Below are 128,453 nucleotides of genomic sequence, written 5' to 3' on the forward strand. Positions count from 1 at the left end.
AACATTGTGTCAGCCTGACCATCAAAAATTCTTTATATAAGCATTTCTCACAGAAAAAGCTGGGTATTTTTTGGCAGGAAACATATGCACTTACAGTGGGTTGTGTAGAAGTATGACCACTTCTTTTCACAATGTTGTAGTGACTGGCTATGTGGAATTGATTACAAGGTGTAAAATAGACACTTGTTACACTGTTCAATTTGGAGCTGGAGAGAAGTATTCTCTTTTTCTCTCAAAAAACAAACTTCCCAAATCAGGTGCACTGCCTACAAGTGTTGAAAGACATGGAGAGAAAGGAGCAGCAGTCTCACACTGGAACCAAAGGTTTCTAAAGGCTCTAATGTGCTCTGTATGACAGACTGTTCTGGATCTCTCCTCAGAGGTCAACACCAGACATGACAGAGGCCATCAGCTAGGCCTAATCTGAAACATGACACACCGGAACTGGTGAAGTTGAACAAGTTTAGTAATGAGGCCTCTCCATTTGCAAAGCTTCCTCATCCAAATGCCCTGCATGATGAATTGTTCCTGTTTTCTAATTATCTGGGGACATAAGTGCCATGGCAGCCCCATGGAGAGCTGATTTATACCATATCCTTTCTCTCATTATCACAAACACCATCAGTCAAGGTCCTTCCCAGCATCACTACTATCTGACGAAACAGAGCACCTGTGATAAAGCACCTAGCTGCTATGCAGCTTCGCTCCCTCTAACCAAAATAACTCTCCAAACTGTTAGGCACAGTACCATTGGATGCGGGAAGCACATAGTGGGGAAACCAAGTTGTGATTGAGAAGCATTACAGAGAACCCCCGTAACCTAACTAAGAGTGGGACTGCACTTGCACTTTGTTTACCGGAACGTTTGAAAGGAAACCGCAAGCTAAGCAATGTACTTGCAGTACCAGGTGACCGACGCTGAATATGACACGTTACACAACACACCAGTGGAGGCAAAAGGAGCAAATTGTTAGCATGTGACACCTAAAGGTGAAGTCCATGACCTTCTCTGTTATTAAAATGTTAAACCCTTAAGACAAAGCCATAAACCCCACTTAATCTACTGTGTCCATCGTAATTGTACGCACACACATACACAAACAGAAAGAGAGAGACAGGGAGAGAGACTACAACACTCATGGAGTACACCAAAAACACCTGGATCCACACACACATCAACTACTGCACAGCCATAAAATAAAACCCACCAGCTGTTCATTAAAACTTGTGTTTAAGTAATTAGATTAATTAGGAATTTTTGGTTTTGTTTAACTGGCATATCCTTTCTCTAAGGGCCTTATATTTTTCCAGCTGTGAAACTTGGTTTACTGGCCTCTAGTTTCTTTTTATTCAGGTCAACTCTCAGTTCTTGTATCCATTGGCTAACTGTTAAGTATTTTTTTAGGAAGGAACTAAAAAAGAAAAAGGTACAGTACTGGCTTCACAAGTTGCTGTGACCTTGGACAAATACCTTATGGTATCAGCCTATGTATTCTGTCTGAACAGAATATGCTGTAATAACGTTAAAATTAATGAAGGTGTTTAGAAGACACTTAATAACCACCACAAACATGAAAAACAAACTTCAAAAATATGTTAAGACAGATGTAAAAGTTGGGCTCATCTGCTTGCTCTTGACTTAAAAATACTTTGAAGTATTCAGACAGAGCGGTGATATCACTGCACGTTGCAACCAGACTTGAGCTTTCACAGCCCTCTACCCCCACCTTGTGGCCATTTATCACATCCAGCTTGATCAGGCAAATATCTTCAAAAGGATTTTGAGGTATGTGCTCATTTTGATGTTCCAAAAACAAAATGTAGAATATGAACTACACAGCCAATACTACAAATTTGTGAAACTAAAGTATGTGTTGCTTTACTTGTCTGATTGCTTTATCCCAGCAGTGAGAATAGTTTTGTCTTAGCCACATCAACATGCTTTAGAAGATACATATCTTACACTTATATATATAACCACACTATAAAACAAAATGCATATAATACTTTATCAACTGTTTAAATAAAAACATTTATTAGCAGTCACAGGAGATACAAGAGACAATACAACACTTGTCTGAATACAAATTATTATTTACAAGTTCTGCATTATATGAATCTGTTTAGCATAAGACAAATTCAGAGGAAAATGTACTTCCAATAAAGCTCAACAAATATTACAGACTAGGAAGTAACAGCATTTAACCACTTAACACTTAAACCACTCAAAGCTCTAACTTGCAGTAGAAACACTGTCAGTGGCAGAGACTAGTGTGTAGATTATAGAAAGTTCAAAGCCAGCTTTCCATCTGGTGACAGAAGCAATATTATTCATAAGTAACCCCAGTGAGGTACAAAACATGAATGTAAAATGATCAACAGTATCCTTACCCACAGTACCAAAAAAGGTCAAAGAAAATGCTTGATCTGGGGGAAATAACTTACACAATCTAGATTTTGACAGCATAAATTGCACAATTAGAAATGATTGTCCTCAATGATAAGAATGGATGCCTGGTTAATTGGCAACCCAATGCATAATCACAATGTCTTCTACTCAGATTAGGAATTACAACACAGACACACTTCCAAGACAAAGTTTAGAGATGACAAGTCACTTCTCCATACTGTACATCCTTACATACTGGCAAGTCATTATTAGAAATGCCTTCTCCAATCATTAAAACTTGCACATTCTCTGATCATTTGACTGATCTTGCACAATGAAAGCAATATTCAGGAAGACAAACCAAAACATTCAAAAGGCACACACCAGTCATTAAGGGACTTCATGACATTCTTCCGAGATACTCTGAAGCCGTTGTGGATTGCAGTGGTGATGGAACCGGCACCCCCCTAACTAGACCTTCTGTGCATTTTCCATTATTGAAACACAAATGTATCAAATAATGACTGGTCCAGAGAGAGAGATGGTGAAACCAGGTCAAAAGCATACCAAAGAGTTTACATACATCTAAATACCAACACATTGTTATCCATGCTCTATAAAAAAAAAATCTAATTTGAAGGCACTTAAAAAAAGCTGAGGCATCAGGACTATGTCATTAATGAATAGCTTCTGGGCTACTGTACGACATATACGCGGGTAAGAATATGGTAGAAGTAGTGATATTGAGATTGTTTCATTTAATAACAGTCTTGTTTCAGGCATTGGAATGTGTCTATATTTGAAGCCTCAAATCCAAAAGGTAGGACAAAGACTTAGAGCACAACACATCTGAGCAGGCAGTAAGGAATGATGTGTAGATGTTTCACAACGTGAAGGTGTAGTTCACATTATGTCGTACAGCGAGATGGCGGTTGAAGTACTTATGGCAAGACTTTTATAGTGCTTTGGCAACACTGAATTGGGAATAGGAAAAAGAGAAAGGAAGGGCAGACAGATCAATGGAGAATGACGTCACCGAGGCAGCATGGAGGACTGACGACACTGACGTGAAGGCTGGAGCTAGACTGGGGACTTGGTTGGACTTTTAGCTCCTCCGGGACTTAGAGTGCTGGATTAGCCACTGGAGTGTGATATCTGAAGAGCAGAACATATATATTGAGGTATTAAAGTGTATTGCTTTTTTTCCTGAAACAGAAATAGTGACATAGATTACTTGGATAGGAAAACAGCTTTAAATTTCCTAACCTATGTTGTCTTGCTCTTTGCATGAGACTGAGTAACAACAGATCTCTCTGTCCTGAATGGAGGACAAGTTCCTGCAAAGACAGAAGAGTTAGTGCCTTAAAACCAATGCAAGTGGTCTGGTATAAATGAACCACAGAAGTTACATTTAAAATGACACTGACATTTGTCAATGCCACATGCCTATGCAATAAAGGCACTTAATTTAATTTTTGGTTAATGTGATTGCCCTCGTGATCCACATAACTAAACAGTGAGCTTCTGTCTCCATTGTACAATGTTCTCATTAAAAATTAAAATCCAGAATTGTATTTCCATGTGAGGGGAAAAAATGAAGATATTACATTTGTTTTATAAGCTGCTTCTCATCAAGAGCGTTCGAAAGATCTCTTTTATTGCCCAAAACTAGAACCTGTGGAAAAGGAGAAAGCCAAAAAGAGAAGTTTATCATTGTGGTGACTTAGAGCTCTCAGAACTATTTATACAAACTCCCGGTCAAAAATTTAAGAAAATATATCTAGACATTGAAGATATACCCAACACAGTTAATCTATAAGATTGGTATTACTGCTGTTTCTCTAGCATTAGGAAAACCATTTGACATGTTCTGCCATTCAGAATAAACTGGCATGTCCCACAGAAGTGTTGTCTTACTGGGATTCCTTGAAGTTGAGGTTTATCTAGTAGATTATGGAGTTCATTTTTTGAGGCTTCTATCTTTTCTGGGTCTGCAGCATCCACCATGTAACTGAAAATACAATCAGAACCAAATATCTTACTTACAATTTGCCCAACTGAAGGATGCTGATATTCATAAAAGTGTACCAAAAACAAGTCTTCAATAATTATTTTTCGAGGATCTGGTTTAACAGTCTGGAGTGTGCTTACACAATAGCATTGACTCCTCGACAGTATCGCTCCCACATGCTTCTGAACCGAGGCTGTCCACCAATGTCCCAAATCTAGACAGAGACAACACAGCAACACCAAGGTTATTGGGTTTCCTCACTAGAAGTACTGTATATACTGGTTGTAGTGACAACATTTCGGGTTTACATTTCCGTTGTTCATTTTGCCACTTATTCATGTGTGCAGGCTGAAAGGTTGTTCTGACTCATATCCGTGGCTAGCTTGCAATTTCTATCGTGCCTCTTAATCCACAGTTACTACTCACAAGACCCAGATGACTGACTTTAGATGTCTTTTATTTTCTTCTTCTTCACCAAAGAACAGAATCTCCACGCTTGCAGTAGTTGTAAATATACACAATGTCAAACTAAACTAATAATTGCAAAACTTCAATATTCGCTGACGGATGATGGTCAAAAAGCTGTATGCTTCCCAGCTACCCACATGTCTCTCTGATCTAGTCACACATTCTCATTCTCTAATCACTTACTCACATGTGCAGCACAGGATCTACATTATCCAATAGCAATTCACCATCAACATTTACCATTAATTACAGACTTTACATCATTAACTGTCAGATGTTCACTCAGAATAAATTCTTAATTAAATTAAATATTATAAATTAAATGTTCAAATGCAAATATTAACAAAGCATTTCCCTATGATTTGGCTCCTACACTGGTGTTGCTTCACTATTCTAAAGCATAGAAGTACAAGCATAGACATATGTACAAGAGATTGTGTGTTCCAATGCCTACCTTTATTGTCACGTTGCCTTTGGCAACCTTCCGCATGTTGAAACCAACGGTGGGAATCATGTCTTCATTGAACTGGCCTGACTAAGAAATAAAAGCAGGATAATGTATGTAAATGCTCTCTATAAATGCCATGTGTGTTACATGTACAGTATAATATATGGATGCACACAAACCCATTAAAAGTAAGTATAGGCCAGCTGATGTGATGGCTCAGATAGGACCAACAAATACTTTATTCATAGTACAATGCAGGTCACATCAAAATGCATTAGGTTACTAATTTAGTATTTCACAACTTTTAAGGCCTTCCAATTACTTTAAATTTACATTTAAAGAGCAGCTTTGTTCGAACACATTTCACCTGACCAAACCTACCTTGGCTAGCTACAAAACTGTTGACTCACTACTGAAATCAATTCAGGGCTGCTCTTCAACACAATCTACATTTTAATTGCTGTTAAGTCATTCACGGGATTGACAAAGTAATCACATACTGGGTATCTTGACAGACTTAAGACAAGTATTATGAGCAAACCTGCATAATTAGGCCACTAATGCTATTTCATGCTATACTGTCTAAAATGGTCAGAAGCAGTTTATTTGGTTGTTCAAATCTTTATTGCCAAATGGCTATGAACTTTCAGACATCTTTCCAAGTATGATAATTACATGTATGACGTAATGTAGCTAATTAACTGATTTGTCACCACAAGTAACTCCCATCTGGGCAAGGAAGATGGAAGCACACACAATACCGGTTAGCTAACACTTTGTTAGTGAATGTGCCAATTATATTTCTTTAATGTTTATGAAAGCAGTGTGTTGCCTGTGTGACTGCAAGCATGCACTAAAATCCAGACAAGTTGAAGACTTGCCAATGTTAGCTGTCTAGCAAGCTAGGTTGACGTTTACTAGCTACACTAATGTAGCTGACTTACTTACCGCTATCACGTTAACGAATGTGGTTTTTCCAGAATATTGTAGTCCTACTAATGTAAGTTCCATCTCCTCTTTCCAAAAAAGAGATTTGAACCATTCCAAAAGCCGATTAACAAACGCTAACATCTTGGGCGACACTGAAGTCAAGCTCAGTTGCTGCTTGTATCACAGTAGTGGGTTGTTGGTGTACTCCTGAACTCAGCTCCCCTCTCTTGCCTTGAAGTCCAGCCGTGTGCGCAGGAAGTACTTACGGCTTGCCATTCCAGTCACATGACCGTGGAGCCCAAAACACACATAAAGCTACAGAAGGATCAACAATGGTCATATTGTTTCCCCCCCAAAATGTAGTTTGATATTAATTATCATAGCACATAAATCATTAATTATCATTGATCATAGCATCAATAGACCCAAATAAACTACACATAATATCACATCAAGTCAGTTTATGCGGTTGAAGAAGTCTGTCACACAGGTAAGCAGATGATTTTAATTAACATTTATGAATGGATCACATGTCTGTAAATCTCCCTTTACATCACATACCAATGTGTATTATCAGAGCCACCAACACATCAGCTTTATGCATCAGTATGATGTACACTATAGTACTAAGAAGGTGAGAACCACCTGGAAGGTCAAGCAATTTAATCAGTCTTGTGGCAACCCTAAAAATGAACATACAAAATACAGTGTGAGAGAAATTCAATTGATAGTTATATTCTTAGTGATTCATTCATCAAGTACCCATAACACACCAAGATACAATGACAGTGATATACAAATTTGCAGAAGTTTCATTACCTGTGGTCTAATAACTGACGTGTAGTTATCAGGGAAGGCTGCACTCATTGTTGTTGTATATACTGTAATTCTGTGAAACGTGCACAATATGTCACACACATGATTTTCTAGAAACATGTATAGTGCTATAAGACCTGTACATGTATACAATGGTTGAATGCCATTGTATTACGCATTTCCCTACTAACTCATTTGAAAAGGCACATGCCTATTGACATAATTGCTGTGTATTGGCTCAGTGAAGTGAAAGCAGAATTTCTTCCGCAAGATCCCTAACTCAGCAAGACAGACAGACATGTGATTATCTATTCGAGAAAGGGGGACAAATACTAAAAGACAGTTATGGTATATTATCCAAACTTCCTTCTTACCCATTACATACTGGATACACAGACAAAACCTGTATAAACAAATAATTTAAGATTATTTTAAAACAATGGATATATATATATATATATTTCTTTTATACTGATCCTTATATATCATCTTCTGTCATACCTGAAAAAGTGTGTCTATGTTGATATTTTCTTGACCCGTGGCATTTAATGCTTTATTGGCAATATCTCTGGAAAAAGGAGGGTTAGTTTTATTCATTTTAATCAGTTTTAGCCAAATACAGTGCATGTGGATCCCTTGCAGTATATTTACAGCTGCTTCAAGTACCATGTTAAAGTACTTTCTTAGGCTGAAGTTACTTGAGTTACCTGAGTTTGATTAACTTACCTTCGATGATCCCTTGAGGGGGGTGGAAGCCAGTGGTCAAAGTTGGTTTCCACTCTGTACCATCTACAGTAGGACATTACATACTTAAGTATCCAATATTATTAGCCAGTAAATATTGGAATCTCAGTATAGATAACATGAGCAGACACACCCCTTAGACAGAAAGAATAAATCAATTACACATCAATACATCAAGTACTAAACAGGAAAGATATCTCATCCAAGGCGTACCGTCCATTTAAAGGATCCAAAGGCCAAATATCAGCTGGGCCTTGCCTGTCCCTGGTGATGACCACCCCTTCACCACCCCGAACACCAGCAACTATGTAGTAAACACCCGTGATAATAGGGATTTTGGACATTCGCATGACTGCATCCTGAAAGTCTGTTGCTTCCTCCAATGTCTAAGGCAGAGAATATGGTTAGGTCATGGATTTATTTTAGTATACATTGTGGATAGTAAAACAGTCCAGACAACCCTGTGATACCCACCTCTCTTACCAACCAGCTGACTGGAGATCTTTTTAACAGGAAAGCAGAAACCATGTTCTTCCACCACTCCCACCAATGCTCCTTACCTGATGTTGGAACACACAATGATGCCATGACATACATCAATTAATTACTGACACACTAAGTAGTCCACAGGAACTGTACTTAGTCTCCTTACCGCGCTGGTCTCCAGAGACTGTGAACTTGTTAGGACTTTGTCCAGTCCACAGACCAACATAACCCGCAAAAGACGTTCCTCGGTAAGCCACCTAAAGATGCATACAAAAAGCACTTGTAATGTACCATTCATTAACCCTTATTATATCAAATCACTAATCTTATTGAATTATACTGTGCTGAATGGATCTACTATATTGCTGTTTCTCTTTATATAATGCCACCTGTAAATCAATGAATATTTAGATTTTTCTCGTTGAAATCTCGACCTATGCTTGTTCTCGTTTTTAAAAGTGTTGCTTTTTGTCCACAGATGTGATGGTTGTGCTGTGTAACATACCTCTCCATTCTTTAGAAAGATAATGTTAATGGTTAGATTCCTGAGAACATCATGTGGGTAATCAAGATTCCTGCCATGGTACACATGACCACTTGTGTCCTGAGCCACAATACTAGTGCAGAATCTAGTCCAACACAAAATGAACATACCAAAACATGTAATTGACAGTTATTTGAGTTGTCCAGATGATTAGGATTCAAAGTAAACAGTTAGGGTTTTAGTATATTATAAATAAAATAATATAAAATATGATTGTATTCTAACAAATTCATATATATAAAAATGGAGGGGGGGGTTGAATTGTGTACATACGCAGATATTTCATAAGCAAAGTTGAGAATTATGATATCTGAAAGGGTTGCTCCGAAATGTGATGCCATTCCACGGATCTCTCCGGCGTATGGTGAAGGAATGTACTTGTCCAAAGCCACCACAACTGGAGCCAACGCTTGATGAACCCATTTTGGAACAGTAGAACTGTAAAAAAAACAAAACAAAGTCCAATCATTTCTAGGCCAACACGCTGAGTATATGTACTGTACATGTAATCAGAAATGCACAGAGCAGTATTAGGTAAACACATTTTTGAAGAAAGAAAATCAGTCATAGGCTATCTCTTAAGGAGCTTTTTAACTTTGTTCACGTCATGTAATCATTCTTATCATGCTATAATATAGAAAACTATTTTTTTACATGAATTACATGCTCAATAATTAATCATGAAGAAGTTAGAGCGAAAACTCAATCAGTACTTTCAGGAGTATAACAACCTGACATAACTAACATTAAGTGGAGCCAAAACTGAGAGTGAAACTGACACTTACTCAATAACCTCAGCAGCTGCTTTATTCAGTTCGGTCACGTCAAACACTTTCAATAGTGGCGCCCATCGCACTTCTGGGGGGTCATCCAAGCTAATGTTGACCACAGGTGGATAAAAGCATGAGGTACTTAACACTAGACTGAGGAGAAGCAGTGCACTAAACATCATTCCTACCGTCACTGCAAGAGTCAGACACGGGGTAGCCTTTAACAGTAATCATTTAACTTCCCTTTACGCAGCAACTTCCGTTGTTTTTGTGAAGGTAAAAAAAAGAAAAAGAAAACAGATCAGCTGATCAAGTCCGACCCAATTCTCTTGATCCATTTGCGTCCCAAACAAACTGTTATGCTACTTTATCAATTGATAGGTTGTTTTTAAATACGTTTTTGCTGCTCTTCTTTATAGACTATAATATATTTTCGGATGTAAAGAGGGAGGCGAACGTTGCAAAAAGGAACTGGGAAAAGGTGCATTGCACAAGACATTCAGTGTAGGAATGCTTTCGTTGAACTGAAATTGTCCCCTCAATATATCAGCTAGATATATCTACCAATATATGAACTTTACAAAATGAATTATTTTGAAACGACCTTCGTTATTTATTGTGTCTGTCTGCAATGCAACACTCGATAAACAAAATGTATTTGTTGACTATATTTACACTGTTACAATGTTTCGAAGCCAACGAAAACAATGTAGCCTAATTTACATTTAGTCATTCAGCAGACGCTCTTATCCAGAGCGACTTACAGTAAGTACAGGGACATTCCCCCGAGGCAAGTAGGGTGAAGTGCCTTTCCCAAGGACACAACGTCTGTTTGCATGACCGGGAATCGAACAGGCAACCTTCGGATTACTAGCCCGATTCCCTCACCGCTCAGCCACCTGACTCCCTTTAATTGTGTTCAAGCACTGACAACTATGATGGGGTCTTTAGAAATCCACCCATTGAAACCCCACATACCAGGCAGCCATCAAAACTGTAAAGAAAATGACCAGCCAATGGGTTATATCACAGCAGACACAATATTTAGCCTGACTAGCTGTTTTAACTGGGTGATTTACTCAAGTTGGAAAAACACTTCTGAGTGGAATGATTGATGCCTAAATTCAAGACAGTGAGTCAATCAGAGTTGAGCAGACTATTTAACAATCCAGCTCTCTGGTTAATCACAAAATCACTCATTTTGGACAAGTTCAGATGGGTTCCTGTTGATGTTGTCTTCTTTGGTCAGGTATTTAGGTTGTATTTATCCAGGGACAATTTGCTTCTGGTGATCCCTATTTTCCCATTTGAAGCTATGAGGAGGCTTCTTCAAATGGACATGAGCCAGAAAGATTCAGAAGAGACTAAACCATGCAACTGCAATCATGCTGTAACATATGGAAAGGATGCTTTAGAGAGGGCGTGACTCTAGGGAGGAAAGCCCACAACTCTTTAACATGGCCTCCTCCTGCCCTGCTTTACTTCACCTCTTTAAAATGGCCTTGACCCTTGTCCTGCTCTTCAACCTCAAGACAACCATGGTCCCCTGTTCTGCAATGCTCCACCTCCTCAGGGCAGCCATGGTCCTTCGCTCTATCACCTTGGTAGAGTTAGTAGGTGATGATTTTAAATTACAGTTGGGGGCTTAACGTAAGATAAAGTGTTCAATAAATTGAGACAATCTATTTTACCAACTAAACAATAATTTTCCCACAAGGTGGCGCTCACATGTCATAAACTTTGAACATTTCTAGGGACAATTACACTTCAATTTAAATGTTAATGTTTTCTTTCTTTAAAATCATTTGGTTGTCTACAATATAAAATTCTACTCAACATCCATCCACTGTGGTGCACTATATGAAACGGAAATGCTTTCTGCTGCTCAAAGTGGTTAAATAGTGAACCTACTGCATTCACTTGTGATATACTGTATGTTAGCAGTATATGTTGAAACGTGAAGAGGCCTATACAAGCTATATCTATAAACAATCCCCAAAATAGAAAATTCAAAAATAAATCTGTGCAAAAAGTAATCTCTAAAAGCTACATTTAAATCATTTAGACAAATGCAGGCCAAGAAGGACGATTACAAAAGCATACAATCTATGTAATAAGTTGATGTATGGTACAAATAATATGAAATTATAAATATGTGTATAAAAATATGATCTGTATGTCTGTAAAACGACTGCAATACGATGCAACATGTTTAAAGTTTTTTTTTCCAGGACTCAAATTCAAAGCATGTGTCAAATGTGTGTTTTAAAAAATGATTTACTGTCTTGAAATCCCTGACACCCTCTTCATTTAGGGGCCACTGCTGCTTTATGGGTTGTGTAAGCGTTGACGTAATGACGTGTTGTTATGAGGACAAGTCAGGTGTCCTGGCCTTGGCACATCATTTGCTAAAGCTGTATAGCACAAAAAAACAAGCACATCATTTCCACTGGAAAAAACAACTTTTACAACTGTGAATGTATCAATACTTTATTGACAAAATATGTACAACAAGCAACCTTCTGTTAGGTCCCACAATAAAAATCCCAAGTACCTCGTCCTATATAAAACTACTTTGTTTCAAACATTACATTCACTTTCCTTGCTTTGCCATCAATAATTATTACAAATACATACATTTAAACATCTGTCATCATTGTTTCTGCTTTAAACTAGTAAAGGCAACAGGATGAACTACGATCAGGCTTAATTTGAACAGAAATGATTAAAAAGCATGATGCACATCAGGTCTAGCACACTCCTATGTACACGTTCTCTTGGCATACAGCAAAGGACCATCTAAAACTCCCTCTTGTTGCAATGCAAATACACTCAGTGGGTCATGTATCAAAAATAAAGATGTACAAGTCGTAAACAAAATAATTACAAGTCACAGGAACTCAAAAGTACTTGCTCAACACGGAAACAAGTCACAAACTCAAATCTATTGAGGTGACACCACCCTGACTGCTAAAACAAGATTTGTGGAGTCTATTAAGCTGCCAGGTTGGTAGGTAAAGGAGTAATGGATTTTATGTCAACTCTGGTCAACGTAAACCGGACACTTATTTGGTTGCATACTAGTCTAAAGGACAGTCTCTTGCAGATTTAGGAGCTACAGATGCAGAAAATATAGGTCTTTTTAGTCACAGGTCTACAGCAACAGCAACTTAAGCAGCATCTAAAGGGTTTCATTTAGTCTTTACATTCATTACAGACAGGTGTGTGTGCAAAGGGCAGGTCCTAATGGTGGCTTTCTGTGCCTCACATTCTGTGTTGATCTCTGACATTCAGCACACAAAAGCCCTCCCCAGTTAAATTCCACCCTCAATCACTGATATCCAGTATGTATATATATATATTAAAAAAACTTTTGAGTATTGACCAATTTGACCGAACAGTGTTTCAGAACTGTGCGATAGGTCATCTGTGACCTTCCATACGGACAGGACGAAAGGGTTGACATGTTCTCCTCACAATGTACTCTCAGTGTATGTGAGCTGACAATGGAGGATGGTGAACACGGGGTTTTTGTGTGTGAGTAGCCGTATCTTCTCACAGGGAGAACGCGGCTGTGGGAACTCAAGAGCTGCCGAGGAAGGAAATATTCTGCTGCTCTTCTCTTCTGCTCTTCTCTCAACACCAAACATTTACAGGTCAGGGTGTGAACACTAATGTTCCTCACTCTTTGGTTTCCAGGTTCAAAGGCGGGACTTGCTTTAAAGCTTGGAGAAGGGCTGGTGAGTCCATGGGGGTATGGTGGGGAACTGGTGAGCTTTCCCTTGAAGATACAAACAAGGATTGGGGTAGCTTTTCCGGAGACATGCTGGCAGCGGATCTACTCATACCTGGGTACATGATAGACATACCCCCAGGGTACCAGCACTTCTCCAGAATGGGCAGGTAAGCTGCAGCAGCCGCAGCTGAAGGGGGTAGGAGGTAGAAGGGCATGCAGACTTGGGGTTGGTGGGGGGAGAAGTTCATGTATTTGCCATGGTTACCAGCCCCATGCCCAGAGAAGGACTCATCCTCTGAGGAGTCTGATCTTAACCTTTTGGCCTGGGGTTCATCACCCTCCTGCTTGATGGCACCTGCCATCCTGTCTGCAAGACCGTACTTGAGCTCCGCCTCTTTGCTATAGTAACTGGCGTGCTGGGCTTTGGGGTCCCGCTTCTCATGCTCCCCTCCATAGCCACTGTCAGTGTCTGTGTCACTGCCACTCTGCTCCCCAGTGCCGTGGGGGTAAGTCCTTTGAATGACTGGCACACAGTTCCTGGCATGACCCTCAGAGGCCTTAGGGGGTGGCCCAGTAGGCTTCTCCAACTTCTCCGAAAGGTTGTGGGCAGGCTCCTCGACACGTGGGTTGGCTGGACACTGCAGCACTTCGGATGCTACCTTGTGGATGTGGCTGATCATATGGGAGGGGGTCAGGTCTCTGTTGCTCTCCTGTGTGGCAAGATACTGAAGGACCTCCTTGGCACATACATGAAAGCCTGTGCGGAACATCTCCTCACTGCTCTCTGAGCTAACACTGCTCTGTTCGTCTGCAATGATACAAAGGAGATTGTGTTCAGTTAAACAGTGGCTATTATTGGATTTATTTACACTATAATAATAATTTGAATTTATGGCTGTTATGGCTTAGTCTACTGATAATAAACATGCAATACAATACAATGACAAGGCATGGACTATGAAATGGGGGGAGGGGGGGTGGTTCTGTGTGCATAAAAACGTGAAAATCATAGTATGAAACTCACTAATTTGCATGCCATTCTGCAATGCGATGATTTTCTGTTGCTGCTGTTCCAGGAGACTGCCCAGAGTCTTAACATGCTTGAGGGTGAGTTCCAACACCACAGCTTTCTCCAAATGCCCCAGAGTCTAAAACAGGAAGACCTCTGATAAGCATGTTGATCTTTATTATGTAACATGTGCAGCAGCTGAACAGGGGACAAGCCTCATGGCACGCCAAGAAAACCAGACCAACAACATACACCAACAATTAAATAAAATGCCTACTGTATAACAGTTTGAATAAAATCTGAAAATATAACAGGTCCGAAAAGTTTTTTTTATTTTTTTAGAAGACATTGTTAATTTAACAAACTTTACCAGCCATATGTATGGTTGGCTGTTAAACAAACTAACAAGCAGGTGGCGCGTAAGACCCTTTCAATATTACTGTACCATATTTTATATTAGACATAAATACTCACTGTGAGTTTCAGATGTTCAGGCAATAAATCCTTCAACTGGGCGATGCATTCGTTGATTCTGTCGCGTCTTTTCTTTTCGATTAGCCGGTGAGGTAACTTGTAAGTCTCCTGAGGGATAAATAAACATATTAGTGTGTAATAAACGACACCACCCAAAAAAAAATTAAATGAAAAAAGCAATTCTTTAAACTTTTAATGATGTATCCAAGGGACCATTTAATAATGATGGAAAAAATAATTTAAAAAATACACCGTACCTTACTGTCATCTCGGCGCTTTATGCCCCTTCTGGATTTGAACATGTACATAGAGAAATCCACTCTGTAGATAAAGTAAAACATTTAGATAAGATAAAATGAAACATTTCGCCATGCAGAAGTAAGTTTCTCTAAAGCCATACAATGTTTTTATTTATTGCTTATGTCAACTTACCCTTGGTTGTCAGCTATGTCAAAAGACGGGTGTTTTGCCATACAAGGAGGAGGTTGCGCACTTGTAATCCTCTCCATTCAGCCTCTTTTTGAATTCAGAAAGAAATTCCGTGAAATGCAATCTTGAAAATAGGTTTCTATTTGTATATAGTTGTGCGGAAATATTCAGCTGCAGTTGTCCTCTGAATGTAGATTTCTTTCATAAATGTTCTTGCTTTCTTTTTTCTTTAGGTAGGTTGAATGTTATTCTCTCAGTCCAGTCGAATATAGTAGGCTGTTATTCTCTCAGTCCAGTCGAATATAGTGTTGTCAGCAAGCGATCCAAGAACTGCAGTGGGTTGGTAGCTCCACTGCCGAGTAAATGTGTGTGAGAGGGGTGGAATTGTCTACGTGTTAAATAAACCCTGTGACTACAGACACGTCTCTCAGTTGGAGACTGACCTACCTCCGTCACTTGAGCCTCACGTGTTGAACGGTGCTTCCAACCCGAGTACAACCCATTTTCTGTGTGGCTGAGGAGGATCTGCACGAGAATGGCCCTCCCTCTCTAACGGACTGTGTCCCGTGTACCACCATGCTCCAGCTACAAGCACTTAAAAGAACTCTAGCCGGAACGTGCACGTCCACCATGTTTACGAGTCAGAAAATAGAGCTGGATTACTATTCACATGTTGCATGATAGTTTCTTGACACAAAAATACGACCTCTTCGATTTGCTTCCATACACTATCACGATCTGATCTATCCATTAGGCCTAAAGGATAACACAATAACAACATCAACAATAATATACATACTTAAAATAATATAATAATAATAATGCAATACCTATGCTGGAATGTAATAATTTGCAATCTAATCATAAAAATGAATTACAGTCTTTTGTGAGTGAACCTGAAATGATTAGGCTAAGTGTAGAGTGAAGCTATGACAGTAAATTAGGCTACTTAATAATAATTTATTTTAATTTTAAAACAGACAGTGAGACGCATAAAACATGAAATGATCCTCAAGAACACATAACTTTTTCAATCGCACGTATGAAGCTCGGCAAAACGGGCTTTATTGTTTTAGTAATTAGGCCTAATCGCGCTCTTTTTCCACTCTGTGTGGAGTGCTCACTCACATGTGTTAAGGGCTCAAAATGGACAACGTTATTTCATACCGAGCCCGCATTTGCCGTAACACGTGCACCTGCAAGGGATGAGTCTGTTGATGTAGCAGATCGGTTCGTTGTTGTCGGTTGCACTTAGCTGTCACGTTGATCCCCTCATGGCAGCGAGAACCAAGGAGCACATCCCTGCCACTGACGTCATCAACTCCACTTGTACAGTGTCTGGACACGCAGATTTCCCCGCTAATTTTAAACAGCACATACACAGTAACCTGCATTATATTTATCTATTTGAAATAAAGTTGAAACGAATGCGGAAAATATTTTGAAGACTATACCTACTTCTAGCATGTAGCATAAGAGGTGAACTAACAGAATAATGCAAACAACCTGTACAGTAACAGTCAAGTCAAACTGAACCATCAGTACTTAATTACAGTTTGCAAAGAGACAATTAAATACATGTAAAGGAGAATTACATATATTTTAATAATTCTACATGAATTTACAATTCTGACAGTGCTTAAATCTTGAAATCATTCATTTTAACATTTTGTTTCAGAAAAAAAGTTTAATTCCTACAGTCTTTATGAAAATGCCGGCTCCTATACAGACACAAGTATAGAAGCCACATGCCTTATTTACACATTACAAAAGGGAAGGGACATGGTAAAAATGTTACTTTTGAACAAAGAAAATGAGAAACAACACAAGTGCTGAACTGGAAAACAGAAAAATGGTCTTAGTCTTATAGGACAAAAATGCTTACAGGCACATTATAGTGTCAAGAAATCAGGTAAATGGATGCCTATATACAAAATACAGTACACATACTGTAAAAATATACGTTAAATATATGACTGATTATATATAAATATAATGATTCCAAAGTAATTTGTTAAAATTAATCCTGAATAATGATAACATAACCATTACAGTAAACATGTTTTTGCATGAAATGCAAATGTCCTAAAAGGTATTTTAGATACTGTACCAACTATTTAAGAGAGCAAATATTAAAACAAGTTTACATCAAGATATGACACAAGTATATTTGTACTGCGGGAAAAGACAGGATCAGACTTTCTCTCAAACAATATACTTCTCTATTAAGCTTGTTTAAAAACTGAACACAGCATTTCCATACAAATAAAAGTCATATAAGGCTGAGACATGTAAGTTAATTTGTCCAAGTCCTATCCTACATTGCCTTATATTAAAATGACCAACTGGTGCATCACTATTTAACTTGAAGCAAAAAAGAAAAAAAAGGTCTTATTTTGACTAATTTGAAGTAAGACATTATCCTACAGTACGTTTATAACTTAAATCAACACATCAATGATGTTGCATATTTAAGTATTGATATTGCACAAGATACAAAAATAAGACATGAAATACTGCTTGCTATACCAGTAGTACAAAAAAGATGCTTCATGTCTGTTAGTGCCTTCTGTGAGATCTTCATGTCCAGAACAGTGCCACTGTTTCAAGTTCACCCAGAAAAGGCCATGTGACAAGAATTCACTTTCATTTCAACATAAAAAACATTTGGCACCAATCCCAACTGGAGAGGAAAAAATGGGGTGGGTTGTGTTTTCATTTTAAGTTATACCTTTTGGGCAATCCTACAAAGTATCACAATTATACAGAATGACTAGCTATTTCAGAGTGTTCGCTACTTCAACATTTCACACTCGCACTCAGTGGCTACAATATGCGGGACCTCTAAGTGAAGACTCTGCAATCTGTTACCTATGCAAACAAGGTTGGTGCTAAGGTGGCTTTCAGGACCTTTGGGAGGCTTGCAGGAGGTCGAGTCTTATGCAGGTTGCTGGGGGTTGACGTTCATGTGCTGAGGGTGAGCCAGGAGTCCAATACGCTGTTTCTGCTTCCTCTGCTCAGTCATCTGAGGACAAACACAGGGCCTTGTCAGTAGGTAGCGTACTTCTCACTTTGTCGTTCCTCACTTTCAGTGGACTATAAGTAATCTCTGACCTCAGGTACAGATGGCACTGAAGTTTATTTTCAAACAAAGAAGAAACGCTGCCATCACAGCCAGCCACAGCTATACTGAACTGAGAATAGAGACTGGGACAGAGGGTTTCTTCTGATATGAGCCCTCCTACTCATCAAGAATGCCATCTCCTTTCGCACAAGCCACAGTGTACAAAAAACTAATAATGAAACTTAATCAAAGAAATATCAATTATCAAGCCCAATACACAAGCCTTTATGAAAGAAGCTTGTGTCATCATGTACACTTACAGTATACTTACCTATACAGTATACAGAAACAATTATGCGAAAGAACATTATGCAAAGACAGTCGGTAGACACTGATTTAACTCAGTTCCAGTTTGCTTGGTTGTGTACCTTCAAAATTAAGTCAATTATCTTTGGAATTATTTAACAAAAAGGATTCTTGTTTGACCCAAGTTGTTTGTCAAACTAATTTGATGTTTGGGCTTTGCTGTTGATTGTCATATAGCAGCTATATACGACACCCTTACAGAGGACACAAACGGGGACTGCCCACACTCCCCATAGGTGGCAAAGGACATTCGTTAGGTCTGCATTCACATTAATAACTGCATGCCCTATCCTAAAAGCCTGTACAAAATACTTAAAATATTTCTACCTCAAAAAGTTTGTATCTAACAGGCTTCAGAATAAAAACTCTTCATCAATAGTAAAGTAAACTACTGTACGTGCATATTACTAAATAGATGCGGTTGGTCCTACTACTGTGTCCTCCCCTAAACCTTTTGGCCACACAACAACCATTTCCTTCTGTCTGGGGCAAAGCCTATAGATAACAACCACTTCCTCATAGACACTTCTCATTTTATCTACATGTTTTACAACCCTATTTAGACACCATGTACAGTGTCTGAAAAATAACTGTGGCCTATAGTAGTTTAACAAAATGTGCAATAACAATTAAAATACATACTTTCATAGCACATAGTATGTCTGAAAAAGTAAATAAGGAAATTCATATGATTTCTTAATAATGCCTTCATAAACTAGGCATACTTTATATAACTTAATACTTATGTACTCTGGTACATCAAAACCATCCAGACATCATTATCATCTTAATTTGAATACTATTTGACAAATAACCAATTTGCCACATCAAGGGTAAAACTATATTCTGAAAACAGTGCACCAGTTCTGAACTAAGTGTCAACAAATAAGCCCAAGCAAACTCATTGTGGAACAAATCCTTTTTTAATGACGCAAATAAGATCAGGTTTAGGACCACATGAGCTATGTTGTGAACTATGACTCACTGACTTCTGCTTTCAGTAAGCTCTGCATCTAAAGGGCAAGGAGCTGCACACCAACAGAGACAAAGCAAGACATGAAGAAGCCCCGTTCTCTAATTCATTGTCTTAAAGCATTCCAGCGATAATTAACTTCCTACACCCCACACGGGCACGTCTGCAGAAAAAACTTTTGCATCACCTGCTCCTTAAGCTCTGTCAGCTGACCGGAGAGGTTGGACACCAGCTTCATGGTGCACTCCAGTTTCTCCTGCAGGCTCCTGATCTCGTTCTGCTCCCCATCTGCATCGCTGCTCACCAGGGACATAGCTCGCATCCGTGGGAACCAGTCCAGATTGTGCTCCTGGTGATCGGCAGAAAAAAACGTCACAAACATATGTTTGTTGGTCAACAATTAGTAGGCCTACTTTGCTTATAGTCATCAATACCTGAGTACTCGCAAACTCGGTTCATGTTTTACCTTAAAACTATTTTCTTCATTGTGATGGCATTTTTTGTTTTAGCTTTGTTTTGTCTTGAGTCTGGCATTGTATAAATACACTTTTCCGTTGTTAATGTTAAAATGTTAAAATGTTAGAAATCAAAGCACAATGCATTACACATAACTTTACCTCAGAATGACATCAGTGTGTTAGCTACTACCCTATCCGACAGCTCAAAGCCTCTTTGACTAGTGTTTCTGACAAATAAACCAGTTTTTGTTTCGTAGTGTACGTGTCTTCTGATAAGGAACAAAACAAAATGAAAACGATCCTATGAGTGAAATTCAACTATTTTTGGAGGGACTTCCCAATTTCAAAATCACATGGACTAATCACAAGGGGTCATCTCAATGACATGGCTTTTAAAATATATTTAGTGAGTAGTTTTATTATTTACTGAGACATAATTGGCCTAGACTTAGCATCCCTCATGAACGCTGCAGGGTTAAAGAGGGCATAGACTCAGACTAAAGAAAGTGCCTATTTTCATCATGTGTGTGTAGTTCTTTACAAGCTCATTCTACACGTAGCAAACCCTGCCATTATCATTGTTTAAGATATTTTAGACATTTAAACAGCAGATTACTTGTTACTGTTAACAGTTCCTAAATAAACAGTTGTATAACTAAATCTGTCCATAACCAATGGGTCACAATAGATCACAATGCTATTAGCCTTATAGAAGAACTATTAGCCTCATAGAACAAAATAGATCTTGGTGGATAAGGTTACATAATTGCTGCTTATTAAACTAATTAAACTGTACTTAGGGGCTATGTGACTTTTTCTGTATCATAATAAAGACAATATCTTTTTTTTTTTTTTTTTTTTATCAACTCATTTGTACACGGGAAGACTGACAATGGCTTCAAAGCAATCAGCAGGTAAACGGTTGCCACGGAGCAGTCTGTTTACAGCATTCTTTTTCCACTCCATCTCGTCCAGCACTGGACCACCACATACCAAAGTTATTGTGCCCTTACTGAACCTGCCCTGACGAAGGCCATGTCAGTGTGAATGGGTCTGTCCACACTCAAGCACATACACACAAACACATACCATTACGTTACCAGTCCCTCTAAAATGCACTCCTTCACTCGCATTCATGCACAGTACAACAGCATTGTTCCTCTAACAGTGTTGGACAGACTCGGAAGGGTTTGAAGAAGCATGAGCGGTGAGGAAGGTGCCTCAGCGCACGCAGCCTGTGACTGATGTCAGCACAGCTGAAAAAGCCCCTGGGTTTCAGTGGTGTAGTGTGATGTGGGGGTGAGGGCTGCGGCGTGGCGGGACACGGCCTGGCGCCGGCTCTGACAGCAGGGCAGGGGAATCACACAGCTCTCTGAAACACACTCATTCTGAAAAGGAGAGGATGCTGCTGCGTATGCGCGCCTCCCGTCTTCAACACACACAACAAACCTCCCCCGCAACCCCCTCAGACATCAATATGCTCTCCTGCCTTTCCAAATATCTCGCATCACTGATCACTGCGAGGCGATACAGGTTATTCGGATGCTGGTCATAAGCTATACAGTTCAACACTTTCTGTTTCATGATATGATATGTATAGTTTTGGATTCTTCAAAGCTTGAAATGCAGATCACCCCTGAAAAAAGGATATTTTATAGGAAGAGGAATTGTACAACTCCAAAATGGCAGCGTTTGTTTTTGTCAGTTTGAAGAGCCTCAATTCCCCTCACTCCTTCCTCAGTGTTTACAAGTGAAAGCATTTCCAGTAAGTCGAAAACCGCTGTCACAACTTTAAACTATACTGGTTCAATGGAAATGACGGAAGTGCATTTTTCATTATTAAAACCACAAGGGCCATAACTGAGAAACAGGATGCAGTGTGGTTTGAACATCAAACACAAACGTCAGTAAGACCACAAGCCACCTGACATTCTGACAGCCCACCACTTCTGTAACGCATGCATCCTAATGACTACACCACTTCAATGTATGCTAATGAAACATCACACTTCAAAATAGACCCAAAGCCAAAAGGAAACCTTTCTTTCCAAACACAAAACAAGGCAGTACACCCCTTTCCCTTTTCCAATTGCACTCGGATCAACTCATTATCAAACTCAAATCAAAAGTTGTGGGCAACATGAATCTGTGAGCATTGGCTGCAGCAATAATGAGGTCAACAGAGACTGATGGACTTGAGTCAGGATGAGGGTGTAAAAAAACATGATGGTTGAAGTCTGCTGTCACTGACGTCAGTCCTAGTCATTATTCAAGTAGTCTGACTCCCCCACCTCTCTCCAGTCACCTTTCTTTTTTTTTTTTACTTAACATGAAACCTCAAATATAGCATCAAATAGTACTATACTGAGAAGATCAACAGAAAAGCCAAGTTGTTTAGCAAAAACTAATAGTAAGTAGTAGTAAAAAATGACTAAATGTAAATGTAGTTAAACAAAGTAATCCTTTGTTTATAATGTAAAACAATATACCTTTGTACTATTTATAAAAAGATAACTGGACAACTGGATTGTTGTTTCCCTTTGCCTACAGTAGCTTTTCAATGTTCAAAGAAACATTTTGGAATTGTTTTAGAGCATGTCGTGTTGGCAGCTATGAAGATGATAATAGGATTATGCTCTCAAAAGGAGAAAAAAAAATCCCCAAATTCCTTCGGTTGTGGATTTGAAGTCATCGTTACCCCAAATTCCTTCGGTTGTGGATTTGAAGTCATCGTTAAGATATTAGTCACTAGCCATGAACCAATTTGTGTGATAGCAGTTAGGACGTCTCTCCTATCCTCTCAGACACGAGCGGCAACTCCCAGAATAAACTGAGGTGGAGGTTGAGGATGTGGCGACCTGGAGGCTCAACATTTGGTCTTTGCATGTGACGCAGAGTCGTTCGGGGCCACCGGGTTAGTGATGGGTCAGCGATGCCTTTTAAGCCACGTCTTTGGCGGAGGGGTCATCTCAAACACACTGACCACAACGTGTCCCCGGCAAGCTCTGTTTGCCTCAGTAGCGTCGAGGGTTAAATACGTGGGGGAGAGGCGGGGTGTTAATCCTAAATCAGGTGGTTCCTCACAAGACTCCGAGGTTGCAGCAACACAGGACAGACTAGGGCTACAGCTGGGTCTCATAGCCCATCAGAAAGTGTGTCGACAGCTTCACTGGGCCACAGTTAAACATTAGAAGCAGGGCTTTCTCGTTAGGTTACGAATTTCAACCCACCAACATTTAAAACGCCCAGTAGTCATAATTATGAAACCCATATTGACTCGTAGAGTGATAAAGATATTACGCAGGATGTCCTGTCTACTGCTAGGAAGGAGAAGAAGAAGAAATGTATATTTATCGTGCAGTAGTGACACCCACAGGAACACACACAGACACAATCATGCGTGTCTACGAGAAAGCACCAGGCCCTCGGAAAAGAGGCAAAACAGAACAGAGCAGCTCCCAGAACAGACATGGGTGTGGTTTCCCACACTGCTCAACAGCCATCATGAGTCTCCCTCCTGGTCTGGCAGTCATTAGACAGACAGCATGGTGCAGGGGGAGCCAATTGTGTCTCCCGGTCTGTGCATGCGTGTGTATGTGTGTGTGTGTGTGTGCGTGCGTGTGTGGAGAGAGAGAGAATGAGTAAGGCAAGACCAGACTGATTTTGGAGATTAACACATTCCATGCCAATTTGCCATTGTCTGTCTGAATCTTAAGTCTCCTTTCACATAGCTGACAGATGTGATAATACTTTAGGAGGGATTCAAGGTCACAAAGGCAGGGATTACATAGGGCTGTGGGCCCGCTCAGTAAAAGATTTACTCCCAAAGAGTTGGGAGAAAACCCCCACTATAATAGTCAACGTTCCTTGACCCACAAACTCATTACAGAGGTTATAAAGATTAGTGAAATCTAGACTGGCCTATTCAGCTGTAAGCTGTAAAATGCTCGGGTTAAGGACGATAAAAAAGGTATTCTTTTCGGAAGGAAAATGTCAACATTCTTCCTTGTCATGGAGTGCGCGAGGGTGTAGAACTGTATTCTCAAAAGTCATAGTTGAAGCTGAGACTTGAAGTCAGCCTGTGATGACTGCGTGGCTGCCAACCCCGCAGACTGAAACCTATTAATAACCACATCCCCTTATTTGCATGTCAAGGAAAAGTGAGTGAAGACAACATTTGTGCTCCTACCCGTATCATCTCAGCTACGTAGCTCTCGGGTCCTGTGTACTCGGTGGAGTCCTTCACCTTCACCAACACGATGAAGAACAGGTAGTGCCACATGTTGTGTTCAACCTTGATATGCTCCTCAAACGTTACAGTCTTGTTGTCAAACTTGTCCCGTTCCAAGCCTGTAAATGAACACACAGTCACATTGAATAAATGCAGGCCTCATTGGTTCTACTCGTCACCATTCACCTCTCATCACTTGGGATAAACTGTGAACCAATAACGTGGGACAGCATCTATTCTCATTACTACCATCCTTTCCTCCTGAACATCACCAGGATGTCATGAAAGTCCAGTGCAATTTTGGCCTTGAATCCCTTCATGGTGTCAATGTCTCTCAGACATCCAATTAATAGCCTTATGTTCTAAAGCTGTGCACTGTGCATCTGATTTGTGAGCCTGACTACACCAACTTTGTGAGCGAGCGAACACTCCAACATGGACAAGGTCCAGAATGGTACAGTAACAGGAAGGCCTCCTCCGCAATGCAGCACAAGCCGTGACTAACCTGCCTTTCTGGGAAGAGGAGGCGGTGTTTACTCTAGATAGAATCGCACCCCCCACTTGCAGAAAAGAGAATGTAAGACCTGTGACACAACAGCCGCAGAGTCAGGTTCAGACCCCCCCCCCCCCCCCCCCCCCATCTGCATCGCTTCATCATCCCCAAACACTTTGCAGAGCAGGCGAGACGCAACACTGCTTTCTGCTGTCTCCGCATCGACTGTATTCTAGGTTTCGTTCTGACTGTTTTGACGTGGCTAAAAGTAACCATGTGCTCCTTTTTCGTTGTCTCGTCACCCAGTGTTGCGCAGCACAGGACCTCTGAGGTACTCCAGCTGTGCTGAGCCCGGGGGGAGCGCAGGTGAAGCAGCGCGGGGGGTCAGGAGGCCTCACCGCAGATGAAGCAGGTCGTCTTCAGCACCTCCTCCTTCTTCTGCTTCTCACTCCTCAGGTCAGCAAAGGTGTCGATGATGACTCCGAAGATGAGGTTGAGGACAATGATGATGACCATGAAGAAGAACAGCAGGTCGTAGATGACCCTAGCTGCAAACAGCGGCTCCTGCCCACGAGAGGGGGGGAGGGGGGGGGGGTAACACACATCATTTGACCATATAATTATATGCACAGCTAAGATTAACTGAATCCAGCCATCTATGGGTATAGAGCAGGGAATTCCAATATCTTAATGTTTGGTAAAACTCGTTAAAAGGCGTTAATGGTTACGATGTGTTTGTTTTTTCGTTGTCAGAACTATAACTGAATTGGGTTTTGGTTGGACTAATTCCCGAGCAATGTCCAGTATCCAGACCTCTTTGGATGGCTTCCTCAGGACATCCCCGACACCCCCTCCACTCCGCAGCCCGTGACTCAGCACGGTGACGATGCACATGAGCAGAGAGTCACACGCCCGCTCCTTATCCTCTATCACTACTGCCGACGGCTGGGTGGCTATGGTGGCTGTGAAGGGACATAAGCCAGAGTGGACCTTTACAACAGAAAACTTGGAGCCATTTTCCCCCGTACTCTGTTTTACAATCCCTGTTCTGTTTAGGTATGTGGCGTGTTAACTTGTTCTTAAGTGCTCAAGTCAAGAATATTTCTTGGGCTGCAATGTGTCAACAATCCCTGTGTACATGTTGTATAATTATGATATACACTGTGTAAATGTTTACAAACTAACAAGTCTTTGCTTGGCAAGGTTCTCAATGAGAAGGATCACTGTAACAAGCTTCAAAATGTCAAAATCAAATCAAATAAAATATAAATGAAATCTTAGTTGATCCCCAGCTGAGGCAAACATTGACAACACCAACATGCTTCTTCCGTTCCCATTCCCATAGAAACAGTCCACGAGAGTGCAACTATTAACATGGAGGATGATGATGGTGGATGAGGAAGACTGCGTGAGGCTTCGGGCCCAGACGCCTGTGGAACATGGGCTGGCTGATCCCATTAAACCAGTGGTCGGGTTCCACTTGGATTGGGGAGGTTCAACGAGGTCAGTGGGGGGTTGTTACGACTCCAGGATGCTGGGGTGATGCTCTGTACGCCCTCCCAGAGTGCACCCTCTGACCTACCAGGGCCTGACTGTCATTAAACTATGACCTCTCCCCCATCACCACTCCAGCTGACATGCATGCATGCTATGTGGCTCCCCTCCCCAGCCTGGACAGCCAGTCAGGTGGAATTTCAGGGCCACAGAGCCGCCCAGCATGCATAGATTTACAACCTCATGGAACATCTCTCCGTCCGGAGGAGGGCTGCTGACTCTGGGGTCTGTCAGGACACAAAGAGACCCTTTGACACACACTGATGAACAGCCTCCAGCCAGCCCATACCTTCCACCATAGGCTCTGCAGAGCAGTTCTCTCCACTCTCCTTCCTACAAACGCCAGCAGAGAAGAACTCCCCCACCATGCTGGCTGCAGTCTCTGCCAGGAGAGAAAACAAGAGGTCAGCAGGGCCAATCTTGGTCCTTGAGAAAGGAATTTGCTAGCCTGGCTTCATATAGTAATTGGACAACTGTGGAATGAGTAAGTGGACACCGTGTGGACACCTTTGCAGAGACTTTGATACAAAAATACGTTTTATGTGGTTGATAGGTTTGGGGGAGTGTACATCAATCACTGAGGCATATTGACAGCAAAAAATATGTCGTCTTATAAACGAAAAGAGGGTTTTTATACTGTTGGACATTCCACAAAAAGCTGGAACTCATAACAATATATCGTTTAGCTTGCTATGTGTTGTTTAGGACGGTGGCACCTCACCTAGAGTTTTGTTTGGTATCCTGTCCACAGCCAGGATGAAGTCATCTTTAAAGAAGATGTACCCGACAATAGAGAAGAGGTAGACCAGGATCAGGGCCAGCACGGCAGTCAGCACGATCGAGCGGCCATTACGGGTCACACTCTTGATGACATTCAACAGCGTCTCCTCTCTGTATATCAGGTCAAAGAGCTGCATGACAGAAGTGAAAGAGTACGTTTAAGATAAGATAAGCTTGAGTGCATAAAAAAAATCCCTTTTTCATGCAAGGTTTGTGCATGAGCGCACCAGTGTGTGTGTGTGTGTGTGTGTGTGTATGTGTGTGTGTGTGTGTGTCTCACCAGCAGGCTGTAAAAGAAGACATGGACAAACACCCCGAGGCTGCAGATGATGAGGTAGAGCAGGTGGTAGAGGAACTCCACGTCCATGATCATAGCCTTGTAGCCCCGCGTGAACGTCCCTCGGTTCCCCACGAAACTCATGAGGAAGATGATCTTATTACACACCTGAGACACAGACACGCACAGGCAACACAGTCACCCCCTTCTGGGTTCCCGGGTTTGGTCGCTCCGCTTTCAACACGTAGGACAAAATGGTGCAATGTCACTTCCGGGCCAACAGCATGAAACGGCAGTTAACGACTCTTTCAACCCTCTGAAAGACCTCCGTCATAACCAGGTTGAACCCCCCCCCCCCCCACACACACACACACACAGAATCTTAGACTCACATTGAAAGCTCCTAACAGGAAGAGAGTGGGCTCCAGACCCACAGAGAAGATGAGGCGCAGGATGGTGGAGGCGATCAGGGCCCTGATGCCGTGAGGCTGGGGCAGAATGAGGACTATGACCAGGGACACCAGCATGGCCCCCCACAGCAGGGCAGAGAGGTGGGGCTCCAGGGTGCCTGAGGGAGGGGAGAGACACCACATCATTCCCTACCTTTCACTTCACTTAAGTCAACAGCAACAGCTTGCTTTCGAGTTTCTGTGGGTTCCTTGCGAGCGTGCATTTGTCAAGGTGAAAACAAGGCAAAGAAGACATCTCGGACACCTCCCAGCACCCCCTTCCCCAAAGGACCCTAATCCCTCCCTCCTCTGTGCGTAGAGAGGAGGGAGGGATCACAGGTGCTTGTTACATAACCCCGGCTGCCAAAAATACTCCCGACTCCTGATAAATTCATGAGAGCTGGTCTGGGAGTGATGTCAGGTCTGTTGGCTGACTGCACTCCGCACGCGTCAGACTGGACGTCAAAACCTCAATCCTCTAACCCATTCATCTCTCCAGAAGATTCCACAAGCCAACCAGCACAGCAAGGTAACAGCAGGACACAACTAAGCACCTTCTCACTCTTCCTTCACACACAGGAATCATTCCCTGGTTTTGTACAGAAAGACAATGTATAGTCTTCTAATACATATTTTGTAAGATTTCTCAGAGGGGATTTAGTCAGAAAGGAGGACTTTACTGTAACGGTTGTTGGTATAACAATGCTAGCCAGTCTATAATAACTCATCCTATAGGATTTAAAGGCAGCTTCAATTATACCTGGGCAAATAGATTATTTACACAATGTGTCGATTTAATGCCTTGCATAGCCTACATCAATAAATCAAAAATATTTCTGTGCTGCACTGAAACAGCCTTTTATAAGACTGTGTCTAACTCAATATACCTAGGTTAATTCCTTGATGGTTTAATAATTAACCCTTGTGTTATCTTCGGGTCATTCTGACCCATCAGTCATTGTGACCCAAATTTACCTCATAAAAAAACAAAGTGAAGCATTTTCTTTTAACCGTTGGGTTGTATCAGACCCCCCACATTGCAAAGGTTAAAAGAAAATAATTTGTATTTGTTTTTGTATTGGGTAAAATTGGGTAAACACAACGATGGTTCGTTATGAACCTTTGGGTCATGTGACCTGAAGGCAGCACAAGGGTTAACAAGAGGCCAACTGCCAATGACTGCTGATAAACAACATAAGTACAAACGAGTTATTGTATTTGGGTGTGAAGTTTTACAGCTATGTAAACTATGGCTGGCTGGATACATCATTAGACCCCCCTACCACGCCCCATCCCTTACACACACACACACGCGCGCACACACACACGCGCACACACACACACGTCCTGGAGTGAACCCACTGAGGCAGTTAGGTTTTCTGGAGACCTTTGACACTAGAAACCACATAAACGTTTCTAGCAGTAAGCTAACAACCATTTGTCTTCTTTTCTCTTTCCAGCTCTGAGGAAGTTCAAACAAAAGGGACTGCACCGCTTGACCCCAGCCAGAACAATAGAAAGTGTATGCTTGTCACAATGTGGGTCTTCTCTCTGCTACTCTGCAGAAGAACAATAGGGGCCTTAATGGCTGTGGCTTTGCACAACACTTCCCTCAAGCAGAAAACAGAAACAAGGGTATCAGACAACAGAAAACTGTTTTAGTGGACAGTCTCTTCAAAAACAAATGAGATTTGAACATGACTTAGTTAAGCAAACCTTCTACCCCCCTTTGTGATACAAGTTTGCTAAACTATTCAGTATATTACACTTTGAGCTCTAAACAATCATGGACCAGGGCTGCTTTGTGCTGTGTCTTGTGATGTACACAAGACAGCTGTTCCCAAGGCAGTAAAGGTGGAGCCTTACGATTGATTACCAGGGTGACTGAGGCCCAGGTCATGTGATGGTGAAGTGTACGAATCCTCGCAAAGCATATGTATTGAACGCAAATGGATTCTCATCTAGCATACTTTGTTTTTGTAATAATCACCAATTAAAGTGAAAAGTGTTGGAATGATGTCATGTAGCAGAGGGCATGGAGGGCATCGAGGGAGCCATCTCTGCCGGCTTGTTACCGGCTAGGTGTCAGTACTCAGGGTAGCCGTACATTCAGGCCAGCAGTCGGGTGTTGTGTTTCCTGCGGTACTTAGCCTTATCACAGAAATGAACACGTACACACAAACACACCCCTCTCTCGCCTCAATGACCGGGGTGATGATGACAAAGACAGGGCATGGTCAAATTTGAAGGTAATTTTGTAAGTCTAGTCGGATGTTAAGTCAGGTGTCCGTGTCAGTCTCACTCACACACCGTATCAACAATTGGGTCATGGCCTCATTGAGCAAACATTCAATCTGGCGTGACATCACTGAGTGATCTGAGGAAATATATTGTGTTTCCTTAGAATGGTGTTCTAGGTGTGATGCAGATTAACTGTAAACTATTCATTGTGTGAGGGAGTGAAGCTCCACCCAAGATGGAAGTGTATAGGAAGAATCTACTCCAAATCTTTATACTTGGGATTTAAATACAGTATACACTCTCAACCAGTTTAGCTCTTGAGAAAATACAATAGCTCTCCTGTACAAACACACTTTAGGTTTAGTAATGTAGAACAAGGTTGTACTGAGTTAAAAGGTATGAAGTACTACACAGAAGCATCCAGTAAATCACAAGACCTTCCTAACTACCATGACCCATTCAATACAAACCATATTTCAACTATCCAAATGGTCCATTATTGTGTGTGTGTGTGTGTGTGTGTAATGTGCCTTGCATATTGCAGCAATCCCTGGCTTTAAGGTTCCAGTTGGTGTCATATGCTCCAGTTTCCTGTTGTGTCATCCCACTCACAGCAACAAACACAGGGCACGTACACAGTACACATTACAAAGTACACAGTACACAGCCTCCAACCTGCCAAGACACCCCCGCAGCTCAGTCAGCTGGGGATGAGGGCTGGAGGAACAGAGACATAGGGGGCACAGACAGCCTGCAACACAGAGAGTGTGTGTGTGTGTGTGTGTGTGTGGTGTGTGTATGAGACTGACCTCCACGGATGCCCTCCAAGGGGTAGAAGAAGGCCACCAGCAGGTTCATGAGCACGGCCAGGTTGAAGGAGATGCTGCTCCAGAAGGACATGTTCCTGGAGCACCAGTACAGGACGGGCTGAGCTGTACGGGGGGGTTACCAGGACAACAACAGTGAAGTAACAGTCCAACCAACCCACGAACAGCACACATGTTCACACACATCAAAGCATGCATTCACGACCACTGTGGCACAGCAGCCGGAAACACTGCATTCCTCAAACTGGAACCAGGGGGCCAAAGAGCACGTCCCAGGATATGCACGTACAGCACAGCTACTGACTAATATCCATACCACAACTCAAACATTCAAAGAGGGGTTTTCCAATGAATACAACATGCACAGGTTTAAAACAGTGTATATCATATTGTGTTCTAACACTGACAACAGCTATAAACCACCAGGCGTGTGGGAAAATGTCTTAGATACTGTAGCTATACCAGTTGGCCTCTGGGGACAAATTAAGTTGAAATTGAAAGTTACAGATGTATTTGGTTTGAGTATTATTCATAATTCAGACTAATTATCTCTGTGGTGTGTGGAGTGGTGCAGCCTGGTGGTCCATATCTACGCCTGTGACATCATAGAGCTGGAGATGGAGCTTTTGCCTTGTTTTGTATTTTTATTCAGACCTCGTTTAAGCCACTGCCAGACTACACCCAATGCACATGCATGTACAGTCTATTAACAAGGTTTTGTACTTGCCAATTCAGTTTCAGACTGATAAAACTGAAAAGCATTCAAATGAAAAGACTACAATCTGTCCAAAGACAAGAGTATGGCAGTCCATTCAGAGGGTTCAAATTCAGGCCAATCAACAAAGCAGAAACTCGACCTATTGCATAAGAACACATCATGCTTGCGTAAATTGGCATACATCTGTCCTGTGAGAAGATTACGGTGAGTGGTCGGAACTGTCCAGTCCAATCGCAAACGAGCACACGTGCTACCCACGTGGCTACTGGTCAGGGGAGGTGTGTGTTTGTGTGTGTGTGGGGGGGGGAGGTCATGGTCTGGGTTATTTTTGAAAAAGGGGAACTGAGGGTGGGGACTTTCAGGAACACAAGCCACTCATGACTTGAGGTTAGCACCAACGGAACAACGCCTGCACAGTGCTGATTCATTCAGATAAGAGGAGGGCTGTCACACTGTGGACAGAGTGACATGACTACCTCCGGCAGGGCCAACACAGAGACAGGCCAAAACATAAAGTCAACAGAAGGAACAAAGACGTGGGTCTCACTGCACTCCATGGGCTGCTGGAGGGGGGGGGGGGAGTCTAGGGAGTGTCCAATGACACGCCTTAATGACAAGGGGGATGATATAGGTGGCGTGCTGAAACGATGGCCTCCCTCATGATGCAGGAACACGAGGACAGGGTTTCAAATGTGGCTTTCAAAAAATCTTCCTCAGATTTCAGAATAGGCTCCTCCTACTCTGACATCCATCAATGTCGCGTCCCCTAATGTTCCCATGAACTACTTTGCCTTGCCTTATCCCATGTAGATCACCACTCTGCTGCCAACAATACTTGAACTAACCTGTCCCTCCTATTGTCTTCCTGGCTTTCAACCAGGGAGCCACGAGGGACTTCCAATCCCATAAGAGCCAGGGACAGGTTCATCACCACAGGCCCTATTCTCAGACAGCTCAGCCTGTCATCCATCTATCTATACCTCTTCCCACCCCTACCAAACATTCCCTCAGTCTCTCCTAGTCCCCCTGAGCACGTCTGCAAACAGGTTGCACATGGACGCAGGGTCAGCTCCGAGAAGTAAACAAGTCAACAACTCTCCCTATCGTTGGCAGAGTGTGTGTGTGTGTGTGTGTGTGTGTGTGACAGGCGGACAGACAGAACAGGTGTCAGATCTCCTGCAGTAGACAGGTTCGGAAGTAAAGCTTATGCGTGGTATTGAGCCTGCCATTCAAACATACCATCATGGTCAGGATAAAACCAAACATTCCCGATATCTCACTAATTCTTTCCAACATATCTTCATGCTATATACAGTATCTTAGCCCTTAAGGTTATGTTATACATTGTAATGCATCCAGTTTACATGTCCTCTCCCCTGCCCTCCCTTCAGAGTTGGGGTAGGGTAGACTCTCCCAGGCCAGGACCTTTGAACTGAGGGGCCTGGGAGGGCTGGGGGAGGGGGTCTGGGGGAGCAGGGAGGGTGAAGGGGGGAGGGCGTGTAAATCAGGTACTACATATAGAGAGGTAAGGAGAGGGGACGCACAGGGAACCGTGTTTGCGTTGCCAGTAGCCTCTTGAGTACCTCGCAGCTTCTTCTGCCAGTTCATCTCGTTGAAGAGGTCCTCGGAGCGCAGGAAGAAGTCATTGATCTTGCTGCCCTGCTCGTCGCGCTCCGTGGTGTAGTACACGCGCAGCTTGGACTCGTTGGTGAGGAACTCGCAGATGTTTGGCACGGGGAAGACTATCTGCTCCATGGTGCGATCCAGCCGCACAATCTGGACACAACCACAGCACTGCCCGTCACAGACCCCCCGTCTCTCTCTCTCTCTCTCTCTCTCTCTCTCTCTCTCTCTCTCTCTCTCTCTCTCTCTCTCTCTCTCTCTCTCTCTCTCTCTCTCTCTCTCTCTCCTCTCTCTCTCTCTCTCTCTCTCTCTCTCTCTCTCTCTCTCTCTCTCTCTCTCTCTCTCTCTCTCTCTCTCTCTCTCTCTCTCTCTCTCTCTCTCTCTCTCTCTCTCTCTCTCTCCTGTCTATTTCGCTCTCTCTCTTCTCTCTCTCTCTCTCTCTCTCTCTCTCTCTCTCTCTCTCTCTCTCTCTCTCTCTCCAGCTCTAGGACCTGGGCCGACTACACCCAATGCTTTACAGTCAGTTATTGCTGCTTGGCTGGGTGAAGCTGTAGCCAAACACCATTGTGTGTACGGACTACAGTTTCCTCTCACCCTTCTTAATCATGAGGAGTGTAAACAGTGGTACGGGGTGGGTTTGCTTGTTCTCTGTTGGTTCTCTGCAGCACATGGTTTGCTTATTTGATCAACTCTTCCTGCTTTGAGGTTTTCAGCATTGTAAACTAACAGCATTCTTGGTCGCCTGAGCACACATCAGAACACGTGCAAACATGCCAAGGGCGCTTGTCATTTTCAAATGCTAACAAAACAAGGAGTCTCATGAAGCAGGCCAAGAAAAACAGTATGACTGTCACATGCTTAGAGTAAGCCATCAACTGAACAACATGTTACAGTGCATCCAGAGTGAACTCAAAGGGAATTGGTTTAGAGTGAAACTCAAGCTGTTCCCAGTTCCAGTCCAGTGACGGCAGAGGGGACTGGAGGAAGCCCAGCTCAGATGGCTGGGTGAACTGAGACCTGAGGGCTGGGAGACTGACCTCGATCTGGGCCGTGTGCTTCGCATAGAACTGGAGGGCCTCCTCTCCCTCTCCGTAGATCCCTCCAGGCCTCAGCATGGCCTGCAGCTCCTTGTTATGGCGGGCCAACTGAAACACAAACACAAACACACACACACACGTTCTCTGATGAGCAGCGGTCAGCCGGCCAATGGGGACCGCCGCCACACACCCCTTTTCAGAGCAGCTGATTGGTCTCCTGCTGGTTGACTGTGGTGAGCTGGTAGGAGGTAGAGGTAGACTAGATAAGGAAATAGGAGTCTGGCAGCAGAGCACTTCAAGCCTTCAGCTGCAGTCCAGCACAGCAAAGCACGTGTCTCCGGTTATCTGTGTGTACTGATTGCAGGATGCACACCGCTCATCCTGGAGCATGGCATGTCTCTGCATCAACAATGAAACTTGCCTGAGGTGTTCGGGGGGCGGAGGAGGAGGAGGGGGGGGGGCTCAGATGTAACAGCCCAATCTTGCGGCCGTGTAGGTGTTGATACAGGTGGGTGCGGCTGCTCCTATAGTGACGGTTCCTTCGGCAACTCACCTGATGGGCCAGGATGTAGATATTGTGGCCGACGTTGCGTGGAGAGGCTGAGTGCTCTTCCTCTCCCCCTTCCTCATCGTCAGGCTCCAGGACCTCCACCTCCCCCTGCATGTAGGCCTTCTTGATCACCTCCACCTGTCACACAGCACACGGGGGTGGAGAATCCATCTGTACTGTACCATCCTCAGGGTTGTAGGATTTGTGTGTGTGTGTGTGTGAGTGATGGGGCATGGGGGGGGGGGGGGGGGGGGTCTATTGATGTATCCAGCCAGCTGTCATAGTTGTAAAGCTTCACACAAAAAAACAATAATATGTGTTGTTTATCAGCAGTCATTGGCAGTTGGTCTCTTGTCAATGATCAACCATCAAGGAATTAACCTAGGTATACTGAGGTACAGACAGGGATGATTGATTAAACATAGACAAATAATACATCAAAAATCTGTCCCACAACGGTCATGAGTGTGGTGTTGTGACTGGTCGTCAGGGTGGTTACTGGAATGCCCCTGCCAGCCACTCACCAGCTCTTTGGGCCTCATGTTGTACAGGATCCTCTCAGCGTTCTCACTGTCATGGCGACTCTCCATGATGGCCAGCAGCAGTTTGGAGGCATTGTTCTAGAAGCAGAGAACAAGAGGTTCTGGACAGGATAGGCAGGCCACACTGAAATGAAGAGAGTAATACAACTCTAAGTATCTTGACCTGACCAAAGGCTTTAACATCACCTTGAGCTCCAGGACTAGGTCCATCCTCTTCTTCCCCAAAGGGTTGATGTCATTGAGAATTAGAGCAATGATGATGTCGATACCGTTGCATTCGTGAGTGGCAATACAGTTCTGCAGGAAACACAAATGGTCAGAACCGTGTTGGGATTTAGTTTGTGAGAGAGCTCCCACTTCTAGGATTTAGCCGCACAAAGTGTTTGTGTGGCTTCCTCTCCATAGCTTTGACGGAGCGTGTTGTTCATGGAGAGCTGCAGAGTCAGAGCCTGTCCGGCACACGGGCCTCACACCTGACCCCTCTGCAACACTGCAACAGGAACAGAGGGTGCCGCCATCATGAGATAGTGAAACCAAACAACGCTTATCCTCCAGAAGAACAAACATGGGCAGAGTGCCCTGAGGAGTGGTGGAGTAGTGGAGGAGCCAGGCTGCGCCAAACAAGCAGTCAGTACGGACACTGTAAACACTGGTACTTACTGTACACACACACACATGTAATGAACACAGAAGTACAGGGTATAATGTCAAACAAAAGTCCACCCTGCGCTTTACATGTGCCCTTTGTGCAACAACCAAAAAATAACAATTACGAGAGAACATTCCATTGTATGGCATCCTAAACGGAATCTTGGTCTTGAAGAGACGATCCCATTCTGGATGAGTGTCGCTGTGTCTCCCTACCTGGTTCTCATGGCAGGGCCCCTGGCAGTACTCCGTCAGGCTCTCCACAGTCTGGTTGATGAGGCCCACGTTCTTCTCGTTGATGTAGAGCCCCAGCAGGCCCAGGCCCCCGGTGGTGCTGCCACAGATGCAGTCCAGGAACTGCAGCGTCTCACACACCAGGTTGTAGCTGTTCTTGTTGTTCTGACAGCGCAGGAAGTTCTAGACGGGATGGAGAGGGAAGACCGGACCGTTATTGTAACCCCCGTCGTCCCGAACACTGGGGTAGCAGCAGAGTGCCCGAAAGAAAGTCAAACGTTTACATTTGTGAAAGACACAAAGTGAGTCGAGGTCTGTCCGTGAGATGTGTTATGTGTGAGAGAGAGACTGCCGTTTCACACAGGATCAGTGATACCCCTGTGTACTAGAAGAAGGGCAAGATGACCTGGGCACATTATGAGAGAGAGCAAGACATCAAAATGGGATGGATCTTCAAAATCCTAACGTAGCCCTGCCAAAGGCTTAAACTCAGACTGCGAGTGTGTTTGGATTACGTGATGACGCGCTAGATCTTCAGGAATGTTTCTAAACATCTCGACAAGATTAGCGCATGCTTATCTTGCTGTGTGGTTGGATTACGATCAACAAGACCGAGGACACGGGGATCCACTGCCCATCTTCACGTTCTCTTGGCTTCTGAAGGAAACGTTTAGGGGGAAGTCGACTGAGACGCCAGAACTCGCCTTTTCCAAAACGCCATTTCACTCTTCATAGTGAAACTAGACCCAGTAACACCCCAAATGGAAACACAAGCATCACAATGTTTAACTGATGAGGCCTATTTTGAACCCTCCGGTTTCATTTCTGTAGAAATGTCAGAATGGGGCCAGCGTGACATGGGCGAATTAGGCAACTATCCACACCCTAGAAGAAGAAAAAAAAGAAAAAGCTCTGGGTTTGAACGTGTGCTAGTGCGCCCCCTGGTATAGTGGCTGACCTGGAGCTCCCGGTTGTGGTTCTCACAGAGCAGCTGCATGAGGCGCAGGATGGGCTGCATGATGGTGATGATGACGCTCATCTCGCCCTCCTCCTGGCCCTTGTCTGCCGCGATGGCGGCGGGGCCCTCGGCCGCCCCCAGGTGCTCCTCGGACTCCGCCTCGCGACGGTAGGTGTTGAAGGCCCTCTTGGTTACCGTGGACGCTTCCACCAGCTGCTCTTTGACCTCCTCGGTCACCACGGCTGCAGCCACCGCTGGGATCTCTTTAGCTGGAGAGACGGGGGGGGGGGGGGGGGGGGGGGGGGGAGAGACCATGCAGAAAATGACTAAAGGAAACACGAGTTCATACGATTCCTATTAGGAAGACACACATTGTATGCATGGAGAGAGAGGACCGCGATTGGCTTGGCTGTCGTTTCCAAAACCTTGAAAGCATTTTTAGCAGGCCATTGTGTTCGACTGTCTAGTTTGTCATTGTTTCTATTTAGCGATGTGCTCTGAGCAGCGCTCCACCTGGGGAGGCTAGCCCTACCCTCTCTGGCCAGCTGTCTGGAGGCCCGCTGGTCTAACCTTTCTTGCGGGAGGGGGCGTCTTTATCAGGAGGCTCCTCCTCTTTCTTCTTGCTGCCCAGGTCGCTGGTGTTGACCGTCACCGTGGCCTTGATCTCCTGCTGGGCCAGCTTCATCCTCTCGTAGAACACCTTGAAGAACTTCTCCGACTTGTTGTCTCCCGTCAGACGGCAGAAGAACGACCGCTGGAGATGGATGGGGGAAACACAGAAACAGGCCTGACGTTGGATCTCACCGAGATTTACGGATCTAATTCATGCGGGGATTTTGGTTGGATTAGCATGGCAGGGAACCAAGTCGTGGGAGCAGCAGTGTTTATACTTGATTTGTTTTTTAGTAGTTGGAGGCAGTTTTGCATTTAGTCATTTGGTTTCGCTACATCTGTCTGTGCCCTTCGGTCCCGGATCAACGCTCAGTTCCAGCGAGTTTCTCCTCTATAGTTGCGTATCACGGCTCTCTGATAACACCTCCCAGTTCCCTTTCCAGCCTTACCTGGTTTCACATCAGCCACTTTTTGCCCCCATAGCAGCAAACTGCAGTCTGCGCTGTATATATAAACATACCCATGCAAGAACTCACACACCCACACAAATAGTGTCCTCACACATCTTTTAAACTAAACTTTGAGTCAATGAGTGGACATTTCTGGTGAGGTGAGCACGGTGTGTTGACGTCGTGTTTCCATGCTAAAACACAACGTGGCCTTTTAACTATTTAGTTTGTGTCTCCGGAGCAGTAGGGCCATGAGACTTGAAAGCTGGTTCTCGAGAGCTCGATCGCCAGCGAACTCTCTCACACGAGGTGGGGGCTGGATGTGGAGTTGTCGGTTTTTTTCAGGACTGCCATATCCTGTCCTATTTCTCCCTTGACAATCCCTTCTTACATAAGACCTGTAATGAGCTGAGTGTTTAAACGGAGGGCAGAGTACCTCTGCTGAAACACCGTTACATCACCCCAGGAAGGGGAGGGGGGGTAGGAGGGAGAGGGGAGAGGGAAAATCCTGCCCCACTTTTCAGCCCCAGAGCAGCACAGAGTGAGTGTGTACAGTAGTGTGACCAGGGTTACCGCATACATTCTGGGGCGGTTTTGAAAGCCTCTTACATAAACAGCCTTCTTTCAAGGCCGGGCCTCAAACACGGGTTCAAACACAGTCCAGCGGTACAGCACTGAATCCATATCCAACTAAGGAGGATCAAAGCACACTGACTCTCCAGAACGTTCATGCATGAAGATCACAGATGACCCGTTGATCTCAAGTCCAAACTCTGAATGTGGTGGGTGAAATCCAAGCTGTTGTCATACTTCATCTATAAAACGTTACACAGGGCAGCAGGGAGTATAAACAAGAAAACATCCAGCTAATGCAACCTTGTTGACAACAACCCTCCTTGATAGCAATCAGATCAGGAGTCAGGAGAGATTATGCAAGCAGGCAGACAGCCCCAGGCAGTCACCGACTCCAGGAAAGCCAGTTTATAACATTAGTAGGTTCCATTGAGCAACCCTCATGACTGTGGCCCTAACCAAGTCATTCCATCTCCAATCAGTTAGATGACCATAATTGCATCAACACCTGACTGCCATATGACAATGTGGACAAAACAACATCAGCAGAGGAGCGGCAGGCCAGAAGATGAGTTTGGGTTTATAGTCCAAACAAAACGCAGGAAGTGTGCCTGCTGTTTGGAAAAGCCAACACAGCTTCAGTCACTTTGTGTTGGTTTTCAACGTTTCTGCTGCCAGAGAGCTGTGGGTTGTTAGCTCAGACAATCTCATGCAGCACCATCATGGGCTTTAATAGAAAAAAAACCTACCTTAAGCCAAGCGCTGCAATGTTACACAAAACGGTTGCATTGGCCCTCACCGTGGCTTTGGTGAGCTTATCTATGAGTACTATATGCACCAACATGCTGATTCATTCATTCTAGGAAAAGATGAGCTTGTTCTGGTGAGGCAGCTTAGCCTCTGCAGAGCCCACTGTCCCCCCAGACCGCCCCTTAGCCACTATCTCGGCTCTTGGCATGAACATGAACAAGGGCGGGTTATGCAAGATCTATTTATACTGCCGGGTCCCTCTTTCTCTCCCTTCCAGCCTCCCCCTCCCCCTCCCTCTCTCTCTCCCTCTCCCTCCCTCTCTCCTGACACCTCAGTGAGTGACAGAGCCATCACAGTTATCACCGAATGGCTGAGTCGTGCCCACCGTGTCGGTAACCACGGAGACCCGCTCTCTCGGCAGTCGCAGCAGACACAGATGGGCTCTCTGGGGGAGAGTGGTAACACCTCGCTGTAGTGGGACCACCACCTAACCAGGCACACACCTTGTCACTGCTATTGATGGCGCCAAATCATGGAGCGATAAGGACAGCTTGCACCACTGAGTTACAGCAGTAGGATGGCATGGGATGCTAATGACAATTCAGAAAAGATTGTAACTCACATGGAAATCAACCTGTTACAGTACAACAGGCCAAAAGCAGTCATCCATAACGCAAATGTCAAGGTGGAGCGAGTGTGTTAGATGGGGCCCTACAGTTGAGGAGCAGCGTTTATGGGCTTTCCAAGGAAGTGGCTGAAGCAAACCTGAGGCAGCAGCAGGGGGATAAATCAAGACGGAATGACATCGTGCTGCAGCATGCCTATTGAGTAACAGGGGTGACACCTGTTCCTCTCCACGATAGGATCCAGTCAGGGGTCACATGGAAAGAGGCCAGGAGGCTGGGGCTGTGGGGAAAGTGGAGCTGTCACGTCCGCCTCCACTGTTGCATAATACAACAAGCACTCCCCTGTGGCTTTCATTACATTTTGTCATGTCATTTTGAGGAGCCATATGTGTACGTGCATGTGTGCTGTATGCGTGTGTGCGTGCTCGTGTCAAGTGTGAGAATGGGTTGGAGTCGTACGTGATGCATTCAATGAAGACGCACCGGACACGCGCTTATTTCTGTTAAGTTATGTAGGTCAAGAGCAAATGTTTAACAAAGCGGCATGCTCGGCAGACATGGCAACAGGTGCCCAGCGTGGCCAGGTTGAGGTGGACGCATCTGGGTCTGTACAGGAGGCCTCCTGTTCTTAAGAAACAAAGCCCATCCGCAGCCTGAAGCACATAAGAGATCGTATCACGTTTGAGATCATATCACATTTGAGTATCTGTCCATATCCATTGTTCCAAACTGGATGCTGGCTCAGGTTCAGCTTCCAGAGATTACTGTCGAATTTTCACAAATGTTCACCAGAATTATATAGTAATAATGAGGACGTGTCTATTAAGCTCACGTGTTTATCCAAACTGACATACAGGGAAGGATTTGAACCTGCCACCTTTAGATCTGCATTCAAATGCTCTACCAGTGAGCTAAACCCAGATTCCTGACAGGGCCACTGTAGTTCTATAGGCAGAGGAGAAATGGAAATCTACAGTATCAATTTGGGACCTGTTGTCTTCAAAGCAGGGCCCAGAGCCCAGCTCCACATCCTCAATGACTGTCTTTTCACAACTGGGTGTAATATTCAACCAAGAGACTTTTGGAAAGTCCCTAATTAGAGTGGTTAGCAGAGCGCTATCCTGCGGGGGGAGGGAGAGGAAGCTGGCCAGCTAGGAGGAGAGGTCTGCTAAAAGCCTACAGGGAGAGGAGAGTACAGTTGAGGAGAGGAGAGTACAGGAGAGTACAGTTGAGGAGAGTACAGTAGAGAGCACATTAGAGAAAAGCAGGTGAGAGTACATTAGAGAAGAGCAGGTGAGAGCACATTAGAGATGAGCAGGTGAGAGTACATTAGAGAAGAGCAGGTGAGAGCACATTAGAGATGAGCAGGTGAGAGCACATTAGAGAAGAGTCGGAGGACACAGCCGGCTCTTTTACCCCTCGCTTTCCCTCCCGTTTACTGAATCCTGTTGGCATGGCTACGGTCATGGATTACCCCAAAAACAAACAAACAAAGTGCAAGGGGAGCTTTTCATTGGGACAACAACAGCCTCTCTGTGACAGAAGAGGACCAGCAGTCTCTGCGTTACGTGAGAGGGAGAAATGTGCGGCGTCTGCTGGTGCTGTCGAGTCTCTCAGCACCGTGAGTGATGCTACAACAAGGCTCGCTTGTCCTCCTTCAAAAAACAACATGTTGTTAGCGTGGAGCTAGCAGTGCGCACACAATTATACCCATTCAATGTGCTGATTATAGCTAACGGCGAGATTGCCCAGGAGACTTGTACAGTGACCCCGGTAAGGACACAGACTGGCATGATGTTAAGAACGGGGATGAAATGGGATCAGTCGTGTAAGAGCAATACGGGGCTTGGATAGTAAGGTTTCCTTAAATAGAAAGGCATGTAATAGCCATAACAATCCCTTTAAAGTGCAAGAGAAAAATCCCTATGACTAATAGAGGTAAAAGCTCCAGTTAAACACACGCTCTTTCACGCTCTCAGCGAGAAGCTGCACTAACTTTCGGTCCAGGACGCAAATAAAAAGTCACACCCATACACACAGTTTTTATGCCACCTCCAGCACTGCAGAACGTGTCTTGACAAACTGTAGAACTGAGGAGAAAGCTGTAGGTTGCTGCTCTACAGGTGATTGCAGTGCAACTAGAAGAGTCTGTATTTTCCCTACGGGCCCAGCCTTCCCCTCTCTGGCCCGGCCCAGTGGGATCTAGTTCGAGAGCCCAGTAGGAATGCTTGGAGGACTGATGAAAAAAAAAATCCTCCCCGGGCAAACTCTTATGTAACGACAGTCATGTGAGTGCCTTTGTGTGTGCCTGAACTGTGGGAAGCCAGGGCCCAGCAGGTAGAACGACTTTACGGATATCAAGCCGTCATGTAACACACACGCACACACACACACAATGAATGCATGCACACACCAAGCTTTGATTTGTGATAGCCGTAGAATCAGCCTATGCCCCAGCCCAACCCTCAAGCCCCAGTTCGTGCTCTCGAACTTGCTGTGAGGTTAGCAATGTGCTTTGTCGTCATGGCAACCCCCGGGCTGGCTGTGGGGATGTGGTGACGTGTTAGGCTGCAGAGCTTGGACCTCTCCCAAGCAGACAAATGACTAGTTCCTGAAGCTCTCGCCTCGCCTCGGCTCCGCCTCCTCTTCCTGTTCTGCTCGTGGGTTCCCAGTTTCCCTCTCCCCTCCCTCTCTCATTTCCAATTATCCAGACAAAAGAACAGGCATGGGAGTTCACACAAAGCTATTATGACTGTGTTTCTGGGTTCAAACTGAGCTCAGATGTAAAGCGTTCTTTCTCAAGCCTCAGTCATTTTATTGGTCTCGAATACAGTACAATCAGCGCTTTAATGATGATGTTTGTTCAACAACCAACAGGTACACTTCCTCTATCCCCAATCATCATGATAGAGAGTCCGTAGAGCGGAGACTGACCTGACCCCGAGCCTGCCCTCTGCGCTGCCTCACCTGTATGACCGTGTTCCCGCCCTCCAGCAGGGCGATGGCCAATAGGATGCTCTCCTGGAAGATGCGGTCGCTGGTGGCGTTCATGATGAGGTCGATGACCAGGTCGGACGCACCCTCCCTGTCCAGATGGCACTGGACCTCCGCCAGGCTCAACTCAGCACGGCCGGCAGCTGCCAGGCTGACCACTAGGTGGTGTGTGAGGGGGAGGGGGGGGGGGAGGGGGGGGGGGCAGTCACAGAGTCATTTCACGATTTACCTCTGTCCATCAAAAGCTTGACAACAACATGCAGTATGCGGCGTCCGTACAGAAAGCACATCCCTAATTCAGGATCGTGAAAATGCATTTGCTGCCTGCTTGCTCGTTGCAGCCTGCTCTCGCCTCCGTTCCTGCACTGATCCTGATCCCAGCCACCCAGGCAGGCAGAACAGCTCCCAGAGGGAGCTCAGAGCTGGGGAGACGGTGCGTCCACAGTCCTCTCTAATCTAGAGCTCCTTCTGGTCGCCAGGCAACAGCACGGCCTGCTTTAGCCGGAGGGAAGTGCTGGCGTGCTGAGAGGCAGAGCAGGTAACCAGGGGCTCAAAGGAGGACATGTGCAGGGTCGTGAACAGGGCGCCTGGGAATAGGCCGTGACTCAACACTGTGATTACACCGTTTCAGATGAGATTGCAAGGTTTAATGCCTTTGAGATTCTCCTTTTGTCTGTCAGTCTTTATCCAATCCGACAGGCAGAGAGACAGGCAAACACAAGGAACACAAACAAGCGCATGCACACGTGCACACACACGTGCGCACACACACATGCATAGATACACACCTGTTGCAGCCTTGCCCTGTCCTCCAGTGTTGAGGGGACCATTGCTGAAAGTGGGAACGCTATCTCTCCTCCCTCCAGGTTTAATGTTCCCGTAGTATCGGTTCACTAGGATCTGGCGAAGGGCTTCTCCCTGACAGGAATAACAGGTGTCAGTCCAGCGTCCAAACATTCCCCATCACACTTACACGACTTCAACCATCCGTGTTATTGTGACACGGGTAGTGTGTTTGTTAGATTGTAAGTATTTGTGACAAATCATGACATATGTAGCGACTTAAACATGTAATTGAAATGCTAAACTGGGTGGCGGGCTCACACCCAACACACTCTGCTCCTTTTGCGACTCAAAACTCTTCTTTGTGGTTGGTAAAAGGAAGTGTATCATCAATGCTGAACTTTGCCCTATATATTCAGACTGTATTCAGACTGCCTCTGGAGCTTGAAGACATGTTCTTCTGAGTCTTGCTCTAACTCACACCCCTTCACATTTTGACATTGAGTGGACTCTCCGGCCTCATGCCGGAGGCAAGTCTGTACCGCACCCTGCATCATAGGCTGGAGGATCTCATGTTCTCCATCTGGACCTTCCAGTGGCCAGCTAGGAGGGGAGGGACCCTGGGGGGCAGGCCTCATGCTGTGTGCCAGGGAGGGAGTGCCTCGGTGCATACGGGCAGCCAGTGGTGGGCAGGAAGGAGAGGGAGTGTTTGGACACCAGGCCAGTTTCTATTAAACTGGGCCCAACCCACATGACAGTACCTACCCTGGTCTGATCCTCCAGCTGCTTCTGGGGGTGGTTGGGATCAAGCTCCTGAGGGGGAGGTGAGTTAGCAGAAAGCAAATCATACAAAAAGGAAAAGAAATAGGGGTGTTAATACTGTGCAAATTAGTCACTTTCCTAGCAGGCAGGGAGCTGGGGCAAACAACATCATGCGGTTACCAGAGGGAGGTGTGGTGTTGGGGGGGGGGGGGGGGGGGGGGGATGCAGGGCAGGGACACGAGCATGCAAGAAATATAAGACTGCTTTTCAACATCCGGTATGTTTGACCAAATTTAAATGAAAACGAGCGACGACGTCCTGCCCCCTTGTGACATTTAGATCAATATAAATAATGACATTGGTAAATAAAGCAGTTGGGCACGCCGTTAACTCCCTCTTTGCCTTGCAGTCCCAGTGCAAATGAAACCATGTTAATGACATAACAGGACGACAGGCTGCCAGAGGGGAGAAACAGAGTCCTATCCAGGTTACATAATGGAGCTAGTGCGCTACTGACACAGTATCAGCTCATGGTCCCATCTGCCATGGCAAAAAACTCTGCCTACTACTCCAAAAAACCCACAGGAAGAAGGTCAGGGAACTGGATTCCACTCACAAACCGAAGGGTGTAATGTATGGAGGGATGAATGGAGAGAGGGGAGGATGAATGAATGGGAGGAGGGAGGAGGGGGGAGGGAGAACGAGGGCCAGGTGTCAGCCTAAGTGAGGGTTCGAATGGGGAAACATGTCGTGGGTAAAAATGGAAAAAGCGTGGGAAAGGATCGGAACGCTTCCATGGAAGGGAGATGACTCGAACACATGTAGTACAGTGCGCAGTGTTTCCCCTACCATTATATTAGGGGGGCACCCCGCCCCCCCAACGGCGCCCCCCGCCCCCCCTGGAAGGTCAAGTTAATAATAAAAATTACATCATCATTTAAGTTTACCTTTCCTATAAAACAGGTCTATAGCTTGCTCTTTTATTAAACAAACTAAATTGCCTTATGTTATTTATCTTATTTACACGACGGCGTGTCATTTACATTTAGTCATTTAGCAGACACTCTTATCCAGAGCGACTTAAAGTAGGTACAGGGACATTCCCCCTGAGGAATCCCCCCCCCCCCCCCCCAGCTGTAAACCTAGGGGAAACACTGGTGCGTCTAGGGCCTACACCACAGACTATCTACGATCTGCAACGACCCATATTGGAGCTCGCAGTGCCAATATGAATGTTGAACACACCTCGGCAGGGACTTCCGGCTCAGGTGGAGGGGCCAGCTGAGTGGAGATAAAAGGTTAGGGGTTAGTCAAACATTTACACGCAGAGTTAGTCATGTTGTTGCCGTTCAAAACCCCCAAAGAGCGGCTCCCTCCCCGGTCCACGTGGACTCCAGTCGAGACCTCTCCCGGGGCCCCTCCCAGTGGGAGCCAACAGAGAAGGGCCGCTGCAGCCACTCTGAGGGCCTGTCTGATGGGGTGACTCATCCATGTGCCCAGCCGAAACACAAGCACATGATTCAAAGCTAGCGGCAGGGTGACAAAGAGAACAACAAGCCTGTCCTTTAAGGACGTCTCTATGCTGTCGGACCCCGCTTAGGCTCGAGCGCTGGTCTGGGCCAAACAAGGCTACTGAACGAGAACACTACTGTTGTGTTATTTTATGCTTGCATAGCAACAGGACAGTTACAGTTCTATTTTAGGGTATTCATGGACATCATTAAATGAAACCATAGCAGGGAACATGGACTCCTATCAAATGATCCAGTCATTCATCTTAGAAGCATGATAATGTGTGTAAGATCTGTATAATTAGTAGAATCTAGAAAACTATACTTAGGGCTAAGCATTGCAGGACGCAATGAAGAAGGAAAATTGATTTGTCAAAAGCAAAGCAGACAAGATGAAGGGGCTTAGTATAGTAGCAGCAGGATAGCAAAGAGGCAGTCAGTACATGCATGTGCTGCAGTGCATACAAATGCAAACAAAACCGATGTTGGATTCATTTCTAGATTCATAACACAAACGTGAAGCTGACATCCAGATTTGCTGAGATCATTCATTGAAATCATATAGCGAACAGGAAAAAGACTGGAAAAACATTTCACGTTCTGGGAATTGTTGAAATGAACAACTTGCCAATTGTTTTTTTTTTTGTTTGTTGAGGGGATGGATATGACGGATTTGATTCACAGTGAAAAGGCAGATGGAGACCACAACGAGATGGAGACCACAACGGGGTTCACAATAGCTCAGTAACCCAGTCAAGCTGTGTTTGAGTAATAATGAGACTAGACAAGAATCCCTTAACAGGGCAGACCAACTCTTGACGTAAACACATTGATTTCCACTGTAAAGGGGATGATGCATGCAAACAAGCACAGAACAGAAATCTTCTGTCTCCAGCTCTTCAGGCTTTAGTTCATCCTCTAATTCAGTTAGACAGTTCAACGTCACCAGGGCACTTTCATGTTGTTGTTCAGTGGCACTGCGTGACTATTATCTTGCTCCTTATCTGACCCAGTTTGTTGCTACCTAACTGATTCAACGTCCCGATTCGCCCATGCTTTTCACACATAGCCCACACAGAGCAGCTGGGACCAGAGCAGCTGGGACCAGAGCAGCTGGGACCAGAGCAGCTGGGACCAGAGCAGCTGGCATGAGAGCAGCTGGCATGAGAGCAGCTGGCATGAGAGCAGCTGGCATGAGAGCAGGGCACATCTGTCTGGGGCCAGGCCACCAGTGCCTCTTCCTCTACCTTGTGATTTGGAGATTCAGGACCAAACGTCTGGTCACCTCATGAAGGGAACCCCCATTTCACCCCGTGAGGAGATAAGATGATTTGTCTGTGGAATGTCCACCTGTGGTCTCTGGTCTTGTTTTACAGCTGGGCCTTCTCCCGGGGCGTTTGATTCAGCCCTCCCTCCCTCCCGTGTAGTTACATAACCCGGCCCCGTGCTGGCCGACAGCATCTGTCATCAGCACCTCTCCTCTTCGTTCCCTTCCAAACCCAGAAAGCCCTTATCCACCCTCGTTCTGGACGTGTTCAAGCCAACAGAGTACAGGAGGAGACACGGAGGACACAGAGGGGGACAGGGGTGGGGGACAAAGTGGAGAGATAAAGGGGGGTGGAGGAGGAGTACTGATTTGTCGTGCCCTCATCTCGCACCATGACATCAGCACTCAGCCGTGCCGGCAGCCATCTTTAAAGCGTTAACAGGTGAGGGCTGTGAGGGCTGGCAGCGATCCTCAGGCCTGGCTCTTCTGAATCCCCCGGCTTCCAGACAAGACGTTGATCTGCCAGTGTTTCTCAGTTAAAAGTTTCACCACACTTTTATTGGCAATTACCGCTGAAGGTCACACTTCGGTGGAGAGTCAGAAATCCAGGCAACAAAAAAAAAGAAAAGAGAACCCCTCGTTCTTACGTAACTGCTGCCGGAATTCTGGCCCCGGCCCACGAATCGTGCATCACCGAGGTGGGGGAAAAAACGGGCCAGTGCCGCGCGGACCAGAGAAATGATCACAGCTCCCCCTGTTGGGGAGGATGGGAGGAGTTGGCCAGAGATCTGCCTCCACCTACTTAGCTCTCGACCAACCACAAAGGATACACAAGGACAAGCTCTGTGCACGGTGGGCAGACAGAGGCACAGGACAACAACACTGGGAGGGGAGGGCAGAGGAGAGGACGGGCAGGAGGCAAGAGAGGAGGGAGGAAATGGCACAACAGCTGGTAGAGAGAGAGTGAAAGAGCAAGAGGAGGAAAGAGAGAGAAAGGTACAGAGAGAAAAAGAGAGAGAGAGAGATAGTTCACCAAGTGTTTTGTTAGGAATAATCAGGGGATTGGAATCAGTTGGTATGGATGTATCCTGAGAAGGAGTGAGAAAGAGAGAGACACACACACACACAGAAAACCGTGCACTCTCCTGCATATAAATCATCTGTTACATAACCTGGCACAGAACAGATATTTGCAGCCTAAACCTATACTATCTCTGTAGGCCTGTGTTACATCACATCTGCTACCTTATCCCCTGTTGATAACCACTCCCTTATCCCCACTGCTGCTAAGACACACACGCATCGAGCACACTTGGAAGACTAGCACACAGTCTAAACAGCTTCTCCCTTTAACCTGCCGATCACGTTGTTTTCTCAGTCTCTGCCCAGAGAAGAGCTGGTGTGTCTGCAGTGTGTCGGCTCCCTGCTGCTGAGTCCAGAGAGGAGCAGCGGGCTGAGAAGAGCAGTGTAAGCGTTACCGCTACGCACTGCCACCGCTAACACTGCTGCTGCTTCTGGGGGGAAATGAGGACTGCTGTGGGTGTGCCTGGGGGCAGGGACACTGTGTACCGGCGGGGGGCCCTCCAGGGTTCCTGCACGTGTAGCAGTCATGGGTGGGGTGCTCGTCTGAGTACATTTTTATTTTGTCAAAAGGGAGGGGCTGTCAGGGCAATACAGTCTCTCTCTCTCTCTCTCTCTCTTTCTCTCTCTCTCTCTCTCTCTCTCTCTTTCTCTCTCTCTCTGGGGAAGGGGGTGCAGCTCGGAATTTTGATGGCTGGAATACCACAGACAAAGAGTGGGAAAAGGGAGGGCGCACGAGACAGAGAGAGAGAGGGAAGACACTCAAAGCATGTGACCTATTAGCAACAGGTCTCTGAGGCTCTCCAACGGGCTCAAAATACTCTGTTTTATTGCCCCCTCCCACTCGCATTGTCTGAATCCATCTGGGTATTTCCTTTCCCATCAGGGTGATTTGTTTGTACACATGTGCACTGCACGTGCTTGCTCATTAAACGGAAAATGTTCCCAGTGATATTGAAAGCACTCCGGGAAGGTCTAATCAGTCAAGTATGAGGCACACTAAGCTGCATGCCATTCCATATATGATGGTGAAGAATGAAGAGTGAGAACCGGTGGAGCTTCACGTTTTTTCACAGAAGTTCAGGGAACCTCCTGGAACTGTGAAGCCCTTCTGCGGAAGAGAGGTGTCTGGTGGCATTAGTCATCTGTCACAAAGTGGTGCCACATTGGCCCCTCCCACACGATACTGAGAGCCGCGTAACATTCACAAACAGACAGAGGATTCAGTGGCTTCAGTGCTATCTGTAGACCACACACACGCACGTGCATGCAGACACATGCACCCACTGGGGTGTGGGGATCAGGAGGCAGATCTGGTTTCCAGTGCTACATGTATGAGATAGCTCCAGCTATATATACACTCACACCTGCTGTGGTCGAGGTGGTGAGTAGTTCAGTAGAACCACCGTGAAAAGCAACCACGGACAGGCTGCTGCGTGTGCTGTGCTAACTTTGCTGATGCCACAACACAGCATGTGCGATTGAACACTTGAACTAACAAACTGCCATTTTCTCACGTACGTACATAAGCAGCGAAACTACCAAGCAAATGGCTACAGCGTTTAGGCACAGTACAACACAGCATGGCAAGACCGAGGCCTGGTGTGCTAGCAGTACTGTACTGTGATGAGTGGGACACTAGCACACGCTAGCAGGAAGACCATGGACACAGGAGGCTGCTACGGACGGCTAATGACAGTTGACACACTCGACCAACATGAGCACATCTACACCACTGGTGAGAAACAAGAACAATCTACAGGCGGGCCACAAAAGGAGTAAGGAAAATGATCAACCTCAGCCACATCCATTTCATCATCAAAGGCAATCAGCTGGAAGAGAAGAGTATAGAGGCAGAGTTAGTAGAGCCATGTGTGGAGGGGTGAGCTGGGAACACCCAGGAGAATTCACACGCCATGTCAGTTAGTACGTCACACACTGGTTTTCAACCGAAAACATAAGCAGATAGGCGAGGTCTTCCTCTACAGATTAGTATTGTGGGTCACTGCCCGTTGGTAAAGGATGTAGGGTGTTCACATGGTGTATTAGTGTTGGGTGATTAGCATGCTGGTGCTGTTAATACATTGTTGTCTGTTTCTTACCACCCACCAGGAGTCTACTACATGAGGGAATCTGGTACCAGTAGAAGTACAGTAACCATAGTCCTTAGTAGCAACTGCATCCCTTCATCTAGGACTCGACGTACCTTCAGCCCTGTTTGCTTTATATTCCTGACCCTACAGTAACTGTCCAGATCCCAGAACCTCCTCTCTCTCTGTTCTACTTCCTGATAGGGCCAGGGGCAGTGCGCGTACGCAGCCACGACTGTCCGTGTAGGCGCGGGCCTGCGTCTTTATTTGACTGTGTGTGTGTGTGTGTGTGTGTGTGTGTGTGTGTGGATGCTGCAGGGTTGCGGTTGTGCATGTACGGTGTATGTTGACGGCAAACAGTGAAGATACCTTCTCCCCATAGCCACGGTCTTTGGTCATCATCTCTCTGAGGGTCTGCAGGACCTTGATGCACAGGCGCTCCTCGTTCTCCTCCAGCAGCTGCTTGGTGTGCTTGATCAGTCTAGTCAAAGACAGGTTCACCTAACTTTACAGGACGGTCAGGCCAAGGGACAGATCCTCATTCACAATTTGATTAAAAGGGTTAAAATCATTTCTACTGTCAAAACGGATCGAGAACTTCGAGCCTTTTTTCACGGAACATGATTATTATTTGTTTTCCTTCTTTTTATCGCTGAGCTAACTTGCGTCGGCTGATTCTCGATCAAGTCAAGTGTCACAACTGTCACAGTCAAACAACTGGGTTTTCAAAGAGAACCGGCGGGCCCTTCCTGTTTCCTCAGGAGTGCATGTGCCTCCACAAAGAGCCCATTCTATTCCACCGCTGTTCCGAAAGAGCGAGAAGTGGTGCACGCTCACATGCTACTCCACACTCTAATCCGCCCAGCACTCTAGAGTAGGCTAATCCCCGAGCGGGCACCTGTTCAAAGAGCCCAGACGCAGCCCATGTAATCCTATCTCAGACCTTCTCAAACCCAACGCACCCCAGGCTGTGTGTGTGAGCCGTGCTCAGAGCAGGACATGTGAAAACAAAGCCCCGGGGTCATCGCTCGGCCCGCACTGAGGGGACACACCTGCTTAACTGAGTGACTGCGCGCTCACGGGAGAGGGGAGAACGCTACGCTGGAACGACCACTAGAGGACAGAGGCGACACGCTCCGCCCGAGCGCCAGGCGGCGCCTCCCGGGAGGGGAGGAGGCGGCGTGGGCGGCCCTTACTTGGAGATGAAGCCTCCGCTCTCGCACTTCCTGCGGGCGTCTGTGTTCTCCGGGAAGAGCAGCTCGGGCCGGTGCAGCACGTCCACCAGGACAGACAGCTCAGCCTGGACCAGGGGCCGCAGGCGGTCCTCCAGGGCCGACACGATGTCCTGCAGGGGGGGGGGGGGGGGGGGGCACAGAGCACAAGCACGCTCACAGAGGGGCTGAAGGGAAACACACGAGCCGACATTCAATCTCGATCTTATCGTGATGTGTTGCCCAAGGGTAAATGAGGGTACTCTATGGGAACTCTGGTTTGGAGCCTGACTCTCCGCCATTTTGTTTGGACAGCAGAGCCTGGACTAGTTGGCTCGAGTGGGGATGGGTGTGGTGAACTGTTAGCGTGTCGTCTCCGACAGTTCGTCAGGCTAGTGGGTAAAAAGCAGAAGCAGCCTGTGCGAGGGGGCCGGACTGTTAACTCAGTCTAAAAACAAAGGTGACAAATGTGTGATGTAAAGCCACCTCACCCACACTCCTAATAACATTGAACAATTCTAAATCGGCATGGTTGCACCACATCTATCTGCTGATGTTGACACTGCGGGCGTGAACGTGGGGCGGAAGAAGGGAAGTTGCTGTACGGTTATAGTGACTGCACAGCATTGCAACACAGCACATTTCAAGGGATGAGTGCACGAAAACAACTGCACTTTCTTTGGAACTACATTGCAACTCCATTCTGGCATCATTACAGTTTCTGTTTTTTTTACGGTTAGGCATTAAAAAGCCACCCGGATGAATTAGACTGGCATGTTTTCTTGAGTTTCTGGGAACCATGTTACAACAGATGCAGATTAGGTTCACAGCAACACGACTCAATGTCTAGGTCTTGTGGATTTCAACATATTCTCTTAGAAACTTTGAACATCTTATTGCTCGTGAAAGGAGCCTGGCTCAGGTCAGGGTGAGGGCTCGGTTTTACCTGGAGCCTCTCGATGATGTTCCTGTAGTCCTTTGAGCTGGTCATGCCGGAGTCTCGTCTGGACGTGTTCTTGGCAGAGAGCCTCCAGCTTGTGATGGTCTTCTGCACCACGTTGTTGGACTTGACAAACAGGTTGTTGACCTGGCTGTCCAGGTCCACAGGGATGGCTATGGCCCTGCTCTTGGCTGGGTGGTGGACACCAGAAGGAGGTCAACTTTATGGCTCATGTGGCAAAACTTGAATTGATAGCAGTGGCTCTTATACAGTCGACGGCTTAAAAGGTAGAGAGGTAAGTTTGTCCAGTGAGTGTCTTACCCACGTCAGACAGCACCTTGATACAGGCCTCCACAGAGGCCTTCTGTGTGGGAGAGAGCCAGCTGCAGTGGTAAACCCTGAACACGCCCTGCAGTAGCTGGACAAACACAGGCTGGCGAGTCTACAGGAGAGAAACAGACAGACGCAGTAGTAAAAAGAAGAAAGGGTTGTTGGTCACATGATTTATCTGGAAGCCACTTGGAGGGAGCTGGCCTATCACCAAACTTGTGTGTGTGTGTGTGTGTGGGGGGGGGGGGGGTCTAAACTCAGGTTTAGTGCACATTGGTCCCAACCAGGTTCAATAGCCCACACTCTAACACAAATCACTACCATCTCACCACGACCACACCGATCAAACGACACCCTGTGTGTCAACAGCAGAACAACCTACGAGATGACAAATACCTCGGTTACCTTTCCAAGAATGATTGCCTGTCACAAGAGAGAGAAGGACATTGCTGTCATTCCACAGGACCTAAACTGGCTGGAATGTATAGCTCAGTGGTTAGAGCACGTCGGCAGATCAAGAGATCACAGGATAAAATTGTCTGCTAAATGAATACATTGACAGCGACATTGGCAGCGACAGCAAGATAGCTGCCTACTGGGGAACATTGTGACATAGCACTAGTACCACCAGCTGATGTGGTGTAGCCTTACGTGTAACAACACACATCTACAGAGCAGACCACAGTATTTGGCAGACCCAAAACACAGTAGGCTGTGTCTGCGTCAAAACTGCAGTTTTTTGGGGGGTATTTGGCAAGGGGAGGATTGTATGAAACAGGGTTAGGGTTAAGTCATCGGTGAAGGATTCTACGAAAGAAGCACTGACTCAATGCTAAACAAGGGATAGCAGGAGAATGAGACACCCTTTAGAAATGTGTTTCAACTGCCGATAAGAGAACACACTCGGTGAGAGGAAACCAACAACATGGGAGTTTAAGCCATACTTACATACATGTGTCGGGCTGCCTACATAAACGGGAGGTCATGTGTTACATTTCAATGTGCGTTACTTTCATCATATGGAACATTATCAATCCTTTGCAAAGACAAATCCACAAATAAAGTGTAATCAAGGATTATAAAACAATAATCAAATTCAAAAAGGAGGCTGACTACAGATGACATAGGTGTATACTGCATATATTATGTGTTTTCGTCCAGTTTTGGTCAGTTGTGGTCGATTCCTGTGCGTGTGTTTACCTGCAGACTGGTGCTCTGGTCAGAGAAGGGCGAGCTGAAGAAGGTGGTCACGATGCTCATGACCGTCTCTGTAACGTAACCCTCCAGGATAGAGTCTGCATGCTTCCTGTCGCTGGTGTTGTTGCATATCTGGACATGGATGGACAGTGTCTCAATACTCCAAATCTGGACTCCACATGCACACTGGATACATTCCAAAAATAAGTCCTCCAACGATTGGCCAGTACTGGCAGTAATGCACGCCATTATCCTGAAGTGTGTTTAGTAACACTCTGGATGTAAGTAGATACATATCTGATGTTGTGACACTTGGGTGATGAATGAACATGTGAGAAATCAGAGTTGTTTGGATATTGGAAGTTTACCCTGCATATGTCAACCAGGAAGTTCTCAAACAGCTTCCACATGTGGTTGCTGGTGTAGATCTCCTTCATCTCCACCTCTGTGTCCACATAGCAGTGGTTCAGGAAGTTGATGTAGGCGATCTTCACCTGAAGAATAACGCAAGACATGCTACCTGTAAAGCTCATCCACACTATCAGGATCAAATGGTAAAGACAAGGACAACTTGCACCAAATAAGCATGTCTGGTAATAAAGACGCTGTCATTCAGATATTACAAGTCATCGGTAAACATATCTGCAACATTCACCTACATATTCCAGCCTTATGGTAGGATATTCTTCCGGCTATCTCCCTTTCTCATTCCCCCCTTACCTCAGGTATACAGTCCTCGTGAGTGACCACTCGTACGATGTCGTCCAGGGGCAGCAGGGAGTTGCACTTGATCTCGGTGTAGACGTTCTTGCCCTCGGTGCAGACCGCCAGCAGTTCCACCAGGTGGATGTGGTACATCAGGTGGCTGTTCTCGTCCATGCGGTCGCGCTCTGACCTCATCATCTGGATCAGGGTCTGGAAGGAGGCGCGGTCGTTGTAGAAGACCAGGACGTCCTCGCCTGAATTCACCATCTAGGTGCGAGAGAGACACGCTGGGGGGTTTTCTTCCGACGCTTGGAAACATGCTAAATACATACATGCGCATGTCACTAAATACCGACGTACACGTCCGAGTGCTTCGTTAATAAGGAGTATCTGTGTTGATGTGCCAGTCCATTTCAAAAGCATTTAATGACGTTTACACTAGAAAGTCACAAACGAGAGAAGATTGTCAGTGGGGTCCCACCTCTGCCATGACGATGTCCTGACACTTCTTGATGAACTTGTTCTCGGCCTTGACGATGGTCTGGAGGAACTTGAGGTACTGGACGTGGCGTCCGTGCGTCTCGATGCAGTGGACAAAGTGCTGCACCACGCGCTCATTGATCTCGCTGCACAGCTGGAAGTTGTTCATGAAGATGTGCTGCATGGTGACCGCCTCCAGGATCTAGGAGCAGAGGAGCATCTAACCATCCAGCTCAGTCACACAGTGACTACGTGACTGGACCTACCCAGCCAGAGTGAGGCCTACTCACCCCTGGGTTGAGGAAGAGGTTGATGTGTTTGTGGAGGAGGGCCTGGTTCTGCTGGTTCCCCGCACAGAAGTTCTGCAGGAACTCATGAGCCAGCTTCATGATCTCCTGCATACGGACATCCTCACCCTGGTGTGTTCAGACGTAACACGCAAAAAACACATTGTGTTACGATGAATTTGGTTTACGATGGGATTGGAGAAACAGATGACCAGACTCCAGGAACGGACCTTCTCATAGGGGATCTGCAGCAGCTCCAGGACCACACTGTGGGCCCCCATGTTCCGGAGCAGTCTCTGCTGCTGCTTCTTACTCTTCTTGCCTGAGGCTCCCTCCTGGACACACAGCTTACTGAGGCGCAGGAGGATCTGAACACACACACCACACACACACATACAGGCACCGCGGTCATGACAACCACATGACCTCACTCTGGCACGTTAGAAAAGATCGTATTGCTCCGAATCGAGCAGAAAAGGAACGGCACCTCTTTGACGACTCTGTAGTTGTAACTGCTGGTGCTTTCTGTCTTCTTCTTGTCTGAGTCTCCCTGGGAGGGAACCAGAAAGAACAGCAGTGTATTAGAGAGGGTCGCTTCTGGACCATAAAGACTCGACACTGACCATGCAGCTAGGAGACACAATCTGAGCAGGCAGAGTACGAGAGGCACCTTCTTCTTGTTGTCGGACTCTTGATTTCCGTCCCCTCCGTCCCCTCCATCCATCCCATCTTCTCCCTGTCTCTTGTAAACCCACAGCTCTGACTTCTCCACGATGGAGCGCAGCTGATCCAAGTCCGACTTGATCTGCTTGTAGTTGTCCACATCCTGGCTGGTCACCAACAGCTGGACCTGGGAGTAAAGCATGGACACACCTGGTCTGACCTGGGAGTAAAGCATGGACACACCTGGTCTGACCTGGGAGTAAAGCATGGACACACCTGGTCTGACCTGGGAGTAAAGCATGGACACACCTGGTCTGACCTGGGAGTAAAGCATGGACACACCTGGTCTGACCTGGGAGTAAAGCATGGACACACCTGGTCTGATCTGGGAGTAAAGCATGGACACACCTGGTCTGATCTGGACTGGCCGAAATCCGATCAAATAGTTCCTTCATGACAATGACATGTGTAACATGTTATCAATACGACCATGCTTTATTGGACACTGGAGTGGACCTCAGGATGTCTACTAAGGAGCCTCCAGTACCTGTTTGAAGGCCATGAGGACCTCCTGCCTCTGGCTGAAGTGTCTGAAGAGGAGGTGCAGGGCTCCAGACACCAGAGGAGGGTAGTCATGCATGGTCAGATGGAGCAGGACCCTCAGGAAGGTGCGACCCCCGTGGTCATCCAGGTCCAGGGGTGTGTTCTCCTCACTAGGTGAAAGCAGAACAAGTAACCAACCAGGACCACTTTCACAATACCTTTTCCCAATTCCACCTTCATGGTATAATGCAATGATTTACCTTCCTCCAAATATTCCTTCTGCCTGTTCCTCAATGTTCTCAAAGTCTAGAGTTCCTGATGAACCAAAATAGACAATGTTGGCTTGAACGTTCATACAGTATCCCATGATAGATTATTCCTATACAGCCAGTTTGAGGCGAACCACAAGGAAACGAAGCATCGGACCTGTGACATTGTTGGGACCATCCTGACTACCAGTCGGGGTTTCAGTTTGAGGGTTGCTCTCATCAAACTCCCTTTTGAAGATGCAGAGCAGACAGGAGATCCTGTAGTCCAGCCGCACATTCAGGATGAACTGCAGGGGGGAAACACAGATACTCAAAGGTACTGTGTCACTGAGCTTAGTGTATCCGCTCATGAAAGCCAGGCCCGCTCACCTGAAGGATCTCAATGATCTTGAGCTTCGTGTCCATGACCAGAATGTCCTCCTTCTCTGGCTCGGTCTGGGCCTTGACCACATCTCCCTCTGGCTGGTGATTGGGTGTGACAGGCAGGAAGCCCCCTCCCCTTAAGACCACCTGGGTCATCAGCTCCCCCACCCCATGGATAGACTTCATCACATTACTGCCTGTGAAGAAACACAATCTAGACAGCTGAAGACACCTCTTTCCACAGAAGATACATGTTATTATTTTGATACTGCCAATTGTATCTGCTAAAAGAGTTTACGATATACAATTTCAGATGTGAGGTTGATAATGTTACCTTTGTTTTCCTCGCCCTTCTCCATCTTATTGATGGGGTAGATGGTGCTGACATGAACACAGTCCAGAATATTCAGTAAGATCTTTGTCAGTCTCAAGAGGTCGCTAAAGTTGTAGAAGCCAAAGTATATGAGGTTCCTCGCCAAGTTCACTACCTTTGAACAGAGAGTGTGGAGAACAGGGGTGAGGTCTTACATGGGTATTGTGGACAGCAGACATTTTTTCATGCACTGTCCAGTGCAGCCTACCTCAAAGGTGAGCTTGTTTTTCTCTTTATCTGAGAAGGGGATGTTCTGAGATACAACTTCTCTGAGGTAGTTCTCCACAAAATCCATGGTGAGGAAGAATCGCTCCTTGATTTCATTTCTAGTGGTTCCATCATTGTCATAACTGACAGGATTAGACAAGACCATTTGAGTTACGTTTTCAGTATTATAGTAAATTGCTAATCATTGAAATGAGGAGCAATTGAGACAAACTCACTCATCTATGGCTATCTTGGAGGGGATCTCGGACCAGAGGCGGGCGTACTTGACGGGCGTAACCTGCTCTTGTGGGTCGCGATCCACGTGCATGTGCAGCATCATGCGGCAGAAGGACGCACGAAGGTCAAAGGGCAGGTCCTCGTCAGACATGCAGCGCAGGATCAGGTCCACGTCCAGCTGGCCAGAGATCTTGTTGATGGCCAGGTACTGGCGGTCCAGACACATCCTGGCAAACAGGTTCAACTGGTACCTGCAGGGGGAGAGGAACAAGATAAATAATTGGACAAAACTTCTAAGAGTCCCTCACTGAAGAGTATCTCTTCTCTGCAGACCTGTAGTAGCTGACCACCTCCTGGTCCTCCTTCTGGCCCTCCTTTGCGTCCTGGGCCAGCTCCCTGACGCTCTTGCTGCGGATCTCCTTGAGGTTGTCCTTCCAGAAGAGCCACACCTCCTCCTCGTCCTCCTCGGCCTCCACCGGGGCCTCCCCCCCAGTCACTGCCTCAATCTCAAACCTTGATAAGACAAGCCTGGGGGGACACAAATAGAAACAATCCACACGTAAAATGACAGTACTGAGATGGTTGAATTGTTTTGTAACTTTTTTTTAAAGAAAAACAAAGAGCGAATCAGACTAAAGGGTAGTCATTTTATCAGGGCTAACTTGGTTTCAATGAGGATGTCGGCGTTGCTGGGGTCCAGAACTGCATTACAGATGAGTTCCTGAGTCACAGGTATGGACTTGTTCATGGACACACACAGGTCTGACAGGTAGTCCAGAAACCTGGGGACATGGGATAGGGAAAACAGGGCGATCTTTATGAGTCACATGCTGAGCAAACTGTGAGTAGTGAATGACCAAATGAGGGTCTCCTCAATTACTGCATCGCTGCTTGTGGCCTGCTTGTGCCTGAGGCCTGTACTGTGTCCTACTGGAAACTGGTGGACCAAGGCCCAGGTATATTCCCATGCCAGGTCTGAAATGCCATCAATCTGTAAAGGCCCTCTTTATTCAGGTCTCTGGGTCAGCATGGCTTCCATATCATCAACAACACTAGACAAGGTAGAAGTTCAATACCAGCACACACTATTCCCTCTCGAGCCAGAGTCCTACACAAACACCTCCACTGATACTCCCACACATATATCTGAATAAATCTACATCTGCAAACATTCCCTGGCTTCTGTTAGACAAACAAATCGGTACCCAAACTGCCCACAAACGACCCTGTCACTGTGCCATGTCTATGGTGCCAGGCTGCGAACCAATCTCCACCTCCTCCAAGGCTCACCTGGGCTCTCGGTTCTTCCTGACCAGGCTGACGAAGGTGTCGATCTCGGCAGCGGTGATGTGTTTCTCCAGCAGCTTGCGGTTGTTGTGGAGCAGGGCTGTGATGGTGTCCTCAGCCAGCACGTCGTAGCCTATCTGCTTCTGCATGAAACGGAACTGCTTGGCTATGTACTCCTGCAGGGGAGAGCGGGGAGGTACGGGTCAATACGAGCTTGCAGGGCCAGAAGGTCCAGTAGGGGCATTGGTGAAACTGGAGAAGAACCGGGTACCTGGTTCTTCCTGTAGTCCTGCTGGGAGTGCCGTAGCACCCGGTAGCACAGCCTGCAGATGTGCCTGAAGGGGGCGTGGCGCTGGTCGCCCAGCTCCTCCAGACGCAGCATAGGACCGTCCCCACTGTCTGTGAAGGGAGCCTGCAGCAGTTTGAAGATCTGCAGGGGGCAGTTAGAATTGAACCAGATGGTATATACAGTACTATGTATATGTGCATGATAGTCCAAGAGTCTCCAAGGGTGCGCTGTGCTCTGTCTGTCTGTGAGGACGGCTGTACCTGTTTCAGGATGTTCTGCTCCCTCATCAGTTTCTGTCTCTCCCTGTTGGGCTTGTTCACCATGATCTCCAGAACATCCTGGCCGCTGTTGGGGATGTCCACCACGAAGAACACCAGGTCCTCCAGCAGCTTGGTCACAAACCTGGAGAACACAGGGCCGTTAGCCTAGCTCTACCAAGATACCTGGAGAACACAGGGCCGTTAGCCTAGCTCTACCAAGATACCTGGAGAACACGGGGCCGTTAGCCTAGCTCTACCAAGATACCTGGAGAACACAGGGCCGTTAGCCTAGCTCTACCAAGATACCTGGAGAACACGGGGCCGTTAGCATAGCTCTACCAAGATACCTGGAGAACACAGGGCCGTTAGCCTAGCTCTACCAAGATACCTGGAGAACACGGGGCCGTTAGCCTAGCTCTACCAAGATACCTGGAGAACACAGGGCCGTTAGCCTAGCTCTACCAAGATACCTGGAGAACACGGGGCCGTTAGCTTAGCTCTACCAAGATCAGACTGCCCGCCAGGCCTACTGACGGCCTCTGTGACGAGTCAGGAAGAACTCCCAAACATATCTACTTAAAAACGTTTGGAGATCTTTTCCTATTTTCTACTGCAAAGAAACCGGTTTGCCTACAGTAAAAGGCATGTGGACGTTACAGTACAGTACGTGAGGCCAACAGCTGGCTTTCTTTCTTTCATTCATACCTCCTCTCGTTCTGGGTGATAGTGCCCTTCTCCAGCTTGCCAGCTATAGATGCCAACACTTTACTAGCATCGTTGGCAAAGTCTAAATCTCGGACTTCAGCCGGGGGCACTGGCACAATGGCAAAGGCCTCTTTATCTTCCTTAACTGCTGATGTGCCAATCTAAAAAGAAAAGGAAACATTCTTCAATAAATCGAGTTCCCCATTCACATGATAGTTCACATACTTACGGTATATGAGACTGTTTGTGTGTGACTGCATGTAAACAACAGCCCCAGGAAGTCCTGCTCAGCCACTTACCCGTAACATGACCGGCTTCTCCTCCTCCTTGTCGATGGGGTTGTTGGTGCTGTGGACCCATGTGTTGGTGCACAGGTGTCTGAGCCTCACAAAGGAGCTCCTGAGGAGAAAAGACACTCAGGGGAGCATCACAAGAACTTCCCACTAACTTGAATGGCAACTCTGGCTTATGTTCATACTGTTGACAGTGGTGTTTTAGTGTGAACAGGGAAGGCCTCGGTATTCACTTCTACACAATGTTATTGTCGGCAACGTGACCGGATTCTTGTGTGACAAGCAAAAAACTGTGATGTTTTACAAGAGGCTTGGAAACATGACCTGCATCTGGGCCAACAACAAGACACCTGGCCCTGCACAGTCACACACGAGGAGCAGAGATAGGCCCGATCAAAGCCCTCCCTCCGCCACCCAAAGTTACTCTCTAACCACAAGTGTGTGTGTGTGTGTTTACATCTACTGTAGTAAATGGCATAGACACTGGACATGCTGTATTATTGGCAGGGTTACATAATCAGCCACTGGGTATAACAAGCTTAGCTTTGTATTCTCAACGCTCACCAGAAGCACTGATTACTCTGACACCTCGAGCCTGTCAGTGTCCCGGGAACCAAAGGTTATTTAAGGTGTGAGTGGTGTGTGGGTGTGGTGTGTGTGTGTGTGTGTGTAGGGGGGGGAGTGTTGGGCTCTCAGCAAGAGCAGGCATGCACCTGAGGACGTGACTCAATACAGGTTTTGACACTACAGGGAGGTCTTATCTGATGGTGGTGTCAGAGACAATCGCAGCCCTGTAATTATTAAACAACATTCCCTCTCCACCACCAAGCAGGGATGACATGAGAACAGATGAGATCAAATACGAACAGGCGTGACAGATACATTTAGCCTGGCATGAGAGCTTTTCTCACATTTACCTTTATACACACTAGGAAGTTCTAGATCAAACAATCAAGATAACTGCCTTATCCTAAACGCTATTTCCATGTAGCACACTCTGAACCCCAGCTTCGGGGATCCACTTTTTTTTGCTAACAATTAAGAAAAAAGTGTACTGGTACAGACTGAAATGAGAACCCAGTCGTTAGCCATGGTCACTTCAAAACGAACACCTGTTTTTATATACTTGGCCATGAGGAAAAGGGTCTAGCCTAGCTGGTCCCTAATATCAAAAGGTTTAAATATTGTTATTTGCAGTTATTGTTGTACAGTAGAATACTCATACAGAGTACATTGTTTCCTGACAAAAACGTAGCCACAGCTCAGAATCGTCCCCTTGAATCCCCCAGAATGACTGGCAGGGGATGATGATGCGTGGGGGCGGGCCCTTACGCAACATCTCGCCTCTATTGCAACCCATCCAGTAAAAACACACCATGGTCTCCATGGTTTCTTGGTTCAACCATAATGCCATCAGATTGCTGTCGTCAGATCGCATTCACAAAAGGTATTTTAAGTGGTAAACTACACCCACACAAATGCTGAAAGAGTTTTCTTCCGATTGACTCAGTGAGATTATGATCTTCTCTGACTGAGAAAGAAACAACAACAAAAAAACGCATAAAATGCAGAATTGTCTCTGCTAACCCTCCACGGAGACAGACTCCCTGGGGGCCTTGACTCGCTCTGCCTGACAACCTCTAGCTGTCCCCTGGCATGCCAACAGAGGGCCATTTCATTACCAGACAGGAAATCAATGGAAGGTGTCAAGGGTGATCTCATCAGTGAACAGCAGCTTGTCATTTCGCAGCTGCCCATCAACAACATGTTTTCCCAGCAGCCAGTCAGCAGGACAGAAGCTTCCACTGCTTCCCCTGAGCCAGCCTGACCCAGGAGCCCACATTATGACATGACGGGGACTGGGAGGGAACCATTAACTACTGAGGGGAAACCCTGACTCATATGCGGGTGCCCTTAGTAAACACAGGCCAGAAATCCCCATATGGAGACTGTACCTGGGCACTAGGGCGTCCCCCCCTCGCAGGGTGGTAGGGTCCAGCTCAAAGATGGAGGAGATGTCCATGCCGTCGGGGACAGAGACCAGTGTGTACATGACCCTCTCCTGTGGGGTCCGCAGACGCCCTCGCAGCGCCTCGTGCTCTGAGTCCAGCTGGGGAGAGAGAAGACACAGTGAATGGTGGAAAAATCAATTGGTGCATTTGACGGCCCGGATTGGCACAGTGTGACTTGTATGTATTGCTTAGTAGTACATACAATGTGCCTATTTCCGCCAATGTGATCGTACACTTTGATCGACGGCACAACAGGACTGTAACTTTTTAATTGATGTGACAATGAACTATATGGTCACTGAGTTCACCTAAGTCAGCTGTGTAATGCTCAAAAGACTGTTGCATAAAATAATGCAAATAGACCACCCTATATTCCACTCAGAAAAGTGAAGTACATTGCTCGACCAGCAATAAATTGAACGACACTGGCATCTGTAGGTGAAATTCAGTATCACATGCACTATAAAGATGGTATGATGACACCCAGTGGTGATATTTAAATGTTGTTTCTAACTACCATTTGTTTAAAATCAGAGGAAGAAAACAAAGGCAGTTTTCTTTTTCTCCAAGCTCAGATCCCCTCAAACCTCCGTTATCCATCAAACAATGAACACCGGAGATGATGAAGGACAAATACACACAGAGTACTCAGAGACAGTACCTGGAAGTTAAAGGGAACAAAGTCCACCACCTAGACAGGGAGACAAGATCCACCAGAGTTTAGAAGTTCAGCCAAAGGTTAGCGACAGACACTGCTAACTGTATGTACCCCACTAAAACAGCAGGGTAGAGGGGGGAGGGGGAAGGGAGAGGGGGGAGAGAGGGGAGAGGGAGGCTGACTTACTGAGGACCGCTGCTCTCTGCTCTCCTCTTCATAGTCTGGATTCACCTGTTGGCAGACACACATTTTAAAGTGGGCTTCTTCACTGTTAGGGACGCACTGTGAGGAGGAGGCATTCCTATTGGCCACCAGTAGAACAGCTACGTTGGGATTGGGTGCTCCTGGGATATGGATGCAGATGGAGAAGAGAAGGGAGAGGTCCACCCACGGGAGGCACACACACCTCACTCACCTCAGCAGCCAGGTACGATCCTGTGGCCAGGTGTTTGAACCTGAACAGGCTGTTCCAGTAACCAGCGCCTCCTCGACAAGGGTCATGGTGCACCACCTACAGTAGCAGAGCCATAGAAAACACTTCTCCTTATCTGGACTAACCATACTAGTAAAACACATATGGAGGAAAACTTCTGCTTTCCAACTCCTTTGCTGACCTCAATTTCCCACAGTGCTTTGCTGCTGGTGGCGGAGGTGGCCGACTGGCGCCCGGTGGTCCTGAGGAAGACGTACTGCTTCTTCCTGTGGTCGTCACACGTGAGGAACTTCTCCTGCTCAGCGTGGAACAGCCTCACCACGTCACCCTGAACGCAAAGAGAAAAGACACTGCTATCCACATCCATCCATGGGAAATGCTGCGTTCTGGCATGGAAGTCCTGCTTATCTGTAGAGCGCCTACCCCTTTCAGGATGGTCTCCTTGTTGTCACTCCATTTCATGAACAGAACAACCTTCCAGCTGGTGTTGCAGTTTACAGAGTTCACCTGGAGAGAGGAGGAGGAGGGGGTGTGATACGTAGACACAGGGACTCTCATTACGTTTCTAGTCCGGTAGATTTGGTATTTACTTCAAGTGATAATGTCTGTGTATCACAAGAGATGAAAGGTTTCGAGTAATATTTTTTTTATTCATGCTGAGCATGAAGCCAAAGTAAATAAACTCCCAGTACATTAGATTATGAGCAAGGTCACGGCCATGTAAATGTGGCAATTTAATTTCATCACCATGAGAACGAGGATATTGAATGTGAGGCAGGATGGTAATAATGTACAGTGTGAGTGTATTCAAGTGAACCTCAAGTGAACCTTAAGAAAGGAACGGTAACGGTTAAGAAAGGAAGTGAAAGACGCAGGTGTTGGTGTTAAAAAACGGAGATGCCTTCTGCTACACATGCAAATCGACACGCAGTCTCCTGAAAATCCACCGTTCACGTACCTCATTGCATCCTGGGTTGTCAACCAGCTGGTGGCTGCTGGCATGCAGGGGCTGTCCAGCATTCACAGGGTTAAGGACCACTTTGTCCCCTATCACCACCTAAAGAAACCCACAAACCACAAACACATACTTTCCATTAGTGTCATCCAGAGGGTGATATCTAACAGTCACACTGGACCCAGGGGAGCGGTTACACAGTCCTGGACAGGAAGTGATGCGTCAGTACAGTCTGCAGCAGAGGTAAAGTGCCCTTCAAGATAAACTATTCAAAACATCACCTCAACCTTTGGCACTAGTCCCAACGTTAGCTTGAGAGAGCAGCTGTGGCAGGATAACAAGGTGGAAGTTGCAGCTCCACAATAAACACAGAGTTCCTGTTAACAACCTTGAGGGTCTATGCAAAGCATGAAGTCATTTTCCTACGTCAGTTCTCCAAATGAATACCGGCAGTTCTGGGCATTTATTATGTGTCATACATGTTGTGATGGAATCATAGAAGGTGGTGTATTTGTCAGCTACTATAACAGCCTTCAAGCACTAGGGGGCATTTTAGACATTGCCCATTTCTAACTTGAGATGTATCAGTTGCGATCCCCAATAATGCTTTTTGATTAAAAAAGTAGCACTTCTACAGGGCTAACACGCATTATACATTTTTATTGTATTTTTTAGCAACGCTTGCTTGACATGCCAGATATATGCAACTCCCAACTGATTCTATTTCAGTCCAAAAGGCTTAGTGTCCTGTCCCTGAGATCACTTAGTTAATGGTCTTTGCAGAGATCATTGAAGCCAGGAGCTTTAAATGAACTCACTGAGATCTGTATCTGTTCTTCTTCTAATCACATTTCCTCACTCCATGTCTGAGAGCAAAAAGGATTTGACCTTAGCAGTCAAACAATGATAGACCAATACAATATCCGGTAACATGATACTAATACAGGACACCTTATAGAATGTATCTATCATGATCCGCTCATCAATTTTGCAATACGCCTATACACCCATGGTGTGAAAAGCACAGCATGATGTCTGGGGTGCTCCTGGTCATTCAGAATGACCAAGCGGCAATGGAAGCAATATGCAAACTCTAGTGCATTTAATGCAGTGCACAACACCTGCCTGTAACCAAACCAAACCAAAAAGCAAAACGAAAACGTCAACAACAGAGGATATGCAAAAGCTGAATACAGTTCAGCTCTGCTTAGAAAGCTGGGCCCCTCCAGCACGAAGGAATGGCAGCTGGGACCACGGATCCCGTTTTAAAGCACCTTTCCATGTTTGTGGTTCCTCTCAGTTGTTAGTGGTTGACGTTTCCTTTCGAATAGATCAAGCCTGAGATGCACTAACATGTCAGTAGGACATACTATATACATAGACTTTAACACACCTACAAAGCTCCTGTTCAACACTTCCTAGACCCGCTGTCTAGATATGAAGCATATGTTCAGCTCTATGGCCAATACAACAGTGCAGCATCAGCACGTTCATTTGCATGTGGCCTTGTTAAACTCCCCGCTTTCGCAGTCCGCCTCAGAACGCCCCCTGATTAGGAATTAACCAGTAATTCACTCTTTGCATTCGGAATTGATCAAATTCAAACGATACCTAATCTCTGTAGCTATGACATTCTTCTTGGCCACACTGAAGTAGCCCACAGTAAAACAATTCTCCAAGGCAGTTGGGAAGTTCTGCGTTGAATAAATAGCTGACTCACTTGTTCGAAAAATTAGTGAACAGATGTAAGTCAAGAGAGTAACACCATGTGAAATAAAGGTGCATGAACTTTCTTTTAATACCGTCATTTGGGCTGAGGCAGACTTCCACTGACCAAAACAAATACTGTAACAATTAATGTCAGCTGTCTTGTCAGCTCGATGTGTCAAGTTGGTGCAGCAATTATTGTCGTTTACGAGTTACATTGAAAGCCCACTTTCTAACTCTGTCTATCTTTCACACTGTTGTTGTGACAGTACATAAAGCATGCCAGCTGGTGTCTAAACAAATGGCTGTTGTGTGTTGATGTATGACGTACTCCCCCTACAACAGATCCTGTCAGATACACGTCCACACATGTCCTTGCAGCTATGTAGCGTAGGAACCGCAGAACTCAAATTTAAATTTTGGGGGCGATACTCGGAACCGGGAATTTTTCGGTTCCCAAGCCTAGTGGACACTCACACTGTCTCCCAGGGAGCGCAGCTTGTAGAAGGGGTGGATGTAGAACCAGGAGCCCTCGTTGCCGGCTGAGTCCAGAGTCACCCTCATGGCGTTCTTCTCCAGCAGGGCCGGCAGACGCTTGTTCACCGTCAGGTACTTGTTACTCTTCAGGTGCAGCAGCTGGAACATGAAGAAGAGAAGTCATTTAGAGTAAATGTTATAAAGGTACCACCTGGTTTACAGACATATATGTTGTGCACAAGACTCTGGATGATTTGAAATAGATTATAAGAAATTAAAGTCATGTTTCAGCTGTGTTTTAACACTTGGAAGACCCCATCTGTGGGTTCATTGTGTCAATAGAATAACAAATCTGAATGAACAGACTGAGGTGAACAGAATTGAAAGACTGGCACAGTCCACATTTTTTGATATCCCACAGGAATGAGACATCAAGTATCAGGGCAGAAATACTTCTTTGCCCCCACCCCCCCACATACACACAGGAATTTTTGAATACTTGGTTCAGATATGGTTCTCACGACCTTCACTGCTAAAGATTTTGCCCAGAGGAATCACACAGATTTTTGTGTCTAAATTACCCACTGCACGGTTCATTTCTTAAGAACGACATAAAGCTGGTTTTGGGGGAGAGAGCAGGGACTTAAAGAAGTAACAAAATTACATTTTTTAGAGGACGTTTTTAAAAATATGAATGGTGTCAAATGTGTTTTCAGTGTGCTCTACTTCCAGGTGCTCTACCCACATCCTGACAGCCTTGATCCTCCACCACCGGGAGAGTGGCACAGCATGACAGCCCTGGTGCCCTAAATACCCTTCCCACCCACAAGCCTTCACAACCCTCCAGCCTCAACGTTTTGTGGCACCACGTGTACTTGCATTGAAGTTTACCACCTGACACCAACTCACACAGTATAGTCCATACTGTATCCATCGTCAATGTTAATCCCAGGTCTGTTGCTGTTCAGATCCAGCATTATGCACCGAGTGCCTCAGTGTGCCAGTCACACTCATACATCTCCTGGAAAGCTAATGACCAGGGCCTCCCCCCTGTCATACCTGAATGACATTTCCATACTGGATAACAGTTCCTAGCAGCTTTCGATTCTCGGATTCATTTTGCTTCTTCTCCAAGTCAGCAGCATGCTGAAACACAGACAGGAGGTACGAATGTCAAACACTTTTTTTTTTAAAGACAAAAGTACAGTCAGACATTGCAAGTGTCTAAAATCCCCACATAATTGATTTCCGGGAGGCCGGTTTAAAGGGACAGAATGTGCACTGGTGCCCTGGTGTCCTTGGATCAATGCAGAAGGCTTTACTAGCGTCTAGGTGTGCTTGGCAACCGTTGCAGGACAGATGCAGGGGGTGAGGGTGGACAAGTGAGGACACGCACGTGGAGCTTGTTGAGGAGAACCGTGTCAGTGGTGCTGTTCCCTCCGGGCTTCGCTGCCTTCCAGAACTGTTTCTGTGCAGAGTACCTGTTCATGGGGCACAGCTTGAACAGGCAGTCTGGAGAGGGAACGGGGGAAAAAAACAGGACATGGATTGGAACCCAATTACGTATCACTAGTAACAGTGTTCCTCATCTGACTGAGCCAGTCCCCTCCCTGCTCCTGGCTTCTATTCTTAACTTGTCCATCAGCATGTGGTGCAGGCATTCTGCACACTCCCTAAAGGAGACAACCTTGGGGAATGATGAATGAATCGTTGGGTCGATTTTAAGTGTAAGGAATGATGACAGGTTTGGCAATGCGATCATAGATGGCACAATTTACAGCTCAGGCCACAGCCAACACACAACAGAGTTGGGGTGATGACGAACCCTTAAGATTCTCCAGTAGGTTAATATATTGATCTGGAACGATTGAGGTCCTCACCACACACTGCAGGGGACGGCATGACAATGATTAATGAGGTCCGTGACACGAGCATGATGGAGTCCTCCGCCACAGGCTCCAAGGCTATCTGAGAGCTACCAGAGGGGGACCTGATTATCTGTGACAGAGTTAAAAATAACCATCCTGGTGAGCGCTGTGGAAAAGGCGGTCAATGCCACAGCGTCCAGGGTTGAGCTGTCTTGAGAGACAGAAAGATTACAGAAAAGATGGGCTTTCATGGGGGGGGGGGGGGGGGGGGCTGAAGACTGGAGGAGAAAATGGGTCAGTGGGAGGCCAGGATGAATAAATGAGTGAAGGGAAAGAAAGTGGGTTTCTGGAGTGAAGAGGAAAGAGAAATGGGGTGAAGGAGAATAGGACAAGAGGACAAACGGCTGACAACATTCTAAAGGATCCCTGAGAGGTGTTTGTGAATGCAATACAGGGTTTCGCGCAGAAAATGTGTTAGTTAAGCTGGTAGGGTGGGGTTTGCCGTCAGACCGGGGGGCTAGTTTGTGCGATAGACTAATGCGGGGGGGGACTAATGCATTCTGTAGAGAAGGGAGACTGGCGTTGGTCACGGTTTGGAAAGGAAGGGAGAAAAGAGGACTTTTTTTGGTGTGTTTTTTTGACGACGTAGTTAAGGCGGCAGGCGTGTGTTGCTTAGGCGGCCGCCTTAACTGAAAAGTGCTGCGGGAAACCATGCAATTGTCCGGCCTACATGATCTCTCAATGTCTCTACAAACAAACATCTCCTCAAGCCAACACACCTTTGTGTCAAGCATTACACCAAAGCAATTCCTGTTCCACAGCAGATCAGAGAGGAGGAAGCAAAGGTTTCAAATGTGTTCAAGCTCCTTGGAAAGCAGGCCTTTTAAACAGCTTAAACAGGCTATTAATACTTGTCAGGCGTCTTAGGATTTAGACTGGTTAACGTTCCCTCTACTGAGGCGGTGATGAAGCATTGTAGTGGTGAGTCTCAAGCAGGCTGCGGCAGGGCCTTGGCTGCCTGGAAAGAAGGCAGGGCGACTAGGCTGGTTCAAGAAAACCTCCTCATATTCATAAGGCCTGGGGGGATGCTGAGGTCTCCAGAGAGCCTGGGGTGGCCGTCATGTTGAAGACCTGGCTTTGGAACTGATGGCCCACAAAAATGAATGATTAGAACTCATTATTTACTATGGTCTGCAGTATGTCTTTGGTTACTCAACAAAAGAGTGCACTTTTTGTTGGAAGCTATATTTAATCTAAACTTCTTTAAACTCAGAGCTCCAAAATTCCTCTAGCTTGACAGCCATGAACAGTTTCCACATATTATGTAGTTGTCCAAGGAATGTAAAACACCGCTGATGGAAGTGTATAGCTGATGACGCTATAGCACAGAATGCGGTTTTGCATAGAATTTGCTTAGGTCAGTTAGAGATAGGATAATCCCCTTGTTCTTCTACTCCTTCAAACTGGAATCCTTTTTTTCGGCAGAAAACCAACAGAATTGTATCATCAAACTATAACACTGTAAAAACAAAAACAAATTGCAGAATCACCTTTCTCTCAGCATGTCAGTTTAGTATTGATTACACTCCAGCCAGGCTCAGTTTATTCCTTTGTGAGCGAGCACAGCCCTAAATATCTAACAGATGTTAGGCCTGCTTACGTTACAGGAGATAAAGGTAGAGGAACAACCCTACTATGCATCTGTTCCCCTGTTATTACAGTACTGAATCCGCTGTACCAACTGTTGATAGCCAGTGGGCAGTCATCATTAAATTCCCTGCAGTGAGTTTTTCCTAGGCAACGACCAAGTACCCTGTTCCTAGGAAAGTGGAATAGGAGCGAAAATAATGAAAGTGTGTCTGGAGAAGTTGTTTAGTCCTGCAACATGCAGGCTAGAAGTGAGAAAACCGACTCAAGGGGCCCTTTTTGTCGACAGGAGACCTTGTGCAAAGAGGGTCTTAAACCTTGTTTTTGTTCCTGTTTTGCAACATAGTACAGCACATTCCTTAATTATTTTCGTTTCTTCTTCAATTATGTAAATATTTCCGAATATAGGAGGGTGGTCAGGGTGGAAGCGCTATAGAAATCTGCTTTCCTGCGACCCAAAACAAACAATTATGCCACTGGACCAAAAGTCACTGACACTACCATGACAGGTGTTCAAACCAGACACTCATGACAGACAAGGCTCGGCCGTCTATAAGACTAAAACAGTCAGGGAAGACTATCGACAAGCCTGAGTTCTCAGAATGGACTGGGAATCAATTAGACCATTTTCTTCAGGCTATTGACTTCTTCCTCAGATAGAGATCGACCGATCTGGATTACTCTAATGAGAGGTAAGAAGACCTTGTGTGAATGTAAAATGATAACAATGACCAAGGATGGTACTTTCTGATGATTGCCCAGCAAGATCAAATAATCAAATTTAATTTGCACAACCTTCAAACCCAATGAATGAGTCAATGAAACCCATATTGGCAATTGCTTCAAGAATTAATTTACAAAAGCTTGCTCTGGAGGCCTGCCAAGTTCCAATTTAGAGAGATCTCCATGACAACAGCCTAGCTTCTAGCACCTCCTGGATCCCATCAGTTAGCCTCTGACACACACTCCCTGAGTGCTGAGCAAACTGGTGCCAAGTTTACACTAACCTTGATGTACCAGAAAGCAGGAAAATCCACCATAAACATACACCACATATTGTTGTGGTATCGAATAAGATAAGATGTTTTGTTCGTTATGAGTTTTGTGTTGTTGGTGTTTTGGAACTATAGGGTTACCACAAAGTTGTGACAAGGTAGTTAAGTCAACATTTTAATGATATAGGCCTAGTGTAACATAATCAAATCAAACAAACCCACTGACAATGAATCCATCCAATATAACAATGTTATGCTGAATATCTTTTGTATTTGTATTACAGTATTCTCAAACAGCATTGTTTACAAAATCTTAGAGCTAAAAAGAGCATTATTGAGAGACAAACGTCACCATGTAGGCAAGTCTTGGTTAGAATTCTACATCAGAAAATCGGTATACTGTTACTGTGGCAACCAGACTGACCCAGTGGCAGTTCTTAACTAAAAGACCACTGGTTAACCCTCACAGAAAAAGAAGTCTAGTCCTTTAATGATGGTAATTGCCAAGACAAATTGGTGTCAAATGACTGAAAAACACATAGAATTAACATCTTAAACTACCCCCATCTACATGAAGCATGTTGATTGTGAATTAAGAAGTGTCTTAAAATACCATCTAAGGCTGGTTAAGTGAGAGTGTGGTTCAAAGACTACTGGCCTAAAACACATCAACCATAAGAGCCTCTGTCTGATGTCAATCATTGGGAAGCGTATTCCTATAACAAAACCACACTGAAACAAGAAAGACAGGAGCTGGTTGGAGATATGGAATAGACATTCACTTCAATGTAGGGTAGATATTGGCAATGGTCATGGTAGTAGTCCTTGTTGTTCAGGTGGCCTAACTGGACTTTTAGATGTTGTGAAGTAGCATTAGGCAGACAATTTGTCTCTGACTCACAAACCTGTTCCGTTTTCGCTAGCTTAGCTCATGGAGAAAACCTGGTGTAATCCCAACTGCTTACACTGGCAGGAAATAGACAGCATAGTTCTACATGTCAGCTTCATTGGCTAAAGAAACATGGCAGTCTGCCATCAGTAGGCTTCACACATGTTTCACAGTCTGAAGGGGCCATATTTGAACATATTACCTTTTCAAAATATATGGCGTAATAACGAAATATTTATATTTAGGGACTTGATGATTAAAGATGAATTGTGTGAATTCCCATTTTGGGTTCAAAGGAATGGAGCATAAAAGGCAATTGATCAATATCTGAAAGTGCTGAACAGAATCTTTCAACCCCAGCTAGTCTAGAGTATTCTCAAAAGAACACATGTAGCGATGTAAGGCACTGGGTCCTGGCACTTCAGAAAAATATGGTTAAAATAAATAACCCTCATGATAACCTAGAAACAGTAACATTCCAAATGGCTTCATTATGATATCCACTTGGTAGTGTGAATATGACGTCACAGAGGAAAGTAACATCTCAAAGGCCTATGAAATCACATATCACTGGGACACCTCTGAGGATTTTGATATCACAGAGCATTGTGACATCACGAAGAACAATGACCTCACGGAGCACTGGGACATTTGAAACGTGGGCGACAAAGGGCGCATTAGACAAAGAACAGTGACATCACAAGCACCAAACATCACCTCTGTGGGTCTCATAACCTAACTTTTTGTACACTGTTACGGCATTTAATGCGGAAATCTAAAGCTATTTCACAGCTCTGAATGCAGTTCTCATCTCATCTCTCGTGAGACAGAGTGGTTGCTGGAACTATAGTGAGAGGTGACTTGTCCCAGATTCCTTCCTTACCTCTGAACTTCTTGGGCGGGTTGTTAAGGTCCCCTGTGTCTGGTTGTACCACACAGCGGTCATCCACAAGCCTAGGAACAAAAAAAAGATATGCCTGTAAATAAAATACTCAATAAAACAATAATTTTAGACGTGGTGAAATAAATATGACATCACAGGCCAGGTCTTCTCACAAGTGATGACATTTTAGAAATCTGAATGTGAGGGTGTCATCATTGTGTACTACTGCCTATGTCTAGTAAATCATTTTAATCAGTAAAATAAGGTAATTTTGCACCAGTTCATCCGTCATCACTGATATCTTGACAGGTGCCCCGGTCCTTGCTAATGAAATTGGATTGTATTGGATGTAAATTTTGAATGATTGCCAAATAGTCCATTTAAAAGGTTTGCAACAAAAACACCAGAGAAATTCTGAAGTCAGACCTTTGGGTGTATGATGACATCACATGCAAAAAGAACAACATTCCTACTCTGTGGCACAGTGGTGTCAGAACAATGCTATGGGAATGTTTTTCATCAGCATGGGGACACCTGTCACGACAGAAGGGGAAATGGATGAAGCAAAAAGCAAAGAAATCTAAGTTGAAAGCGATCTTAAAAAAGACAGAAGATGACCCTGATGAAAGAATAACCCTTTTCTTGTAATTGTAATAACATGCTTCCATGAAAGAGAAAACGTACATTTTCTATAAGGTATATTTTACCATACTTCGTAAATGGGACGTAATTATGCTTGTAATGTAGGCTAGAGTAGAATCTACAATGGGGAACATTTATCACACACTGACTATATTCAGGAGTTCTAATTTTGGCAGAAGATTCACAAATCTCTATAAGAGCAGTCTTCCCGCCAACAGTACTACAGGTCTAAAAACATGCAGTCTAAACAGTGACTGATCTCCATTTCATCTCCTCTGCCTGGTGCAAAGTCATGGACTAAGGCTGAGGCCAGGAAGAAATGGAGCAAGAACAGCTTCTGCCCAGATTTCCTCTACATTCCTGCCTGAAACGTGTGTATATACAGTGAGCCCAAAAGTTCTCTTTTTGTTCAGTGAACAAAAGTGGAAAGTTCACTGAAGTAGAAAGTGTAATGAGGTTAAAGTGAAGATTGTCAGCTTTATTTGAAGGCATTTTTATACATCAGATAAATTATTTTAAAATGATGGTACAGTTCCCCTATTTTAGAGAATCTAGTTTTTGGACCTTTTAAGATTACGTACACATAGTCACACATATCCTTTCCATGCAACCACTGAAGTCTGAAACTTCACATTGACTAAACAACAACAGATGCTGGGTACTTCGCTGGTGATGCCTAGCCAGGACAACACTGCAGCCTTCCCATCTCCTGCTTGTGTTACTACACAGCGGCGAGAATTCCTCAGTCAACCACTATGGTCTTTCTCAGTCTACTGAGATATTTTCAATATCTGAGTTCATGGCTTTTTTGTTCTCTTGTGGGGGAACCAAACTGTTGCTTTTGGTTTGTCCTTGATTTTGTCCCTAGTGAATTTATTTTGAGTTTTGATTCAATTGACACCGCTGTTTTTCTTCATGTTGTCAAATCTCTACAACAGTCTCCAATGGCAAATCCAATTTATTGAATCAAAACCAGACATCTGCTCTCTGATGCATGCACCAGCACCACACAAGTAGACTTGCAAAATGAAACACAGCTGCGGATTCAAATCAACAAATACTTGTAGTACCCTAAAGTACCCTACAGTATGTGCAAGAGCAACTGTATTTTTTAAGTGGCTCATCTGGTTTGGATGATATGGAAGACATTATTCAAATGAACGCTGACTGGCTTCACTTCCACCTTGTAGTCAGTGTATCATTTCATCTTCATAGTGCTGGAAGACCAAACCAAAACAATGCATTACTGTATGGTGCTCGCTGTATTTGTTGGGCATTGTGATAAGTAAACATTTGGTTGGGAAAGTCTGTCAAAGATGAGCCCTTTGAGGTGGAAGGTCAGTTGATAACACGTGTGGTAGCTAGGCTACATACAGTCGCTTCATACAGCAGCTACAGAAGCTGTTCCTCTGGTTTACGGAGCAAATCCGTCAGCCTCACTATTTTTGTATTCATTGTATTTACTACCTGGACACAGACCGTGGGTTATATATTATATTTTAAGTACACAGTCATCAACAACGAATCCATCCCTTGCTAAATACAGCAATAGAAAAAGAGTTGGTTGGGCAAACTTGGCACCTCAGTGGGGTTCTTGAGTCAGGCAAGTCAGCAGATTCTTTTTATAGGCTAGCTCATGCAGTGTGGTACTCGTAGGATACAGAGATGCTGTTCACAGGATATGATACAAGCAGAGCCTATCACAGTAGCATGATCTGTTTAAAGAGAAAGTACACAATTTCACTTCCCCCAATCTGCTTGCAGCCTAAACACACAAAAGTATAAAGCATGCTATGGGCCGTCCTTCTTTCTCTGTAGACCGTCCCAGGAGGCAATCAAGACTACCGTGGAAATGATTATATCTACAATCATGTGCATATTGTCATTCATTTTGTTAGTATTTTTAGACAGGTCTGAGGTGACAGTTTTCTTTCAATATTTGGATGTGAAAAGCATTGTTGTAACACTTGCAGTTCCTCCTCTTTCTAGCGTTTAATGAATTATTTTCTTATTTTCTTCCATCCCAACCTCCTATCCCTCTCCACGTCCAATTTTTGTCACCAATTATTGCCATGGTTATCCGCTACTCACGCCAGCCCTAGACCTACGGTAGTGTCCAGTCCTCTCTCAACCAGCTGCAGTCCAGGTGGCTCATTATACAGCTGTCTCTCAGGGTTCACATAAACAGAAACAACAGTAGCACCTCCTCAATGCTGTTGCTAAATATAGCTCCCTCCCTCCTCCTCTCCCTCCTTCTTTCCCTCCCTCGTGCACACTGTTAGCTTACCTCTTAACAGTGTAGGGAGGAGGAAAAATTATTACTAGACAACAGTGCCAGGCAGGCAACTTGACAAATGAGTTCTGTCAAGGTGCCAGTCCTCAAAGCCATGAATGCGTTTACTACCACTACCATGGTGACCTATTTGTGAAAAGCCATGGTTTTTGAAGAGATTGTGAGTGTCATACACTGTGGTGAAGAGGCATGATTAAGATGCACAGTTTGCCAAGCCAAACATGGAGACAGGAGGAGAGGCCAACACAGATGCTGTCTTCAGTTTCTTTGTCAGAGATGTAAACACCAGAGGAAAAAGATGGGAGCATAAAATAGAAGGGAGACAGGGAAGTGACACGCAGCTCTGACGCCAGCCTGCCACAAACACTTGCTAATGGGATTATAAACTCAGGTGTGTTGTCCAGGCCTATCAGCCTCTGTGTATCCACTGATAATGGGTGAGAACAATAATAGCTGTATAAATCTACAGCTCTGGAGAGAACCCGAAAAGATGCACCCCGACTTCCTCCTCTCTGAGTGACTACTTGTAATGAGAAACAAAATTGCTATCCATCCTAAAATCTGTATCACAATACAGCCACACAGTATTTCCCCAAATCCATTCCACTCTACCCATCACGTTTTTGGTTTCCTCGTATGCTCCCCTATCTGGCTATCAGTCAAAAGCTGTTCTCAAAAATGGCTTGTGACCCTTCCATGTCACCTATTCCTTCTGACCACTGACTGAAATGACAGTTTCTCAAAATGTATTTCTGAGATTTGGATGATGCAAACTTCTGCCCCCATGTCAAGTATATCTCTTGACTCTCCCATTGTACTACTCCAGTTCAGTTCAAACTAGTTTGATATCAGTGTTGGTGTTTAAACTATAACTGTATCTATAGCAAGAGCAACTGGTTTAAAAATCTTAAAATATAAGAGAACACACACTATCTAGACTTTTGAATTAAAAACTCAAAATTCATCCATCATTATGCTTGATCATCTTTTCAATGGTTCCAGCAGATGTACTGATCCCACAATACAACAGTCAGTATAGTGAATTCTGCACTTTATATCTGGATCTGTGGAACAGGGTTAAGTGTGTGCTAATATCCAAGTTTAAATAAGGTTAAGAATGAGTTATTTCATCAGAAGCAATCATACAGTACTCACCCTAAAGTGCTGATAAATCCACTAGTGGAGCCCTCCGCATAAAGGGAACAAACATCCCCATGATGCAGGAAACTGGACATCTTGTCCGACATGATTCCTCACGCTTGACTGTATCTGTGGAATATTGAATAGTTAACTTAGATTTGATGCAGAAACCTGACTGAAAACCTTGCTGTATACTGTAGCTGACAAAACTGTAGCTGAAACAAATACAAATCTCACTCACATATGTAGGAAATTGGTGATGGACTGGTGGAAGACTAAATCATAACATATCGATTTCATATTTATACCACAAACATTACACTTCAGCAATTACACTATAACATGACACATTTGTAATTTGTTAGCACTGAATTCATAGATAAAGATGTGTTTGGCAGCTAACTGGATCAACTGAAGTAGACTGAAATGCTCTTTCTGACAGTGAGTATATCAGAATAGAGAGTGTTGGCTGTTGGAACTATGTGACATGCAGGAACATTTCTACAACACAGATCTCCTCGTTGGGTGTGCATGGTGTACTGTATTACACACATTTAGAAGTATCAACAGATGACAGCATTCAATACAGTGCAGTGCAGAAAATATAAGACACCAAGACACAATGAGCTCTTGACCTTACTGGAGATAGAGAAAGAGATGATACAGCAACTGAATTCCTGAGAAACTATACCTCAGAACTCACCTCTGATGCTCAACAGAGAAGGTCCCTGTTCCAAACCATGCAAAGCACAACTAACTGATATTATTATCTACCAATTTAAACTGTATTTGCATATATGCTTAGTTTAACATTCAAATTACTGTGCACTTTATGGAAAAAGATCTACAGTCCGACCTAAAGACATACAACCTATTTAACATGGCTAAAGACCTGCTCATTGTGAATAAAACGAGTCAGATGTCTATACATCTGAGACAAAGCACTACATGTAACACGTTCTGCTCCTATATTCAAAAAATTATATTGAATCCCTAAAAATATCTGGAAAGTCAATGATAACCATCTTACTAAACAGATACATTGATATGACCGCAGTGACCTAGTTAGCTAACTAATCTAGTGATCAACCTAATACTGCAATTCCTGGTCTACTATCAAAATCGTCAATAGTGTTTTGTAAATTGTAAACCTTTTATTCTTGGATTTTATCAAGGCTATTATGACAAATGACTAAAAATGGACAGGCTTAGAATGTTAAAATTGATCAAGTGCCGTGCAGCAGCGGGAAGCGCGCTTAATGACAACATTGTTACATTGTCCAAAGACCTGGAATCTCTCACGTGTCCTTGTAACGAAAAGAAAATTGTGCTGGTGTCCCCAATACATGTCAGTCAAGAGGAAGTTTATGGGTATGGATAAAGATTTGAGGCCCATTTTGACATGAGCGCTATTACAACTATGCAGCAAATTCTATACTAATAAAGCCAGTGTCGGTAAGCGCGTGGGCTACTTCCTTGACCAATATTCTGTTTGAAATAGCTATCGTATCGTTAAATGCAATGACAGAGAAGATGCTTCGCTAAAAACTACGGACTGAGATCAACTTTACCTTTCCAGAATGAAAAAGGCAGCGAAAACAGAATCTATATTGAATGGGTCAGCAAACGTGAATTTCCACCAGCCTTCCCTCGAATAATTCCATAATACCGAAACTCCAGCTAGAAGAAGCGGCGTATTTCTGACAGATGATTTTGTCCTCAGTGGTACTTGCAATCCGCTTCTTTTTACATCCTCCACATGCTCTTTAAAGGAACGCCCCTTTGGCAATATATATATACTGCAGCAGTGGTTTCTGGGAAAGGCAGTTTTAAAGCGTAAAGCTGATGCTCAGTGTGTCAAATGTCTGATACAGCACGCACACAAGAATGAAAAATACAAGATACAATATAACACAACACAAAACAGCAAAAATAACAGATGCTGTAGGTCTATAATATGCTTATTTCTATAAAATGTGACCAGAATGTGCAAGTTGTTTCTTTATGTACACTACAGTACACTACAGTACACTACAGAGGGAGTCAGGTGGCTGAGCGGTGAGGGAATCGGGCTGGTAATCCGAAGGTTGCCAGTTCAATTCCTGGTCATGCCAACTGACGTTGTGTCCTTGGGCAAGGCACTTCACCCTACTTGCCTCGGGGGAATGTCCCTGTACTTACTGTAAGTCGCTCTGGATAAGAGTGTCTGCTAAATGACTAAATGTACAGTACATGGTATTTTTTTATGTGGGAGAGAAGGGGTGCAATGTCAAAACCAGAAACACACTTCCATTGTAGAACAGTCTCATGCTGAGCATGTCACAGAATGAAAAGTGATGAGTGAAAGCAAGTCACTGAGAGGACTTTCAGCTGTCAGAAACACTATGGTTGAAGTTCCCCACTCTCAGATTGACCCTGGTGATACATCTACAGTGCCTATGACTTACATATGTGCATTCTTATGTCAAACCTAATCAGTCCTGTTCAGGAAATTTGACCTTAAACTCTCTATTTATGATCCAAACTATATTTGACATAGTAAGAAACGAAATTAAGAAAAGAAACAAAGACCCTCCCAAAGAGTGATCTAGTTCATTTGCATAATGCCCTATTAAAATTATTATTTTTTCTTCCTTTAAGGCTGTAATTGGAACACAGACTCATCAGCATCCTTTCTCAAAAACATAAAAAAGCATCCACTCACTTTTTTGAAGTCATTAAAACATATCCCAGAGGATTATAATAAAGAGCAGGAAACTGTATTTTGATAATAGACCTCACCCAATAATACTGTTTATTCAACAGGTTAAGTAAATGTATTTGATTCTGTTTCAACTCCCATTGGATTATGAGATTATCTAAGATTATCTGTTGGAGATTTACCATATTTTTTAACAAAGCTGTAGACCAGTTTTGTCCAATTTGAACAGTCCTCCCAATCAGCTAGGGCTCTTTAATGTCAATGCTGTAGAACTGTCACAACCCTGTTTATTGTTTTTAACAGTTTTTGAATATTTCACAATAGAGGGGTTGTGGCTAAATTTCCACAACAGGAGTAGACACACAAAAGCACATGCACACACAAACAACGATAATGAGTTGCAGGTTGTATAAGGAATAATGAGTAAGGCCTAGAGTCTGTAGGAGTGCCAGAGTGTGTGGAGTACTGCCTCCTCCTACATTTCACATCCACCCTGCAATACTCTCTCTACAAGCACAATACAGGGGCCAATTGATATGTAAATATCTGCAAATAGCGCTGTTTTACTCACTTCTGCTAATGCTTTGAAACCCATTTCATAAAAAGCTATGTGGTTCTGTAATGTAGCGGAGCATCCCTTAGATCTCTACATAATCAAGTAGTTTAATTCAACAACCAAAACAGACAAGGTCTCCCAGATCCAGGTCCATCCCCTGCTTGGTACATACTGTAGCTGTACTAAGTCCTCCTCATGTGTCTGACCCTGCTTGGTACATACTGTAGCTGTACTAAGTCATCTTCATGTGTCTGACCCTGCTTGGTACATACTGTAGCTGTACTAAGTCATCCTCATGTGTCTGACCCTGCTTGGTACATACTGTAGCTGTACTAAGTCATCCTCATGTGTCTGACCCTGCTTGGTACATACTGTAGCTGTACTAAGTCATGCTCATGTGTCTGACCCTAAATCACAGTGGAGTAGTGGAGTATTTGTATATGTTTTTCACTCTTATCTAATTTAAGTCTGGAATTTTGCAATTCATTCTCCGTTTTCATAGAGACAGTACAAGGAATTTATAATCAAATCCATTCAAAAGCAGACACCGTTGACTGCAAGCAGTCATTGACATGTTTACGAAATACTGTTCCATTGGCCATAATGGACTCAGTGTTCAGTGTTAAGTGTACAGAATGAGGTTCAAGTGGTTTTATTATCATTCATATCACATATCACTGACATGAATTCTACTTCTGATAATACCTTGGAAAGTCAAATATTTTACATCATTGTTATTGATTTTCAAGGATCACATGGACAGCTAAGTATACTGGCAAGCCATTCATTGAACCATATTGCTTTACTGTTGAAAGAAACCTCCTGCTCATAACAGGTTGAAACCAGACTATGATTTTTTGAATGTAAAAATCCCTATGACAAGTTGTTACATGCTGGACATAAAAGGGTTCTCCTAAGGTCCAATATTACCTTTGAGACATAGGTTTGTTTTTGACATGGTTTTCTGATCCTTGCCCAGCACATACTCCATCCAGAATACAGCAACTAAGACTGTTTAGCAGAAACTCAGTACAAAATGCAATGACCATCTGTGTGGGTGTATGTATGTGTGATTTGGATGAGTGTGTATGCGTGTACATGTGCCCTAGCTGCATTCTCAGCCTGATGCCATTTCTCTGCCAGTTCTGTGTGGGTGCAATGGCTGATGGTTGTCCTGACTCGGTGGCATTGTTTACAGTTTCAGGATGGTAACTCTTATATGCCCAGTCTCTAACATAATTCTAGCATCAGTAAAAACAATGATTATTTAGGCAAAGTTCATTAATCCAACAAGGATACATTCAGAAGATCCCTTATCCTTCTACTTATATTTAGGTGTTTTTTTTCTGTACATTTAAAAAACGTTCCCTGTATATACTTCAAATGAGGATGAAGAGCAGGGGGTGGAGGAAGTGGCTGTGTGAATCTGGGACAGGAAACCACAGCAGGCATAGGAGCATGCTCTTGTGTTGCTAGTAGAAGGACTGGACATACACTGTCACTTCCACCATGTCCCAGAGGAAATGCAATGCTTTAAGAAAGTCTCCTTTACAGCCTTTTCTAAACCTGTGGTCTCACCTGGCTACACACAACACCCCATTTTACATGAGTACATTACATGTATTTACATTGAATAAAAAAACATAATTAGCATTAACAATGTAAAGGGGAATTAGTGGGTGTAGATCCTGTACGTCTAATGAGCACGTCTTAGGTTCTGTATGTCTAATAAAAACAATATTTGGTGCCAGTAAATGGATCCCGTTCATTCATTTCCAATATTACATTTTCAAAATTGACTTTTGGATTAAGCCAATGTATTTTTCTTTGCTGATCTTTTGAACCACTGCTTCATCATAAAACTGTCTGTGCATGCTGTGTAAATCAACAATCTTTCTGGCTCTCTTTTGCATTTAATCATCTCTATAAATTATCCAGTCTCCCAACTGCATGCAGAGGAGCAGCTGTGTCATGACCATATTGATGACCTGCCCTGTTTGTCATCAGAGCTTAGTGACCAGGAGAGATCTGGAGAGAAACAAGAGGACATGTACTGGTGCTGTGCCCTACAGGGTAGAGTTCTACCTCCCTAAAATAAAAGACAATTACTCTGGTTTAATGGCCTTAGTATCCTCAATGGAGATGTGCCTATTAAACTAGCTACCAAGATATTCTAATTAGGCCTGGTGGTTTGTGGTATGAATTCTACTGCTGCTGTTAGCGTGTGAAAACTCATTCTCATTGAGTATGGGATCTTGAATTATGTTATTCTCCAAGGTACTCCAAGGTACTGTACATCCCTAGACCATTTCGAATCTAAATAAAAGTAAACATTCATTTTATTAAATAGGACAACAGTGCTTCTCCTCATCCTGTCTCCCAATCCCTCCCCTTGATTCAGTCTCATGACAGACATGATGATGTGCGATCACGTGATGGCCCACAAGTTGTGTACATGTCTGCAGAGCAGAGCTCAGAGAACTCCCCGAGCAGGAGAGCATCCAGTGGTCATGAATTAATCATTTTGGGCAGCATCACTTGATGTTTTGAAATTGCATTTATTCAGTCATTTGTTCATTCATGCAGCTTAGTATAATGCACAACATTGTCCAGTTATTTAGGCAGTTTATTATTACATACATACAACCTCATGTATTGTGTCTTGTACAGGTTGGAACAAGCTTCCATCAGATCAGTCAACTAGGCCACATGCCACTAACATTTTTAAAGCACTAATTCTATAGTGAAGGTTTAGACTACTTATGAGTCAATCCATATGTATCCAGTATGTAAACAAATATAGCAGCCTGCAACACCACCAAGTTTAAAACTATTACTTATTTTCAAATGAGATTTAGATGGATTGATGAGTCCAGTTGATGAGATATGTGCTTGTTTTTGGACACTGATTTGGTAGCAGTGACATCTGCTTCCTCATTAGAGAGGTGCTCTACTTCAGATGACATGCTGCCAAACCTTATTTCTTCACTGGTCACACCCTAAAATAGACTGCTTATTTCCTTTCCTCTGTGTTGCCATCATGCAATTGATAGTGTTTACAGTGTATAGTGTTTACAGCCCTGTGTGAATTGGGATGGAAAGTAGCTAGAGTAACCTGGTTAACTGAACGTTAACATGGTGTCACGGTGAGCTTGTGTTTTAATGGCCATCAACCTTAGAATTGTAATCAAATCACTTTGGCCAAACAAAATTATCTTCTGCAGGAGCTGAATAACGAATACTAAACAGTAGTGTATTAGAGCAGAGCTGTCGCTCATCTTCACAGGGTTTGGCCAAGAAGCTGAGCAAATGCAAATTGTCCAGCATCTGGCAATACAATAACAGTATGTATACTTGTGACTGGTTCATCCTGTCCCTGTCTCACTGTGACTATTGTGATGATCACAGGGGGAAGTTCACCTCCTGTGATTAACGGCTGGTTGCTAGGTGACTGTCCCGGGAATGAGGCATTCAATCCATCTCCAGTCCTGAACAGCAGAACATGGCTCCTGCACCTAAGAACAACGTCTCTTCATTTACCGACCGTACACACATCCTGTTGCTATAGAGATTTGAGTGCACTTCCTGTAGTTTCAGGCAACTTGCTGCCAGTTCACAACTCACAGTTGCATTTTCTGAGAGAAACTATCAACCTTACCAGCAGTTAAAAGAAACATCAAAGAACAATTTGGAGAGCAGTTTTTACTAGTTCATTATCAAATCATATAAACGGTATGCTGGCTGATCCAAGGATAATGTAACGGTAATGTCAACGTAATTGATCCTTTGCTAAAACTAGTTTTAGCTAGTACTTTTTTTTGGATCAATGGATTCTGACATTATCATAACTTATTGGTAGGTTAGGGTTAGGTTGTACTGTCATTGTTCATACAAGTTAGGTTGTTGCAGATTGCACTTAGAAATTATGTTCACATCAATCATTGCCAATATCATTAAACAACTAGAGCAAAGTAAATGTAGGTTAATGCTGTACTCAGTGCTGTACTCAGTCCTTTATAGTTTATTGCTCTCACAGAAAGAACAAATCAACTTGATGCAGAACTGTGATTGGCATAGGACTTCCAATACAGTGGAGCTCAATGTGACAGGAGCTCTAGTCTAATTTTTGGACAGAACACTCCCTTCTAATTAGCCCAGATGTGGATATTAATATAACAGCACTGATGAAAACAGGTCTAGACTGGAAATGGAGCAGTTAGAAAGGAGAGGGTCCTGATTTAAGAATGGTCACAGTAAGTGGGCCACCTTCGCCCCTCCTGTAACAGGGGAACGAGACCCGTTTCTATTTGAAAATACCCTCCGGCCCTCTTTAATTGCTCTCACCTCCAGAGATTTGAGTCCCATGAAGATCTTAAGATACCTTTGATGAGACACAATGTTAGAGAAATGCAGAATACAATTGTAGAGTTGACTGATAAGACACAAATTAGCTGTAAGGCAGCCTGTGTCAATGTGAGTTTTGAACAACAATGTACAGAATAAACATCATTATGAAACTGAGTGTTCTTGTACACAAAGTTAGTGTCTGTTAAAAGATATCCTCCATCCAGGTCCTGGTACTCTATGCAAAGTGGGGCAGAGGTTTTATATAGGCCAGAGTCAGAAGACACTTGTGGACTGAAGTGTGTTGATAGCTATGTCTGAAGGGACATGCCCTACATAACAAGCTTTCTCTCTGATAAATGTAATTGACAGACACCAAAGATATACACTTTCAGCTACTGTAGTGTAGTCTTCTACACAGATGGAGCATGTGTTTAGTTCATCAGTAAGCCAGATGGGTCGTCTGTGACTGGAGCAGGGATGACTAGACTTGTAGATGCTTCATATTGTTTTATTGATAATAACGGGATGTTTCTGAAAGTAAGAACTATATGCACGGGAAACACAATTCCATGCAAGAACAAACTGATTGTCTTGTATACATACATGTTCATAGTCCTAGTACATTGATCTTCCAACAAATACTGATCATTTAGTTACAAACGCCCACACACAAGGAAGTTTAAGAACTAAGCCTCCTAATTGTTGAATACCGAAATGTCCAATGGCAGGAACCTGGCACAGTTAAAGGCACCACAGTGGCATGGTTTCCTCTCAATTGTGGCTGTGCAGCTGGCCTCTGTGCCAGGGGCAGTCTGCACCAGCATCTTCTCCACAGCTGTCTTGTTGCCAAAGCATCCTGAGTAGTCAAATGTCAATTCCTCATGAAGGGTAATGTCCCTTCCAGCAAATAGGGCTAGTCTGGGCACTGGGGAGTGGACTCGGACAGGCACCATGACCAGGTTAGGCTGGCAGGAGTGGTTCAGAAAGCGGCCTACATTTCCCACCATGGCTGGGTCCACAAACGTCTCACTGACAGTTCCTTGTCCTGCATACTCCCTCACAGTAATAATGTAATTGTTGTCCTCAGGGCTTTGAGCTAGCTGTCTGTGTCTGGCCTCAACATAGTCTATCACCTCTCCTGCGTATTCACATACAAAGGTCCCACATGGAATAGTTTCCAAGGCTTTCAACCCCCAGCCCCTGTCCTCTGTGAGGTAGACCCCCAGTCTAATCCCCAGGCCTCTTTGAACCACCCGATTATAGCAGGCCTCACCGCAGCCACACAGAGCATTGCATTCAAACACAGGTCTGCAGTAACCGGTGTCTGGGTTCTCATGGTGGGAGAGTCGACCATGGCTGTCATATGTCGGCCCATATCTCTGAAGGCAAGAGCAGCTCTCTATCAGGCAGGAGTGAGATTGGCAGGAGCATCCAGGAAGAAGACACTCACTGGGCTCTATGATACATCCTGGCCCTTTAATATTCTCTGGAGAATACTGAAACAAAGGACAAACATTTAGAAATAAGATTAACATTTTAACAGCATCCAATAACGCATGACACAATTAAAATGCATTAAAGGGGTAAAGCATTTTGGAATGTTTCCCTGTTCTTATAGTTTGCAGCCAAGTGATCATGTGCTGCCATCAGGTGGCAGTAAGCAGTTTAGACATGCACCCAACTTGATATCCCACCCGTTTAATTTAAGACATTAGGGTTGGTTCTATGGCTACAACAAAACGTCACACAAAGAACATTGCAGACAGTTAGGACCGACATGTATTAGGAACGGAGTTTTTTTTTACTACCATGAGTGTCAAGAGAACCAGCTGGCGTTCATCAAATTTAGGGGACTATTTTACCTGAAATGTAGGAAATTCCCGTTTGGTAACGTTTTCCTCTATGATAACTGGAATGTTTTCAAGACCTTGGCAGATATCCCAATAATAGAGTCCCTGTAAACTCATATTAAACAAGGCATATTAGCCTCCTTGCTCACGTTTAAAATACTAAACACGAAGGACTTCCTGATTGGCAATCCTTCAGAATAAAAGTAGCACATGCTAAAAACACTTGGACATGAATTATTGTCACATTAGCAGAAATACACTACGTGTTAAGTAGGTCTTAATCATAAACCAGAAAAAAACGAAGGTTCAAATTCTGAAAATCTTGAGAGATTTATTAGCGAATTTATAAAGGGTTAGGGTTAGGGTTTTTCAAGCGAATTTATAAAGTTTTTGCAGTAGGTGGCGGTATGATACTAATGTTGGAGTTCTCTAATCCATGACCTTCTAGAATCTAGATCGAAGCCATAAATGCAATTTAGAGAGTGTGTGTGTGTGTGTGTGTGTGTGTGTGTGTGTGTGTGTGTGTGTGTGTGTGTGTGTGTGTGTGTGTGTGTCTGCGTGCGTCTGTCTGTCTGTCTTAATACAAAATGCTAGTAGTGATGTCTTGGTTTCCACAGCATAACAATAACATGACACAACAGTGTTTCCTCATTGTCATAATAAATCCAAAATCACACATTTTTTTAAAAGCTAGAGAAAAACGTAAAATGTCATGCAAACTTACACAACTCTATGATATTTTGTGAAATCCAGAGTAGAAGTCTAGATTAATTTGGAGTCGTTTAAAACACCCATGGCATGTCCAATCTTTCTGAAAATCATGCCTGAGGAAATCACTTCAACAATCAATTATGAAAGGAATGAGGATGATGTTTGGAATGTAGAAGATTTGGTGAAGTTCCTTCTAATAGAAGTTGAAAGTCGTGTAAGAATCAAAAGATACTTTTCTAATCATGTTTTGTAACTGAAGGTTGAGTTTTACTTGTTTAAAAAATGCACAAGACTTTTCTCTTTTTTTGCAACACTGTAAACTATATTATAGTAAAAACTGTTAGAATAATTACATTTACTCTCTGGCAAGTTATTTTTAAATAGCCGTCTTGGGCTCAACTTTGCAATGATGTTACTTCCATGTTGTTGTGATGTATAATGGATGTCCAAAGGTTGATTCCCTAGGGGCCAAGTGAAGCAGATGCGAGAAGGTCACATTGTCAGCTGGTATTTTAGAAGAAAAAAAACGTGCCCAATCCTCCATTATCTTCTTCCGACTTTGTCAAAAAATGTCATATTGTTTGGCATTCCCCTAAATGTGAATCTAAAAGAAAAATACGGCATCTTTAAATTTGGAGACACATACTTAAGTAAAAATAGATTTAATGTGGAAAACAAAAAAACAAGTACAATCTCAAGTGGCTGCACTTTCAGTAAACCATCCCTTGACTGATATGAATTGACAATCTTTGTTTCTCTTTTAATGTTTGACAATAGGATGAAGTTTGTCTTCCCACCAACCTCTTATTTTCTGATGAGACAGGTAATTGGAGGTTTCTTAATGTGTGTTCTTGTCAAATATTTGGGATTTAATGAGTAACACAAAATAACTGAACTTTGAGCATGGTGTTAATCAGTTGAAGAGCCAATGAATCAAAGGCACGGAAAGTGCAATTGAAAATGCTCTAAGGAGACTTTATGGACAACACTCCAGCATTACTTCCGCTTCTCTGCTAATGGACTCTACTTGTGAGGGTACAGTGACTGTCTTGTTTGACTTTGGAAAACAAAGATGATTCTCTTAGTCTCTTTTTTTAGCGTGGGTGGGCTTAATTGCTGTGACTTGTCCTGTGTTAAGTCCAAGGGCTTTTCAAAGGGCATGTGAAACAAGTGTAACATGGTTGCCAGGACAAACATATATAGAAGTTGGCACAATAGCAAGACAAAGACATGTTTTAGAAAGAAAACAAGTCACAAGACTGTCAAGAGCTACAGAAATACAACATTCACAAACTTATCCCACCCTCTCTGGTGAAGTGAGAGAGCCATGCTTGAATGACTTCAGCTTGTTTGTACGCCCTGAAGCAGGCTTCCCATGAGACTGGCAGGGTGACTTCCTCTGCTGCTAGGCAACTGCAGTGGCAGCATGATTTACTCACATGACAAGATTTTACGAAGCAATTAAAAGGAATCAGGTTTGTTCATCCGACCCCCTAGGGAAGCAATGCTTTTAACTCATCATGTTAGATTGAGAGCATAAACCTCACTTTTTCTCACATTGGGTGAGAAGCTAATGGTTATAGTTATCAGATTGGGCATACACTTAAATCCCATAGTGAGGGAGAGAACACTAAAGAGGATTGCCTTGTCATCTTGGCCAAAGAGCCATGGTAACCCTGCTTTGGCCTGCAGGTCTGAGCATGTCTGGGAGACTCTGATGACACTGCTGTGACCACAGCCTAGAGCTACAGGGACTCGTCATCTAATAGCTCAGCAGTCTTAATGTGTAGAGTTAGTGTGCTAGTTAGCATTGACCGATGTACGGATACAGCAGATCAAGCAGAGCCGATATCCAATACATCTGTTGAGGGAAATATAATGGTTATGGCTAACCCTATATACCAGTAAGTAAGAGGTCTGAAAATGGCTCTTATTCTAAAATGTCAGAATTATTTCTTGTTTTTTACATTTTCAGAGTTCAGTACAACAGACATACTGTACCCTCTTGTGCCAAACTAAATAGGAATCACTCCCTCACTCTTATCGGCCTCATTCAATCAATAAGTTGCATGCAGCCATGCCAGGCCTCACTCTAAACTCCCTTAAGAGGCTCCGCTCTGTAGATCCAATTGATTCTTTTTGTCTACTTCCACTTAACCTGGTATAGGTCGAAACCTCTGGTTCTGAGAGGGCACTTTCCTAAACAAAGCAACATTTGTTGAGTTCTGTTGAGACCAAATATGCTTTTGCCTCATTTGTAGGGGTTTGATGTGCAAAAGTTTATAGACAATGTTTAAATCTTCAATGTGAGATGTACAGTAGACATGCGCTGCGGGAGAGTCAAAGTTGAGACAAAAAAATATTATAAGCACAGTAAAATAAGAATGTCATTCAGGAGCATAATGACAGTGACATTTTTCAGGTCTTTTGTCAGGAAGTAAAAAATGGTTTTCCCAGATATAAATATATTTTAATCTAAAGATTCTATGTCAGATGAGTCAGATGGAGATGGGAGACAGATGGCTGAGCGGTGAGGGAGTCGGGCTAGTAATCTGAAGGTTGCCAGTTCGATTCCCAGCCGTGCCAAATGACGTTGTGTCCTTGGGCAAGGCACTTCACCCTACTTGCCTCGGGGGGAATGTCCCTGTACTTACTGTAAGTCGCTCTGGATAAGAGCGTCTGCTAAATGACTAAATGTAAATGTAATGTCATTTGTAGCAGTTTAAGTAAAAAATGCTGACAAAGGAACATATCATGAAGAATTTATGGTCATGACATGTCTATCTGACCCCTTTCACATCTCAAATCATCTTCTTACACACATACCTATGGGTACTCACGGAGGCAGTCAGCTGGATCAATACACACACAGGGGATTGCAAACACTGAAAGAGGTTTAAAACCCCACCTTTCATGTTTTTTTCCATTGAGTTGCAGCTACTATGCAGACCAAAACTAGGGAATGATGATGAGTCATGCCCATATCTTAAAATCACAATGGCTCCATATTTCTCAGGGCTTGTCAACTGAAATCAGAAACCACACAGGCATGAAATGGCCTGTCTGTGAGAAGTCAATTTAAACCAATCACAGATGAGAAATATTGCAGAAAATGTTGTCACTCAGTGTTATCTTACTTACACGTGTACACTTCTGCATGGCGCAAAACAATGTACAAACTGTGTTAAGGAGGAGGAGAAGACCAAAAAAAAAGCTTTTCGTGAAATGTGCTTCCACCTACGTATATTAAGTGATGTCACCAGTTTTACTGGTAAATGTGACACTGTTTTTTCATTAGACAGGGCCTGTCACTTTCACCTCAAATGGAACATGAATAATATTCATGAAGTGCCAGCCTCTATTTAATGGTTGATATTATGGTATATATTTGTATGGCAAACAGAGAAAAATAAGGGCTAGATCTCCACAGTAGATGTGAATGAGTAATTGGGCTGTCTTTCAAGATTCCATCGTTTAAGTATGAGGGGAAATGATGGTGTGTGTGGAAAATCTATTAAATTATTATCAACACAACTTTTTTAATGTATGAGATTAATATGTGTTTCATGAAAACAATAATGTCAGTCACATATTGCTGAATCTCCATAATATTTTGCAGAGGCTGGAAGAGCATTTATACAGTGTCATTGGCTATGGGTGATTTCCTCTCTTTCTCTCTTCCAGCTCCTGACTCACTTATTCTATTGAAGAATATAAAGTCCAACTTTAAGTTATTCTCTCCCTTTTAAAGAAGAGACTCTCAGTCTTAGGTGAGCCAACCTAATGGACAGAGACAGGTACTGGCACAAGGCTTCCCCATTCCCCATTCTTTCAGCTAGTGCTGTGTGCCATAGACCTGTTGGAAGTGGGCTGAGGGCTCTCCTAAGGGAGGAGGTGGAGACAGAAGGTCACCCTGGTTCTGGGCTTCCGGAAGCCCCACACACAGAGCAGGAGAGAGAGGACAGCCTGCTGCAGAGACACAGCCTTCAGGCACAAGCCAAGGATAATGGAACCTGCCTATGGGATGGAAAGTGAATATGACAAACATACAGATATGTTCACATACACCACTGCCAACAGACATTAGCAAGTTGATGCAATGATTTCTTCATCTGGTTTTAGTTATAATAGATAATCTTCCATTATGGGTTTAATGTATTAGAATGTATGTATTCATGATGTTTCCCAATATTGTTGGGGTGGGCCTAATTGACCAGGTGTCACTGATAATTAAAATAAAGTCTTGGTGATACAATAATGTTGAAAGCACAGTAACTTTATGTGCGGCTTATCCGTAATTTAATATTTGCATTGCTTTCCAGAGACCACTATAATAGCACAAGATTAAATGTAATTATTGTACAGTAAGTCGCATTTGTAATGTACTGGGATTCTGTCATATGATTTGTTATCCATGCATCCTGGATGAATGCCTGCTTATCCACACTTTACATCCCCCAAGGTAAGTGTTTTTTCCTCCACTAACTTTTGCCCAAACTCCTCTTTTGTATGCCAGACCCTAGCGTTTATGCCTACCCTAACAATAAAGAACCACTCTAACCTTGACCATACCCCTAAACACAAGACAGTACTTCTGTTCAATGAAATGTTGAATCACAATAAAACATTTAGACAGGAAGTCTACAATGAAAAGTTGCTATGGTTTTATAGAGGCTTACTGCAAAGGCAGAATACCGTCTTCCCTGCCATCTCTCAACACCTTTGAAAAGGTACATGGTGTTTTTGTGGTTCTGTGCCTATGGGGAGATGACCTTGTCAGTGGTATTTCAGGCTCTGCGCCCAGGGGCTTTTTCAGACTGCTGCCAGTTTCTGCAGGTGGGAGCAACGCCGAGTTGTCATGGAAACAGCGGTTGGGACATGGCGCTGTTTCCCAAACACATAAAAAAAAGACTCTATTGATAAGCATCCAACAAAATTAAAAGTTCCATCCTGTCTCCAAAGCAGCAACAGATACAATAAAGTGAATGATCTTCCATGAAGGATGGTGTGATGGGGATGTGCAATATCAGCATACAATGTTTTGTAAACTTGGTCCTATCTTACCCTGTATGCCCATAACTTCAGCACACAGGACACGTCTCCCAAAAGGATTGGTGACATTCAATTCCATTTTCTAAGATCCTCCCATGACATCTCACAATGCAGGGCACAGCCATGTATGGAAGATCCACTCTCGGTTCAGATGCATAATGTAAGAAGGTTTAACATTGATACTGTGGTTTGTTGCTGCAGTCAGCTATAACAGTGCTATTTTTTCAGCTTGCTCCCCAGTGGTGAGTGGTACAACAATACAAAAAATAGCTTCTAGGTAACTGCTACCTTCCACAGCAAACAAGTACAATGACAGCTATCTGACAGCAGAATGAATGACTCCATTGTTGTCTTTATTTTGAAGTAGATGAGCTTCACTGAACCAGAGGGGAAAGACAATGATCGTACATGAATTGAATACGTTGTCAGGGGAACCTACTGATATAGTCGCATTTTGCCAGACAGTCAACATCAAACACATTAAAAGCAATCAGCAACCAGTGAAGCATCTTTTTATTAAAGATCCACAATTCTTTTTGGAAATGATGTCACATGAAAAGAAATCTAGATTTAAACCCAAGTTCCTTCTTTCCATTCCTTTGTCTGTCATATTGATGGAAAAAGCTAATGGGAAAACATATTACAAAGATCAATCCAACTACAACTAAGTCTCACAGAAGAAGTGGGGAGAATGTGGAACAGCATCTGGCTCATTACAGCAGAGCTGCTGACAGTCAGATAATACAGCAATCTGGGCTGGTTAATGGTGCCCATTATCCATAATCACTCCCTTCTTTGATCTACACACCATCTCCTTCTCATCTGCTCCCTACACCCATATCATAGCAAGGCCTGGAAAAAGGGGGGCATTGGCATGCATATGCTTTTATTAACATGGGCACATTTTATTTACCCAAAAGAGGAACTGAGAACTTTGTTGTAATCTATTTCCTTTTTCAGAATACGGTGTACTGATCTTATGCCTGCTTTGCTGTATGCATACAATAATGGCTTCATGTAAATCATGCTATTTCTTGCACAGTTGTCAAAATAAAACCCAAATCCTCTTTTTACACATTTAAGTAGGGTTTAAAGTTGTCTAAAACAGACAGTTTGATGACTGTTTTGAGAGTTTTTTTTTTTTTTTTCAGGGTTATCAATGTACAGTACTTATTTCAGTCCTTACATGTACTGTTAGTGTTCAAATGTGTATTGTGCAAATAATAACACGACTTCTGAGGATCATAGTGTAAAAAATAGGAGAAAAATGTAGTTTATTCGAGCTTGGTTCAATATACCAATATGTGTGTAAATCACAACAAAACCAGTGATAGATACTAGCAAAATAAAAAAGAATTAGTAGATAATTGAAAAAGCCTTAAGTCTAATAACTACTTATTAAACATTCATATTTCTATTGCTGGTTTACAGTATTCAATCTGCAAACTAAGTTCTAAATCAACTGCTTGTTATGATCAGAAAGTAGGTATAGTTTAAATCATAGTTGATACAACATTACAGAACAATTGCTAACTTAATTCAATAGACAATATATCAAGTCTAAACTTACTGTCAGCTTATATTAAAGTCAATAGACAATTTTGTTTATATATTTCAGTGCACAACAGTTAACAGTGAAACTGTTTTGTTTTTTTAAAGAAAATTGCATCTAAAGAATACTGCCATTGATACAAATCAAAATGTATCTGATTTCAGTGAATCCATGACAATATCCATGCTGTGCTATCAAATGGTTACTAAAAAATAAAGCACAGTGACCACTAAGTCCTGGGAGCTAAGCAAAGCTGCCATACTGAGTGTCAGAAAAGTGGGCAAGAAAAAAGGCAGTACACTTCTAAGAAGTCTGAAATATCAATCTGTCCTTAGCCTCCAATGCCAGAAAATGCCCTTGATCTTCCTGTCACACAAAGAAGCCCAAGGTGTATGTTTGTGCTCCTCAAAGAAAGCCTCTGCATTCATCATTGGTAGCATCTCTCACCACATGTAGTAGCTCCGTGTGGTGTCAACCTGGCTGGGTTTGGTCTCTGAGGAGCCCTCTTTGTCCTTCTCACTGTCCGCCTCCCACAGGTTGATGAGGGGAGGATACAGCTCATTTAATGGGATGGAGGAGGTTTTCTGCATGTACTTTTTCAGAGAGTGATGGTAGTTTTTCCTTTTCCATCTCTTGGCAATGTATATGGTCATAGAGGCCAGGCTGATGATTGCAAACATTGTTCCCATTACAGCTGCTAGAGCAGTATTGGTCCCTTGATCAGATATCTCCACAGCAAAGGTAGCATGCTTTGTTGTGACATTAACACATGACTTCTGAGTTTGCTGGTGAATGTTAGAGACTGTGAGACAGACCTCATACTCAGTTGCAGGTTGTAAATGTGTGAGATTATACTCATGAACATCTACTGGCACCCTGGCTGTGTATGTGATGTGGGGATTGTCTATTTCCACCGTGGCAGATGACCACTTGATATTAGAGGTCATGACATTGGAATTGTCCTTCCAGGAGACCAGGATGGAGTGGGACTCTGTTTGTTTAACATATATCTTCATAAGCTGGGTACTATCCAAGAGAGTCCCATTCACTCTCATGGCAATGACCCTGGTATCTGCGCCCTCTTTGTTCTGTGCCACACATGTGTACGTACCAGAGTCCTCTACCTGGATGTGAGAGATCCGTAGCGTCCCTTCTCTACTGAGGCAGTACTTATCAGACAGGGTATCCATCATCACTTTGTTTCCCATTGGAGTTACCCAGTAGATTTCAGGCTCTGGTTGGGACATGGCTCTGCAGTCCAGGTCCACCGTCATGCCGATGTCCAGGTTGAGGTGGTTGGGGAAGGTGTCATGGGAGATCATGGGTAGACACTGGTCAGAGGAGTCCTGCTGTAGAACCTCCCTCACATGTCGACCTCTGACCTCGGCTGGCATAGCACAGAACATGCTCAGGGGCTCCATGAAGCGGATGCTGGTCTTGTTGGAGCTCATCCATTTGATGACACAGTCACAGCGTAGGGGATTGCTGTGGATACTGACCTCCCGCAAGTTGGGCAGAGAGTCCACTGTGGCCTGGTAAAGGGAATTTAGGGCATTGTTGTTCAGCATGAGGCTCTCCAGAGCTGGGACATCACGGAAGGCATAGTGGTGGACATAGGAGAACTTGGGGTTATTGGTAGCCTCCAGCTTGGTGAGCTCAGGCAGATTGTCAAGGGCGTAACGGTCAATAGACACCAGCTCCACCATGTTATTAATACCCAATTCTTTCAGTCTCAACATGTTTTTGAAGTCCCCCTCTTGGATTTTGATGACAGGGTTTTTGTTCAAGTCCAAGAACTTCAGGTTTGGCAGTTTTTGAAGGGCTTTCTGAGGAATTCTGACCAGTTTATTGTCATAGAAAGATAGACTTTCAAGATTATCAAGTCCCACAAAGGCATTCCCAGGTACATCTGTTAAATCCATTCCAGCTAATACTAAGCTCCTCAAGTTGACTAAAGGCTTGAAGTTAAAGTCTAGGACACCAATCACAGGGTTTTCCCCAATCATGAGAATCTCTAGGTTGGGTGTGGACTCAAACCAACGGCTGTCAATGGCCTTCAGCTTGTTGGAGTTAAGGTGGAGCCTAAGCAGGTTGTGCAGCCCGGAAAAAGCATTGGGGAAAATTATGTTGATCTGATTATGGTTAATGTAGAGCTCCTGCAGGTTGCTGAGGTCCTGCAGGCAGTAGTCAGGCATCTCAGTGATCTGGTTCTCCTCCAGGTGCAAGGTGGTGAGCTGGGACATGTTGCTCAGGCCCACGTCACGGATGCTGCTGAAGTTGTTCTGGGAGAGGTCCAGCTCAGTCAGGTTGAAGAGCTGCTCCAACTCCTCGCTGGTCCTTGCAATGTAGTTACTCTGCAGGAGGAGGACCTGTGTGTCGCTGGAGAGGTTGCCAGGGATGCGTGTGAGACGAAGGTCGTTGCAGTCCACGGTCGTGGCCTCTCTGTAGGTGGACTGAGGGGTGAACCAGGGTCGGATCTCACACACACAGAGCTGGGGACACTCATTGCTCTGGACAGAGGACAGTCCAACGGTTGCCAGGATCAGGAAAGCAAACAACTGGCCTAGAAGACAGTATTTGAAGCTCTCTCCAGCCATTCTGTTTGCTTTTGGTCACCTGCCCTTACCCACAAAAGGTGGGATAGAACAAGGGATAAATGAATTTGAAGGAAGTTGTGATATTGTCATTAACCAGTGATTTAGTTGATTGGTGGTTTTATTCCTCTTAAATTATTGAGATAAGTATAGCTTAGGTCCTTCTGATAACAGGTGTATTTTTTCTGAATGTCTAGATGTTCTGTGATCCTTGCAGCCTCTCTAGATCTTGAGATAACAAAGGGAATCTGAAAAAGAAACACGCTGTAATTATTATACAAATCTGCATGTGAACAATCTTAATAAAACTGTAAAATCATGAGCTTTTTGTCCCTTAGAGATTCTGAAACATCAGCGCCCTAAATCAGCTCATTATAATGCACATACAATAGAAAAATCAACTTTCATTAAGAGCTTTCATCTACACAACAGGCACAGTAGGACCAGATCATTAGTGCCTTGAAAATTGTTAAATATACTGAGATATTTTAGCATGCTGTATCCCAAGCAAGAAAACATAAACTGCATTCTGAATTTAACAGCAATGTTATGAAAACATAAATGTAGTGTAGTAGATCGATTATATTTAGATTTGTGAGAAATTGAGCCATTGTTAAGTGACCAAGGGAACATCAATGTCAATAATCAAGTGAAATTGAATCTATTCGATTATGTTTCAAGTGTATCAGGGTGAGGGCTTTATGAAGATCTTTTTTTTATTATTATTGTTTCAAGGACAGGACCTGACTGCACCATTCCCCTTCCTGGTCTGACTGTCTAGATTGGAGAGGATTCTCATTAGGGGTTACTTGGGCATCTGCTACCCCATATGCCACTAGTACAAACACTGGATGAAGTCATTTTTGATTCTCCTCATGAATGCAGCATTGTCTCCACAAAGTAAAGGACATGGTATTTTACCTCTAATGCAGTAAACATCGGCAAAATCATGAACAATGTCTGAGCTACACATCTTATTATCACAATTCACTACATTTATTATATTATAGTTTTTAGAGAGAGACCTAGGTACTGCATTGCAAGGGTGTCTCAACCAAAATGCATTGTGAACAACATTTGCTTAAGACGATACTTAAGAAGCTTTAAAAAGAGTGAGCTGACTAATTAATCTGACTACAAACTGCCTGGCAACAGAGCATAAGTTCAAACTCGTCCTGTGCAAGGGATTTCTTCTGGGACAGGATGAAGCAGAGGTGAATCAGGGGTAATGCAGTATTTTCTCCCAAAGAAAAAGCAGTTAGTTTGGTTCAAATTGACTTTGCCCGTCAGGATTTAGTGTACGAAGATGCTCAGGTAGAGATATACCTGAGGAAATATAATGTTTTCAAAATGTGTCCTAATCACTGTGCTTTTAAATAAGAGCAATCTCTTTAAAAAAAATAGCAGGAAAAGAAGACAAACATTCCAATTAATAAAATCAATTTCCATTTCATATTTACTTTCATGTTGTAGCCAGCCTAAATGTAGACATAGACTAAACGTATTGTTAATGAGCTAATCCTGCATGTATCATTGGATTCAACTGCATTTACTAAATACAACAGAATACCTGACTGAAAATGGCATCCCCACCAACATTACACAGAAGAAACCAGCCCATAAAGTTGAGGAGTCTTGAGGTTTCTTAATTGTATCTACAGAAGAATACTTTACAAAGGTCCAAATTAAAATGACAGATTTACTGGAATTTCACCATGCACCTCAAAATAAAAGTGGAGCAATCTAACTATAGCTCTAGTTGTAGGATGATATTGTGATAATATTGCCGGGATACAAACTAACAGCAACTGTTGGAATGCTGATTGTTTAGGATTTGCTGTCAAAGACATCAGGTCTTTCAGATGCACGAAGGAGGAAAATCCTTTTTCCATTACGTGTTTACTTTTCCAATCGTGCGTTAATGTCAATAATCTTTCCAGAGTTGAAATCCTATCACATATTTCGGAATGAAATAAACAAAAAAAGATTTGCCCTCAGGGATAAGCAAAGGAGTGGGCTTTATTTCAAATTCATGCAGAAATGAAGTTCCTTAGGTATGTCAGCAATCGAGTTACCTCAAAACAATGAATGTCAGTTGGTTGATAAAAGCAGTATACCATGAGTGTCCCCTGGTGGAGAGCTCTTACTGTCTATTTTTATTTCTACAGTACAAACATGATTAGGTAGACTTATGTCCAGGCTACATATGGAGAGACAGGGATATAAGGGTTTCCTGTACAGTCAAAGCAATTGTATCTGTGGTAGAAAAGAGCTTGTCTAATTGCCTCTTCAAGTAATTGTTGCCAGTTGATGAAACAGCGAAGCCACATAAAGCTCTTCACAAACAAGATAGACAGGAACCTAATTTAAAAATTCAAGAGGGCTAATATAATCTCAAAAGGTCACAGTTGATTCCAGCTGCATAGTCCCAATAGAATCTAGCATTTAAACAACTTTAAGGCAATCAACCATGCATGAGATTAATCCACCACTTCATCTTCAGCAACATAAACACCAACGAGTGGTTTTCTCCAGAGGACTGATGACTGCTCATTGGTCACCTCTTCAGAATTCAGCATCCAAGTGAGGGAGTTGGAGCTCCTTAGTTGAACAGCCAATATGTCCAATTCAATGACCCAGACAAAAGACCCATGTGCAACTCTTTCTAGTAAACACCCCCCTCCCCCTCCGTCCGGTTGCCCAGCCCCAGCCCATAGTGGGGTTCAGTCCTCACGGTGCTTAACGGTGCGCTGCAGCATTGTCACCCAACTCTGCCTTGTGGAGACACACGCACCCTATTACCAGGCCTTTGTCAAGTTGTTCGCACAGATCAGAGTTATGTGTGTTTTTATGAATGTTTGATCTTTCCGTTTTGAGAGACGGCATTATCAATTTGACATCGGAAAAAAGAGTGAAGTAATGATAGGCATTGTCACACTGCATTAAAAACTTTTTTTCTTGCTTGACTTCAGTTAGCCAGTAACGAGACCTACCCGCAGTGAGCATGGTTAAAGCTATTAACTCTCTTACTCAGCTGTTATACAGGCAACAGCTGCAACAAGAAAGACCTTCAGCTAATCACAATTGTCATTCAACCCCCCAAACTCCGTTGTCTTTAAAGTTCTTGTGGTGAGCTTATTGTGTAGCCTAATGCCCCAAATATCCGTCGCCTGCTCAACTTCTGTCGGGTATTATGAGCAAATCGAGACATCTGGCAACACGCTTTCACATTGATATGCAAATCACATTTTAGCAAGGATGCTCACACCACGCTTTAGCCTACCTCGGCAGTGGTGCCGCAGCAGACGGATGAAAGTTTGTTACCATGAACTGATATTTGACGCATTGTTAATTGCCTTTCGCCTAGGCTACTGTGCATGTTTAAAATAGTAAAAGGATGGAAATGTTTTATTCACGTATCAATGCTATCAACGTAATCAATATTTGGCTACGGGTTTTCAAAATTAATTTGACCAATTATGCATGCATGTATTTGCCCAAGTAGCGTAAGTCCGATTTGGCATCCTTGTCTTTGCAGAAATATGGGTAGGAATTGAAAGAATACTCGGTAATTGTAGGGCTACCTCATACAACTTAAAAGTATCAATAGGCCTATAATTATGACTTCAACAATCTGATTGTACCCTATTTTCCCTTTAAAACATGAGATAAATCCAAATTCATAGGCTAGCATAGTTGGTACTACAAGGAGTTCTTTGGATATCCGTCCAGCGGTTTTCAGTTCTCAATCAAATAATTAAGTAGCCTAAATTAAAATGAACTTATTCTGTATCTTAAACAATATTTCGAAAATGAAAAAAAAAAAGTATAGGTATGTTCTCACCTCGTCGGCATGCAAGGGTGATGGCAGACGCAGTTCCTTTTTAACACCAGAAAGGGTTCGAATGAAAACCCATAGTCTGTATGATCAGTGAATAACCACACAAAAATAAACGAATTAATTTTTGTCGCGTAAAAGGAAAGATAGTATCATACATTTAATCCATACGATTCTAACAATCTTTTATGTACTTGTCGTTCCTATATCCACTATGCTGCGATCTTCCATGTAGCCTTTGTGAAGAGCATGGTGCGATTCATAGACATCCACACAGCACCTGCAGCCTACGCCGATACTTCTCGTTTTCAAGGAAAGAAATGATAACACCTGGTGCTGTCCAGACTAGTCAGCTGATTCCTGAAAATGCTATTGGTTGATAGCTGGTGCCTGTCATTTTCACCCAAGCAGAGCACCATCTGTTCTAGGCTTGTTGTGGTGCGAACAAAGGCAGGCGCAAAGGCTGCGCAGTGGGACAACGCGGGGCGTGGAGAAAGACGCTAAGGGGGGGCACCTAAAATGTTCTTATGAGAAAGTCTTCCTTCTGCACCCCCTCCTCAATTCTTGACGTAGTTCTATAGGACAAATTATCACTTTGTTCTTCAGTTGATAAGTTTTTCCAAATTGAAGTTGTCCTCTCATTTTGACCTGTGCTTCATTTATTATCTGCAGCAATTATCTATCAGATCATACACTTCTTCCCTATTGTTATTAAATGCCTACATTGAAGACATTTTGTTATTAAGTTGATGACATCAGTTGGTGCTGTCATTTTGTGTAGTTTATAAACCTGTCTAAAATAGCGACCAACTCTCACATTCTCCCACCCATCATATCACTCTTGTATAATAGAACATTAAAACATCATGCCAAATTTGTGAGGTTCCATTAGTGGCATATTTTTTTCAGAGAAACAGGTTTCCCATAATATGATGATCTATTTTACAAGGGTTGTGTTTAGTCAAACAAAACTATTTATAATTTATAATTTTGTATTTTGTAATTTACGGCAACTTATATTTTATTGTATATTTAATTCTATTCTAATCCCACTTAGTACTGCTAGTTTATGTACCCTTAGTATAGTTAGTCCACATATTTAAATTTTAGGTATATGTTTATTGTATGCACCTTCCTGCCAAAGCAAATTCCTTGTCTGTGCAAACTTTCATGGCGAATAAATCCCTTTCTGATTCTGATGAACCCACTTATACCTGTACAGAGGCTGTAGTTCCACAACACAGCTCTGTTGCCATGCCTAAAAGTGCATGGCAACCACACAAGAGGCAAATAAGATGCAAAAGGTTGGAAATGGAAGCCCTCCTTTAATTAATAATTGCTTCCATTTTAAGTGCCCTTCGAAGCATGGTACTTCTAAAGCATGTAAACAGCTGAAAATACGAACTCAAAATCCTGTATTTTCTATGATGTGACCAGATGTAAAGTGGCCTGTGCTCTCTCTCTCACTAAGTATATGCGATTCAAGTCTTTGAAGCACCTCAGTCTCAATGCACTGATAACCATCCTTCTGAAACCTTTTGAATATAAAGACCTCGCTAGACAGATGACAGATCAAAGGAATCAGTTGTTACCAGAAGATGGACACATTTATTTGAGATAGAAACCAGTGCATCTGTTTCAGAAAGCAGAACCAACACACTTCATAGTGTATGCTTTCGAAAATGTTCTCTAAGTATGATCAGTTACACAACGTCAATATTTAACTTTTTCACAAAGGTAGCAGACGTTCTGTATATAACTGAACACACCCCAATAGTAAGGTGAAGCAAGACCAGGATGGAGAGGAAGCAGGTGGAGAGAATATCTGTTATCTTCTCTGCTAGAATGGGCCTCTGCCCCGCCTCATTCAGGCAGGGATGAAAACAGATTGCCTGCCTACCTGGTTGTCTCCTGCCAAACAGAGGATTCTAGAAATGGGCTTCGGGGAGCTGAATCCACCTTTTCAGATCTATCAAATAGATATGTCACGCCAGAAATCTTGACAATGACAAGTAGTTTGAAACATCTTATTGATTTCCCTCCATGCATTGTCTTGGTACATTTGACTTAATGTACCGGTAGTAGCCTGCTGGGCCTGATTCACATAAGGGAAATTCTATTCAAAAAGTGTTTATCTGGCTGTGGGATATCACATGACACACACACAGTCGCTGTGGTGGTGATATACTCTAGCTAGCGTGCCCTGCTTTACAACTATTTCGTATTCACAGTATCGAGTGTTGCTATTGATTCCACCTATTAAGTTGTGCAGTAAACACTGTGGTTTATCAGGCCTTGTCATCTGCAGCTTGGATACAACCCTCTGAATACTAAACTTCAGATCACACAACCAGCTTCAAAGAAGGCTGAAGGGAGCACCATCAACACAGTTGTTCTGGGTGTCTCAGTGTCCCCTTGATCTCTTACAAAGGGAGGGACTCTTAAGTAAACCAAAAGCTATCCCTTCGCAGCTGCCGGCTGCAATTGAATGACTCCTATAGATTTGATAAAAACTTCAGAGAGAAAGGTGAAAACAAAACAGCTCTGCATAAAAAATGTGTGTGGAATGTACAAGTAGTAGCAATGACAACTCTGTTGTCCTGTACAAGATGAGGGCAGGATTATATGTTATGAAGTGATAAAGGCTTCTAGGTTTGTCTCTGTGCTCATTCCAGGTCAATGTGGCAAGTGGAAGGGCAAGGCTGTGACTGTGGTGACTCGAGTGGCCTGTGAGGTTCGTTCCAGGCCAAAGTAACACATCATTTGGCTGTGAGGCCTCCGGGAGGTCAGGCTGTCAGGATGATACTGCTGGGAGGATGCAAGAACAGAAGGAGACAATCACTGGGGCCTCACCCTACCTAATCTCCAGGACCAGGAATCAACTTTCCCCCCCTCTGATTTGGCTACCTACTGGCTGCCGACAGCTCTGCTAGATATTATACTGTAGGGTTTTTTCTTTCAGCAGGATTTCAATCAAAAATGAGAGTCGGAGATGTGAAGATCTTTTTCAACATCAAGATCTATTGATGGTTTATTTCAGCAATGCTCAGTTGGTACTGGAAGACACAAAAAGCATAATCATTCAAAGGATACAACACATTATATAGTCTAAATGAGGAAAATCCCCCGCCCTTCATAATACTGTTTCTCAATGATTTCCCATACTTTCTCATGTGTACTCACTCAATATCTGTCTACGGTCAGCTCGACCTGCTCTCTCCATTCTCTCTTTTGCTCCCATGGAGAACATAGATTCTCAGAACAGGAGAAAACCCGATCTCTTGGCCTTCAGTCCTAAGGGTTTCAGCTGCTAGCCCTTGGCAACCCCCCTAATCTCTGTTGCCTAAGATACTGTTGACTCCTTTATTCCTAACGATTCCTCCTCTGAAAAGCAAAAACATATAACAGCCCTCAAGATAACGGTGCGTCACACACGGCGCCCCTTACGTATTTACAGACATTCATTCTATCCTACACTATCAATCCATTTTTGGCCACCACAATACTCTGTGTACTCTGTGAGGAGACTCAGACAGTCCCCTTTAAACCATTTAAACATCCCTCCCATTGAATGACCTCCAGCTGCCTGAAAGCTCACTTCGTTGGTCACATTGCACCTCACGAATGATCCCCAGGGTCTTTATTATCATATTTTCCCTCATGAATTATCCTTCTAAATGCCAACTGTTGAGTCTTCTATGTAGCACACATGGCTGTCTTTTACATTTTGTTAGTCTCTTTCTCTCTTTCCCCTTCTTTTGAGTATACAAGACAGAAGAATGAGCCACATAAGGATTTGAGCCTGATTTGTCTTCAGAATGTGTTTCTAGAGGCAGAGTGAGTGCACATCATAGTTTTACTGCTGCTGACTTATTTCATCTCATGACAGTGGTCCATCAGAGCCTGCAATAAAGGAGGATTAAGGCCGTTCAGACATTGTGGCTTCAAAGCCACAGGGCAATAAAAGATTTACATGATCCTTTCATCTACAGTATAGTGAATTGGGTTTTACAGTGGATTATATCGAGGTGCATAAACAATCTGCCAATATACTGGACATTTCTTAACTGAAACACTGTCTCTTTTCACTTTTCACAGCTATTGGTCATTTTGTCCGTCGTCTTAAACATCTTGTTAAGCTACACAAACCAATTTCCATCTTGGGTGTGATCCAATGTGTGTTTTTGAGAAAGTGTCCTGTGTGTGGGTCTTTAAAGCACTGGAGGCAGTGGACACCATTGATGGGTTAAGAGGTTCAGAGGTAGGGCAGTGATATGGGAGGAGTCTCATGGGCAGGGTGAATCTTACAGGCACACTGCTAATGCGTACATGGATGTGGTTGCCAGGCAGATCTAACTTTGCCTACGCTGTCTCCGAGTCAGGGAATATCACCTGCCAGCTAGCTCACTTTAACAGCTTAGAGAGGTGTTTGAACCCCCCCCCCCCTCTCTCTCTCTCTCTCTCTCTCTGTCTTTCTCACACTCTTACTTTCTCTCCTCCATTCTCTGTCTCTGTCTCTGTCTCTCTCTCTCTCTCTCTCTCTCTCTCTCTCTCAGTCTCTCTCTGTATTGCACACACAAATAACATTGGATGTTCACAGTATATTACATTGAAAAATTCAATCACAATCGTAAAGATATTGTAATTGCAATGAGGAATGCAATGCAATTAAGGCAGGTCACATCTGAATTATTGGTTTGGAAGATACGTAGGTGTATGAATAAACAAATGTACAGTAAGAGGTTTTTGTTGTAGGCTGTCATTCATGTGAGGAGGGGCCAGTGGAGGCATGTTTGAACCATTCACAGGAATCCCCACCATGCTCTCCCAGGAGAGATATCCCGCCTCTGCATCAGTTGAGATGGTAACATGATTTACTCAGCACATGCACACGAAGGCGCTGTTTAAATATTCATATCCTCTGCCTAGTAACCACATATGAGACGTCTATGTGGAGCTAGACCAGCATTGTCCATACAGGAAACTCTTTTTTTTCTATAGATAGGATCGATAGGAACTATAGATAGGACAAAACAGAAAAAAGAAAGAAAGAGTGGTAAGGAAAAGTAAGGAAAAATTCAAGTTGTGCTGTAGGTAGGCATGAGAAGAGGGCATATATAGTGCAAGGATGACTCCACATGAAAGTTAAACACTCCAACAGGACCTGAAGGAGAGATCAAACGCCAACCGATAATCCGTCTCTGGCCTAGCTTCTTCCTACAAGCCCTATCTTTTCATATAAGTACCGAATCTCCTTCCTCCAGTGTGCTATCTCAAGGCCCTCAGGCTGAGGTTGAGACCGCAGCTGTGCCGATGGTAGTTCTTTGGAACATTCTTCTAGGTATCGCTGCACATCACAATAGTGCATCCCAGCATGTTAGTCAAGGTGATTTCAGCACCATGGAAAGAGGCACACTACAGTGGAATAGAACCACGGAAACAGTTCCCTGAAGAAATACCCAAAGACTTGGGTCTTGCCAAAATAAGGATGAAGGAGTGATGACACAAGGGTTTGTCTCCCTTTTCTTCCATCCAAAATGATTGCAGTTTATACTGCTCAGTGAATTTGACTCGTTGCTTTAGAGGAAAGATAAAACCATCATCTCATACCCTTTTCAAGCTCGTGCCAAACCTGTAAAGTGTATCAATATTGTTATTCAATTAAATAAATCTTTGGAAGAACTGGTATTGTTTTAAATACGTCAACGAGAAATCCTCTTTTGCAATTAACTGTTGTGTAAACATCTTTTTAATCCGAGTAATCTGATCAATGAAAGATTATGTCTGGAGTACAGCTGTATTGTGCTTTTTATTAGTCTGGATTTAGTTATGTTTCTTTTGTTTTGGGCATGTGCATTCTTCATTCCCTGTCGTTTCTTCTGAGCTGTTATGAAACATTCACCAAGTCATTTAATAATTTGATGGTAAAATAACAGTTGTATACTTTAAACCTCATGCAGGAAAATGTTTGCAGTTTATTTATTGTTTTCATTATTTCATAACAATAATAAGATAGCAATACTTAGAATAGTTTACGGCATCTCAAATATCTGATAATTAATTTAATTAACAATCCCTGTAACCTAAAAGGCCTAAAGAACAATGGTCTACTTAGCCATTTGATGTTATTTGGAGTATATCGCTATGACAGAGCATATCCAGTCTAGATAGACGTACCGAGTCACGGTGACTGGCAACCATGTTCAAAGAACATCAAATCAAGCCTCCGGGGAAGGATTTACCGGAACTTCTTTTTTATTATTGCTTTACGGAAAGCAAAAGTAAGGCTCTTCCATATTTGAAAATACTTTCAATCAAAAATGAATCTGGGCTGTTCCGTGATTGGGCAATATTTAACAAGTATCATTATGGCGTTCAGATGTAATCCCCCTCCAAAACATTACAAAAAAGTGAAGCTGTCTTTTCTGTTCACAGAGCTGATCATTGCATGCAGTGTTTCCTAAACAAAAAGTCTGCTAAATTGAACAGAGAGGACGGGTCATCTGTCTTCATTTGCCCACAGCCCCAGGGTTTTTCTGTCTCTAGTAAGCCTACATTGCAAATACAAGGGGACATGGGAATAGGAGCACAGTGCATTGTGAATGTTACAATATACAGACTCTTTTACCCCAGTTTAGAGATTTGGAGCAAACATACACAGTACATGTCATTTATCAATTTCTTCTGCTTCGCTGATTGTGTCAGAATAGTTGATCCATATAGACAATAAATGATGCTGGATGAACTTCAATGTAGAAAAACATGTTAAAGTAGTCCAAACACTGAGCCAAATTAAATGTATAAACATAATTCTCAACAATTGGTAACTTGTTTGTAGTCAATTATAAAAATGACAAACAGCAAACAAGAACTGAAAACCAACAGGACTTGCATTTTGCTCTTTCAAAATGTCTTTGTAAAAAATGCCTAGAGACATTTAGGATATTGGGGACCATGTAGGGAAGTCTGAGGATTGCCTTTGTAGGAAATGAATAGTAGAAACCTGGCATCATTAAGCAGCTTGAAAACGCCATATAAAGGAGATGATTACACCTGCTGGACCTCTGTAGGCAGAGCACAATGCTGCTCTTTTAAACACATTGGGTGACATTTGCAAAGGGGATTCAGTATATGTTCAGCCCCCTCCTCTGACTGGCACTTCAGACAGAAGGAGCTTAAGGCTCGACCCCATGGGGATCACACATAGAGAGACCAACCAGAAAGCTGCATTAAAGCCCCATGCCAAACAGCTTGAGATCTTATCAAGGTCACCAGACGAGGCGGCAGTGATTGGCTCCCTAACACACTAAGCTTGAAAACCTGCTCTCTTTGATTAACTGCACCCTCTTATTTCTTTCATTCCAATTATCATAATAATAACACTTTCTGTCGCTTTCAACAACACACCCTGCAACACGGTGGGGATATGACTGCTGCGTTTAGCCTTGATAATCACAAGTACAAATTCAAAATCTGCAAGTTGAAAATGACGGGATAAAAAAAATGTCTCTGTGTGACAGACTTGTTGTAGACTGTCAGCAGACTTCCATGTTGCAGGGAGAATGCTGCCGAGTCAGGGAGACCAGTGCTGCCTGCTCACAGACTGAGTCAGGGAGACCAGTGCTGCCTGCTCACAGACTGAGTCAGGGAGACCAGTGCTGCCTGCTCACAGACTGAGTCAGGGAGACCAGTGCTGCCTGCTCACAGACTGAGTCAGGGAGACCAGTGCAGCCTGCTCACAGACTGCAGCAGAGCAGATGGAGCAGCTGCATCCATATGCATGAGGCAGAGCCTGTCTGCCTGCCACCTTGACCCTGCCGTGTTTGCTCTGACCTTGAGCTGTATGGACGGGGAATGGGACCAGCCTGGGCTGCTCCATGGCTCTGTGTGATGGTATTATTTCAGGGCTGAGAAAGCATGCACTTCCAGCCTCCAGTGAGGCTCTTATTGAGGCTTTGGAGGAACGTGGTTCTGTTCCAGAACATCTGCCTCGTCATGTCCCCTTCATGACTCCATGCCGCTGAATGATGGATGGCCATGCTGGAGGAGCAGGATGATGACAAAGAGGCATCTCAAAGCGAACCAGAAGTCTCAGCAAAGCAAACAATGCTAATCACCAGCAGGAGGTCTGGGCTAGTGAGACACTGGAAGTCAGCTTGATCACTCCCATCTTACAGAGCCCAAACCTATACTGACTTAATGAACAGAGCAGCAAGGATTCTCAAATCTGACCTGAGAATAGTTTTATACTGCGGAATGAAGGGAAGTATACTGTAATGATAATCTGGGGCCTGTTGTAACCTTCATCAGACAACAAAAGTGGCATGGACCACTCATAATGCAATTAACCTTTCCTGCCATGCCAGGGAAAGGAAAACAATTACTGTGAAAAATGTAATTTTTCCAGTAATTGTTTCTGGTCATAATTCAAATGACCAATCTTGGGCCTCTGTCTGCCCATTGTATGGTGGTCTGTGTGGGACCAATTCTTCTCATGGTGATGGGAATTTAATTTCCGATCTTCAAAGAGCCCAGTGTTCCAGAATGCCAATTGAAAGAACCTTTACATACAAAGGAGCCACAGTGACATGACATTTAGTGCTGATGAGCCTCAATAATGATAGTCATAAATATGGAGTTACTGATTCAATAAAAACGTCCATGAGTCAGTAGTGATAAATGCACAAAACATTAAAGCCACTCAAAAGTCATTTCAATGCGATAACGTGATGTAAAGTGACAAAGTAACGTGGCAAAGTGATGTAAGATAAGGTATGGTAAAGTGATGATTTATTGTATTATAAAGTCAGCTAAGGTACGGTGCACGGTGATGAAGTAAGGCAATGTATGAGAAATTAAGATAAGTTAGCACGGTAAACTAAGGTATAGTAAGAGCAGACATGCAGTGAGGACCATCACCACATAGGCAGACCGTTTGGCAGGGAGGAAACTGTGGTTGATGAAGATCTCAGGAAGAAATACTGCAGCTAACTCACTGCATAAACTTTATTAATTTGTTGCAGAATATCTCATTTCTGACTGCGCTGTGCCACTGTTTTCCCCAACCACAAACCAGCAGCACATTACTCACTGTGATGGTGGGGTCCCCCTGTGGGCCATGTCATCTCAGAAAGGAAGAAGGATGCTTCTCCCAGATCCAGATAGATATTTTTGTAGTTCCCTGCAATACGTGGAAGTGGGAATGTTTGCCGAGAAAGAAGGTCATGGTGCTATTGTGATAAAAGAGGAGAGTTGGCTCCATGGAGCTATAAAATGTGTTTGAGCTGAGCTAGCAGAACAATAACAGAGCCAACACAGGCTGGGTCGAGGAAAGGACATGTGAGCTGATGTAGGGAGACGAAAATATACTGACACAACATAATCTTGAGGGGAGATAACATCTGATGATATTGATCTAGCAGGTAAATGAGAATAACTGGGTAAAGTATTTAGAGATAGTTGTTAAAGTTGATAAATATTTCCCTAACAGGATGAGGATGTACCTGTCAGTCAAGAGTGTATTTGATATTTGATATGTTGTACAGAACAATTCTTATTATGTTCACAGAAACTCTGTCTGTGCAACAATGGCCCTGGTTGAGAAAACTGTCAATCTGTAGATTTCTTTATGATGATGTTTTTGCTGGTAAAGTCAAATGGATCCATTGAATTCTGTCTTTGTTTACTTAAATGTTTTGAATTCAATTCTGAAGTGTAACAAGCCTCACTAATTAAACCAAGTAAGCTCCACACAGTTCTGTGACAAATAGGATTTCCAGTGTCTGTGAGCAGTGGGAGGTCCATGTCTCGCTGTTGTTTCACGTCTCTCTCTTTCTCTCTCTCTCTCTCTCTCTCTCTCTCTCTCTCTCTCTCTCTCTCTCTCTCTCTCTCTCTCTCTCTCTCTCTCTCTCTCTCTCTCTCTCTCTCTCTCTCTCTCTCTCTCTCTCTCTCTCTCTCTCAGTCAGGGGTGTCAGCTCCACAAACCTTCACACTCAAATCTCTTCGAATGTCCACCTCATTGACGTAAGCTGATGGTAACTGCTTAAAATACCTGCATATAATTATGCAGGTATATTACCTTATCAGATATTCTTCTTTGATAGCACCACTGTGGAACCTTTAGATGAATGTTGGGTATAATTGAGCCCGGTATTCAGGTAGATATGACCTGGAGCTCATATTTTCCCTGGAGACTTGAATCCAGGGAGTTAGCTTCGTTTCCAGAGGTTTTCCCTCTAAGTTATAACACTTTTGAAATCAGGCAAGTAGCTTATCATAAAAGCATAAATATCACATCATATTCTACCTTTGCATTTTTCTGGGATCTATGCAAACTCACTCCTCATTGCTTAGAGCATGAAACATGTTCCCAATCAAAAAAGGCATAAATATTGAAATCAATTCTGTGGGCAGGCACTGGTCCTCCAAACATCCTTGATAAACAGATGTCCCTGCATGTTTGTCTGTGTGTGTTTATGTGTGTGTGGCTGCATTCATTCCACAGCTCTATTCTAAGCCCTGGTACATGCTGTGGTCTAACCCCCTGGTTCTCTGATGTGGCTTTGATTCTGGGAGAGATGGATCACTGTCCTGGCCAATAAACCACAGGGGCCGATCTGTGGGCTGAGTGTGGTTGACATGGTTACATGCTCGTTGCTGTCTCTGCATGGATGTAATGAAGAGTAATGGCAGGTCGGAAAGGAGTTAAGAGCACTCATCACTTTGGACCATGATTAGGGAGTTACTCGAGGCTAGGGTGTTATGAGAGTCGCTGGAACACTGTGGCTGGATAGTCCATCCTGCAGCTCCCTGTGTCTGTCTCTTAAACTGAGCCTTTATTAGCGTACAGCGTTCAGCAGGGGTGTATTACACTGAAGCCCACACAAACAACACATCCAGAAGGGTACAAGCTCTAATAGAGCAGGCTTTAATAGAAGGCCTGCTGAATAGCCTGTACAAAGTGCTTTGGGAGGAAAGGAGGGAGGGAGGGAGAGAGAGAGAGAGAGAGAGAGAGAGAGAGAGAGAGAGAGAGAGAGAGAGAGAGAGAGAGAGAGAGAGAGAGAGAGAGAGAGATTTGCAGCTGATTTGAACTAAGATCTTTTTCACTTTTATGCAGGCTGTTGAATGTTCAATGGAAGTGGCTAATTTACTATTATCATGTCATCCTTTTCAAAGATATATATGTTTGCGACAGTTAGAGACTGACAGGAAATGTATGGGAGAGAGAGTGGGGAAGACATGCAGAAACAGCCCAAGCCGGAATAGAACCTGGGCTGCTGCATTTGGGCCGCAGCCCACATGGTACACGCCCTACCCAGTGAGCTACTGGGGTGGTCCCTTACCATATCCTCCTAGTATCATGAAGTTAAGGTCAATTTCTACTTCAAATATAAATTATTTTGAGGGAAATTAGAAGCTTTTGAGAATTTTTCCGCAAGTTTCATTTTGCCTTTTCTTTGACTGTCGTGGAAAAAGATGCTTCACACTTGATTATTAAGGCTTCCCAGATGGACCCAGAATGCTATACTCACCAGATGACAGTCCACATTGATCCAATAAAAATTGTTTTTTAAATAAACAACTGTAGGGGGTTTAATATTGGCCAAACAACCTAAACTAATTCCCCTATGGTTTAAAGGAAGATGGGAAATTGAACAGTGTATTAACATGAACCAAATAATGCCAATACAAATAAAATTATAGCTATTTGACTCTATGGGTTAAATCAGAGCAAGAATGGTCAACGTAAAGTTAAAATGAAATAAACATTTAATAACATTGCCAATTAATGAAATAAATTAAAAGGCAAACATGTTACAAAATGAAGGTGAAGTCTTACCTAGACTACCATTATTATTGTAAACCAGAGATACAGAAAGCAAGATGTGAGGAAGGAGAACGAGTACAAGGACAAGCCAGAGCTGAGGAGAAGGTTTCAGGAGATCAAGAATCCACAGAACAATGCATCACAATTCCTTTTATACACAAAAACAATCAATCAGACCAAATCTTGATCATTACTTATCAACATATGACTAGCAAGGCTACAGTATGTTACACAATGGGGTGTAAGAGCCATCAAGTTGAGACCCTGTCGAGTAACTCCAGATTTTAGTATATGAGAGGTGGGGGCAGGTTGACACCCAGCCTTACACAACAAATGAGATTTTGGAGTCAACTGATGTGGCAGGAACACACATCTTCATCCCAGGTCGACTGTCTTAACAGCAACTGATTCTCTCCCTCCAGGAGCTCTTCACAAGGCTGCTCATTTCATCAGCACTGAAGGATTACAGCAATAACTGCTTTCTCATTAACACCCAGGGATTGATATCTGCTGAGAGAGAGAAAGAAAGAAAGAGAAAGAAAGAAAGAGCGATAAAGACTGAGACAGAGATTGAGATTGTGAATTAAATGATCAGCAGTCAAAAGAGTATTTATCTCTGTTAAATGACTTCCAGGACATAAGACAAACAACTGGAGTCAACTGGAGAGTAATTCTACTAAAGACCTGTAAAATTAAATTGACAAACAACCATAAACTCATCAAAATGCAAGGACACTTTTCCTAATTTAAACAAGAATGCTGCAATGGAAAACTGGAGAACAAATATGATTTCTATTTTTCTTTCAAATTTATTTTTGCCTAATTCAAATATTAATTTGCACTCTGGAAAAGTGATTTAGTGTCCATAAACCCATTCAGTACCCATAACCCATATATTGTTTTAGCCTCATAAAGGCAAAGGCATATTGAGTATTTGAGCTATCTTAACCCACATGATCTTCTGAAAAGTGCTTGAGATGAGCATTAGAATCCTGCATGTGATCAAGGGACCCAATCATTCCTCCTCTTTCCCTTGTCACACTCCCTCCATCCTTCACAGGCTTAGCAGTGCAGAGCAGTGTGTGAGCCATGGGGTCTGTGTCATCTTTCTCTCTGGCCCGGTTGGCCCTGGCATGCAGATTGATTCCCCTAACTGGATGGAGGAAGGAAGAGAGGGAAAGAGACAGATAGAGAGAGGGAGGGAGAGAGATCCATGGGCCAGTGTGAAGCAGAGGTCTTTGCACGCATTAGAGTGAATCACTGTTTAAAAACTAGCCCTTGCCATTGCCAATGGCAGATGCAATTGGGGAGGGTCAGGACAGTCATGGACACAGAGAGTGCTTCGTCAGGAAGCTCTTAATCCACCTAGCATACTAGATTTAACAGAGGTCCCCACTCTAAGCAAATGTCATCTTTTATAGGGCGAGTTCACAGTAAACCTAACAGGCTTGGCTAATGTAATGCACACAAAATGTATGGTCCACATTGTGTATTTTAGTTTTCATTTAAGGGAAATGTTTGAAGTGAAATGAATGTTCAAACAGTGAATGGTAATACAGCGGAGGTGAACCCTGAATTGTTCTTAGTGACAAACCACATATAAGTTGTCTTCCTGTCACCAGGAGACTGAAAACATGGTGATGGCCATCTAGACAGGAATGAGAGCAGCAGCATATGAAGACTGTCCCATGAGTGGTGCTAAGCAGCAATAAAAGCTTTTTTTAATGGCGCCATATACTGCACTGAAAACTGAGATGCTCTATAAAACAGAATACTGTCATCATGGAGATGTGGCATTGGAAGACCAGTAAATCAAAGAAAGTATAAATGGAAGCAGATTCACATTAGTGATGGCTAATTAGCTCCTAATGGCTCTGGCTGAAAGCTGTCGTCTACTGCTACATGGTGTAATATTTCAGACATGCGTAACTGCGGGTGACTTAAGTGTCATTTCAAGTTACTTTTTGTTGTTTGTAATTTTACACCTACCCTGGATACACTGAGAATGCCGTAATCCACATTTCAATGTTTTTCAGACTAAGAATAATGGCACTGAGGGGGTAGGTGATATGGGCTGACCTCACTGAAAGTGTAGAGATGAGGACCTGTCTCAGTTGTGCAGGTTCATTTTAAACTGTTTTACCCATTTAAGAGATTTACCATGGACATGAGGTCCTGCCTGGACTGTGCAAACAGAAACTTGTAAAATGTTAGATAGTATACACATCTCAACTTCCTCTCCTTCAGAAAACAGAGTAAAGGACAAGGTGGTGTGATTAGTTGTAAAAGCAAACTTCAGACAGAAAAGCATCGGTTAATATAGGCTGTTGGCTTTTGTCAGGCCTTTGAAAATGTAATCTTCAACTAGGTGTCCCAAAAAACAGCTTTAAAGGCTTCAAAATAGCAAAACAACTGTGATAGAGGTGACACCTGAACCAGCATCAGAAGAACCCAAAGGCACAGTGGCTTCCTCTAAAAATAGATGACTGTGCTAAACTGGAAATGCGCAAAAACTTTAAGAACAATGTCAGTTTCTGCAGGCAGCAGTTGTCGGTGGAAGCTGTTCTATTACACATTCACAGTCTTACACAGTCTTGGTTATACTCTATATTTGATGCATTTCTCTGTGTATGAGTTTCATACTTCGGAAGTATTCATGACAGATTTGTTATGAACAGTTGGAACTCAAGCAGCTTAAGCACATTTGCAGCCTTCTGCTGTCTGAAAGGAATTCCTGCAAAGGCAGTATATACAAGCAGAACAATAATAATTATAGCTGCAAGTAGTAATGGCAGATTCCTCCTCAAAATTGTCCACATACCCAAGAATGGCCCACATTTGACCTTTAGCTGAAACTGTTTAAACTTATTACTTTATCACTATGGTAAACTGTCAACAAGATAATGTATAAAAAGCACTGTTCAGAATTGACCTTGTACATGATTAGGCCATCCTCGGTAAGGCATCTACAGAGGTTCATAATTTTGTTCTTTAGCCCTATTCTGTACTTTACAGTCCAATTCACATCACTAGCCGTCTAAGAAGCAAAGAAGTGTGGTGGATTCTTTATTATTGGGCAAGTAGTGACCAGTGGGGTACGCAGAGGACAGGTCATGGGCCTAAGATGGAGAATCGGAGAAAGGGGGGCCAGGGGGAGTCAGCGTTAGGGGAGACTGTGGTGTGTGCGAGTGTCTCAATAGCAGAACAATAGGGGTCTTGCCAAAGTTTAGAAGGTAAAACCTATAGAGCAGAAGCCAGAGAAGGAGTGATGGAAGAAAGAGGAACTGTTTAAGCATGGAGAGGATGGAGACTGAGAACTGGGGTGAACTGGAGTTGAGATGAAACGAGGACATATAGAGTGGGGGCTTTTGAGGAGAAAAGGGTTCATCAACACTTTAAAAGCCTGCCATGCAGGTTTGGGGTTGTTATGAACAGGTTAAGAACCTTCTAGAACCTTCTAGAAGGTTGTGAAATAGTCTCAGGCAGGGCGGGGGATTGTGCCTCATATCTGTCTATATAATGAGATGTCCAAGGAAATGTGATAGCTTTTTGTATCTTTCGTGTATCCTGTATTGCCATGCTGAAGAAACCATCAAGCCACCCTGAGTTTGAAAGATATTCCGTCTCCGACTCTATTTTTGATCCTTCTGAGGAGAGCTGACTTCTCGTAACCACAACAGAAGAAAGGCTAACATTTCTGACAGAACAATCCTGTGTTTGCTCTTTCCTACATCTGGCACTTATCTGACCTTCACCCCCTCATCAATCTATTTTGATCAAGCCAAAAGGCCACAGTACACCTTGTTAAATCAGTTTCACCGCTCTGCAAAGAGGAATACAATGACAGTGTAAACAAATACACATTATAAATGTCAATGTATGGAATATCAGTAAATGTCATTGCATGTACAGTGCTTTTGGAAGTATTTCTCGTACAGGATTGTTTTATCTTCACAGTGCCCTGCAAGTTCTGTAGAAAATGTCAGACAGGAGATGACAGGAAGGAGGTCCTAAATTCTGCCTTCAAGTACTGCTGCACAGCAGTACTTGAAGACATGCATTATAAGAGGCTTACATTAAAGAGTTGGATTGAGTGGGAATGGTCTCGCCTGGTTTGGCTGTACTGAGAAATTACCCAGGAAACAAGGTTAGGATGGGGACTATGAGTTGGAATTGCAGCTCAGACTGGATATGCCATAGATATGAGGGTGAGTTCTATAAAGCCACTGTTCAAAAATCTACTGCATAAGCATATATGGATCAGTGAGGTTGAATATGAAGATCTGGCAACATCCCTACAGTGTCTCAATGCCATCCACAGCCACTTTACCACTTGTTTCTCTGAAACAACCTTAATCTGTGTAGTTTTCTTGTGAAGTTCCTTCACTATTACCACTGCTATTTCACCCTCAACACTCCAATCATCCCTTAAATACTGAAGCAGCATCATCTTGTTAATTGCTTTGATGAGCCCTTTTCTCTGGTGTGCCATTTGTCTTGATGTCATCTGGGCCTGTGAGCTTCCCATCCATATGAATATGATGTCATTGAGTCAGTCTTCCAGAATGTGCGTTGTTATGTCTCTGCTGAGATATCACACACTTAATAATTCAGAGTGTGACAGTCTGTTTCATTTGTTTGGAAAAATGAATTCACTCCTTGGGAGTCTTATAAATCCACTGGCCTGCACATCAATGTTGGAGAGAGTCCAATAAATGACTAGTGGAAGGTTAGATTGCCCATGTTTCATATAAGACAGGAACAGATCATTGAAAGAGTTACTTTATGGTTTAAGCAGCAGGATATTTGTTTCCTTGTGGTTTCATAAATTATTGAATAAACAACAAAAATCCACCACCAGTTCATTCTATAATCAGCATGTATGTCCAAAAGGTCATCATCATCGTTAGATTAAGTGGATGGAAGGTTTTCATCATGGTTAACCTTTTGTACACTTCAAAATTGTGAATCATTATTTCGGGAGTTTCATGACTGCTGCCTCAGCAGATACCCATACTTTGGAGGTCACCTTTACACAGCAAACACCTCTCAGAGTGTTAAGCCTGTAGTTATTGTCATCTGCAGGAGAAACACCGTAGGCACGAAGAAGGGTTAGACCTCCCCTCACTCTCAATAATTCACCACACAATAACAGCAATTATATAAAATGAACGATCAATTATTAATTGTCTCCCATGCATTATTGACTTGAGCAAGATGGAACAACACTGAAGTTGTTGTTGTTGTTGTTGTCGGTGCAACAAAAGGAAGCAGCAATGTCAAGTGCCTGCAGATATTAGTCTTGCATTTCTTACAATGTTTGTGCTTGGGGACTGGCAGTCTGCGGTCGGGCCTTGGGAAGTTCTTGCTTGCTAGTTTCAGTCATGCTGAGTGTCTAAGTTAAACAAAACGTTAGCCATTGTGTTGAACAAGTTAACATTTTGTCAAGCTAATTTGCTTTTCACAACAGTGTTGATTCCCACTGGCTTGAGGGCAATTCAGAGACATGGAATTGGTTATCGTCCCCACATCAATATGCATGTGTGTCCAACTCATGTGTCTCTTGACTGTGAAAGTGCATCACCAAAACAACTTTCTATAAATAGATGAAAGCCACTTCACCATGTGGATCCTCCAGGGTATGATTTGACAGATACTCTGCTCCATACCTCTTCTAGACGTCAGCTGTAGTAACTGTGTGGCCTGCATCACCAGGGATCCTGTTATGCTCTGTTAATGCGATTTGTGGCAGTACGTTTCAAAATTCTAATGAGCATAACTTGTTCACGGTGAATCAGTGTAAGCTTCAAGCGCATCAAAAGGGGCGTCAGCCTCTGCTCTGCCGCCCTGTGATGAGTATTCCATGTGGCAACTCAAACTTTGACAAAGCTGAAATTGTGCCTTTTCAAGTAAGCTGTTCCCCGCTGCATGTCAACGACTTCACAGGTAAGCACCTCCGCTATTATCATAAAAGACAGGGATGTGAGCACTGTAGAACAGCAAATCATACAACAGTATGTGGGAGCGACTCAGAGGGAGAATCTATCTTCAGAGTGATCCTCCATGTCCTTACAGGTAACACTCATCACTGGATGTCTTCTGTCTTCAAACTGACAACATGATATTCAAATGATGGAGGAAGTCTATATATCCAAGGCAAAGATGGAACAGTGCTGTCCTCTCTTGCACATTCTGTCACATGCAAGTCATTCATCACTTGTATGATGGGAAAACAAATGCCACTGACATTAGCAACATTAGTGAACAATTATATCATACTTAAAAATTGCTGCAGAATATTACTAATCTTGCTTGATACCTACAGTATGCTGTATGTGAGTGAAAACCATGTATATAGTACAAATCACATTCAGGCAACTTCATGTAGATAAACAGCAATGTCCTTTGGGAGGACATTTCTTGGGAACACAATCTGAAATCACACAAGGCAATTTCAGAGTTGACTTCATTGCAGTCTTTGTTGCTGAAGTAGTAATTGGATAAGCTGTCAGCAGGGGAACAAGAATACCTTTAGGTGATACCGTGATGCAGACAAGGTGGGAATACCTGGAATGTCTACAGGAGGTGTGAGTGTGTGTGTCAAAGCATGAGTGTGTGTATAAGAAAGAGAGAGGGGCAGAGAGAGACATGAAGAAGTGGCAAACAGTGATGGGAAGAGTGAGAGAGTGATGGTTTGAATTTATTATTTCATGTTGGAGATTGATTCTTGTCTATGTTTTTTACTCAGACAAATGACGTGTCAGGTCTGGTGCTTTGGCCTTCTACATTTCAGTGGCCTAATGGGTGGGCAGCATGACTCAAACCAGATGAGGACAAACAGCATCACACACAATAGGTTAGCCAGTTAGTATGCATACAAGGCAGATATAACTCATTACATTTCCATACCCCATGACATCTCTATTTACTGTGTTGGACGCTGAATTCTAGGATAAAGCAACGAATACAGTTTTCTTTCTTTTATGACAACCTTAGGAGAATCAACATTTAAATGAATGCATTCTGGGTAAGAATATAACACACATAATTTTCTAAAGAATAAGTAGGTATATGTTTGTTCACTTCAGTTTGTCTTGTTCTACTTACCAGAAGTACTTTACTTAACAAGAGACATCTATTGAATCTCACAGGTCTATGTTCTTTTTACAGTGCATGAATGACGATCTTCATTATGCATTCAGACAGGATATTTACATAGGAAATATTTTCGCTGGTCCTGGAAAGTACACTAAACCTGATCCACACTTACTGCTCTGTCACACAACAAACCAAACCTAACAACCATTCAGAATGCATCCACAACCATTCTGAAATTCCCCAATAGCAGTCAGAATTGTCTTTTTGTTTTGTTGTTTGGTTTTGTTTTGTTTTGTTTATTGAGATTAGACAAACGCTGTTGACCCAAACCTGTCAGCATCAGTGGGCCTCAGCATCCCTTAGTGAACAGTGATTTCTTCTTCCTTCAAGAGTCAGTTATGTCTTTGTGGACCTTTAAAGTTTTGTGATGCCTTTTTAACTGAACGTCTGGTGCCTGACAGATCGACTCAAGCTAAACAAAACAGGTCTCAAACAACGACTGCATTACAAAAGCGAGATTGAAATAGAGATTGTGTTTGAATCTCTATAATTGTGCAGCACATGGAAGGGGCAGTGTGGCCAGTAAAGGAAGACGTACGGTATATTCCACAGTATGAGCAAATAAAGGAGGTCATGTGTTGGAATAAGTTTATGTTGCTCTGGGCATGAGGTCTCTGTGCTCACTGGTGGCACAGTAAGATGATCATGTAAACATTTTACATTACATTTAGTCATTTAGCAGACGCTCTTATCCAGAGCGACTTACAGTAAATACAGGGACATTCCCCCAAGGCAAGTAGGGTGAAGTGCCTTGCCCAAGGACACAACGTCAGTTGGCATGACCGGGAATCGAACTGGCAACCTTCGGATTACTAGCCCGACTCCCTCACCGTTCAGCCACCTGACTCCATAAACATTATAAATCAGCCACCATCCACCATGTCTGTGGCCCTGACCCAGGTGAGCAAGATGTCAGGTCCACCACCCTTCCATGTGCTTGAGGCCCTTCACAAGGACTCCCTGCAGTGTCAGGACGCCAGCAATCGGATTAACCAAGAACTTGAGACAAACACAACATGCTGTCCTGTACCACGAGGCGTCCTCCTCAGCCAATATTTTCAATGTGCTTTTGTTCTTAATACACCATCTCCTATAACACTGTAGGCCTGGCTCCAGGATCACATCACTGGAAGCCAAACCATTTCAGCCACATAGAAATCCAATCACTTTTCCAATGTATCAGACTCAATGTCACAGGGAGGCGAAACCAAATCACCACATCTAATTGGTGCTTGGATGGAACAATAGAATTGTACAATGTAAATGGAAACCCTGACTGGTGGCAGTAAACAGTTACAGGAAGATCTGTGGACAACCTCGATCTTATGAAACACACATTATCACTCAATTCATTTCAAATGACAACACATTCTAAGTATGTTGTGGCTTCATATTTTATGCTTGTCCGTAAAATAATTTTGTATTTATGTCACTCATTTTTGTATCACAGTTTTCAACTGACATTGTAAACTGGAATGAATCCACATAAACGTTTTCATCAAGAAACTCATTTGTGGACAACCTTTCTGGACATTACTAGTGACATGGCAAATACCCAGGGAAGCTATAAGAAAGCCCTGGTCAGTCACCAATAGAACAATAAGAACACTGAAAATTGTCAAAAGGCCCAATTGATGAAGATTTAATTTAAACTAAAACCATGTAGTTCCCTGTCGAACTACAAAATTCTTGGAAAAAGCCACTGAAGTAGAAAATCTCAATTGATTCTTGGCACAGTAGCTGCCTGAGGTGTAATGTGCTGTAATAGCACCTTGAGGTCTAGTGTGGTCACACACACATGCATACACACACGCACATTTATTATTTACAAGTTCTGCCTTCAGGACAAGCAGTCTTGTCATTTTGCTTGTATCCCCAATGGCCATGCCAAAAACACTCTCAGGTCCAAATTGAACATGGTGTGAGATTGCTATTCTTCCCAATTCCCTCCTACATGACAAGGCAGAAATTAGGTGTAAGAACTACAAAGAAGATGAATATTTGTCAGAAATATCAAGAAGAGGCCGAGGGCAATAAAGGTACAATTGTGTTAATGGGAGTCTGAGTCAACAACTCATAACTGAATATACCCCCAGCTCATCTAGTGAATACTTGCTTGGTAGTATCCAGTGAATAGTTAATATGGTAGTTGGTGACACTTTGCTTTTAAAGCTTTTCACCAGCTTATGTTTTTAACATCAGGCGGTACTGCATTCAATTAATGACCCTATATTATTCTAGGATATTTCAACGAATGTCTGTAAGTAACTCGCAGAAATGTCATGAGGTGGACTTTATTGACTGTCTATACAGTACTAATTACTGGCCCATCAATATTTAAAGAGTGAAAGCATTGGTTTCTACTACCTAGTTAAACATGGCAAGCATCCTGGGTAAGAAGAATGCAAATATACATATAAATATTAATGCTTTACTGTAAATATTTTATAATGTCCACAAATATTTTAATATAATATTAATATTTCTGCTTTACTGTAAACAGAACAGAGGAATTGTGAAAATTAGCAAGTATAATGTGGAATGTGCATTTTTTACCCAGCCACTTGACAAGCCGTTTGTACAGCATCACAGCAACGTAATTCTCGGAGTGAGGTAGGACTGACAAACATGTGCTCTGTTTGATGAGCTCCCAAATCCTGTCATTGATGGTTCATTCCAGCAAACCAGTTTAAAGAGAACGTGGTGGATGGACGGGTTGTTGTGGGTACTGGCTTCCCAGCGGTTTGCTCTATGACAGGAGAGGTGGGAACAGAGGGGTCATTTCAGGATCCCTCTCCTCTCAGCTCCATGCTGCGATCACATTCCCTCTCTCCTCCTCTCTGTGCCGGTCGATGGTGGTCAGCAGCTCCTGCAAGCACCCCCCCCCCCTCCCTCCTTTCTATCGTTCTCTCAGCCCAGTAGTCTCTCTCCAGTTTGGCTACACTCAGGTACTTGTTGCTTCTCTGGAGCTCTTTGTTGACCCAAACTGCTGGCATGTCATCCTGTGTTCTCTTTTACCCTGCTTGATCATCTGTGAACGCATGCTGTCAGGAATGGAACATAATAAACATATATCCAGTAATCATGCCAAATCCCTACAAATAAAAATGTCAACATATTGTCATATAATGCATTCAGTAAATGTTTATTCACCATAAGCTCTGCCCAGTGTCTGCACCACATGGTTGATATATTCGTCAGCTTGGTGAGGGAGGTAGATGAGATGAATTTGGTGGCCTTCAGGGATGGGGACCCTGACAGTGAGTGGCAGCTGATGACATGGAGGAGATGAGAGCAGAGGCGGACACTCTGTCTCCTGGAGAGAACACATCAACTGTGACATTCGCTAAAGGTCAACTCCTCTCCTTGCCACAGTACAGCCCCCACAGCCCAATGGGACACCACAGGTATACAGTTTGTACATAAAGTACCTTCACAGACCGTAACTGCGCACAAAGAAACACCCACTCAGTACTCTCTGTTTTTCTCCCCCTCTCTCTTCCTCTTGTGATAGTAAAGACTAATCTGTATTCCATAGTTACTGACTTGGCGACACTGTGCATCTTATCAGCTCCATGCAGGGTGCTGCCACCAGAACTACTATCTACCACAAATACAAACAAATGCATCCCTCTGTGAAATTATTGGACACTGCATGCTGTCAGAACTATAAATACAAATATCCAGTATCAAATATCAAAACTAGGTAACTGATGGTATCAACACAGATGTGCAAAGTCGTGTTGATTTAACAGCTGAGTTATCACATGAGACGTAAGGGATATTTTGCAGTGGAGGCTTTGATTTATCATTGTCAATGTCTAATATACCTTCTGATATATACCTACTCAGCTTCAGCTGAGTGATCATGAGTATTCAGTTCTAGGAGCAATTACTTTGTTTCTTTGTTGACACTCACATGCAGAAAACAGTACCATGTGAATGATGCACAGTTGTGTAGTTAGTGGTGCTCGGAAGCTGCCAGCTGCAGTCCCTCTCAGCATCCACAGAGACATACTCTGTATGCTGCCCAGCTGCACGGCCTCCTACTGGTTTACATTCTCCTCTACCAGTGGCCCAGATGTGTTCACTGACAGGAACTTGTGCCATGTACCATACTAGCTGAAGATTGACCATGTGTGTGTTTTATTGATTTCCATAAGAATTTGAGTCACTGGCTTATGAATAACCTATGATACAAATGCAGACTATCACATCTATGAGATCAGTTATAATGCCTCAGTAAATATTCAATCTTGACATTCTGTGGCTAGTCAAATACAGTAATGGATGTCACCTTACCAGTGGTCATGATAGGACCCAGATGACAGCGATACACAATGTCTGGAGCCAAAATGCTGATTCATGCTTACAGTATTGACAGCCAGTTTCTGTGTCCTTGAGAGTTGCCTTTGGACTTTGATGAATGGTAGATAAATGCCAAGCACCACAAAGCCTTGCTGATCGATCCCTTCAAGCTTCCCAAAGCCCTGACTGATCCCTGTGTGGGGAGAAACATTTACTATAACTTAAAAGGACATGTTACATCTACCTTTTCAGTGGCATTACTTTGTTGAATTGTTGAATTTTGAAGTGATACAACATTTTGAAGTATTGGCTTTATCACATGCATGTAAATTGCACAACTGCATGCAAAAATGCCACCACATAAATCTTATGGTTAATTGAACAAATACTGACAAGATAATGGTATAATGAACAACACACATTTTCGTTATATAACAAGCACATCTGAGATGAATTCTAAGTACATAGACTGCTACACGTTTCTCCAAAAGACACTACTGACATCTTCTGGATGAACACTAACATTGCATGGATGCGTGGGATTAGGTAAAGTGATAACATATTTGCATGCTATAGAACAACAATTTGAAGGCTATCACAACTCTAAAGGCTCTCAGGAGAAGACAATCCACCTTACTTTTCATACTATATTGAGTAACATTTCTATAAGAAAAACATATCAGTTTGTCAACGTGACAAGGAGAGAAAGCTAACATGATCAAACAAAAAAGTGGATTCAGCATGTTATTCACATTACATAATCTTCACATTATCCAACAATTACTTTATGCGACAAGTTAGAATTATTAGAATTATTCCCACTAAAGGATCATCCATATTTTCTCAACATTATTTTCTTCTGTGGGGTCAGGTGGTTCTTCTTGTAAATTTGTCTGGAATTTAAATTACTTTGATTGCTCAATGACTATGTAACGGCAGTTTCCCAGCCACAGGACTGTGCTTACTCTAGAAGTACTTAGAGACTACTCTTAGATGACAAGGCTTCAGGTTCTCAGGCAGATGATTGGCAACTGGTGTGTCTCCACTGCCATTGACATCCATGAGATGGCATCCTTTCTCAAAAGTAATCCAAGGTGTGGTGTATGAAAGGGACTATAATGTCCACAAGAAAACCACCTCACAGAAAATGCAACTGCCAACTCTGATAAACATGGTGACTTAAATGGTCAGAAATAACTCTTTGACGTTTTGTTTAAGAGTTTGTATCCTTTGAAAATCACATCACATTATTGGCTCCTTGAAACTTCCTGTTATGTAAAACTTGGATGAGAAACAGACAGATTAGTTTTCTATTAGTATTTGTATGTTCATGTTTTTGTAATTGTGACTGTGTCTGAAGTCCTTATCTGGTGCATTGACAGATATTTAAAAGCTTTGTGATAGATTAAATGTTATGTTGCTCTTGAACAATGTGTTATTATTTTACAATACATTCTGTTGCATATGAGTCCACTGGCATTAGTTAAGGAGACCAATAACCCTTTATACTGTATCCGTTGCGTTCAATATTTGACACTAACATTCTCCCCTCTGGTCTTCCCTCACATAAGCTCATATAGTTTCAGTCTGTGCATGGTTACTGGGGTTTGAATGTGAACTCTTGTAGCAAATCAAGGCTGTAGATCACCTATATTGCCGCTTAAGAATTCCCACCACATACAGGAAAGCTGCAAACATGGCCCAGTTGTAGATTAATGCATTTCACATACCCATGATAAAAGAATGCATGTCTATGATCAAATAAAATGGCTTACTGAGAAGCGTAATCAAATGTCATTTGGCGATGGCTTTGAGCCATCACAGAGGTCCTCTGGTTATCTGTAGTGATGAGCAAAGGGGACCGCATGTTTGATGCTACTACTATTACAAGGCTTGTATATGTATAGGTGGTCACCCATCATCATCGTACCCATATTGACTTACAGGGGCTTCACGACTGTGAAAAATTACAGCCCTGAAAGCAATCAGCACATTGAATCCTGCTTGAGGATTGATTCCTCCTGCTGTGTGTACCAGAACGGTTCATTTTCCCACACACTGTCTATCTGGACCTGGCAGACTTCGACAAACCACAGCCAAATGAGTCTTGATGATTCCCATTCAAAAGCCTCTGAAGCAGAGCCTGGCAGCATATTCTTGAATACAGCAAGGATCAATGACTGTTGTACATATAGTTGCATCCCTTGTTTTGCTAACATACAGAATCATGGTACTGATGCTCTAACAGATCATCCTGTCGATCTCATACACTTTATTGAATGGTCCCAAAAACTGTTGACTATTGTAGGTAGGTTTTAAATATTTGGTAAACTTACTTTGAGTGTGTGAAAGACCAGTGGTCTTGTTAAAGTAGAGCTGACTGACCCTCAAAATGGCATTGAAACTGATTGGTTGATTGGCTTCTTGTAATCTCGTTTTTCTGATCATGAATAGTCGGGCAGGTGTTGGCTCACTTTTGAATTGATATTTGAATCCTTGTCTTATCCCCTTTAGATTAATCACTTGGTTAGTTATTTCATTTCCGCCACATGTTAACTTACGTGGGTCCAGGTGTGGCTGTCACTGAACAGGTAAATCAAACATTGCCTGTAAAGCCACCAATCTCCTTTCACAGCCTGTGTATCCCTTCACAGCATGACTGTGCCCTGTCTTATTAGCAGATGTCTGCAGCCTATCTGTCATTCTTGTTCAATGGTCCACTCTCCACTTTAATAGTGATTTCTTTTTTGCCCCTCCATTTTGAAATGGAATTTGACGTCCCTTCTTGAAGATTGCAGGCTTATCGCATGTGTCGTATACGCTACACAGCAATGGGTACAATTTGAAAGTGTTACAGAATTGCAGTGGAGTCTTTCGATTTATTTTGTTGTCTCAAATGAGACTGCATTATCTTTTTTTTCATCCATTGAATGTAAAATTCAAGGTATGATTATGGTTCTGATTAATAGCTTCAGAATTCGTATTTCAGCACGGACAACACTTCAGTACATAAATAATAGTATTAATATATTAAGTTTCTACAGGCCAATGAGGGGAGGGGCAAACCATGTATGTTGTTATTGTTATAAAAGTTATTTTAAAAAGACACGTTCTCACGTGTACAATAATACAAGGTAAAACATGTCTTTTTCTGGGTAGGTTGTGCAGTGCTATAGTACGTGTTTGATGTAATCACAACTTGGTTTTGCAATTTTTCCTCTGCACTCAAAGTATATTAAATTGAACGGCACAGCTGGGAATGAAGAGTTGAAACCATTCAATAAGATCTTTACTGAAAGTACATGGGACGAGCAACCTACAAGGCCTGAGAAAAGACTTTCCATGTGGAGAGCAGGACGCCCCCAAACTGTCTAGGGAAGGAGGTGGAGCGGGGGCTGAGAGAGAGACAGGCCAATTAGAAGTGAACACTGCAGGGTGTGTGACCTGTATGAGAGGCAGTGTTACGGTCTCTCTATCTGGGGCGTAAGGGGGACGTAAAAGCGAGTACTAAAGGGAAAGATACAGGGGAGACATCTAGAGCAAAAGGTCAAACTGGAGAAATGGTTCTGCTCTGTTGCAGATGTTAAACTTTACTTTGAAAACGTTGGATCTTACAGCAGGATTATGAACAAACATGATGTTGGATTACAAGTCCTTTGTACATTTATAATGTACTAAATGATACTGTCATATTAATTATTTACATAACCAATTAGGCATCCTCTCAAATGTAAACCATCAAAGAAGCAAATTAGTTGATGTTGACATTAAAGCCTGCAATCAAACATGTTCTCTATGAGATCCAACCTGTGTTTGATAATAGACAATTTTGCTCCGATAAGTCCTCAATGGATTTCATATTTTCATAAGCATCTAAAAACCAGAAGACATTAAGGTGATGCTCCCCACGTGCACTCTTTGACAGCATTATTTATGACCATTATCAG

The 128,453-nt window shown here is 43.5% G+C and overlaps 6 protein-coding genes and 1 long non-coding RNA gene across 8 annotated transcripts; 1 reads left to right on the plus strand and 6 right to left on the minus strand.

Annotated features, from left to right (window-relative positions):
• Nucleotides 1–3,364: 3,364 nt before the first annotated feature.
• On the minus strand, nt 3,365–6,520 carry arl8bb (ADP-ribosylation factor-like 8Bb). The gene is made up of 7 exons (XM_067237558.1): nt 6,265–6,520; nt 5,323–5,403; nt 4,541–4,614; nt 4,307–4,400; nt 3,997–4,064; nt 3,656–3,726; nt 3,365–3,544 (listed from the first exon to the last, which is right to left on the minus strand). Exons 1-7 carry the CDS (start codon nt 6,385–6,387, stop codon nt 3,495–3,497), a joined length of 561 nt encoding a protein of 186 aa, XP_067093659.1. The 5' UTR covers nt 6,388–6,520; the 3' UTR covers nt 3,365–3,494.
• A 217-nt stretch (nt 6,521–6,737) lies between these two features.
• Nucleotides 6,738–9,830, minus strand: LOC136944010 (N-acylethanolamine-hydrolyzing acid amidase-like). Its single transcript, XM_067237546.1, has 11 exons — nt 9,622–9,830; nt 9,110–9,274; nt 8,798–8,921; nt 8,459–8,549; nt 8,281–8,366; nt 8,020–8,192; nt 7,789–7,851; nt 7,564–7,630; nt 7,437–7,465; nt 7,066–7,135; nt 6,738–6,929 (listed from the first exon to the last, which is right to left on the minus strand). Exons 1-11 carry the CDS (start codon nt 9,786–9,788, stop codon nt 6,909–6,911), a joined length of 1,056 nt encoding a protein of 351 aa, XP_067093647.1. The 5' UTR covers nt 9,789–9,830; the 3' UTR covers nt 6,738–6,908.
• A 2,252-nt stretch (nt 9,831–12,082) lies between these two features.
• Nucleotides 12,083–15,643, minus strand: bhlhe40 (basic helix-loop-helix family, member e40). The gene is made up of 5 exons (XM_067239406.1): nt 15,258–15,643; nt 15,083–15,146; nt 14,826–14,933; nt 14,367–14,490; nt 12,083–14,150 (listed from the first exon to the last, which is right to left on the minus strand). Exons 1-5 carry the CDS (start codon nt 15,332–15,334, stop codon nt 13,288–13,290), a joined length of 1,236 nt encoding a protein of 411 aa, XP_067095507.1. The 5' UTR covers nt 15,335–15,643; the 3' UTR covers nt 12,083–13,287.
• Nucleotides 15,644–16,875: 1,232 nt separating this feature from the next.
• itpr1b (inositol 1,4,5-trisphosphate receptor, type 1b) lies at nt 16,876–78,119 on the minus strand. 2 transcript variants are annotated; one of them, XM_067239393.1, is made up of 57 exons: nt 78,028–78,119; nt 73,938–74,008; nt 69,052–69,167; nt 68,715–68,801; nt 67,656–67,814; nt 65,475–65,573; nt 64,940–65,023; nt 64,698–64,844; nt 64,499–64,594; nt 64,270–64,314; nt 63,369–63,523; nt 61,420–61,519; nt 61,121–61,281; nt 60,416–60,557; nt 60,138–60,296; nt 59,870–60,042; nt 59,242–59,361; nt 58,913–59,107; nt 58,579–58,830; nt 58,344–58,485; nt 58,097–58,250; nt 57,769–57,959; nt 57,557–57,686; nt 57,391–57,445; nt 57,135–57,300; nt 56,603–56,774; nt 56,412–56,491; nt 56,155–56,292; nt 55,928–56,053; nt 55,639–55,839; nt 55,173–55,424; nt 54,821–54,946; nt 54,456–54,584; nt 53,247–53,367; nt 52,932–53,116; nt 51,971–52,119; nt 51,144–51,255; nt 44,070–44,199; nt 43,255–43,439; nt 37,848–38,031; nt 37,278–37,546; nt 36,302–36,502; nt 35,624–35,734; nt 35,420–35,515; nt 34,899–35,033; nt 34,346–34,453; nt 33,269–33,461; nt 30,962–31,072; nt 27,843–28,018; nt 27,454–27,618; nt 27,115–27,304; nt 26,683–26,775; nt 25,653–25,801; nt 25,238–25,403; nt 24,305–24,465; nt 19,845–20,006; nt 16,876–18,279 (listed from the first exon to the last, which is right to left on the minus strand). In XM_067239393.1, exons 1-57 carry the CDS (start codon nt 78,117–78,119, stop codon nt 18,193–18,195), a joined length of 8,154 nt encoding a protein of 2,717 aa, XP_067095494.1. In that variant the 3' UTR covers nt 16,876–18,192. The 2 variants fall into 2 exon arrangements, with proteins under 2 accessions (XP_067095494.1, XP_067095485.1); XM_067239384.1 differs by having other exon boundaries at nt 25,653–25,792; nt 26,683–26,773; nt 27,110–27,304; ... (3 more) ...; nt 56,412–56,474; nt 56,595–56,774.
• On the plus strand, nt 48,460–66,386 carry LOC136945529 (uncharacterized). Its single transcript, XR_010876835.1, has 3 exons — nt 48,460–48,600; nt 48,983–49,071; nt 64,713–66,386. It is a non-coding gene; the product is annotated as an uncharacterized lncRNA (long non-coding RNA).
• A 7,998-nt stretch (nt 78,120–86,117) lies between the features above and the next one.
• On the minus strand, nt 86,118–87,600 carry setmar (SET domain and mariner transposase fusion gene). The gene is made up of 2 exons (XM_067244049.1): nt 87,479–87,600; nt 86,118–87,112 (listed from the first exon to the last, which is right to left on the minus strand). The coding sequence occupies exons 1-2, from the start codon at nt 87,581–87,583 to the stop codon at nt 86,312–86,314; spliced, it is 906 nt and encodes a 301-aa protein (XP_067100150.1). The 5' UTR covers nt 87,584–87,600; the 3' UTR covers nt 86,118–86,311.
• A 7,012-nt stretch (nt 87,601–94,612) lies between these two features.
• Nucleotides 94,613–97,378, minus strand: lrrn1 (leucine rich repeat neuronal 1). The gene has a single exon (XM_067240093.1). It carries the CDS (start codon nt 97,376–97,378, stop codon nt 95,225–95,227), a length of 2,154 nt encoding a protein of 717 aa, XP_067096194.1. The 3' UTR covers nt 94,613–95,224.
• Nucleotides 97,379–128,453: the final 31,075 nt, after the last annotated feature.

Source organism: Osmerus mordax, chromosome 1 (genome assembly GCF_038355195.1).
Source record: "Osmerus mordax isolate fOsmMor3 chromosome 1, fOsmMor3.pri, whole genome shotgun sequence".
Taxonomy (NCBI): Eukaryota; Metazoa; Chordata; class Actinopteri; order Osmeriformes; family Osmeridae; genus Osmerus; species Osmerus mordax.

What these genes read in the sequence shown, in the direction of transcription:
- itpr1b (XM_067239384.1), bottom strand. Translation starts at nt 78,119, where the DNA reads ATGTCGGACAAGATGTCCAGTTTCCTGCATCATGGGGATGTTTGTTCC. An exon ending in GAAGGGCGAGGAAAACAAAG is followed by an intron (nt 57,960 to 58,096) that starts GTAACATTATCA and finishes GTTTCTTCACAG; the next exon opens with GCAGTAATGTGATGAAGTCT. An exon ending in ACATGAGGCCCAAAGAGCTG is followed by an intron (nt 35,034 to 35,419) that starts GTGAGTGGCTGG and finishes GCTGTGTGACAG; the next exon opens with GTGGAGGTGATCAAGAAGGC.
- bhlhe40 (XM_067239406.1), bottom strand. Translation starts at nt 15,334, where the DNA reads ATGGAGAGGATTACAAGTGCGCAACCTCCTCCTTGTATGGCAAAACAC. An exon ending in AGCGCCGAGATGACAGTAAG is followed by an intron (nt 14,934 to 15,082) that starts GTACGGTGTATT and finishes TTTATCCCTCAG; the next exon opens with GAGACTTACAAGTTACCTCA. An exon ending in GCAGAATGGCATGCAAATTA is followed by an intron (nt 14,151 to 14,366) that starts GTGAGTTTCATA and finishes GTATCATTGCAG; the next exon opens with ACGAACAGAGCAGTGTTAGC.
- lrrn1 (XM_067240093.1), bottom strand. Translation starts at nt 97,378, where the DNA reads ATGGCTGGAGAGAGCTTCAAATACTGTCTTCTAGGCCAGTTGTTTGCT.
- LOC136944010 (XM_067237546.1), bottom strand. Translation starts at nt 9,788, where the DNA reads ATGATGTTTAGTGCACTGCTTCTCCTCAGTCTAGTGTTAAGTACCTCA. An exon ending in GCAGCTGCTGAGGTTATTGA is followed by an intron (nt 9,275 to 9,621) that starts GTAAGTGTCAGT and finishes TTTTTTTTACAG; the next exon opens with TTCTACTGTTCCAAAATGGG. An exon ending in TCAGCTGGTTGGTAAGAGAG is followed by an intron (nt 8,193 to 8,280) that starts GTGGGTATCACA and finishes TCTCTGCCTTAG; the next exon opens with ACATTGGAGGAAGCAACAGA.
- arl8bb (XM_067237558.1), bottom strand. Translation starts at nt 6,387, where the DNA reads ATGTTAGCGTTTGTTAATCGGCTTTTGGAATGGTTCAAATCTCTTTTT. An exon ending in CATTCGTTAACGTGATAGCG is followed by an intron (nt 5,404 to 6,264) that starts GTAAGTAAGTCA and finishes TTTATTTCTTAG; the next exon opens with TCAGGCCAGTTCAATGAAGA. An exon ending in CTCAACTTCAAGGAATCCCA is followed by an intron (nt 4,065 to 4,306) that starts GTAAGACAACAC and finishes CCTTTTCCACAG; the next exon opens with GTTCTAGTTTTGGGCAATAA.
- setmar (XM_067244049.1), bottom strand. Translation starts at nt 87,583, where the DNA reads ATGAGTTTACAGGGACTCTATTATTGGGATATCTGCCAAGGTCTTGAA. An exon ending in GGGAATTTCCTACATTTCAG is followed by an intron (nt 87,113 to 87,478) that starts GTAAAATAGTCC and finishes CCTTTGTTTCAG; the next exon opens with TATTCTCCAGAGAATATTAA.